The sequence below is a fragment of the Mercurialis annua genome, linkage group LG6, assembly GCF_937616625.2.
Source record: "Mercurialis annua linkage group LG6, ddMerAnnu1.2, whole genome shotgun sequence".
Lineage (NCBI taxonomy): Eukaryota > Viridiplantae > Streptophyta > Magnoliopsida > Malpighiales > Euphorbiaceae > Mercurialis > Mercurialis annua.
This window is the reverse complement of record NC_065575.1, coordinates 42,869,733-42,984,315: the sequence shown is the minus strand read 5'-3', so window position 1 is coordinate 42,984,315 and position 114,583 is coordinate 42,869,733. Positions and strand designations below refer to the sequence as shown.

Sequence of the window (114,583 nt, the reverse complement as noted above, 5' to 3'; positions counted from 1 at the left end):
TGGCTAAAACTTGATTTGAACGACTCTTTTCTAATATACTTCCGACCTAGCTTGGATTTTCAACACTTGTGAACTTTTCAATTTTTATTGCCTTTGTTTATTCTTTCTTTCTTTTCTTTTCTTCATTTTTCTCTTTTTCTTTTGTTTTCTTTTTCTTCTTGATATTGTTGTTATTCTTTCTTTCTTTGATTTTCTTTTTCTCAAGGCAAATTTCTCTTCTTTTACCACTTCACATTTTCATTATAATCATCAAGCTAGAGCCACATTTTTCTCATCATTAGGTCATTCAAATCAAATTGGGTGTTTTAAGAGGTAAGTTGTTGAAGGGAGTTGTGTAATTTGTGTTTTGACAAAGAAGGGCTTAGGCTCAAAATGGTGATTCTAAAGGTAGAGGGTAGGCTTTTAAGTGATTTTGTTCAAAAATTTGGGGTATTCCTAATGCCATACTCATCTAGTCATTGACACTCAACCTCTATAGTTTTGAGCGGACACCAAGCAAGTTCTAGGAATTTTAGCATGCAATTGACACTCACAACAACAATTAGGCTCAAAAATCACTCAATAAAAGGGTGTCATGCAAAAAGCTCAATTCCTATGAAAACATGCCAATCATACTCAAATTTTCAACAATGGCACAACTTATCACATTACAAGCACACATCATGCATCCGTATTAAGCACTTCAGACTTATCAAAACACAACACCAATTAATCATGTAATTAACTCGAATTTCATTAAACCATGTCATACAACTTGCATCTTATTAAACACATTCACATTTGATTGATTTAAACTAGAAAAATGCACTCACTAACTTCATTGATCGGGAATCAAACTTTCATTTCACAAATACACCAAGGTCACTAATCATGCTTCAACATACACAAGCCAATGATTTAGTGCGAGGTGACTCAAAATAAACAACCTAAAACAAACAAACTAGACTCCTACACGCAAACATTAAAAACAAAACAATAAAACCGAGACTCTAACGCATTCATATTTTCAACAACCCCTCCTCACACTATTTCTATGCTATGTCCCCATGGCAATGAAATAAAACGGAAAATTGCATGAGTTAGAGTTGAAGAAAGCAAATCTTCGAGTTCAATCGAACTCGGGTGGCTCCGGCGAAGGTGTAGGAGACGGGAAACGCGGACCGCCTTGAGCGTTGTAAAACTCTTGCATCTTTTGTTCATGCCTCCTCATGCGATGTTGCATCCTTTCTTGCCTATACTCCATCTTCTTCCACATCCTTCTTTGCTCCTCCATAAAAGCACGTTGGTCCGCTTGGAAATCGTATGGGGGCGGTTGCTCCCATTGGACTCCCTCCGGAACACTAGCAAATTGTTCCCCACCTTCGGCACTAGTGCCGGCCATATGGTTATCTTTTCTTCTAGGTTGCTCCTTTGGCCGCCTCGGTATGGGTTCTTCTCTTGGCTCACTCCAACCCGCTCTAGGGTAAGGTTGGCCGGGATGGGTGTCTTCCCAATGTACTTGTACGTATTTTCCAACAACCCGTTGTTTCCTTGCATAGCCCCCATGCGAGAGATGATCCACATCGATCATCTTTGGAGGTAACAACTTGTATTTGCTTTCATCAAACTCGGGGTCTTTTCTTGCTAAGTGCATCACAAACCAACCATGACCGAGTTTCTTATTTTTCTCCGGAGCTTCTAACAAAATCTTCATGAATCGATAGCCCACATTAACTTGCACATCCGGGTTGGTTTCATCCTTGAGTACCCGGAGAATTAGCAAATCCGATCGTGTTACCTTGTTGTACTCATGTCGCCCGACATAAGAGTGAGCGTACCATTTGAGCAAGACTATGGCAGCGATATCCCTCACCTCATTGAGCTTCGCATTGTGGCTATCAAAAACCGCCTTACCCGATGCCCCATTCCAAACCAAATTGTCATCAAATTCTTCCGGTATAAACTTCAATCCCATATCCCACAACGAAAAATCTTCAATCAAGTTGGCCAATGTGTATTCCCGCTCTTTCCCTTCTAGCCGGAAAGTGAGAGTTGTCTCGCTTGTTGGTGATGGTTTGAGTGTGGTGAAGAACTCATAAGTAAGTTCCTCACAATACTCATGTGGAGAAGCCTCCATTTTTGTAAAATCCAACCAATCGAAATAGGGCTTCACAATCCCATGGATTTTCAACTTCGTCATGCTCTCCCAACAAATCTTGTATGGAACGGAAATACCTTTCTTCTTAAGGCTCTTGAACCTATTCCCTTCCGCCTCGGTACGGATATCAAAAGGCGTATCAAAACGGTGTCGAAGAGCCCCCGGAGTGTTAACTCCGAAAACGTTGGACCCGGAAGCACTTTTCTTACGGTTGGAACGGAAGGTTCCTAGCGTTGGTTCAACCTCCGGTGGTGGTGGGTTCGAAGTTTGCGCGACGGTCTTCTTTGATCGTGTAATTCGTGACATGGCTAGAGTGGCGTAAAGGGTGTTCGGAAATGTGTTTGGAATTGAATTTGGGTAGATTGAATGGTGGCTAAGGCTTCTTGAAGGTTTGGCTTGATGAAAGAGAAAGAAGCTTTTGGATATGGAGGTTTTCTAATTTAGGTATGGAATTATGGAGAAGATGAAGTGATGGAGTCCTTTTTATGGCTAAATTCATAGCTATGGATTGAAGGGCCAAGATGTGTTGTAAGTTGGTGATCCATGTCAAAAATTTGAATCTTGAAGGGTTAGGATCGTGCCACATCATCAATCCATGTGAAGCAAATAAGAGCCAATGAGAAAATTTCAAAGTCCCCCCTTTAAGTCAAGTGTCTCGAATCGAGACACCCTTGTTAAATAGGTGTCTCGATTCGAGACACCAAGAAAAGAGAAGCAGAATAATCTGCTTCTTTTGTCTCGAATCGAGACAACTTCCTAAGAAGCTTGTCTCGATTCGAGACAAGGGAAAACAGATTATTCTGTTTTTCCTTTCTTAGGGAACCTTGATTTTTTTGAAGAATCGCTCCACCGAACTCCTACACATCCAAAAACCGAACATACCACGCATTATCTCGAACATAACAACATATGAAATACGCCAAATCATAAACAACAACAAAAAAAATGAAAAACTTAAGGCAATTGCAAAATGAAAACAACTAAAAGCATTAAAATTCAAATCTCTTGGGATTGCCTCCCAAGTGCGCTTGTTTAAGGTCGAAAGCTCGACCGTCAATCCGTGGCACTTAAGTTGAAGGGGGAGCAAGATAGATCTTGTCATCTATTTGACCCGTCAAAGGTCCCAAGTAGGGCTTGCAACGGTTTCCGTTGACCTTGAATGTCTCTCCCTTTTGATTTTCTAATTCTATTGCTCCATGAACCGCCACGTGCCGGATCTTATACGGACCACTCCACCGAGATTTTAATTTTCCCGGAAACAACCGCAACCTTGAATTATAGAGCAACACAAAAGCTCCAACTTCAAATGACTTGGGTGAGATGTGAGCATCATGCCATTTCTTCGTTCTTTCTTTATAAAGTTTGGCATTCTCATAAGCATCAAGTCGGAATTCATCTAGCTCATTAAGTTGCAACAACCGCTTCTCACCGGCCGCCTTGAAGTCATAGTTCAACTTTTTAATTGCCCAATAGGCTTTGTGTTCTAATTCAACCGGCAAGTGACACCCCTTACCATACACAATTCGATAAGGCGACATACCGAGAGGTGTCTTAAATGCCGTGCGGTAGGCCCATAAGGCATCATCCAACTTGAGGGACCAATCCTTTCTTGTCCCATTTACTGTCTTCTCTAAAATTCTCTTCAATTCACGATTCGAAACTTCCACTTGGCCACTCGTTTGGGGGTGATAGGGGGTAGCAACTCGGTGGTACACATTGTACTTTTTCATCAAAACCTCAAATTGCCGGTTGCAAAAATGCGACCCCCCATCACTAATGATAACCCTTGGAGTCCCAAATCGGTTAATTAGACGCTTGAGAAACTTCACCACTACCTTGGCATCGTTTGTAGGTAAAGCCTCCGCTTCTACCCATTTCGATACGTAATCCACACAAACCAAGATAAAAAGATTTCCATGAGACATCGGAAATGGCCCCATGAAATCTATGCCCCACACATCAAAGATCTCCACCTCTTGGATTGAGGTCAATGGCATCTCATCTCGTTTGGAAATGTTCCCTACTCGTTGACAACGATCGCAATGCCCCACAAACTCCTTGGCATCGCGAAATAGGGTAGGCCAAAAGAACCCACTTTCTAGCACTCTAGCCGCGGTCCTTGACGCCCCATAATGCCCGGCGTAATCCGCCTCATGACAATGGCTCAAAATTGGCATCACTTCCTTCAAAGATACACACCTCCGGATCATCCCATCACCACATATCTTGAAAAGATACGGCTCGTCCCACAAAAAACGTTTCACATCACTCAGAAATTTCTTCTTTTGATGGTGCGATAGATCCGGTGGCATGACATTGGAAGACAAGTAATTAGCTATATCCGCATACCAAGGTGTCTCCACTTCCGAGATTACCATCAACATTTCATCCGGGAACCGTTCATTAATATCAACACCAATTGGAATAGGTTCCGGAGTTTCTAACCGTGATAGGTGATCCGCCACAACGTTCTCCGTTCCCTTTTTGTCTCGGATTTCTACATCAAACTCTTGCATTAAAAGAATCCATCGAATAAGCCTTGGTTTTGCGTCTTGCTTAGCAAAAAGATATCTCAAGGCGGCATGATCGGTATAAATGATGGCCTTTGATCCGAGCAAATATTGCCGAAACTTGTCTAACGCAAATACCACCGCCAACATCTCTTTTTCGGTTGTGGTATAATTGAGTTGAGCTCCCGCCATGGTCCGGCTCGCGTAGTAAATCACGTGGACTTTCTTATCCTTCCTTTGACCCAAAACACACCCTAAGGCTTGGTCACTCGCATCACACATGAGCTCAAAGGGCAAGTTCCAATCCGGAGACGATATAATTGGCGCGGTCACAAGTGCCTCCTTAAGTTTCTCAAAAGCACCTTGACATTCCTCTGTGAATTCAAACGGCGCATCTTTAACTAGCAATCTCGTCAAGGGCCGTGCAATAGATGAAAAGTCCTTAATGAATCGCCGGTAGAAGCCCGCATGGCCTAAAAATGCCCGAACTCCTTTGACCGTAGTCGGAGCTACTAATTTTTCAATAACCTCTGTTTTTGCCCTATCCACTTCGATTCCCGCTTCCGATATCCTATGCCCGAGTACAATGCCTTCATCCACCATAAAGTGGCACTTTTCCCAATTAAGCACCAAGTTTGTCTCAACACATCTTGCTAAAACCCGCCTTAAGTTCGCCAAACAACCATCGAATGAGTCGCCAAACACGGAGAAATCGTCCATGAACACCTCCATAATATCCTCAATCATGTCGTTAAAGATTGAGGTCATACATCTTTGAAATGTGGCGGGTGCGTTGCATAGTCCGAAGGGCATTCGCCGATATGCAAAGGTACCGTAGGGGCATGTGAAGGTCGTCTTCTCTTGATCTTCCGGGAGGATTAATATTTGATTGTACCCGGAGTACCCATCAAGGAAACAGTAGAATTTGTGTCCCGCTACCCTCTCTAACATTTGATCGATAAATGGTAGCGGGAAGTGATCCTTTCGGGTTACCTCATTGAGCTTCCGATAATCGATGCATACTCGCCAACCGGTTACCGTCCTTGTGGATATTTGTTCTCCTTTTTCATTCTCCACCATTGTCATACCGCCCTTCTTAGGGACACATTGGATTGGGCTTACCCACTCACTATCCGAAATAGGGTAGATTATTCCGGCGTCGAGGAGCTTAACAATTTCTTTGTGCACTACCTCCTTCATATTCGGATTCAATCTTCGTTGCCTTTGAGCCGACTTCTTTGACTCATCTTCGAGATTGATCTTATGCATCACAATTTGAGGACTTATTCCACGAATGTCGGAGATTTGCCACCCTATTGCTAATACATGTTCCTTCACCACTTGTACCACCCTCCTCTCTTGTTCCTTAGAAAGCTTGTTCGAGATGATTATTGGCAAGGTCTCATTCTCCCCAATAAAGGTATACCGGAGATGAGATGGAAGTGGCTTCAACTCAACTTGTGGTGGCACCTCGGAAGATGGTGGAGTCACACCACTACTCTTGTTCAAATTCTCCGGCTTAGGTTCATCCTCCTCGGAATACTCATCACTCGGATTATCGGAATGGAAGGTGACTTTCGAAATTTCAGAAAAATTTGGGTCCCCTCCTTTTGCTCTTGTCTCGATTCGAGACAGTCTACTTATGGGACTGTCTCGAATCGAGACAACACCATAGGAAGCTTCTGCTCCCTTTTCATTAGTGTCTCGAATCGAGACACTCTCTTTAGTTGGGTGTCTCGATTCGAGACACTCATGTAGGGAACCCAGAAATTGATTTTCCGTCACTCCGTCTTGATTAAACTCTTCCACACTCGCTTCAAGAGTATCCCTCACAAGTTCATCAACCAAATCGATTCTCATGCAATCTTCCTCCTCGATGGCATTCCGCATCACTCTCTTCATATCAAACTCCACACTTTCCTCATCAATTCTCAAGGTGAGCTTGCCGGCGTGAACATCGATGAGAGCACGCCCGGTGTTCATAAAAGGGCGACCGAGAATCATAGGACATTCTTTATCCACCGCATAGTCTAAGATCACAAAATCCACCGGAAAGATGAATTTATCCACTTTAACGAGTACGTCTTCCACTATCCCATACGGCTTTTTGAGAGAGTGATCGGCAAGTTGCAATACCATCGAGGTGCGCTTTACCGGTTGATCACCAAATAAAGACCTAAAAAGAAACAATGGCATCAAGTTAATACTTGCCCCAAGATCACACAAACAATTTATAGCATTCATATTTCCTATGGTACAAGGTATAGAAAAACTCCCTGGATCTTTAAGCTTTGTCGGTAAATTGCTTTGGATTATTGAACTACAATGCTCCGTGAGCGGTATTGTCCCACCTTGCTCCCAACTACGCTTGTTCATAATTATGTCTTTCAAGAATTTTGCATATTGGGGCATCTCCCGAAGTGCATCCGCCAAGCTTAGATTGATTTGCAATTTCTTGAAAATCTCAAGGAACTTGTGAAATTTTTCGTTCCCTTGAGCTTTCCTCAACCGGCTTGGGAATGGAACCGGTGGTACAAACGGTGGAGGTGGTGGTGGCCTCACATAGGGCTCTTCAACCTCGACAACCACTTCCTCACAATCCTTTGGCAACTCTTGACTTGAACTTGCTATGTCAATTACCACTTGAGGCTCATCCTCCTCAACAACTTGCCTCTTTCCGTTGGCTTTCTCAAGAGTTCTCCCGCTTCGGAGCTCTACCGCCTTAACATGTTCTCTAGGGTTGTTCTCCGTAGTAGATGGCAATCCCCCTTGTGGTCTACCTTGAAGATTGATAGCAAGTTGAGAGATTTGAGTCTCAAGCATTTGATTAGTGGCGGCTTGATTCTTTTGAAGTTGCTTCATCTCTCTAAGCTCATCCATCAACTTAGCAAGCATATTCCCTTCATCCATGTTTCTTTGAGGTTGAAACCCGGGAGGATGTTGAGGTCTAGCACCCGCATTGTTGCCATGACCTTGATTGTGATGGTAATTCCCTTGTTGTTGGGGAGGTCTATTTCCACCTTGGAAGCTTGGACCCGCTTGATTAGGCCCTTGAGCATTGCCTTGCCCTTCTTGATTTCTCCACCCGAAGTTTGGATGATTCCTCCATCCGGGGTTGTAGGTGTTCGAATAGGGGTCATTAGCTTGCCTTTGTCCCCCTATGTAGTTGACTTGCTCACTCAAGGCTTGACCCGTAACTAGGCATTCTCCTCCCGAATGGCCAAAATCACCACAAAATTCACAACCTACTTGCACATAAGCCACCGGAGCGTTTCTTTGCATCGGAGCGACTTGTTTCTTGAGAGCATCCACTTGAGCTTGAAGCGAAGCATTTGCGGCTTTGATGGACTCCATCTCCCTCACTTGATCAAGAGTCATGAGTGACTTTTGAGTAGGTGGCGCTCTTCTTTCCATAGGACCCCAAGTACTACTAACCACGGCCAATTTCTCCACCAATTCAAGGGCTTCCTCATAGGTCTTTTGCATGAGTGACCCCCCCGAAGCCGCATCGATAGTAGCTCGGGTAGTGACATTCGTCCCATCATAGAAGATTTGTATAACATGCTCTCTATTGAGCCGATGATGTGGTACACTTCGTTGTAAATCTTTGAACCGCTCCCATGCTTCATGAAGTGATTCTCCTTCAAATTGGACAAACTCAAGTATGTCTTTAGTCAACTTTGTAGTCTTGCCATGAGGGAAATATTTGTTAAGGAAGGCTTGAGCCAACTCCCTCCAATTGTGAATGGACTCATTAGGTAGAGAATGCAACCAAATGCTAGCCTTGTCCCTCAAGGAAAAAGGAAACATCCGAAGTTTAATTTGGTCCGCCGTTATCCCATGAAGCTTGAAAGTGTTTAGAACACCCAAAAACTTGGCGATATGCTCATTAGGATCCTCATGACTCAACCCAAAGAAGGCACAACGATTTTCCAAAAGTTGAATGGTACTCGGCTTGATCTCAAAAGTTGCCGCTTGAACCGGCATTGCGAAGCATCCAAAAGTTGCATTGTCCACATCCGGCAAGAAAAACTCACCCAAAGTTTGTCTTTGTTGGTTTGGCACGTGTGCGTGCGCTTGGGGTCGATCATCCCTTGGGTGGTCTTGTTGCCTTGGTCGGTTCACATTCCCTAATGGAGGAGCGGGTGGATATTGTTGTTCCCCCCCATCCATTAGAGGATTGAACCTCCCCTCTTCATCATAATTGTTTCCCTCGTTATTCATAACTTCGGGTATACGGGCTCTTCTTCTTACACTTCTTTCGTAGTTACCGAGGTTATCTTGGAACGGTTCTAGTGGTAGATTTGCTCGTCGCGTATTGTGCATACACAAAAATCAAATTCCCTACACAACAACAACAAGAAGACCGAGTGTAAACCACGAAAGATAATTAATAACAATAAACCAAAAACAGAAAATACGCTAACTCGACCGAATTTCACAATACTTTCAATCAATTAAACGCAACCTTGTCCCCGGCAACGGCGCCAAAAACTTGTTAGCAAATTTACTAACTTGTAGTAATCCGGAAATACGGAATCGATCCCACGAAGACAAGAGGTTTAAAGTGAGCGAACATGTAATGGGAAATTCAATTCGGAAAGCAACGATCAATTGGAATTTTAGAAATGACTACGGAATTTAAAACTAGTGAAATCAACACTTTAAGCAATTAAAAACTAAATCACTTAATTAATAAACGGGGTAAAACAATAGGAAAAGGCGTTTAGAGGTTGTTAAATCATGCCACTAACGAATCCTAGAAAATTGGGTATAGTAGTGTTATCGGTTCGGGTCAAGTTTTCCTAGATTGCCTAATCCGCTCTCTCGAGTCCGCAATTAGGTCTAATTGAGATTAGATTATCAAGTTGAAGTCTAAATCGCTCTCGCGTAATTAGAATTCAACAAATGACAATCAAATCCAATCGCGAAGCTAACTTCTAACCACCTAATCCCTAAACCGCCCTAGCGTGATTAGATTTTAGGTTTGTGATCAACTAAGTCCGTCTAATTAATTGACTCTCGCCTAATTAACTAGTCTCTAAACATAGATTAATAGATCAAGTTAATCTAAGCATTAAGCCCCAATAATCACAACAAACTCCCAACACAAATCAACCCTAATCAACTATTCAACTAATCATGGCAATCATCAACAACCCCCAAACAAGGAGTTTAGCTAGCCATTATCAAAGCTAAAGCAATAATTAAACAAGAATTAAACATACTATTAAGATGTAGAAAGATTACCTTTAATAAGTAGAAGAAAAACATTCAATAATAACTATAATAATGAAGCTTGAATAATAATAATCTTGCATTAATCACCAAAGTTAAGAACAAGAATCTGGAATTAAAACTAAGAACAATTGTATCTAAAAATCTGAGAATAGTAATAGGAAATGGGGGCTACAAATCTAAATCTAGTGCATAACCCTAAAAAGGGAAAATAAGGTACCCTTATATAGTACAGCCCAAAATAGGGAACAAAATACAACCCATCTAGAATGTTTGGCCCAATTAGGAAATGTTCTGAGAAAAGCTGACATCCTTCCTTTCCTCTTGTCTCGAATCGAGACACTCAACTTATGAGTGTGTCTCGATTCGAGACACACTAAGCAGATAATTCTGCTTCTCAAATTTTTGTGTCTCGATTCGAGACACCCATTTAAGTGGGATGTCTCGATTCGAGACACCTCTCCAAAAGGGGGAGTCGACTTCTTTCGCTTCCGGCTTTAACTTCTTTTGCGCTCGACTTCCGCTTCCGCTCATTTTCCACTATTTCGGCCTCAAAACTCTTCGTAATGCTCTTGATTCCCTGAAACATAAACACCCTCTATAAGCTAATCAATTCCATATAAAAGCGGGGTGAAAACACATAAAAGCATACGAAAAGACATCCTAAAGATAGGAGTATTTCACTCCTATCACCTGTATATCCTGCAGTGTCTGGGCAGGCACAGAACCAAAATGTGTTTAATGGACAACGTGGAAGAGGATATGGTTTTGGTAATCGTGGTGGAGGAAGGACCACAGGCGGACGAGGATCTGGATCAACTGCTAGCGGAGGGCAGGCTAGAGTTTTTGCGATCAATCCTCAAGAGGCGAATGCATCGAACGCGGTAGTGCAAGGTATATTTTCAATATCCTCGCATGATGCATCAATTTTATTTGATCCCGGTGCTACGCATTCATTTGTATCGTCGAGTTTTGCATTCAACCTGTGATTTTGCAAAACCCATTGTTAGTAGCTACACCTGTAGGCGAAAGCATAGACGTTACTGTAGTTTATCCGTCGTGTCCTGTGTTAATTGGAGAGCGAGAATTGCTTGCGGATTTGTTATTGCTTAATGTCTTAGAATTCGACGTCATCCTAGGAATGGATTGGTTGTCGCGACATTATGCAAATGTGGATTGTAGAGAAAAGATAGTGACGTTCCATGCACCTGGAACTGAACTTATCTCTATACGGGGAGAGAAGTTGGAAACCCCAAAGAGTTTAGTCTCGGCTTTGAAAGCGAGAAAGATGTTAAGTAAAGGATGTCAAGGATTTTTAGCTCTGGTACGAGATATTCAGAAGGAAGTTGGAAGTGTGAATGATGTACCAGTAGTTTTGGAGTATTCTGATGTGTTTCCAGAAGAGTTACCTGGATTACCACCAGATCGAGAGATTGAATTCTGTATTGATCTAGTTCCTGGTACAAGTCCAATATCGATACCTCCGTATCGTATGGCACCAGCAGAACTAAAGGAGTTGAAGGATCAATTAGAAGAATTGATTGATAGTGGATTTATACGACCAAGTGTCTCACCTTGGGGAGCACCTGTGTTGTTTGTTAAGAAGAAGGATGGATCTATGAGACTCTGTATAGATTACAGACAACTCAATAAGGTCACAATCAAGAATAAGTATCCTTTACCCAGAATTGACGATTTATTCGATCAATTGCAAGGAGCGAGGTACTTTTCAAAGATTGATCTGAGGTCTGGTTATCATCAGTTGAAGATCAGAAATGATGATATTCCAAAGACTGCATTCAGAACAAGATACGGTCATTATGAATTTTTGGTGATGTCATTTGGATTGACAAATGCACCAGCGGCTTTCATGGATTTGATGAATCGGATTTTCAAACCGTTTCTAGATCAATTTGTGATAGTGTTCATAGATGATATCTTGATTTATTCGCGCACAGAGGAGGAGCATGCGCAACACTTAAGGATTGTGTTACAAACTTTGAGAGATCATCAGCTTTATGCCAAATTCTCGAAGTGTGAGTTTTGGTTAGAAGAGGTAGCATTTTTGGGACATGTAGTATCTCAAAGTGGGATTAAGGTGGATCCTAAAAAGATTGAAGCTGTAATGGATTGGAAAAGGCCAAGTTCAGTGACAGAAATTCGTAGTTTCTTGGGTTTAGCTGGTTATTATAGACGGTTTGTGCAAGACTTTTCTAAGTTGTCTGCACCATTAACTAAGCTAACTCAGAAGAACGCGAAGTTCATTTGGACTGATCAATGTGAAGTGAGTTTCGAGAAGCTGAAGGAGTGTTTGACAACAGCTCCAGTTCTGGCATTACCAGAAGGTAGTGATGGACTTACAGTCTATTGTGATGCTTCTAGGATCGGGTTAGGATGTGTACTAATGCAACATGGACGAGTTATAGCTTATGCTTCTCGCCAGTTGAAAAAGCATGAAGTTAATTATCCAACCCATGATCTAGAATTAGCAGCAGTGATATTCGCATTAAAGATTTGGAGACATTACCTATATGGAGCAAAATGCGAAATATTCACTGATCACAAGAGTCTGAAATACATATTTGATCAGAGAGAGTTGAATCTCAGACAGAGGAGGTGGATGGAGTTGCTAAAGGATTATGACTGTACGATACAGTATCATCCTGGCAAAGCTAACGTAGTTGCTGATGCGTTAAGTAGAAAATCAGCAGGAAGTTTAGCTCATGTTACTTTAGTTGAGAAGAGACCAATGATTAGAGAAGTGCATTCGTTGTTTGATCAAGGAGTTCAATTAGAGGTTTCGTATTTGGGGAGTTTGTTAGCTCAAATGACGATCAAACCTACATTGAATGATCAGATTAAGGAACTTCAGACAACGGATCCTCAACTAAAGCATGTTATTGCAGAGGTTCAAAAGGGAATGAACTCTGAGTATAATTTGAAAGATGGTATTCTGAAATTTGGTACAAGGGTGTGCGTACCAAATATAGAGGAATTGAAACAGAGAATTATGATGGAGGCACATGGATCTAAGTATAGTGTTCATCCTGGTTCTACCAAGATGTATCACGATGTTAAGCAGATGTATTGGTGGAATGGTATGAAAAGAGATATAGCAGAATTTGTTGCTAAGTGTCCGATATGCCAACAAGTGAAGTTGGAACATCAGAGACCATTTGGATTTTTGCAACAACTACCAATACCAGAATGGAAATGGGAAAGAATAACCATGGATTTTGTCGTTGGATTGCCTAAGTCGCAACATGGTTTTGATTCGATATGGGTTATCGTTGATCGAATGACAAAGTCGGCTCATTTCATTCCGATCAAGGTTACCTATACGGCAGCGAAATTGGCACAGACTTATATTGACAAAGTGGTCAGTTTACATGGAGTTCCTGTGTCAATTGTGTCAGATCGAGGATCAGTTTTTACATCCCGATTTTGGCAAAGTCTGCAAGAGGCTTTAGGAACGCGCTTAGATTTTAGTACAGCGTTTCATCCCCAAACAGATGGACAGTCTGAAAGGACTATCCAGACTTTGGAGGATATGTTAAGAATGTGTGTTTTAGATTTCGGAGGCCATTGGGATGAGTATCTACCGTTAGTAGAGTTCTCATATAACAATAGTTATCATTCCAGTATTGAGATGGCACCGTATGAGGCGTTGTATGGGCGTAAGTGTAGATCTCCAATTTGTTGGGAAGAAGTTGGAGAGAGAAAATTAACAGGAGCTGAAATTGTTCAGATTACGTCTGAGAAAGTGCCGTTGATTAAGCAACGTTTAGAAACTGCATTTAGTCGGCAAAAGAGCTATGCTGATGTGAGGAGAAAGGATATAGAATTTCAAGTCGAAGATTTTGTGTTTCTTAAAATATCACCTATGAAAGGTGTAATCCGATTTGGAAAGAAAGGAAAGCTAGCGCCGAGATATGCAGGACCTTACGAGGTAATTGAGCGAGTAGGAGCGGTAGCTTATAAGTTAGCATTACCATCTGAGATGTCGCTAGTACATCCAGTGTTTCACGTGTCGATGCTTAGGAAGTATATTCCTGACCCTCATAGACTTATTCAACCTCAGGAGGTTGAGATAGACGAGGAGTTATCTTATGAGGAGGAACCCGTAGAAATTGTGGATACCCAGATTAGGAAACTCCGTAGTAAGGAGATACCTATGGTAAAAGTGCTCTGGAGGAGCCGTACAATTGAGGAATGTACGTGGGAAACGAAGGCGGATATGCGGAAACGATATCCCCACTTGTTTGCTCAAGGTAATAGTTTGTTTTGAAATTCGAGGACGAATTTCTTATAAGGAGGGGTGAATGTAATACCCCGTAGAATTATTAGTGTTTATTTTCGTGTGTGTCCGATTTTAATTGATTAGGACCTCGAAAATAGTGTATAAATTCACGTGATGAATTTATAAGGGTAAAAATGTGATTTGCTATGTGTTTGCCTTAAATGTGATTTTTGGCAATTTTACGTGTTAAAAGTGAATTTTGTGATTTTTCACTAAAAACCGTAAAAATAATTATTTTAAATATTTTTAAAAGCCCAAAAATATTTTAAAAACAGCCCATACGATATGATTTAATGTTTTTGAATATTTGGTAAAGTTGAATTTATTTTGCCCCTAGAGTTCGAATTATTTACAAGAATGCCATAATGGCAAACTTGCAAATAATTGAACAACCTAATAATATCTAGATATTTTCTTAAGACAACTTGGTGCCCAAGTCTTCAATTGTCTTCTCCATTTGAGTGTGGGTGCCGAACCATTCAAGCTCAAAACACAAAAATTTATCCTTTGATTTTCTCTCAAAATTTTCTTAACGGAAATTGACGAGGAGCTTACGTAGATCATTAATCTATATTTGCATGTTCGTTTGAGGTATAATTTCAAGCTCAAATCTTAGTTTTTATTTGCTGATGTTGGTTGAGGTCTAGAAACATGTTTAGGATGGTGTAAATTTGATGTTTGATGGTTAATTAACTAGTTTTGGTTGTTATTTATGTGGGTTTCGGTTTTAAAATAATTTTTCCGTGAAAATTAAATTATTTATTTAAATTTCTGGGCTGATCTATATGTTGAGATTTATATATGCTTTAAAGTGTGATTTTTGTGGATTAAAAATGTTAATTTATTCGGGTGTTAATTTAATTAGTTGAGTTTCGATTTTTAATTGTTTTAAAGCTTAAAAATAGCTTAAAAAGAGTAAATAAATTGATTTTTAATTTCTGGAAATAATTGGTTCATGTATGAGTTATATTTGTGGTTGATGTTAATTAAATGGTTGATGGTTAATTTTTAGCGGTTTAATAATCGGGTTTAATTTTTAATAACTCTATTCGGCCAAAATAGTTCTAAAAAGGGTAAAACTGTCATTTTAAATTCTGGGCAGAAAATATTTATGAAAAATTTATGAAATGTGTTTGATAATTATTTGTGGAGTTTAAATGATTTTTGTGTGGTGTTTTGACGGATTAATAATCGGTTTTGATTATTAATTGATTATTTCGGTTTTAATGGTTAAAATAATGGAAAATATTATTTTAAAAATATTGGGCTGCTGTTTTTACAAGATAAAAATTAAAATTGTATTTGAAAAAGATTTTGGTGAATTTCGGTGTTAAAATGGCTTAAAATGGATTTTTAAGCGTTTTTAGCGTTTTTGAGTTTTCCGGCCAAAACCACCGGAATACGGTGACCGGAGTTTGAGTAGAGGGGATAGAGCATGTTGGCTCAGTCCTAAACTCAGTTGGCAGCAGTTAGTGCCGAAATGTTTTTGGCAGAAAATAAGGGGGGGCCGAGCCCCGGGTCAAAAATATTTTACGGAAAAATATTTTTGGATATTTGTGAATTGTGATATGTTTGTTGATATTTTCTAAAGGTGTATTTTAGAAATTATGTGAATTGAATGTGTGATAGAATTATATGGAATTATAATTCTATGTTTATTTATGGAAATAAATAAACTACGTGGTGTATCGTATAGAAATACGATGACGCGGATATAGATAGTCGGAATCAAATTTGGTTTGTGATTATGTGGTTATATGGTTGAGTCGGTCTAGAGTTTATCCTAGAATTTAGAGTTATTACATTTATTAATGTTTAATCTCTAAATTAGATCCAGCGAGTTTTGTCGCGGAAACCGGCGAGCAAAGGTTTTGATATTCGACGGGTGGTATTTTTATATTTGGAATAAGCGAGTACTGTGAGTGTGTTTACAACTTATACTGCTAAATATTAGTATTAAAAATATTGCGAACTGCTTTACATGATTTGCAAATGCTTTATTTTATTTTGAATTTAAATCGCATGAACTATTCATAGTGTTGAAACCGATTTAGATTCATTGAAACGTGCTTACTATTGGGCGGCAATAGTGCTGTGTGATCACCAGTATTGCATTTAGAATTTATTTGCATGTGAATATGGGTATGTGGAAAACTAGACGACGGTCTAGTAGTCAGGCGACGGCCTAGACATATGGCAGATCTTCAGAGGCAACGGAATATAGACGACCAAAGGTAGTCAGCAAACTACCGAGATCTGAGAGGTTGAAACCTTTTATTTAAAAAAAGTGAAATTGGCGACGGTATTTATGTACTGCCGAAATCCGTTGTATTGTAAGAAGAGTCTGGGACTTTCAAATACGTAAAAGTAAACTAATCGGAATTTGACTGGCTAATAGTACAAAAAGAGAAAATAAATACGGCCAAAGAAAAATAAAAGGTTCACCCGGATGGAATGGAAAAATGTGGATTATTTATGTTTCCTGTGTTGAAAGCATATAGGAACATGAATCATGGTTTAGGGTTTCATATGAATCGGTAATCTGGAATGCATTGCTTTCATATTAATGTTTATTAGTACATGTTGTACGCATTCACCAGTTTTTATAACTGACCCCGTTGAATTTAATATTTTTACAGGCGAGTAGTTTGAGGTGCGGATTTCCAATTTCTTGTTCCGGAAATCCCTGGATTGAATAAGTGAGAATGACTTTCCTTTATGTGTCTAGAGTTGCAGTAGCTAGAATAATGAACGGTGATACCTTAGTGGTCGTTGGACTTATTTATGCTTTATTTTATTATAACGCTAAACTCTGATAATATGTAATATGTGAATGCTGTGCGAAAGTCCGAGCGACTGCACGAGTATAAAATGCGGCGAGCGCATCTGCATAATGAAATGCAGTTAAACCCATAATGAAATGGTCTGCATAATGAAATGCGGTTAAGTCCATAGAGAAATGGCCCGCATAGTGAAATGCAGTAATTACCATAGTAAGATGGTACGCATATTGAGATGCATGATAAACCATAGAGAAATGGTTTTGAAACTAAAATGCAATAATTAAAGAGAAAAATTATGTGCATGTTTTAAATGGTAATTGATTATAGAACGTTTTAAACTGCGATTTTAAAATGTTCGAAAATGATTTGAATTCCGCGAAAAATTTTAAGTGATTTTTAATGTATTTTAAGGCTTGCTACGGGTTTCGGAGCAACCACTCCCATTCCCTAGCGCCGGTCTCGATGCCGAGAATCGGGTCGTGACAATTTATTACTTATTTCTATGGTATTTTATATTTTGTTAATTAAATCTCTCTACTTGGAGCGTTTTTTTGTATTTGAATAAATTTTTTTGAGATGTGTTTTGATCTATTTTTATGGGATTTATTAAAGATAAAGATTAAAAAGTCAGATTCAACGGATCGAGCAGATCGTCAGTAATATAAGATGGGTGTTAAAATTCTACACATCATCCTAACTGAACTTTATTCATCGTTGTTGAGTCATATGACACTTTTATCATATTTTTGATTTTTCTTCTTTTCAATTATTGTTTGCTTGTATCTTTAGTTGTTTCTTAGTTTTTTGGATTTCAAATTTGAAAGATCATGTGTTTAGATCTTATTATATGACTTTCATTTCTTTATATTTCAATCATCATCAATGAATTCTATCTTGAAAAAAAAATCCGGTGAAACTAGAATTAAAGTTTAGAAAGATCAGTATAAAAATTCATATATAATTTAATAAAAGTTCATTTTAACCTTTAAATCAGGAATAAGGGATGAAGTAAGATCAAATTCATTATGTTAGACTAAAACAATTTTGTTTGATAATTGGGAAAGTGCTTCTTATAGGAGGAATTAAACCCACGATTTTGAAAGTATGTTGTTCAATATTTATACCATTTGAATTATATATCTCATTGGTTAGACCAAAACATAGTCAAAATAGATGTTTAGAACAAAAGTACTTTTAAAATAGACATCTTCTTCATGGCTTTAAATACAGCTAAGAGCATTATGTATGACGTTTTAACTCGTTTTCGCCTTTTCAATTTTAAATTGTTCAAAAATTTCTACAACTTCAAGTCCAATTTATATTTAATACTCTAATTCTTTTCTACCACCTCAACAGAGGATAAAATTAGCGAAATTCACCAACATGAGAATATTTTCATCCAAAGGAGGAAAATAAATCTGTTGTAACATTGATATCGATTGTTGAATCTTTGGTACCAATTGTCGTGACCGGTTCTTGACCGGATTGGTATGCGCAGCGGAATCGAAACCATTCGGTAGGTATTTAATAATGGATTTGATCAACAAATAACAATATAGCAAAATAATAAATAACACAAGAGATTTACGTGGTTCTGCTTTAAAGCGTACATCCACGGGCGAAAGATTCGAGTCATCCACTAATCATCAAAAGGAGTACAAAATTGGTGGAGAATCACCAAATAGAGAACATCTCTAGTAAATATGCCCTTAGAAGAAAAACCCACAAAGTGTTTCTCTCTCTACAAGAAGTACCCAAAAGGGTAAGAATTAATTTATATTCCTCACATCACACACACCCCCTTTTTTCCTTATTCACATCAATGTCTACATTGTGTGTTCGGTTTTTGGTGTCTTCTAAAAGGTGAATAAGGTAGTGTATATATAGTGAATAAATAGTCTATATGGCATTAATATTAATCCTAATTGGATTTATACTTCCTAGTTAGCCAATGATAACAAAGTTATCCTTCTCCCAAACACTTCATTAATAGAGTCCTAATACAAATAGGAATTAGAATTCTAGGCATATTCCAACAATCTCCACCTTGACTTGAATTCTCCAATGAACTGTGATTACTGTTGTGCTCCACCTTCTCCAATTTAAGTTCAAACTGAACTTATTCCAAAATAGGTTCTTTGAGGAGGACCATACAAGCTTCAAGAACGTCTTGAACTTGCTGAAACCAAAATGACTGAAGATTTACTATCTTCGGGTTTATCAATCAAAATTTCACGAAGTTTCGAATTTTGTTGGTCTTAAAACTGATACCAGAAACAAACGTCACTAGTAGCCTATAATGATTAAATCAAAAAACAAATGTTGAGTTCGTAGCATATCCCTTAATCTTCATAAGTCGACCAACCCAATGAGCATACATCACAAGTGCAGCATCCAATCTCACTTCATCGCCAAATAACCCATAAAACTCGTAGTTTTATATATTGAGATACCAGACATGTGCATATAGAAATCATGTTGAACATACATTATTGTTCTAACCGTCTCATTATGCATCTTGCCCTTGACTGAACCAAAATCCAAAATTCTGCATGTATTGACCGTTACCCATAACTACACTCCACTATCAACTCAGTTGTAGACGGAAAACCAATCGAAATTGGCACATATGTGATATGAACAACCTGAATCTGCATAAATTTTGGATAAAAAATATTCTGCCTATCTCCAAACAAATTGGCTTATGAGCGATTCAATAGTGACGCCGTTTCAAATTACAAACGTTGTAATCCATCTTGTGTCTAAGATTGCTACTTAATCAAAACAAAATCTCTTTTGCAATATCATGATTTTATCAAAATCTGATTATGCCCAAACGAACTCTTCATTCAACAAACTCTTAAAAGCAAATTTTATATTACTAATAGAATTTTATGAGAGTATAAAGAGATGACCCCAATCATTCATCTTACAAAGGCTTTATAAAATCCTCAAATAGTTGTGTGTTTAGAAAAGTCATACCTTTTTTTCTTTGTAGTTTAAAGTAGCATATTAATCTCCATCACAAAAATCTCCTTAAGAATTTTAATACCCAAGTCTGTCTTCAATTGACGACTTTCGGCACTTCCAAATTTGGTGGCTTCTCTATCTCCAAATAATCTTTTTTGTGTCAAGTAATTTCGCCTTGCAAAATCCTCCAAATAATACTTTACTATGATAATCATAATCCAAATATAAATCTGAAAAACCAAATTGGCTCTGATACCAATTGTTGTAATATTGATACCGATTGTTGAATCTTTGGTACCAATTGTCGTGACCGGTTCTTGACTGGATTGGTATGCGCAGCGGAATCGAAACCATTCGGTAGGTATTTAATAATGGATTTGATCAACAAATAACAATATAGCAAAATAATAAATAACACAAGAGATTTACGTGGTTCTGCTTTAAAGCGTACATCCACGGGCGAAAGATTCGAGCCATCCACTAATCATCAAAAGGAGTACAAAATTGGTGGAGAATCACCAAATAGAGAACATCTCTAGTAAATATGCCCTTAGAAGAAAAACCCACAAAGTGTTTCTCTCTCTACAAGAAGTACCCAAAAGGGTAAGAATTAATTTATATTCCTCACATCACACACACCCCCTTTTTTCCTTATTCACATCAATGTCTACATTGTGTGTTCGGTTTTTGGTGTCTTCTAAAAGGTGAATAAGGTAGTGTATATATAGTGAATAAATAGTCTATATGGCATTAGGAATATTAATCCTAATTGGATTTATACTTCCTAGTTAGCCAATGATAACAAAGTTATCCTTCTCCCAAACATTTCATTAATAGAGTCCTAATACAAATAGGAATTAGAATTCTAGGCATATTCCAACAAAATCTTTATTAAATTTAATAGTCACATATTTAAAAAAATGGAGCATAAAGCAACATTTTACGTAGTTCTTCTGCCTATAGTTGAATTCATGTATTAGTAAAACAAGACATGTGCATATGTTGACAACGGTGGAGCTCACAGTCCTACTCAACCCAACTCTGGATTTCTATATTACACATGCATGCACGCCCCCAATCATGAGTTGTTCAAATATTTCTATAACTCAAAATGCCAATACATTAAAGGTAATTGTGCAAAATCATTAAGCATCTGATACGCTACTCCTTTAGGAATCTACAAATTAAGGGACTACTTGTACAAACAGATCACTGATTTTTAATAATGTTGCAACTAAGTCTAAAGGTGTGTGGGCACCAAAGAATCACAATCTTTTTGTAGGAGCTATAATAAGGATTTAGCCGCATTCATTTGGCCTACTTGTACACATTCAAAATGGCAGTATGGGTTCATAGGAAACTTGGCTACTGCTCCACCTACAATGAAAGGTCTAATTTTGGCCTTTAAATTTGACATAAAACATCAACTAAGATCAAATTCGTAATTTTGAAAAAAATTATCCTTGAAATTGGTATTTTGACTCATTTTATCCATCAGATTTAATACAAACATCATGTTACAAACATCACCCCAGCTCCAAGTTGTACATCAAGCTCTAATAATGTTTTGCCACTTCAGTTGAGGAATAAAACAAAGCAAAAATGCCAATTTTAAGGGTGTTTTTGTCCAAAACAGTTTATGTTAAATTCGAGAAACAAAATAAACCTATATTCATTCCACTTAAGTCACTATTATTCTATGAACCATAAGGTCCAACATCCCATTCCAAAATCGTGTAAATAACTGCACGGGAGAACACAAACTCATGCAGTATAACCCAAAATTAGCATCAAACATGTATTTCAGAAACTAAAATGGGATTGAGAAAATATAAGAAAATCCCATAAATTCAATGGTATCACTAACATTTGCGTCATGAGGACCCGATCTATCAGCTTTTCCAAAATTCAATTATCTTTATCCACAAGTCACATAGAACATATCTCCAAGAGAAAACTATTGTTTCCTTCCTCTTCCTTTCTTTCCTACCTGTGCTTCTGTTTGTTCTTTCCCTGTTACTTCTGCAACATCAGCTGCATCGGAAAAACGGAAAAGAGTTAGAGATAGTTAGAGCAGTTTTAAAACATACTTCAAAAGAACCGCATTTGATGATGCTACATATAGAGACAGCAAACCATTTTGAAATGTACAAGTCTGTGAAAGACATACCGTCAGGGCCACGAGACATCAAAGTGAAGAAAATATTATTTAGCTTCTCCATTTTCTTAGCTTCCTGTGCCTGGTCTGTCTTGAACTTGAGACACTGAAAAATGGAAAATAGTTCCATAAAATTCGATTTGACAGTTCTAAGCAAGGGTTAAGGGAAATTCCTTAGTCTATATGATTTGGCATCAAACACAATTCATAATCAACTTCTCTATTTAGACCTCAGGGAACTAGACGGAGAACTTAGCTAACAATTGGTGCTCAAGTTGCAGCATGCCTAACTTAAGAATACGACAAATGCACAAGCAGAAAGGTTTACTATTTATAAAAGCTACTCTATCTTCCTAGGTTCAAAAGCATAGAAATGAATAAAATCCGCATGGTAATCAGGCATAAAAGGCTTTCTATGACAAAACAGATAAAACTTAGGCCAACCTTGTTTTATAAATCCAGAACAGCCATTACATATTATAATGCTGTCAGTGCCCCCACAGTGTTGGAAAAGGATTTAACATCCAAGAGAAGAGAAAGCATCAATGCATCATCATAGCACACAAACTCTCCCATGACTTCTTCCTGGCCATGCTAGCTCAATTACTGACTATAATACACTATACTCGAGTTACTTCAATTATTGTGGGACTTCTTTACATTCATGAAATTCAGAAACAAATTGATTGGATAGTACACATTGAGCATCCTAAAGAGAGTACAGATAACTCATTAAACACGTGGATTAAGGCTTTGTATAGCTAAATATTTACAGTGTCTGTTTAGTAACATTTCCTATTGACAATGTGTATCTCTAAAGCTTTAGTAGTGTTTGGTTAGTAGCATTTTCTTCCAACTATGTACATTGTCATAACCAATAAAAAGTAAATATAAAATAAAGCATCTGTTTAAGAAATTAAACATAATTATTGGCGTCCTTAACGACCAATACAACCTGACCCGAAAACATACTATATTACCTCTTTAATAACCGTCATGTAAACCACTCTATTAACCATAATGGCATAAAATAGACAGAAAAATCCTATCAAACACCTCTAATGGTTTACACAGCATCCATGAACAGAGATACCTTATTGGTTTGTTTAAATTTACTCTCTTCCATCCAAACCATACCTAATACCGTAAGAGACCAAAACCCCTTCCATAAAGAAAGACTCATCTCTCTTTCATGCTACTATTCATCTCTATGAAGCACTGACACGAAGAATGGCATTTTAAAGAACAAGACATAGATACGGCCGTGACACGGCAAATTAATTATATAATATACATAAAATAAATATACATATTATGTAAATAAATTTCCCGATTTATTTAATATAAGTAAAAGAAGAACTTCAAACAAAGTTTAATTCATTAAAATTAACTCCAATAACAAATCTTCAACAATTAACCAGCACGTCCCTTCCTTTCAACAGTAAAAACTATTAGGATACTTATGTTGCTGTGTCCCCATGTCCCCCCCTGCATACGGCACCTCCAAGAAGGCTTGGTACCAACATGCAAAACAAATTTATGCTTCCTAAGGTTATCTATTGAAACTTCTAGGAATTTCCAGCTACTGCTATATATGATATACCTTCCAATCACTCAAAACACCAACCTCAAAGCATGAAGAACATCTCAACTCCAAAACAGATCACACAAGACAACGTAGAGCCAATTAGCGAGTGATGCCGATTCATCATAGGCTCATAGCAATGTAAAATAAACCAAAACCCAATTTCGAAAAACAACTCCATTAAATCAGCATAATCTCAACTTCAATCACTAGCTAGTCAATGCACATAGATAACAATAAAAAACTACAGTAAAGTCTAAAAAAAGAACACAATACAATACCTCTTTGTTATCAGTAACCTTGAGAACCAGCTTGCCATCACAATGCCTATACTTCATCACATACCGTGTCTACATTCCCCAATTCCCCGCCACAATATCACACAAACATAAATTAGATTGTAATTAATTAGGAAAAAATTAAAATAATAAATAACAATTAAAGATAATAATCATAATAATAAAAATAGATCTTAGGGTTAAAGTAATTGCAATTGAAAAAGAGAGTAAACGTACAGAATCAGGATCGGCGCGGAATAGCGTTACGGATCGCTCAACGAACTCGTCCCAAGAAGTTACGTAAACCATTCTCGCTGTCTAATTGATTGATTAAAATTGATTGCAATTGCAGAGACGCGCAATTCGGAGATTTCGAAATTTTATAGCGCCGTCGACTTGCTCGAGGCGGAGCTGAGGTTTAAGGTGCAGTCAATTGTACACTGAAAGGTCGGTGTAAATTTAATAGCCAATAGGAGTTTGGCACGTAAGCATCACTTGGAGTACGGGACCCAGTAAACGTGATTTAGAGCCATGTCATCGTAGGAAATACAATTCGAGTTCTAATTGTTTTCGAGCGGAGGTCATTTCGGTTCCTAAACGTTTGTGTCAGGTCAATTAACCCACATTTAATTATTTTGATCAAATAAATTAATTAAAAAATATATATAAAATAAAGAAGCTCATAAACTAGAATAAACTAGTTTTATTCTTAATTGATCTAAACATTAAAAAATATATTCTTAATTACTCATAATGACTAAATTCAAAATTAATTGATTTTGATATACAAGTTCAAGCACCAAAAACATACTAAATTCTTAAATCTAACTGAAATAAATTATTTTCAACTTAAATGAATTAAAGATTAAAAAAATTCAATCTAAAAATTGTAATTTTTCTTTAGTATTTTGACTTTAATTTTCTTAACTGCTATTAATAGTATAAATTGATTTTACAGTTAATTTTTTTATTTTATCTTCTCAATTGATTTTTTTTTGTCTTCGTTCATGGAAAATAAGAAAAGTTCGATTGTATTATTATTAATAAACAATTATGTAATTTAAGTTTAAAGTTTATTAGATGATCTATAAATGGTGTTGCACATATTTTTGCTCAAACATCTCGTTTTATGTAAGGTCAATAAAATGCATTCATAATTTGACTTAATAAACTTTTACTTAAAAAATCAAATATACTCTTGCCATTTCAATAGGACTATCTATTTTCTTTATTTTTTAATTTCATTTTTTAAAATATAAATAGTTAAAAATATATTACATATGATTTTTTAATTTTAATTTTATTTTTTAAAAACAAAGTTAGACATGCTCTTAAAATTTGACTCTAATATCAAGTAAGCCCTCAACATCCGGAAAGTTCAAATATTCCTACACGTCTTGAAAAATGAACATTCATGCCTCCAATTTTGACATATAAATGAGACGTTGGAGACTTGTTTGTTAAAATCAAGGGGTCTGATTATTCATTAATCAAGGCATTGAGGGTAATATTTGAATTTTTTCAGACGTTGAGAACTTATTTTATCTTGTTCCAAATCTTAAAGACATATGTTGATATATGATTTCGTCCGGTTAAGTATAAATAAAATTAAAACCAGTAAGCATTTAATATACAGTATTGCTATTTATTGCTAATTTTTACACTTTTTTTCTTTGAGATTACTCTCTTTTTGTCCTAAATTTTTGTTTAACAACATAAATGACCCTTTTCTCTTTTATATCACGAGTGAATTAGTTAAAAAATATTTAACTCTAAAATCTATAAATTTAAAATAAATAATTTAAAAATGTAAAGAAGTTTTTGAAAAGGGCAGTGCTAAATAGCCCGAAAAATATGGACACAAAATGGCCAGAATATTAATTTTATTTGCAAATAAGGACTTGTGTAAGTTTGGTTTGCAAAATAACCTTTTTCCATGCTTTAATAAATGAAGCAATTAATCATATACATGTTTCCGATATCAGTAGCTTTGCATGTCCACTACAAGTAATCTCTTGACTATAAATAATAAACTATTTTCAAGATCATTAAATTAAAACTAAAACTATCAGTTATTCTCAAGATGAAAAACAATTTATAAGATAATTGAATTGAAATAAAGAATAAGTATTTTGTTTTATTTTGATTAATATTAACATTATTATTGAACCAAATATTAGAATTACAAATTAATATCTATATCCTATATAATAGTTTAATATTGTTGTTTTAATTTTCATTTAACAGTTGGTAAATTAAGAACTAAAATAATTTAAATACCTTACTTAACGAAGCTCCAAAACTATTTATATTGATTCTTTACAAAAAAAAAGCTTTTATATTTATTTTATAAATGAAATAAAATAAAATAAATTATAACATATTAAATAAAATAAAAGCATAGCCAATTAAAATTAATAAAAAAAGCCGAGTCGAATTCGAATTATACAAAATACATTTAATAAAATAAAATCATAGCCGATTTGAATAAATTTGAATTAGGCCAAACTCGATCTATCTACTTTACTTTTAGTAAGAAATATGTTGTTGATAAAATTTGATTTAGCTAAAAATTATTAAAATATATAAATTTTATTGTTTAATAAACTGTTTAATTTGATTTAGCTAAAAAATTTAGTTTCCATGAAGTTTATACTTTAATTTGTACAATAACTTTTGATTGTTTTTATAATAAATTTGGATTTGGTCGGTTCAATTTTAAGAATTAGAATTAGAATTTTTATTTACCAATTCATTTGAGATTTAAATTATTCAAATTAACGGATATTAAACTCCCTGAGTCACTCAAGTCTCAGGAAATTTCAAAAAGGTAACTAAAGTCAATTTTCTTACAAAGTCGTCACTGAACTATACCTTTTATTACAAAAATATTTCTATTGTTACGAAAAGAACACTAATCTTTTTGTGAACTATAAAAAAATCATTAAGTTATTTCTTTTATAACAAAAAGGTCACTGAACTATGTTTCTCTTTGTAATTTTGGCTTGCCACATAAGCAAAAATGTTAGGTTTTTATGTCGTTTTATATGGGTGAACCCTTTTATAATAAAATGTATAGCTCGGTGACCATTTTATAAGAAAATTGACTTTAGTGACCTTTTTGAGATTTCCTAAAACTAGAGTGACCCATGGAGTTTAATATCCCAAATTAACTAAACTGAATGAATAAATAAAATAAACATTTTTTTCATTAATTATTCATTGTGTTCTTATTGATTTTAACCAAACTGGCAGATTCCATAAAGAATTTGATTCAGTTTGATTTAATTTTTTTTAAGTCAATTTGGTTTTGATTAATGTTTAGTGATTAGTCGGTTAAATTTTAAATATTCTTTAATGTTCAGTTGGTTATATAGTGATGATGGTGGGAATAACTAGTAGAATTCAAATAGAAAAATGATTCATATTAGGAATACGAGTCTCAGTAAGAATATAATTTTTAAATAGGATTGTGCTATTGAATATGAATATAATTTCAAATAGAAATGTATTTTTGTTGTTCTAAAAGATTAGAGTCTTATAGAATTTTCGGAATCATCGGCATTGTGATTGAATTGGGATTCTAAGTTATCAAATAAGATTCTTATTAAATCCACGAAAGATGAGGATGAATTAATCCTCATCAATTACATGAGGACAGGGATGGAGATATCTCAAAGAAGCGAGGATAGACATGCAAATAGCTTTTCCATCCCGCCCCGCCCTATTTTCATCCTTAGTCATGACTTATTATTTTTTGGCCAAGTTTTGAGATTCACTTCGGTAGGTGAATTCCATAGAACTCAACTCATCACGTTATTATGTGGAATTGAGTTTTCATAATTAAGTATCATTATGAACTTTTTAGAAGTTACTATAACTTTTGTAAAATATTAATTTAATAGCGTAAAAATTACAAATTTTAGCGTGCTTTGCTAACTTAACACGAATTTATAATTTTAGCAAAATAATACACCAACTTTTAATCCTTTTTAATTTTATCACCGAGCAATTGTCTATTAAAAAATTGGTGACATAGATACCGGAACAATGGTTATTTTGGTGGACACACTAACATTATTCTGACAAAAATTGTTCGGTGTTTAAAACTGCCAAAAACTGATAGTTCAGGTTTAATTTGCTAAAATTAAAAGTTCGTATTAAATTTTCAAAACATGATAAACTTCATGAATGTTTACACTATTAAACCTAAAATATTTAGTTATTCTCATAACCATACATTAGAAATGACATTGATTATAATAGTTCATAAATAAAGATGATAATAATTAAAATGTTATAATTTATATTAAAAATAATTATTATAAATAATAAAAATAGCAGGAAGTCTTTGTTAAAATAACAATAACGAATGAATAAGCTGATATATATATATATATATATATATATATATACACTTATTCAAATTAAATATTTCTATCTTTCTTACTTATCTCATATGATATTTTAATTGTACCAGAATACCTCAAAGACAAATTAGTTAAATACGAGATTATCTTATGAAAAAAATATAAATATATTAAAGAATTTAAGCTATATACCAATGAATTATAGCTCAAATAGTATAAGCATTAGACAACAAACAGCTAGATCGTGAATTAGATTCATTTCACAAACGCTCTCCCTCTTCAATTATATATTAAAAAAATAAGTTGTATGAATTTGGACAATTTAATAATTTAAGGTGAATATATTTTAATTATTTAAGGTAAGAAAGAATAATGTAGTCATATTAAATTGTACACATGAGACAATTTTCTCCAAATTTTATAGAATATTTTTTTTATTTGTTAATTTTACGTATGTTATACTATTTGATATAAAATTGTGAACATATGTTAAGAGAATTAAAATATTATAATAAACAATTTAATATGTATTATTTTTTATGTTAATTTTATAAAAATTGAATTTATACATGCCCTAAAAATCTTTAGATATCCCTACTATTTATATGGGCTCCTTTAAATATTTTTATAACAATAACTTATGTGAAAAAATAAATAAATAGAGTCGGCAGTTTAATATTTTCTATAAATATAGTTTGATCATTGTAATCATAAGTGTTATTTAACATTAATAATTAGTTAACGATAAAAAAAAATATTAATAATTAGTGGCATTGGAAGTTGGAAAAACAATGCTACTCCACTATAAGTAAATACTAGTTTCTTTTTTTGCAAGGATAGCCTCACAGTGTTTTTAATTTCAGAAACAACATTCGGGCCAAATCGTGTCCAAAATATTCGGGCCAAATAGATTTTCCCTTTTGAAAAAACAACATAATCAATAAATGTTACCATGTTGTTGGTCCTCTCTCGTTCGTTGTGAAAAGAAATTAGGGCAACTACTCCAATCTTTACAAACGTAACATTCTCAAATGGTCCACTACATCATTCCCGATCCATTAGCCCCTAAACGACGCAGTTTATTCCCATACTCTCTCAAATATCTAAACCAAACCAAACCCAACTAATTCAAAACATACCTCACTCTCACCATCTCCAATCAATGTCTTCACCTTCTCGCGCCTCCACCACCGTCTTCCCCACGCGCCGCCCATGGCGCGAGCTAATCCAACTCTCCTCCTTCTCCCGCCCCTACTCCGCCGGCGAAGCCAAAACACGATTAAACCGCAACATTAGCTACTTCCGAGTCAATTACACAATAATAATCCTCTTAATTCTATTCCTCAGCCTATTATGGCATCCTAAATCAATGGTCGTATTCTTAATTATCTTCATCGGCTGGTTTTTTCTATACTTTTATCGCGATCAGCCTCTGATCGTTTTCAACCGTCCGATTGATGATCGTGTGGTTCTCGGAGTTCTTGGAGCGGTTACTATTGTGGGGCTGGTTTTAACGTCTGTGTGGTTAAATGTTTTGGTTTCGGTGGTGATCGGAGTGTTGATCGTTGGTTTGCATGGTGTTATTAGAGGTACGGAAGATTTGTATGTTGATGAACAAGATTTTGGCGACGGTGGGTTGTTTTCTGTTGTGGGTAGTCCTACTAGAACTGGGTACACTCATATTTAAAATTTTGATTTGATTATTAAATGTTAATTATATTTTTCTGTAATTGTTTTTGCGTGATTTTTATTGCTAATAATATTTACGTCTGTAAATTGTTTAGTGTCAATTCAGCTCATATAGAAAAATGGAATCAATTATATTACGTCATGTAATTGGTTCTAGTTAATTACTATATCTTTTTAAAAATGATTGAGGAAGAAAAAAACTTATAGAATGAATATGTAAAAAAAATGGAACTCGCTATCTTATTTTTAAGAATAGAGATTTTTCAAAGTTCATTATTTGAAATTAAAAGGTCAAGTTTACTATTTACACTGTTAATAAAGATTGTATTTTTTTAATTTACACCATCTATTTAATATTAAATGGTGCAAATTTAATGAATTTGACTCCTTAAGTCTAAATGAATTTAAGGGATCCTAATCCTATTTTAAAATGTGGATCTGTTGATGAAAAATAGTGTCTTATGCTACTGTTTTTATTTTAGTTGGTACTTAGTTCTACACATATATGGTCACCGACTCACCGATGTAAACTATCAATTTTTTGTGTTTTAATAGTCAAATTTTCATGCTAAAAAAATAATAGTCAAATTTTAATTTTAACGTGAATATTACTATATTTTATTTCGGTAACTTGACTTTGAAAAAAATCAGTAATTTTATCGTCATCATTTAAGATTTTTTTTTCACTTGTGAAAATATTTGATTAATCAATCTTTACAACATAATTATGTGTAGTACATATACCATTTCAGTGAGTTTTTATTTATATAGTCAACAAAATATAATATTTGATGTATTTTATTTATTTACGATCATTAAATTAAATATTTTTAAATAAAATGTACACTAAATATTGAATAAAATAAATTACTATAAAGCCCTTTATATATATATCATAATTAACAGTTTACTAACACTTGTTTGAAAATCCTACTTAAACGTCTCTAATCTTCAATTTTCTTAACTTTTAAGCTCTTTTGTTAATTTTGGCAATCGTTAACGGAATTAAATGTGAGGTACCAAATCGTTTGAAAGTGATGTATCGAATTGTTTAACAAAATTAAAACTGAAGGACCACTTCATTAATAGAATTAACATTGGAGTGCTAAACCATTTAAAAATAAGTATCAAAATTAATAAAAAGGACTAATAATTAACAAAACTGAAATTTATGAACACTCAATAATTAAATAAGAAATCTTCTAAAGCCAAACACATATTAAGAGTTCCTCTCTTTTCTTTCTCAAATAAAAAACCCTACCAGTTAAGAGTTCTTTTTTTATTTTTCGCTTCGGCCGCCGTCAATGGTTTATTTTTGCCGTTGGCGCCATTTTTTTTATTACTTTAGAATAAAGTAAATAGCCGACTCTTTTTCATCTTTTTTATTTTGTTAGTAAATCTATTGATGAGGCGCATCAATTTTGATATATATACAAATTAAGAATCAAAGATAAATTAAGAACTTTCAAAACTGAAGATGAAATCGGTATAGGTTATAGTAGTTTCTTTTTAATAATTTTACTACAGCGGTTGTCTTTCTTTATAAAAGTTTTGATGTTCTTTCTCTATGAAAGATTAGTTTGTTTGTTTGTTTTATGAAGAGTTTGTGAGTAGTCTGTTGGACATATAAGGACTTGATCTTATTGTGGTAGAGCAGTTATGTAATTTTTATTTTATTTTATAAAACGATTTGCGAATTAAGGTTTACATCTTGTTACATGTCAGGTCATTAAAAACGATTATATTCTTTCTAAATTCTTACACTTGTAACTGCTTATTATTAATGGAAGATTATTTGATTGTAAAAAAAAAAACTGAAAGTGAAGAACCATTAAATTGAAATAAAAACTATTAAACTGTTAATTATATAAATGCAGGGTTTTAAAGTAATTTGTTTTATTAAATAATGTGATAAAATTAGAAAAAAATTCCTACATTACATTATTTTCTATTTTATTTACAAGTTTATTTTGTATTTTGTGTCTTTAGTTTTTTAATTTTTTTTTACAAAAATTGATTTCTTTTTAGAGAAAGAGAGTGTGACTATATAAAATTTTAATCTTTTTATAAATATATTTATTATCAATATAGAGTAAAAAATTAAAAAAATGCATAAATTTATTATAAATATATTTTAAAATGAAATATTTTAAAAATAATTCCATAGAATTATGAAAGCAACACTTTTTGTTGATATCAAGTAATTGTTCATGAGAATTCATTCATGATTCAACGACCCATTTTCAATTATATCACAATTTAATTATTAAAATATAAAAATTTAAAGCTCGTGAACTTTTATATAAACCACCGACAAAAAAATCCTAGCAGACTCATAATGCATAAAAGATAAAATTGAGCGTACTACTGGATTGATGAAGCTTGGATCTTCTTTAGATGAGTAAAGAGTGTACCAACTGCCATATAAAAATACATCAATTATTTATGAGAAAGGTGGAGAGCAAGAATTATGCAGCAAAGCTATTGCTTTTCTTATTAGTTTGCTACATTTTTCGTTAAACGAGTCCTTGATCCCTAGAAGTTTTGTTTTAGTTAAATGAGTCCTTGATCCCTATATTTTTCATGACTTATGTTGACTTACATTTCGGCTATTTATTTCCATTTTTTTAAAACGTTTTAAAAACTATAAAATGTATAATTAACTTGCAATAATTATATAGGCATAATATATCTATCTATCTATAATTATACTTCTTAGCCGTGTATTATAATTTTAAAATTTATTAGTTCGGTCTATTTTTTTCGAGTGTTGTCAGTTACATTCATTTTTAGTTTGTTGCTCATATTGGCGAGATACTATATACTCCCTCCGTCCATAAAAAATATGTTTGTTTCTATTTTAGGTGTCCCAAATTATAGGTTTGTTTCTATTTTTAAAAAGTAGTTAACTAAATAAATATAAAAAATGCTCTTAATTGAATTAGTTTTAGTCAACTAAATTAAAATGATAATGACTTTGATAACAACAATAATTAATGTTTTTGATAGTTTCAATTAATCAATAAAAATACATTGAAAAAAAAATGCATTAACTATTTAACAAGGGTGCTATAGAGAGTTAGTATTATTCTAATTAAATAAACTATCTTTTTCAATATGTGTGTAAATAAAACAAGTCTATCTTTTCCGGACAGATGAATTATAAAACGGATAATCAAATATATTTTGTGGATCGACAACCTCTATGATACCACGCCTCCTATCAAATAGAATATATTTTATACTCATAAATATATAATATTGTGTCAAATCAGTGTTTGTCAAATCAGTGTTTGAACACGTTATGCATATATTTGACAAAGATAAAATAAAAAGATCTTACCTAAAGAAAATTATAATCACTTAGCAAACGAGATATAATTTGTTATATATACATATATATTGCTCGTGTGAAGAATTAAACCCATAATTTTGACAAAATATTGAAACAAATAATTGTTCCCATGGAACTTTCTCCTTTCCCAGGGAGCGATTAATATCTTTCTGTTACTTATTTTCTTTAATGATATGCAGTGTTTTAAAAACCGGACCGAACCGGTTGAACTGCAAGCCAACCAGTGGTCCGATCTGAAACTTTAAAATACCATAGGACCGGATTGAACCAGTAAAAATCCTGGTGTTGAACCGGATTGGACCGGTAAAAAACAGCTGAACCATAATTTATTTCAATTTTTAAAAAATTTATTAAACCGGTTCAACCGGAAACCGGTGGCATTACCGGTCGGCCACCGATTCGATTTTTAAAACACTGATCCCATGTAACATACTGTCAGTAATTAATTAAAATAGAAGGAAGAATCATCAGTTAGGAGTCATTGTAGGAACCTAAGAAGCACGGAAACTTCGATAAAATTGCGTTTCCCGTTTCGGAAACGTTTCGGAAACCGGAAACTCTTGGACACCCGTACGAAACGTTTCGTGCCGTTTCTGTAAATAATAAAAATTAAAATTTGTAAAAAAATTTAAAATTATTACCCATAAACAAAAAAATCTAACTAATTACCCATAAATTTTACATTCGCATTGCACACAATACAACAAATCTACTTATTTGTGTTGAATTGTATTATATTTTTTTATATATTTATAAAATTTTAAATATTTAGTATATTAAATTGAATAATTTCGTTAATTATCATAAATATTTAAATAATACTTTTATAAATATATCCCTAAATTTTTGTTATTTACACGTTTCCCCCACGTTTCGTGTCCTTCATTTTGAAAAACTTTTATTTCCCCGTGTCCATTTCGTATTGTTTTCGTTTCCCGTTTCCGTGCTACTTAGGTAGGAACACTTTTGACATTGGTAATTAAATACATTTTGCCAATAATATATGAACACTTTGTGTGACAGGGAGTACCAATTCCATCATAACCTTTTATTTCTAAAAAAATGGTGTGAAATGACATTTTACAAATGTGGCAGTTGAACATGGATTTGTCATCAAGTAGAATGATAGGACATCATAGATATATAAGGCACTTAGGGCATCTCCAACCCAAAACTCATTTTTAAGTTTCAATTTATCCACTTTTATGTTTGCTACAATGTTTTTACTCCAACCCATTACCCCATTTTTCACACTAAAAAAATATTCTCTATATATTTTTTTATATTTAATACTACTACATTTAATCATTTACCATTTCACATCTATATTTATATTTTAAACACATACATCCTCATCTATTCATTTATTTAATAATGCTTAAATGATAATTTTAGCCAATATTTTCATGATATTGGTGGATCGAGGGGCAATTTACCAGATTATTAATTAAATATTTTTAATTTTTAATGTTGTTTATTAACTATTATTTTAATTTTTGTTCTAGGATTACTTTAATTATAATATTTATCTACCCGCTTTAATGTTTAATGTAATGTAATGTTTATGTTTAATGTAACGTAATTTTTATGTTTAAATAAAAAATATGTTGTTTAAATTTTATGTATTTAATTTAAATAATTTAATTTATTTATTTTATTTTTACCAATAAAAATAATTTGGATTACATTATGAAAAATTTAATTGGTATTTAATGAAAAGTTGGACCAAAATAAATATTTACAAAGTTAGCTATATAAATTGTAATTAAAAAGTAAATATTCAATTAACCAAAAAATGGGTTTGTGTGAATAGTGCATACCAAAAAGTGGGTTGCTACTATTCACAAACAAAGAAATGGGGTGGGAAGTAGGTATGGGTTGGAGTTGAAAAACAAGACCCAAACCCAAAAATAGGTATGGGTTGGAGATGGTCGAACATGTATCAAAAGTAAAGTTCAATGTGTTTTTTGATTAAATGTTAACAAATAAGACTAACATTTTCTGCAGTATCCAATCCAAGTTCCAAAATTGCAGCTAAGAAACAAATGTCCAAAATTACATTTCAGAGTTTCTTATAAGGTGGTATGTAAAACTGTAATACTTTTAAAAGCCTTTTGACAACTGTGCACTTACCAACTCTATGATGATTCAATGTCGACGAGTATAATATGCCACGGTGCCACGCTTTCCGTCCCCAAGAGCACTTTAGGTGCAGCCGTTGCGAAATCAACGGAAATTCCCATCTCATTGCTATTGAGGCTCAAACATGTGGGTGATTAGAGAAGAGCCAAGTGGCAAAATTTGGAAGAATAATTATTCAGGGTACGGAATCTTCCGAGCATAGGCCAGCACCATTACAAATTCCTTAGCTGAAGAGCCTATCGATGCTGTTATTTGTTCTGATGTTGATGATGTTTGTATCCATAAATCAACTAACTTGTACAACAGTAACGTAGGCATCACTCGTTTTCCCAAACATTTAATCTCCACCTGCAACAATACGATATACAACTCTCAGAAATAATGAGAGTAAACATATACATTGAGCATCATCCCGATGAGGAAGAAACCCAAGACGACGACTATTTGAATTTCCAATTAAACTACAATTGCTTCGGAAGATAATTTTCAAAAGCTTTTCTCACCTCGGCTTCACTAGCTAGGTCCAGTTTCTTTTTCAGGTACTTTTGGATAAACGACACAGGTAAATTTCCATCCCTGCCACGGAAGAAAAAAAGAAAATATCATATGCATTTACTTTTTTTACTTCATTCAATGATAACGGTATTATACGATTAATTATCGCATGTCAAATTTACGTAAAACTGGTCATCAACAATTATTACTGAAAATACAAATTCTACCCTAATTATAAATTCAAAATCATACTATCAAGAGTTCAAAAAGAAAGATATGAAACATGACGAGGCCAATTGTGACACTTTTGCCAGTCTGCAGTTTGCAAAGTTTTAGGCTCAAGCAATGCTTGAATGGAAATATTATCCTCAAACGTCGCCACCATGAATTGACGGAGGATTACCGAATCACAAAGGCCTTTCGGCGATTCGACAAAGTACAACATGCTAGAACAGCAGTCATTACTAGACAAAATATTATTAGCTTGTTTACATCGGAACTAAGGACAAAGCAGAGCCATATAGATGAATGATATTTTATGGACGGATGACAAAAACAATCATCTATATATGTGTTTATGAATACAAACTAATCAATGACCCATTTATAACGGCTTAAAACATTTATTTGAATTTATCGATGGAGCATTTCAGTTTTCTTCCCGTAGGAGATATCAGAATCTAGATAGCTTAGAAGCTTGGAGTTACCTTCATAATAGTTTTCATAATCATAACAAATCGAAACAACACAATTAGAACTGTAAAAGATACAAAGAAAAATTATCAAGCAGTGACAACAAAAGGAACTCACTTTATCCTCAAGTAATTCTTAGGAATTTGTGGCAATGGTTCATCTCCTTTCCTGAAACAAATGATAACATATAAGCAAGTATACAACCAAAAACGAAAAAAAAAAACTAACACATTCTAAACCTTTATTTTCCTAACATAGCCAAATTAATTTTTGAAAATTAGAAAGGATTCTCACTGGTCCGCTGAAGCCACTAGTGAAAACCAAATTGGGCCAGCTCTTTTCTCATGCTTGGCATTCGTATCCACCACTGCTTGAGGCGAAATGCCTGAATCCTCAAGGGTAGCTTCTTTTCTTCGACGAAGTTTGCGTGATCTTTTGGATCTGGATGGCTCTGAAGGTGCATCAATGCGATTTTTCTCATCTTCTACTTTAAATTTGCCATTGTTTTCTCTCAACTTTGTTTTTTGCAATTGAGATTCATTGTCATGATCATTACTACATTCTACTTTATTATCAGAAAAATGTGGGGACTTGAAAGACTTGCTTCTGTTTGCAACTTCCACTAAACAATTTAATGGTTGCCATAGATCTGATTTCGCATCAAATGATTCAACACCATTCTCTGCTTCATAATTGGGAGCTAATTCGCCAGCCTCGGTAGAAAAAGAATTCTGCAGTAATGAAATGTGTGTGTGAAAAATAATAATGAAATGAAGCAAGCACACAGCTGTTTCTCATAGCAAAAGTAGATTGCATGTTGCTTCTAACAATAAGGTTGACATTAGCATTAAACAAGACATATTTTACCTGCTTTGAATTCTGATTGATCTTATGTACAGTTTCAGAAGAAGTTGAGTTCCGTAAACGGTCTTCCACGGAATCTTCCTCATTTTTAACGCGTTTATCAACAGGAAAACCCGAATTTCGTAAAGAACTAGCCTTTCTAGGAAAAGGTCTTGTTCTCTTTCCTGTCGTCGTAGTCTGGGTTGATATTTTGGGAGCACTGACCACCAATGATGAAAGCGATCTCTCCTTCCTTCTAACTGGTAATACAACTGATGATGTGACTTCAGGTGCCTCAACCTTTCTTCTTTTTAATGGAAAAATCTTGGTCCTTACATCTTGCAAATTGTTGTCGGGCCTGATATTGACATATAAATCTTTGTTTTATATTAAATTTATGCACAAAATCTGCATGCATTCTACAATATGAACAATAATAACGAAACCAACAATATAAGCCTATGTTCTAAGCATGAAAAAAAAAGTACTAACATTCATATAGGCAAATGGCAAATTACAAATGAGTATTTCGTCTACTGATACTGCTAATGGCTATTTTCTCTATAAGAAACCACACTTTCTACTTATGGATACATTTCATACATACCTTGAACTAAAACCAAACTTCATCTCAAATAATTTAGCTTCAATTAATATTAAACACTACTTAAATTTTCTGCTCTATTATTCTTCAAAATGTGTATCCGCTTGCAATAAATGACAACTTTCTCAAGAGTTCATTGCCTTTGTGTAAACAAACAAAATAACAGATGGAAATAATGGTGCAACAGAAATAAACTCTGAAGATAATCCTACATTCACATTAGCATTTCTTATATGCAGCCTTTTGAGACAAGGATGACATTCTTTCTGCATTTCATTGAACTTGAATCATATCCCACCCGTGCCTTCAGATTATTCTATAATCATATTGTTGAGCAGGAACGCAACTTAAAAATCCGAAAAAATCTTGAATTCATGGCCAAACATAAATTGCCACCTCTCAAGTCTTAGCAGAAGTTGTTCACTATGGTTATGATTCATTAAAAGTAGCAATTCATAAGAGCAATCAAGAATAGAGGTAAAGGCTATTATTATGAGCAATTGGTAGCTAAAACATTAGTGAAACGGAATTCGAAACGCCTTCAAGCCCAGATTTATCAACAACAAGATATTACTTTTGCAGTTCATACTACAAAAGGTTCAACTTAAAATTATCATTCATATGAATGAGAGAGAGTGATGAATATTAAAACTACCTTAGTTTTTCCAATGGAAGACAACCCAGATCAATGTTGCAAATAGGACAACATTCCACACCCTCATCTGATATCTTCTTATATATACACTTCCTGCAAACTGAAAAACAGAATCTCACAAAATCATAATCATAATCATCTACTACATGTCCATTCAATTAAATAGCCCAAATTAATATCGAATCAATCCCAGCAAGCAAAGAAGAAGACGAAATCTTGAAACACGTATTACTTAAGCTTTACTTCAATTAATCTTGAATCTAAGCATCTTCTAAAGTAGTATACAGTAAAATTACCAAACGACTACGTCAAAATCAAGATAAAGAAATTAATTAAACAGCAGCCTGGAGCAACCCAGATTATCATCATCATCATCAACAACAACAATGCGAAATATACAAGATTGAATTGAGAAGAGAAGAGAACAAATTACACGTGTGTAGACATTCAGATATGGTAGTGGCATCTCTCAGTAAGTTATCACAGAGAGGACATGTCATGCACGCCGCAATTCTTTCTCTCTTCACTTTCACCACCTGATTCGCCATTTTAATCGCCTCTCACGTACTTACTTAATAATTCAACAACTGCATGTTATTACATACATAACAATTAACATAACCCATCAACAATTACACACAAAAACACGCAAGATTCACGTTCTTCTTCTGCTTCATGTATCTAACTCCATTGATACAGGTGCATTAATATCACAACAGCTGGTCGGAATATAAAGAACCGTAACAGATTAACAATAGAAACAATCTAGAAGAGGAAACTGAAACGTTTTTTAGATTAGAAGATATGGGTAATGAAGATTTGTGAAGAATCGACGTGGGTTTTGGACAAGAACTAGAGAGAGAGAGCTTCAATGTTGTGTTTTATTATACGATCTAAATCTAGAGAGAGAAGTCGTTGAAAACATAATGAAATTAACAAAACTAAAGCGTGAACCAATTCTTCATTTTCTGCTATTAATATTATTATTATTTCTTTATTGGATTTAATTGAATTCTTTTTTACTAAGACTTATACTATGTACTAGTACTGTTTTCGGATTAACTGAAGCTGGAGTGAGATGCTAAAATGCGCTGTGGGTGCGCATGAAGGATAATGTGCACCCTCGGACAGGAGCGCGAGTTTCGTGTTTGCGACGGCGCAAAACGAGGGATGGGAGTTATAGTGTGCACAGGTGCATGTTAGCGAAGGGTAGTACGTGTTACTAACTGTTAACAGCTCAACGTTTTACAATATGGTCTTGTTTTATTTAATTTCTTTTTTCTGTTTCCTAATATTTTTTAAAAAGAAAAGAATATTTATAATGTATAAATTATACCCTGAAATTAAATTTTCAATATTATTTAATAAAACACTTATAATTTTTATTTTTATTAATACAATTTGTTTATACATCTAGTATAAATGGTTTTTAAATTTTTAATTTTTTTTATAACGTGTAAGTAAGATGTAAAACAGGAAAATGTATAATTTAAAATGAAAAAAAGAAAATGCTTTACTTTGGTGGGAAGTTGTTGTTTGTAGATGATAAATCTTAATGTGAAAGACAGGCGGGTGAGTAAAGCCGCTTCATATTAAAAGGACAAAAGGAAATAGTTTATGAGAAGGAAAATATTTCTTTACTTTGTTTTTTGTTTTTAGATGGATAATAAAATAAAAATGTAGCTCCATTCACATGGCTTTAATTAACAAATTATTCAAACAATTCCTCTCAAAAAAAATTATTCAAACAACAAAGAAAGGGAAGAAAGTAAGACATAGTAAGTTTTATTCATCCTTCTAAAAAAAGAAAAGAGCAATTACGCTAAGATATATGAGGTATACTATAATTAACAGTTTGATATTTTTTATTTCAAAATTCTATTTATTGGTTCTTCAATTTCAATTCAGTTAACTATTAGGTCCCTACGTTAATCTCGACACTTATTTTCAAACGATTTGGTACCCCACCTTTGTTTTGTGAACGATTTGATCTTTCACTTTTAATTTTATTAAACGATTTGGTCCCTCACTTTTAAACGATTTAGTACCCGAGTTTCAATCCGTTAAACGATTTGATTCCTCAAATTAACAAAATGATCTCTTAGTTAACGAAATTAAAACTGAGGGACCATTAAATAAACTTTTAAAATAAAGGGTATCAAACTGTTAATTATGGTATAATTCAGGAGCCTCTAAATAACTTGTTCAAAAGAAATTTCTTTCTCTCTGATTTTGTCACAAATACTAAAATGATCATAAATGGAATTTTTTTGTAAAAAGTAAAGTGATTAATCTATAATAAATATAAAAGTGTATTCGCAGAGAAACATTTCCATTCACGGACAAAAATACCCTCTACATATTTTATTTAATTTGATATTTCTAATTGTGACATATAAGAATATTTGTGCTTAACAAATAGAAAAATAACATTCATAATCCATAAAGGAGACATATTAAAAATAATTATCGCAGTAGTTACCATTATGTATTAAATTTCTAATCTTAAAAGAAATTGTGCAACAACTATCCTTATGTGTTAAATTCCTAATACTAAAAGAATATGACGAGTTTCATTAATATTAAATAATCATATTATAATATTTGTGTTAAAACTTTAATATTTTTTATATTTATTAATTATTTACTATGAAAAATAATATAAATTTGCTTCAATCATATTATCATTTTTTAATAACAACAATATAAAAATTAAATTTATTGCTTAATTCTAACTTTTTAACATTTTCAATAAAAGAAATTAAAATTTTATAAAATAATTAAACAAAAACAAATAAAAAACACAAGTCTAATAAAATTTAAATAATAATATATTATTACAAAACTATACAATTATAATACTAAATAACGGGTCATATAGATATTGTTAACGTGCGTAGCAGCGTAGCACGTGGCCAAAAAAACTAGTATATACTAAAATTAATTTAATATGTATAATTTAAACTAGTTAGTAATATATTAATTTTAAAAATAAAAAGGATGGTCGATTGACCACCATTGAATAATGAAGTTTATCCACGACATTGTAGTGTTTATTTCTCTTTATTTATCCGTCCATGAATGTATGTTGAAGTTTTTTAATTTTGATCAAAATCTTTTGGTTTGTACGTCAAAGTAATTTTTCTCGTCAAGATTTCTTGAAACCTTTTTCATTTGTACGTCGAATTATCTAATGTAGTCTAGATTTTAAACTTTTTGGAGGATGAAAATTATTTTTAGTATAAAAAAATATTTATATGTTTTTTTGCGTCTCGGAGTTCATTGAAAATTTATAATTATGAATATGAATTTTAAAATTTTGCAATTGTCTAAATGACAAAAGTGATAATTAAATTTTTTGTTTCAAGTAAATTTTGTTTACTCTTGACCTTTCGTATGACACCTTAGCAAGAAATACGACTTGATTCATCCCCTCAATTAATATTTTTATGATATTTTTTATTGCTTTCGAATTTCAATCTAATTACGACTTTCATAATTATAATTTACTATTATTTCATTTTGATGAATATTATCTTTGAAAAAAAAAAGTTGAGAAACTATTGCAAACTAAACCATAAATTTTACCATATTTGCAATTTTAACGCAAACTTAACTACATCAATTTAAATGGCGAATTATTAGTTCTCTACAATACAAAGGCCGAATGATTTTTGAATAAAAAATATTGATATAGACGCTGAAACAATAATATAATAATATATATTCTACTGTTCACATATTAGTATATCTTTTTATTAAGAATTTATTAGATGTTCAGATTTGTTAAAAGATGGTATAATTTGTATCTTAAACTGTAAAAATTGAAAAACTCTATGGATATTATAAAAAAAACATGAAAGTTTATACTTAGTTTATTATTTCATTATTTGGTCGATAAAAATTTAATATGAATTTTATTATTTAAACTATTCAAATTCTATTGTTGCATATAATAAGTGAAAAATTATTGCACACAACCGTTGCGCCATGTCATTCATGCAACAAACCAATTGTGCGTTAGCCATGTGGAAAACTGAATGATAAAAAAAATAAGTAATAATTAAAAGATTCCCTATCGCAAATACTCATTGGTTTGATGTAAAAATGACGTGGCGCAACGGTTGCATGAGATAAACACTCATAATAAGTTGCTGTAGATAAGAATATATCATGTCATTAGTTATTGATATAAAGAAATTTCATCATTTTTCTTTTAATTTATTATTGGAATAGCATCCGATAATGAAATTGCATTTCTGTGCTGTGGTGCAAAGGTGAGTTATTATATAGAGCATGGGAAGTAATTGCTGAGAGACAAAATAATTGCAATTGCTGAATATTTACCCTAAATTAGTTACATGAACCCACATAAGCAATCATTTGGAACAAAATGAATTGCTATATAAATAAAGGAGTGGCTAACACGAAACTCCAGAAACGGTGTTGAAAAAGAAATACTATATGATCAGAGATGATGTAATTTATAAGGCTTTTATTTGAGCATTATATATATAGCAGCGTGCTTCTCTTTTCCAAGAGTGATTCACTCAAGGACCTGCCTAACCGTGTGCCTGTGACGAACTTGTGTGTAAGAATTGATAACTATTTTAGTTTTTCTATAAATTTATACTTAAGTAATACCCAGTATTATAAATTTATAGTGAAATATTTATTTGCCCGTTTTTATATATATTTTTCATGGAATCTATTTAATTTTGTTTATTATAAATACTTCTTTGTTTTATCGTGGCTTCAATTTGTTTCCTAATTGAATCACTCTTGGACATTTTACATGTTTATGAATTTTTTTTACAGTAGTCGCATCGCAAATAAAAATATATTTTTTCACTCAAATAGATGTATATAATCATATGAAAACTTACACAAATTTTATTAAATAAAAATATCAATCAAATCACTCCCTCACTACCAAACTGTATACACATCATAAATCGAACGTTACATGTATTATTATAATAAAAAAATAACAACAATACCATGAATGATGAATATTGAGACCGAAATTTTGACTTTAAGATCCAACACAAAGAACATTATGATAACCATAAGAATTGTTGGGTGTAGGCTCGTTGCACTTTTGTGGCTGAATTCAATGGCTAATTATATATATGAGAGGGTCCATACTACAGCATTGGTTTTGTATTTTGGTTTTGCAATTTGAATTTGCTGATCCACTTGTTGATAAGTTTGTCTTTATATCTTTCTCCTTTCGGTCTAGATTGATTGATTGAACATAATATATCATGTTCGAATAAAGGATCGTATCCTAAATATGTACACTTCAATTCACGACCCAACAAGACCCTTATGCCGAGCGTACGAAATTATTGACGCAAATAGGGTTGCACAAAGCATACTTGTGATAATTACCACCTAATATATCAGGCAAAAACATTTCAGTGCTAGCAAATTAAATAAACTCTTGGGTTAAGATTTCTACTTATGATGGAAGGGTTCTTCGGGTTTGGTCCTTTGGAAATTGTTTAATAACCAATTCATCCGAAAGATTACGTTGCGAGAGTCAATGAGATCGAAAGGTTAAGAGTTCAATTTGTGTCTATGTGATTAATTAAATGTATAAAGTAAAGTGCATAAGTGAGCATTTCACATACCCATTTAAATACGTAACTATGACCCTCCCTCCATGTATACTTCAAGTTCATGCCAAAAATTGCTGCCACCAACGAATATACAGACAAACACACAGTTCCTGAACATAGGAACAGCTCCAGCTGCGTGCCCCATGAAATTAACCAAATAAGAAAGAAAGTTATCAATGTTGTGCAGATGAATTGGAGAAATTAAAGAATTTCCCAATTAATCATATCATTTGATTACTAGATCGATGAATACCTGAATAAGTTGATTTCGATGATTATCAAGCTGAAATAAAAATAAAAAGATATCAAACTATTAGATTTATGATGCTGCATTGCCTCCAGACAATTATTTTTTTAGGATATCTTCAGGCTTTTTTAAAATATAACGGAAAATGGTATTTTTGACCTAACCTTAGGACTTGATAGTGAATTACCCCAATTTATATATAAACTTGTCCTTAAAACTTCATACAACAAAGAGTTGACATAAATTTGTCCAAGGAATTACCTGGATATTGATATAATCCTCTGTGTCATCAATATATTCCCGCAGCTGATAGGGCAAAAAGATTTGTACATGCATCAGAGAAAGGAGGTATATCAGTAATGTTCATCATTTGCCTTTCCCAGAAACCAGCAAAGATCAATGCCATGCAAATTGGAGTCTAAATGGCATCACTCTACCGTCGTCAATTTGTTCAATGTGCCGTCAATCTGCATGAAGTAAGCCTGCCAAGAAAATCATCTTAGACTTTAGGGAGAATCAACGTACGACAGTTCAGATCAAAGAACTTTTCGCGTTAAGTAATATAAAACATTACTAGTAAATAGTCACCAAAATGAAACAAAAAATATACTTCAGACACCAAACTGTAATAATAAGATACTACTTCAGTAACTCAACCTCAAGCAACATCTCAAGCTCCTCGACATCATGCTCTTCTTGCATTGTTGTCACACTGGCCCTGCTTGTTCTGGATATCTTAGAGCCTATAGTGGGAGAGCTAAGAAACCAATTGCCAGGAGCTCCAGAGCTACTAACAGGTGAAAAGCTAACCAACTTTCTAGATAAGTAAAGGTCTGCCATGTCATCGTCATCATCCAGAAGTTGTTCAAGTTCATCTCTTATCTGCACACCAAAATGCGCCACAAATCCAATCTTAACTTGTAAAATATAGAAGGCCAACGAATTTATATCAATAAAGGTTCATTTCACCCTTACAACTTAGCACAAAGGACCAAAAATGTTCTAAGTTAATGGTTTTAAACAAATAAACCCAAAGCTGATAAAGCATGATCATTAGAAAAAGGGGTACAATGACCAAATTTTACCAACATGCGGATTTATTTATCAAAAACTGCCAATTTAGACACTTTTTTCTTTTATACCAAGTTGAAGGGGTGAAAAGAACTTTTGTTGTATTACTATTCACGACTTTGGCATATTCGTCCACTATAAATCAAAATAAAACCTAGGTCAGTTTGGTCTAATATAGATTCGATTATTGTCAACTATATCTTATCGTCAATCTAAAGAAAATGAAATGTCTTCAAAAATGGTACAAAGGGGTGAACATTTGATCGGTTCAGTCGAAATCGAATCGACAAGTCTCAAACCGAATTAACTGGTTGACCGAATAGCCAAAACCAAACCGACCAAATATAAAAAGTAAAAAAAATCAAATTACCAGAGAAAATTAGAAAAAAGAAGTATCGGACTTTTAGTTTATTCGGCCGGTTTGTTTAATTTAGATAAATAAATTTCAAACCAAATCGATAATCGAAAACCAAATTTTTTTATTAAAACCAACCAACCAAATCAAATTTAAAACCTAACAGACCGAAAATCATCGGTTCGGTCGGTTAATTCGAACGGCCGGGTTTTTTTTCTCACCCCTATTGCACAACTGTAATCTTTTAACGATCTAAGAGCATCTCCAATGCAGTGCTATAGTTTGTGCTAAATTTAGCATATGCTATATCACGTGCTAAATTTAGCACAGACTATAGCATATGCTAAAATTCAACAACCAATAGCAATTCATTATTAATTACAATTTTACCATGGTCATTTTTGCATTTATTATTTTAACCTACTTTTTTTTATTTTATTTTACTTTTTTTATTTTAAATTTTGTACCTCTATTTAATTTTACAACATCGATTTGATTTTTAAAAGTAGACCATACATCAGTATAATAAAAAAATTAAATAATTTATTTTTATATAATTCATCGATTATTTTAATTATATCTTTTGAAAAGCTCATTATTAAATTAAAAAAAATATTACATAAATTTTAGTATAAAATATTTAATTAAAAAAATTATTAAATAATTAGCAATTAATAAAATTAAGAGATAATTATCTTAATAAATAGTTATAACATTTCTTTTTAAATTTGTGCATTGGAGTAAAATTTAAAATGTTATGCTATCTATAGCATTTTACCACTTTTTCATGCTAAATTTAGCATAAAAAGTAGCATCCCATTGGAGATGCTCTAAGCTTATATATGTGATAATTTAGTCTACAATTAAAAGAGTACATGAAAAATATTGAACAAGTCTACCAAGTCAATACTCTTTTTCATAAGTAACTAAATATTATTTAAAGATTTAATTATATTTAAATGTTTTGTAAGACATAACTAAAATTTAATAATTTCTATATATCTAAAAACTAAAAAAAGAGAGTAATAATTTATGTATTTTCAATATAAATAATAATATTTTTAACAATTATTTGATTTTACCAACGAGGTATATCTCAAATGGTATAAGTGATGGGCTCTCCATCTCAATTATTTGATATTTTTAATTGAAATATAATACCTAAGTTTTGGATTGCTAATAATTTTAAAATTTCATTGGATTTTATACAAGGGGTTGCAAAGAGTCAAAAGTTTTAAATTATTTTCAAAATTTATAAGTTTTATATAAATAATTTTAAGTAAACGATTAAAATATTATAAAAATAATAATAATTTGTTCGTGAATCATTCATTATTTTTTAAGAATATAGAAATTGTTAAAGTTTAATTAGCTACCTATGAGATAATTGCAACTAATAATTGAAAATCTTGATGAATTTAATAGACTTTTTTGAGATTTTTATATAATTGTGCAGTTGTAGAATTTTTCATAAAAATAAGTTAAGGGGCTAGAGTTGTAGTACTATATTTTCAATAAGTTGGAATCTTATTCATCAAAAAATAAAGTTGGAATCTTAATCTTTTCTAATTGACAATTTGAAAAATTGATAGCAAGGGAATTTATGCTTGACTAAACTGGCACAACTTAGCGTTCTGCATATAAATGACAATTAAGTTTAATAAATGAATTTATAAATTCATTTGACCTATAACACTTACTTTACCAGCAACTAAGTGCTCTGTTATGCTTTATCAAAAGAAAAAAGTGCTCTGTTATGCACTATGCAGCATCTAGATTTAGAAAATTCAGAAATTTGGATTGGTCAGACTACCAATAAAGGATAAAATGTAAATATTCTAGAGAGGATTCCAGTCACTTGTTTTAGCAGTGTAGGTGCCACAAAGGAGATTATTAGGTGAAACTAGTTCAGCACATTCATTTCAAATTTAATATGTTTGGTGATTATTTACCCTTATTAATGAAAGTCACATCACTTCTAAATAAAAAATTATTAATGATTATTAATTAAACGGTTTATAATACTACGTAGTGCACCTAATTTACTTAAGTATTTATCGGTATAGAGATATTGACATACCTTTTGAACCCGATTAGTCAATCTGGTCATAGAACTCTTCAATTTACGCACCCGATCCAAGTTAAGACTGCTAATCTGCATAACATTATTGCAATTCGACAGAAATATGGAAGAACTTGTCTAATTTATAATTAATCCAAATATCAAATTCATATATCATCAAGAAATTAAGGCCTTTTACCTTGGAGGTAAGCTCATCTAAAGCAGGATAAGCATCCGTCTCCAATTCTTGAGTACGCGCATCTAGAAAACTACAAATGGCTTCCAATGCAACCTCTAATGCTCGGAATTCAAATGGAAATTCTACAATATATGATTAGCAATTAGCATGATCCATAACCAAAACGAAATTTAAAACCGAAGCAATTTAATTAACAGTCGAATATTATACCGATTTCTTCGCCCGTATCGACATCTTTTTGCACCCCAGAGTGCTGCTCATCTTCTTCACCTTGAACTTGACTAGTAGTGACACACACAAGAGGCAACCGTCTTCGAAGCTCTTCAACAATAGGAATTACATTATCATCCATTGGATCTCTAAGCAACACCTACTAATCAACAATTCATAATTAATTGCCTGACTAAAACCAGCTCGCAATCCACAGTTTAGCTAACAAATTCTTCATTTCTAAACTAAACAATGTGTAATTCAATCTGAACTCAGTTTATTCGAAAAACAAAATGAAAAAATTAACTGCAACAAATTAACAACAAATACTTACCTCTTCTGCTGTGATTATAGCTTTAATATGCTGCAAAATCAAAATAAGAACAAATCAGAAACAAAAGCAATCAAAACAGGTACAAAAATCAAACTGAAAAAAACTTGAAAACTGAAAAAAAAACCTCCAAATTGAGAACAATAACTCGCTCTCGGCCTAAAATAGTAGAAGGATAAGATAAAAGAGGATCAAGCATTCGAAGATCTCGAGCGTGAATTTGAACTCTCCGCATAATAGCATACTTGTCCACATCAAGAATCGTACTCTGTCCATTGCTATCCAGCAAAATCCAATTCGTAGAGACAGCCGTCTTCTTCTTCAGAGCCGCCTGAGTTTCGACCGGAGCAAAAACTGTGTCTCTGTCCATTAATTTGCCGGAGTTCAACACATGCTTAAAGCAAGCAAGAAAAACGGTTATTTTTTGCTTAGCAGGTGGTAGTGTGAAATAGAAAGATGGGAGAGAGGTGAGGATTGCATGGATTAGAGTAGAATACAGCAGGCAGATAAGTTTTGTTTTAGTTTCACCTGCATGTTTTAAAGCGTGGTCCCCTGCCTGGCTGCCTCTAACCAGTGACGGTTTTTAGATATATTTGTAGTTTTTATAAAATAAATTGTATTATTAAATATATTAAATTCAAAAATTATTTTTCTATACAAACTTTTACGTTTTTGTCAATTACGGCTAATTTTTTAATTTTTATAATTATTTTCAAATTTAAAAGGCTTCTTTTTCCCTCTGACAAAATTTTTGAATTCCAGTTTTTAAATTCAGGTCTTTGAATTTTTTTCAAATACGCCACATTTTTATTAACTCTTTTATAAAGTTAGACAATATTTTCAAATTTTGATCGCAACCAATAAAAAATGTAAAAAAAATTAGCCACAATTGGTAAAAAAACAAAATGTTTGAATTTTAAAAATAAATCTATCTAAATTCAGTATTAGCTAATTGCTATTTGTAAATCTCATTGTTTTATGAATTTTCATAACTAACATTTCAAATTATTGTAGATAAATATCATTATTTATTATAAAATTACTAGATATATAATATTTTTGTGTCACTTTTAAATTTATTTTTAAAATATCGATTTATTACTAATCTATACTATATATAAAAGCACGGATGGGGGGGAACAGACAAATTTACTGAATAACCGTTTTCAGTTTACTATTAAATAAAGATTTTATAGTCATTAACTAATTAGTTATTTAATTTATCACTATTGTAATTAAAGTCCTAATTAGAATAGGTTGCTAAATTATCTCCAATTTAGTTTTTAGTATGTAAAAAATAACTAAATTGTTTTCAAATTAGTAGGTTTACCTATCTTTTAGTTTGATTGAACTACAAAATTAAAATATTGTATTTGGCCAATATATTATTATTTAAATTTCTATCTTATTATTTTTAAAGATAGAAATTAATAAAATTAAGTTAATTATTTAATTATGGTTATTATAAAATCAAATGAAGGATAAATTCAGTATGTAAAAAAAATGTATAACCGAATATATTATATTTACTTTACAAAAATTCTTAACTAATTTAATATTAATTGTAAATAAAAAATTGATATAATTATATTAAATTTACTAATATATTTATTGACGAATTACGTTACGAGCCACGTGCATAGCACGTAATGCGAAACTAGTTTACTAATATGTAAATATTAATATATGGTGATATTACATCATATTGCAATATATATTTACGAATTAATTATGTTTCAAATTCATAGTCTGTCAATAAAAAGCTATGAAATTGGTATAAATACATTTTTTTCTAAAAAGGTTAATATCTACAATAGACTTAAAAATTCCATTGGATGTAATAATGTAAATTATTTTATATGATGTTAAAGATTTATATATAGCTACAAATAGCATAAAATAGTTCTGCTCAACTAAAAAAATAAAAAATTATCACTTGTAGAGCTCAATAGTTCAAATTATTGTATTTTCAAATAATTTGGGTATAATTAGAATTAGTCAGTTTAGTTTGAATAATTCCAAATAAATTTATGGGTCAATTCTATAAAAATGAACTTTACACGAAATTTTATTTTAATCACGACTTTTAAAAATTGTCATATAAAACCATGACCTTTCATTTTTTTCAAATCTATCACCGATTATTTTTCGGTGTATTTTTATCTTTCATTTTTTTTTAAATCAGCCGGATTCCGGTTGCCACGTCAACAAAAATACACTAAAAATTAATTTGGTGATAGATTTAAAAAAAAATGAGAGTTCATGGTTTTATATGACAACTTTTAAAAGTCGTGATTAAAATAAAATTTCTTGTAAATGTCATGATTTTTATGAAAATAACCCTAAATTTATTAGCGGTTTCAGTGAGAATTGCTTTTAAGGATTAAAAAGAGTTGTTCACGTTCCTAAAGCGCGTGGAGGAAGATGGTTTTCTAGATTTCATATTTGTGTGATAGAGTGGCCAGGCATGATGGTTAGTGGTAAACTCATTTCGCATTGGGCAATCAGTTTATCACAATAATTGAATTACTCATTATACTCCCGTCATATACTCCCTCCGTCCCAATAGAGTTGTCCACTTTGCCTTTATCACATAGTTTAAGAAAAGCAATCATTGTTTATAGTTTTTGTAAAATTTTCCTTACTTTTCTTGTCATACCCCTATTTAATGTAGTGTCCACTTGCAATTTACTTTTATTAGTGGACTTTAAATAGGGGTAATGTAGGAAAATTAAGTGTAAAGTTAGTTACTTTTTGAAAGTGGACAAGAGTTTTGAGACAAAAAAAATTCTCAAAGTGGACAACTCTATTGGGACGGAGGGAGTATTATTTACTCCCTCCTTTCTCTTTTCCATTTATACAAATAAATTTATTTATAATTATTTATTTATATATAATTTCAAAATAACTTTAATTATTATTTTTTTAATTTATCCTTTTCTAATAAATGACTCAATGATTCAATTTATAAAATATTTATTAGCTAGTAAGATTATATTAAAAAGGAAAGGATCGTAAATGAATATAATTATATACATTTAGTCTGCTATCAGATCGTTTATGTTCGGTTCGTTACATGAACGAAGTGTTCATATTCGGTTTATATTCATTTGAATTTTAAATAAGGTGTTCATGTTCGGTTTGTGTCGAATTCATGTTCGTTCGTCTGCTAACTGGACGAGCTCGTGAACGTGCTCATAAAAATACTAAACGAGGAGCTTTTATACGAGCGAACATGAATTCAGCTCATTTAGCAGCTAAGCGAATGAACACATGTTTTTATTTTTATCAAACTACATGATTTTACTATTTTTTTATCAAACATACATATTTTTTAAAAATACATAGTCTATATTAGAGTCGTCCACCGCTGGATTATTGCGTACTGAAAGAATGAAACATTTAGATACAGATAAGGCAAAACAATGGCATTTTAAAATCTTTTATAATAAAAATAGATTATTATATGTGAAATATCAAGTGTCCGATATTTTTAATGAAAAACGTTTATTAAACAGTAAATTTTGTGCTACCTACATGATTAGAGGATAACATGCTAATTAGATATGGAATAATTACAAAAAATCCAAAAAATGGGGAAAAATTATAAAAATGCATATTTTTCAAAAAGTTCACATTAAATACCTAAAAGATTTACAAAAAATACGAAATATATTTTCATTTTTTTACGTAGTATATCATAGATGTATTAAGGATGTATTGATAATATATCAAACATGTATTTTTATAGTAAAAAATGTACGTAAATTAAGTAAATTCTTTTAATTTTAAAATAAAATTAATTTTTTAACTAAATACATATTTTTGTAAATTAATGATCTTTTAGGATGGTTTAGTAGTGAACAAAGGATCAAATCGCCCCCTCAACTTGGTACAAAATATCGAATGAGTCAATTTCAAAGAAAGTGGATCAAAATAACCCATAACTTGCGTTTTTGTATCAAAAAAACCCTTTCTCGGCCATTGCCCAGTCTCACCCCTTCAAGTGAATTTCACTCTCCACTTGCAACATGTAAAAAGTTTAAAACAGCCCATATATTTAATTTATTTTACAAATTGACATTAATCATATTAATTTTTATATTATAACACTCAATTCTAATAAAAATATAAGAACCTTTTTGTATTTTTACAAATTATCTTCTTCTTCCCCACTTTCTTTTCTTTCTCACTTACTCGTAAAACCTAAACCACCGCCTACCACTTTTCAAAACTTTCTATCTTCACTGCCATTAAGCATAAGCAACAAGTCACAACTTATTAAACAAATTCAAATCAAAAAACAAAAATCCACGCGAAAACGAGGCTATGGAGACTACAGAGACGAGGTTGCCGGAGATTGAAATCTCCACCAAAATTGCAACCATATATCCCTCACCCACGAAAAATCAACGCCGCAAAAAAGAAATGGAGGCGGACCAGCAGCGAGGAGGACCGAAAACGGCCTGCGACGACGACGAGTAGCAGCGACGCATCCTTGACTAACAGCTGCACCAATGGGACGAAGAAGACGAGCCAAAACGGACTGACAACGCTAAAGAGCTCGTGGTGGTCGAAACGCAGGCGGACGTGGTAGAGGCATTGGAGGCGGCGGTGAAACTCTGGAAAGAAAGAAGAAAAATGGTGATAAGGTTAAGAAAGTAGGGTTAGATTAATGTTCTTTTATTTTTTTAATATGAAATAAATTTTAAATTTCATGTCTTAATTAATATAAATGGTAAAAGGGAAGAAAAGGTCCCTAGTGTTAATTAGGATATAAGTAGGATTTTAATTAGAGATTAATTCAGAATTAATTATGATTAATTAAGTTAATTAAATAAAATTAAAAAACTCACTCTCTGAGGGGCTGTTTTGATACGAAAACGCAAGTTTTGGGTCTGTTTGTACCAAAAGTTACGAAATTGACTCATTTGATATTTCGTGTCAAGTTGAGGGGGCGATTTGATCCTTTGTTCGTTTAGTAGTTATCCCATTGAATATTGCGGTTGGTTGGGTGAATAAGCCATTCAGACTTCAACCCACAATAAGGCCTATTATCCAGATTAGCAAGCCTACTAATATCATTTTAAAGTCCATAAACATCTGTTCTGAACAAAATTGTAAAAATCTTATGAAAGTATATATTATACTCATTTCGGTCTATAATATTTGTCGTATTTTTTATTTCATATAGATTAAAAAAATAAATAAAAAAATTTAATTTATATATATTTTTATTAAATTATTCATATTAATTATTAATAGTTTTATATTTGACTAGTTCTTTTAACCATACTAACTTATTTATTATTAGGGATAAATTTGAAAAAATAACCATTAATAATTTATTTGAAACTCTAATATGACAAATATTATGAATAAAAAAAAATTCTCAAATGCGGCAAATATTATGGACCGGAGAGAGTATAAAAGAACGGAGCTATTTATAATTTTCTATTTTTCATTTCTCTCATTTAATTTCCTTACTTTTTAGTTTACAGATTTTTAAATTGTACTCGTGTAGTATTTGTTTGCTACTCAACATTTATTCTCACTCTTTTTTTAAAAAACAGTTTTTAGGTCTTTAAAATATAATCTTCAACAGTTTTCTACAAATAATTTTAAAAACTTCAAATGGTTTCTGAAAATAAATGGGCATTATTTGTTAAATTAGTTGGTTAATAACAATCTTTCCTCTTCAAGAACCATTTCCAGTTTTGCTATTCCCAATAAAAAATTTATGGTTCACAGAATAGAATACGGTAGTTATTACTAAAAAAATAAATTAATTCTTTATAAGACAGATAATTTTAAGTATTTTTCAGTTTTTAAGAAAAATCTAGATTCCGTAAAATTATGAAAGTAATTTTATAGAGTTAACCGAGGTAAAAAAATATCTATATACTAAACCTATTTTGTGAGCCAAAATTTTTAATGGGTGTTTGATTCAGTTTTTAAAAAAAATTACTTTTTAAAAAGCTCTATTTAGGTGTCTGATGAAAAAAGTATAACAAATACTTATAATATTTTGAATTTTCAATATATGTTTTTTTTAAACCATGAAGAAAGGAGCACTGAGAGAAAGGAGCAGGTTGCTCCTTCCTCCATGGGGGAAGGAGCTCGTTTTCCATGAAAGGAAGGGAGCTCAAAAATTAAAAAAAAAATTATTAAATTTGATGGCGGATTATAAAATTTGTTTTACTGTGGTAAGTCGAAAATAAAAATATTTCATTTGTTAAATTTTTTACTGTTTTTAATTTTTAAAAAATTATTGATAATTAATATAAATTAAATTATTATTATTAATTGAATGTTTTTAAAGAAAAAGGTGTTTTTCTATAATTAATAAAATTGACGTGTAATTAGAATATATATTAAAATTGAAGGACTATTTTAAACTCTTTTTTAAATGAAAAAAGGTCAATTTAATACTTCGAGGGTAGAGGTGAAACATAAAGACAACGTCAAGGGTATGTGTGCTATTTTTTCTAGATCATGGTATAAATGAAAAAAAAAAATAAAGGTGAGAGTTTTTTTAAGTAATTAGGCCTAATAACAATAACAAACTGATCAAGTTTCACTAAACAAGTATGTATGTCAGCTATCAACAATCAGCTATGAGCTATCAACTCATAGTTATCAGGTACTTCCTCCGGTTCATAATATTTGTCGCATTTTGTCATATCATATAAATTAAAAAAGTAATAAATATATTTTGATTAGTATAGAATTTTATTAAATTGTCCATATTAATTGCTATTTGTCTAGGTTTTTTTAGTCTTATTAAGTTATTTAATGTTAGGGATAAATTTAAAAAAATAGCAACAATTTTTTTTTTTTGAAATTCTAATATGACAAATATTATGTACTAAAAATAACTTTTAAATATAATAAATATTATGAACCGAAAAAAATCGTCAATTTTTCCATTTGTCCTCTCTTGTGCTTATGGAAGCATTGGCCCTAGAAAAGGCATTTTACTTAGCTTTCAAAGTGAAACTTAAAGAACTGATTTTGATTTTTGGGGGTGATGTAATAGAAATTATAGATGCTATAATAGATGGTAATGCGACGGCAATTAACTTTGGTGTAAGAATAAATACTTTTTTGACTGTACTTTTATACTTTTTACTACTATTTATATTTAATTTTGGTGTTTGTTATCTTATCTTGCTGTATGGTTATGGACGATTCGGCCTACGAAACATGTTTAGAAAAATAATGTATAAAATTATAAATTTTGAGTGAGAAAAAAAGATTTGATTCAATGTGTTCATTGGTGCCAATTTTATCGTGTTTTTACATAAATGTGATTTGATAATGAATTCACAAGTATATATGATGTTTAACATACTCTGTAAAGAAATAGAATTTATCATTTAAAAAGGATAAATATAAGGTACAACGAGAATAGTTACAATTTGTTTTTTCAAGAATAGAAGTTGTTACGTTATTCCTAACAGATGCATAACTATAAATTTTCTAGTGCTGGTATATTTGTTAGGTCGCATGACCTGTATACTAGTATTAATTGTAATTATATTTTATTGATAATAGAAAATCTTGCAATAAAGTCTAACTCGTCATGTGCGAGTGGGAGATGTTAGTATATGGATCAGATCGCTCATGACGGACTAACCACCCAGTTATCTATGGATTTGCATGGAAGTGTGTTATAACTTCGGATGAAAGGTTGCAACTCCTTAATGAAAAGTTATACCTATTTATGACACTCATTATATGTTTATAGATGAATTTTAGTTTTATAAAAAAATATGGTTAGGTTTCAGATGGTGACATTCGCAATTCTTTTCATCAATGAATATTTATTTTTAGCACAAATTAAAAGGAGAGTAGTAATTTTAGTAACAAAACAAACTACGGCCAATGAGAAGTAATGGGGCATAAAATAATAAATGCAAATTATTTGCATGAATTTGGTAACCGAAAATAATGTACGTATGCTAAAATTGTGCTGTTTTGACTCTGAAATAGAGGAGTAATTAAGTTTCATGCGGAAAATTGTTGGTATTTTCTGATAAAGATAGAAAGAACGCCATTAATACTGCCGGTTAAAAATTAAGCGAGGTAGGAAAACTTGGCATCTTTTTAATCTCAATTTGATAGTATTGCCATGCCAGGTGTTCCATTTGCATTTTTTCTAATATCATTACATCTATCAGTAAATCCATTTCCGGTACCTACCCTCGCAAGGGATGATAAAAAAAAACCACACCATATATTTTTTTTTTTTTTTTTTTTTTTAACAAAGGCTAAAACTTTCATTGATGAAAATGAAAATTACATAGATGAATGGTTCTTCAACAAATTAAAAGAACTATTCTAAAGTAATGATGAGAGCTGTTAATACAGTCATCAATTAGGGCTTTTTCAACCATCAAAAGGTTACCCAAAACATACATGGTTCAAATTAAAAATACGATCTTGAAACGCTTGATTCTTGAAACTTCAAACTTTCCAAATTCCATCTTCAATATAGATCCATTAGTGATCTTCCAATTTTTAGATCTACAAAAACATAGATCTAAAGCTCGAACGGATCAAAAAGGAGTTAAAGACTTTATTCAATCAAAATAACACCTTAGAAAAAAAATTTATTGCAACAAAAAAAGTAATCTTCATTAGACTTTAGATTTAGTGGATTAGCAAGTTCTAATTCTCCATTATGATAGATTTACATTGATACCAATTATTGACCACAAAAGTGTAATAGTATTAAATTACGGGAGTGCTTACGTTAAAAAATAATTAAGGGAGTACATGGCAATTTTGAACATTAGTTAAAATAATTGTAAATAAAAAATTATTAAAAGAAAAAAAAGAACTTTTCACTATATAAAAATTTCAAATCTAGATTATAGTAATAGTTAAAAAATTATTAATCAACCAATAAGCTGTAATTCAAATGATATAAACGTGCTAAGTTGTGAGTTTAAGTCCTTCCACGAACGCTCCATTTTTCAATTATAAAAAAAAATAATCATTGTTATAATATCTATAAGACTATATTATTAATGAGTATAATAATTTTAAAAGAATATACACATTATTTTATTAAAAAATGTTAATTTTTTTCCAATTTTATTTCATATTCACACAATGGATTGGGATTCCCTCAAATTTAAATGAACTTAAGGGGGTTATGTTCACGATCTACACCGTTTATTGTAAAATGAACGGTGTAGCTTAACTTGATTAAAATTATACATTTTTAATCTACACCGTTCATTATAAAATGAATGGTGTAGATCGTGAACATAACCCTCTCAAGTTCAAAATGAACTTGAGGGAATTTCAATCCTCACACAATAGTAATGACTTTTTAATACTACTAAAAAATTTATCCTAGTCGGTATTTAAAAACAAAAATGAAATAGAGTGCGAATTAAGGCAGGGTTCCAAATCCCAACCAACCCATTAACCAGAATAGAGTGAGCAAAGCACAGATGTAGCCAGCAAACAAGCCAACAAATCTGAGCCACTAAAAACACAAAAACACATCAAAATCAACGACCAATAAAACCCGTCCTCATCATCCGCCATGATTTCCCCACTACCAAATCATGTGCCTTCGTCACTTATCTCCTTTCATTTCATTCCCCAATCTCAAAGCATACATATATATACACAGCCATTCTATTACTTATTAATTTCACCTTACATTTTTTTATTTCATTTTTCTTTAACCAAAAAAAAACAACTCAGAAAAAAAATACACACCTTCTCTCTCTCTCCCGAGCATAGAAAAACCTTTCTAACTCCTAAAATCTCAAAACGCAAACAGAAATAAATGCTTCAAACCCTAATTTTTTGTTCATTTCTTGCTATTAAAGTATCGAATATCTCCGATTTACATCTATGAAATGTGCTTTTTAGAGAACGATTGAGAGATACTATTCAGATTCTATTGATTTTGAGCTTATTTTTTCGTTTTTGGAAGATTTGTATATTTTTTATAGGCGGTTTTGATGATATTGATGAAGAAAGTGTTTCATCAATGGGAGAGGATCTTACTCCTCTCGTTACTCTGTTTTACTGTGTTCGCTCCTCTATTGTTCGTCTCTACTAGGCTCAAAAATTTCAGTCCAATCGGTAATTTTTTTTTGTTCATTTGTTATCTGTATGTTTATATAGTATGCGCATTAGTTGAAATTGTATCTGACGTGAATCTGTTTTGGCAGGGAAGAAAGAGTTTGCTGAAGGTTTATCAGCTCTCGTAAGAACTTCAACTTTTACTAGCACTTTATTTAATTTATTTTCAGTTTTAAACTTTCTGTTTGGTTGCTAGAAAGAAGAGGTTTCGATATTGTTATTTTTTTGTTGTTTGTAGTAATTGAAAATTGTCTCAAACTGAGAAAGAATAGTTAAACGACGTATTATGATGTCATGAAAGTTAGAAATCAGTTAGCGGACAAACTCAATTGAAAAAAGTTTGAAATGTGTCGAAATAGATATAATCGGATTTCAATCACTCACTTCGAGTTGGAGGTGGTGACTATTCATTGCCTAGGTAGCATGGACATGGACACGGAAAAACAGGTCACTTGGTGTCATTTTAAGGTTTTCTATGTAAAGTGTCCAACACGTTTCCGAAATAGAACACGTTGATTGAAAGATTCTGTGCTACCTAGGCCATTGCCGATAAATTGAATAGTTATGATAATCAGATCATGTATTGTATTTATTGTAGTTATTGGTGCTACACAGCCTTGCTTACATTTTTTTCTTCAGAAATTTAGGTTGGTCTAACGTAATGATGATTTTGTTTTGGTCCTGTTTGATAGGTGCATAATTATAGACCAGGAGCTGGAAAACTTGAAGTGATTGAGCAGGTAGATCCGGTTTTTAGTTATCTTTGTCGATGGTCTTTTGTATTTACATTTATTGCTTTGCTTCCACTTGTATATGATACTTATCTTTATTAGCATGGGTGCTCTATGATTTAGGAAGCAGGTGAAGAATTGAAAGGTCCAAAGCATGTTTACGAAGAGAAAGATTTGGGTTCTGCAGTTGCTTACAGCTCTACTGATGTAAAAACTGATTTTATCCATCTCGACAATGGTGGACAGACAATTTATGATTCTAAAAAATCTGAGAGTGCTGGTAATGTAATAAATAAGTTCTTTGCAAAGTAATGGTCGGAAGTGCTTCTTTTGTTTTTAGTCCTCTGCCATTCTTTTTGGATGTACACATGTCTCTAATTTGAAACTCTTTGACTCAGGAACTAGCCATGAATCAAAAGAAAAAGATAAGCTCATTCAACAGAAAACGGTATTAGCCAAGTCAAATGAACAGGTACATAAACACACGAATTTTCTGTAGCTGGCCTTTAGGATCTTATACATATCATTTAACTTTTTTGTTTTCTTGCTAGTTGCTGTAACTTGATTGATGTTGACATGTATGGTTTCCTTAGATCATTATGAAACTAATCTTAAAAATTGACAGCATCACTTTTTTTGAGGCATGATTTATCATTTGTGTGAACTGGTCGGCTGATCTTTGAATCTAGCAAGTATTGTATGCAAGAGTTGTTTTATCTGACTAGTACGACATTAATGTGCATGTATATGTAGTCAGTTTATTTAACTCGTTATTCTGCCTGCTGCATGTGTTTGATTTGAGTAAAGCAGAATTTGGTGTGACATTTTCCTTTCCTTTTTGAAATGTTTCTCTTTAGGCTGGGCATTAGATACATTGATTAGACTTGTAAAAACAAGTGTAGTAGTGGTGGTCAGAAGAGAGTGATAGTCTATCTGATAGCTGAATCTTATCCTGCAAAATTAATGTCTTTTTGTATGTGAAGGATTACAAATAATAAGGATGTTTGCTGATATAAGAAGAGTTAGCCGTCTGTGATGCCATAGATGGATAAGAAGCATCAAGCAGCTAAACATAATAATTAATTTAGTTGCTTGTCACTTGGAGCAACTATATAGCAAGCATAAGTATAAACTGAGTCTTAAGTCTGGTCTCTTTATTGATAATTCCTGGTACATTTTATTCTTCCTGTGCTTTCTTGAAGACATGAATTAGGAAAAATCATTAGACTTTGCCCCTCTTTGATAGTTGCATTGATTCCGTGATCGTGATGCATGAACAATTGACATATTGTGTATATGATTTAAAGGTTTTTGTTTTTCATAAATTTCTTTTAATGTTATACATTTGAGTCATGGTTTTTAGAGTATAATAGATGCTAGCATGAGGCATTTTTCTTAAATATTTTTGACATATTTTCTTAATGTTTAGAAATGATTAGATTTACATTTTTTTTTACTTTGTTTGCCTGCAGTTTCAGTCCAACCAAACTGTAGTGCAACATGATCTGAATGTGCACTCTCCAACTCGGAGAGCTAGAGATGATAAGGTAGAAGAGATGAAAGATCAGCTGATTAGAGCCAGAGTCTACTTGAGTTTTGCACCACCTGGTAGTAATTCTCACTTAGTAAAAGAGTTGAGATTGCGTATGAAAGAATTAGAACGAGCTCTGGGTGAATCCAGGAGGAACTTAGATTTGTCAAGGAGGTACCATCTCACCCAAGTTATTTTCTCTCTGGCTGTTAGTTGCAATTCTTGCAATCGAATAGATTACTCTAGAAAATACTTTTGAATGTTGATACATGAATAAAAATGTCAGAGTTGCATTTAATTTTGTAAATTTATTAGAAGCAGTGTCAAGCTCTGATTAAGGATGATGAGTTAAATTTGTTTTACTGACATCACTAATTCACTGTACTCGCAGTGCTCAACAGAGAATGAGATCCATGGAGGCTACTTTGTCCAAAGCAAGTCGTACTTACCCGCATTGCTCTGACATGGCAATGAAGCTTCGTGCCATGAATTATAATGCTGAAGAACAAGTTCAAGCACAGAAAAATCAAACAACATTTCTGATTAACCTTGCTGCTAGAACTACACCAAAAGGCCTTCATTGCCTATCTATGCAACTAACAGCTGAATACTTTTCGCTTCCACAAGAAAAGAGGCAGTTCCCTAACCAAAAAAGAGTGCATGATAATAACCTCCATCATTATGCTGTATTCTCTGACAATCCTCTGGCTTGTGCTGTGGTTGTGAATTCAACAATCTCTTCTTCAAAGGTAAAATGAGCATGTTATTTGCTCTCTCTCTCACTCCCTCCTTCCCCAAGTATTTTATTTTTTAATTGATCTAGTCATAGCATATGTTCTCTGTCACCTTCCATGTTCTAACATGGAATAGGATAACTAGTGCTGACATTAGATGAATGGCCAAATTACAACACCAAGTTGGAATTCTAGACTTCCTATTGAGAATGGACAGCAGGAAACCTTTTTTATGCATAGTTTTACAGTGGATTTTTCTGTTTTAGGAACATCTAAGTCGGTCCCTTTCATTCTGCATTGGATATAAGATCATACTGACTGAACATTGCTTTTACACCTTTTCTGCTCGAATCCTCAGGTGAATCAACATGATAATATATGTATGTTTTAGTGAGCTAGTTATATAAAATAGCAGTGGGTTCTTCCTTGCTCGATTTGTCTTGAGTAGAAATTTTGAAGTATATTAATCCTATTCTTGCCATTTCCTAGAAGTCATGAACTCGTGTTTATTAATAGCGAGATTCTTTTTAAAGTAGGTGGGTGCTAATTTCTGCTTCTACAATCTATTTGTTTGTGTTAAAATTTTCCAAAGCTGCTATAGTGCCATGCTTGCTTTATGCAAAATACGATAAAGCTTAGTATTATTTTTTCTCCGACTTCTGGCAGGACGCAAAGAAAATTGTTTTTCATGTAGTGACTGATTCTCTCAACCTCCCAGCAATCTCGATGTGGTTCTTATTGAACCCTCCTGCCAAAGCTACTTTTCATATACAGAGCATAGACAGATTTGAATGGTTATCTTCCGTCTTCAATCCAACGATAATGCAGCAAAATTCACACGATCCAAGATATGCTTCTGCTTTGAACCATCTTCGATTCTATCTACCAGACATCTTCCCTCAGCTGAATAAAATTGTATTGTTTGATCATGATGTGGTAATACAAAGGGACCTATCCAAACTGTGGAGTCTTAACATGCACGGGAAAGTAAATGGCGCAGTTGAGACTTGCCGGAAGGATGATATTTCATTTCTCCAGATGGATACTTTCATCAATTTTTCAGATCCGTATGTGATAAAGAGGTTTGACGCGAACGCATGCACATGGGCATTTGGAATGAATTTGTTTGATCTGAAAGAGTGGAGGCGGCAAAAGTTAACTGCTCAATACCATAAATACTTGCAAGAGGTACATAATGATGTTTCATTTGCGTTTGCTGATGTGGCTCATGAATTTATGCTATCTTTCTGGTTTTGAATTACCTAATCCTGAATTGGTTGCAGGGTTACAAAAGGCCATTGTGGAAGGCTGGGAGCTTACCGTTGGGTTGGGCAACATTTTATAATCAAACGGTTGCTATGGACCGGAGATGGCATAGACTAGGCCTTGGTTACGAGTCGAAGATTGGAGCGAATGAGATTAACCAAGCAGCGGTGTTACACTATGATGGAATCATGAAACCATGGTTAGATATCGGTATTGGGAATTATAAAGGTTACTGGAGCAAACATGTCAACTATGACAATTCACTCTTGCAGCAATGCAATATCCATGCGTGATTCGGTTACGACATTATTCATTGGTTCTTTCTATAGGGAAATTTTACGTGTTTACTTGATTCTTTAACAAGTTTACTTGTAAATTTCAGCTCTTTTTTTTCCTTAGTAGCAAAAGTCAAGCTATACCGAGAACTGAAGTGAAATAAGGGGTCTCATGGGCATTGTTGTGCTTGTAGCTACTTTACTGTACATACCTCAGTTCAGGCATTCGATTTAGGTTCCAACACTTACGTTTGAAAACAAGATTCATGAGTAGAATATATTGCCTCCTTTACAATTATAGTTTTCTTCATACTGCCTCCACATTTTTCTATAATACTTAAAACATATTGCCTCCTTTACAATTATAGTAAAGTTTGTTTAAAATGCTTAAAATTTAAAATTATATAATAATTTATAGTTTTATTATATACTCATTTTGTATATAGATATGTCAAAACATGAAAGTTAATAAGTAATTTTGCTAAGTTCTAAAATTCGTGTTATATTTGTAAATTGCCCTAAAATTCGTTTGCACAACCATTTTATAAATATACATTCTTTCTAAAAGAAATTAAAAAAATAGATTAATTTTGTATTTTCATTCTTTATAATCATATTAATGATTTTTAAATATTAAAATATTCCCCTAGTCGTGTATTTTAAAAATTTAGAAAGGATAAAGGGCCAATTAAGCCACCGTACCTAGGGGTGAGCACGGTTCGGTTCGGTTCGGTTTGCAAATTTCCAGAACCAAACCAAACCACCCCTATAAAAATCAAAACCAAATTCCTGCATTCGGTCTACGGTTTTTATCGGTTCGGTTAACCGAAATGTCGGTTTTTATCGGTTCGGTTCGGTCGGTTAACCATAAAAAATAAAGGGTTAATTCCTAAAAAAATCACGAACTTTACACGAAGTTTCATTTTAATCATGACCTTTAAAAGTTGCCATTTAAAGACACGAACTTTCATTTTGTTTCAAATCTATCATTTCAGTGTATTTTTGTTGATTAAATTCTTTAATAAACCATTAATGAAAGACCCAAATTATAAATCGACATTAAATCTTATTATCTTTTAGTTAGAGTATATAGGATTAGGAATTTTTGGTTCGATAAAATACACCGGATTTTACTTTGGCGATAGATTTGAAACAAAATGAAAGTTCGTGCCTTTAAATGACAACTTTTAAAGTTCATGATTAAAATGAAATTTCGTGTAAAGTTCGTGATTTTATTAGGAATTAACCCAAAAATAAATACACAAAATTTTAATTAAACTTCAAATAAGGAATACAAATATGGTGTAATTGCATTATATGATTTTACAATATAATGTTTTACATTAGTCAACATCTAAATCTAAAATAATCAATTAATACAAATCTTGTTGTTTCCATAAATCTCCTGCAAAACAAAAAATTAATTATATTATTATTGTCATTAAATGAAAAATAACAAATATATATAAACAAAACCAAGAAATTAACAAACCATTAGGTCAAACACAAAGCATGAAATGCATTTTAGTTTTTCAATTCACAATAAACAAATTAGGCCAAACACAAACCTTGACTGAGTTCAATCTGTGATGGTACTGTAAAACAAAAAAACCCAGAAATTGAAATCAGTAACTAAAATAAAATGAAAAATTATAAACACATTAAAAAGGCAAAAAAATAACCAAAGATTATCATAACTTTAAAGATTTGCATTATACCTCCAAGAATTTATACAAAAAATTAAATAGAAATTTATTTTTGATTCCATATATCCAACACTAAACAAGAAAAAAAGGAAAAGAGTTAGATCTATGGAGAAAAAACAAAACAATTAAACATAAGAATAGATTGGTTCGGATTTTTCAAAAAAATTACCATTAATCTGTTAGTTTATGAACGATACCGAGAATCCATTGAAGAGGAAGACGAAACTGAAAAACTACAAAGAAAACATGAGAAAACGGTTAGGATTTCATGGTTGAGAGAGGACGGAATGGAGAGAAAAGAAGAGAGAAAGCTGCTCGAGGGATTTTCTTCTTAAAAGGGACTATTTATAGTGGTATTAATAAATAATCAAAACTACGTCGTATTGACTTCGGTTTTTCGGTTCGGTTCGGTTAACCGAGCCCCAAAACCAAATCGAAACCGAAAACCGTGATTTTTATAATTTTAAAACCAAACCACTCCATAGTAACCACATTTTTGTTCGGTTCGGTTTTTTTGGTTTGGTTCGACTCGGTTTTTCGGTCCGGTTCGGTTTTTGCTCACCCCTAACCGTACCCATTAACCAGAATAGAGCGAGCACAAGCAAACAAGCCAACAAATCTCGGCCAGTAAAAAAGACAAAAGTACATCAAAATCATTTCTCCCGTAAAGGAAAGTTTAAATCTGAAATAATGGCGTAAACGACGTCGTGGTAAGCCTTATATGAAAGTCTACGTTATGAATCAAAACCCTGTTTATACATCCTTTCTTCCTGTTTCCCGCCGACGGAATATTCATCTTTTTGTCTCCCTCCGTTCACAAATAGGGATTTTGAAAACGGATTAGGGCTTTGTTCTTAGCAACGACGAAAACAACGGCTGAAACGACGTCGTTAGAAGGAAACCAATTGCAGAAGTAGTAATGTTCTATCTAAGCCTAATAGAGCACACATTGCGTTTGCCTCCGTCTCTCCTCAGTCTTCCTCTTCAAGATGCTATCAAAAAAGAGCTTGAAAATATCTTTTTAGACAAGGTTTTCTTTTAATTTTCCTTTCCTTTAATCTTCATTTCAGTTTGAGACGGACCGAGTTTTTTGTTGTTTGTGAATCTTGAAGGTTATTGCGAATTTAGGGCTCTGCATTTCAATTTATGACATCAGAAATATTGATGGCGGGTTTATCTTCCCTGGAGACGGTGCTTCAACATATACGGTATAGTTTTGTTGTTGTTATGCATTATCTACTCAGATTGAACTTTAGAGTTCTGCAATTATTCAGTGTTTGGTTCTAATTTGATGATGACTATATGACATGGCTTAATTTAGCTCATCGGTTTAAAAGGCGGATGGGGTCAAGTGTAGTCTGTTTTCTTTGTTTATTTTGGTGATAATAACATAGCATTGTTGATTTTTATTTCGTAAGTGGTGCCTTAGTAAATGAGTTGATTTTGTGTTCTGTTATTTGGGCAGGTGGAATTTAGAATGCTTGTGTTTCGTCCATTTGTAGGGGAGATAATCACTGCAAAACTTAAAGAATCCAACAATGATGGTTTGCGTTGTAAGTATAGGATGCACTCCCTGCAACACAATTGTTTAATATATTAACAAGATGAAAATGCTATGGTGCGAACTAACCAACTCGAAGCTGTAGAAATGGTTGGAATTGGTTGGCGTTTGAGCTGTAACTGGTTGACTACATAAATGCTTTAAGGTTATAAAGATATAGCTAACTAAAACTTAAAAATGTGGCAAATTCTATGTCATTCACCATTGAAACAATTGATCTGATATTGTGCTTTCATTTTTCTGCGTCATTACTTTAAGCTATAAATTTTGGTGGATATTGATGTTGAAACTATAATCAACAGTGTCAGTTGGATTTTTTGATGATATTTACATACCAGCGCATCGTTTACCAAAGCCATCTCATTCTCAGCAGGACCCTGAGAAGAGGTAAAGCTTTCTGCTTGTTATATTAGTTTTTAATAATAAAAGTATTTTCTACATATTGATGAATGCTTTCCTGTTTTTTTGTTTCTGGTACAATTCTTATTATTATATTTTATGAGTAATTACTTAAGAAGTGCACGAATGCAAAGTTTCCATTAAAAAAAGTGTAATAAAAATTTCAGATATCAGGCTATTTGGACATGGAAAGTTGAATCCGAAGATGATGACATGCAGTTGAGTATTGATGGTTTCGATGAGGTATTCTTGTCATTTGGCAAGTATGTTGATTCTCAAGCTAAGACACAATGGAAACATATTCTAAATTTTAGTTTTCAAATGCCAGATTAAGTTTCGAGTTGACAGTGTAAAGTATCCTCCAATTCCAATTGAGCAACCAGAAAAGCCATTTGCCCCTATGATTATTTCGGTGAGTATATCATTCAGACTTTAACTGTATGAATATTTATTGCCTTCACATGGTACTTGATCACTTAATTTGTGGGTGTTGTAATGTAGAATAATAGCAGAGGATGAACCTAATTCATAACTCTACGTATCAAGCAAAAGCATTTTCTTTCCCTTCCAATTTTTAGATCTTCTGTCTCAAATGAGTTGGTTATCAACTACTATTTAGAATGATGGCATAAAATCATTCTTTAAGGTTACCACGAGGCTATGCTTTGTGATTACCGTTAACACTTATCATCTCCGTAAAGAAAATTGTAGATTTAGGTTGCAACGTATATGTGTCGTTGAACTTTCTTCTTCGGCAAGGAAGAATAATGTAAACAACTACATGATTGATATTTTGTTTTTGCAGGGTTCTCTTGATTACGAAGGTTTAGGCCCCGTGTCATGGTGGTAATGCAGGAAATGGTTTGGGAAAATTGTGGCTTAAATTATGATTCCTTCATTTCTGGTGGTTGTGTTTCGATCATATGCAATGATAAATCAGCCGATCCTAACAAAATGTTTCGAGAAGAGACTAATCACCCAGAAGAAATATTATCTCTAGGAGCTTGTAGAGTAAATTTTTCCATTTTATTGCAGAGGTGGTAATGTGGTATGCATCGAATTTTTGCTAGCCTCTTTCACAATTGTAATTGAGAAAATTGAATACTTTTACAGTTGTGGTTGTGTTCTTCATCACTATTTTTGTTGGCATAATGCATTTTGGTCCCTGTACTTCGTCATCACTCCAAGTACCTTTACTTCGTTTTCATGTTATAGAACTTAATGTCTATAGATATAAAATTTAATATGACAAAAAGTGTAGGAATTAAAATCAAAAAGTGAATAAATACAGGGACTCAAATATACATTTTGCCAATAGCTGATGATCATGTTTCTTCAAGTCTTAGATCATGAAATGTTCAATTTTCCATATGTGGCATAGGATTTTTTTTTTTCAAAAGAGGACCCATCAAATAAACGGTCCAGATAAAATTCTCTCCTCTATCTTATTTAAGCTCCAAATTTCATACACAAAATAATTTGAGTTAAAAATAATGGCAGCAGCCACATCTTTTACTACACCAAAACTAACTTCACCATCATCAACTCTTCTCCAATCCCTCTACAAAAAATTCCCAATCACAGTCCCTTTCACTTCCTCCTCATTCCTCTCCTTCCCCAAAACCCTACCCTCTCTCCCTACCTCCAATCTCCACCACCGTCGTCATTTCGCCGCCGTTGTTCGCGCCGACTCCACTAATGGCGCGGAACCTCGCCACTACGATTTTGACCTTTTCACCATCGGCGCCGGCAGCGGCGGTGTCCGCGCTTCTCGCTTTGCTACCAGCTTTGGCGCCACGGCCGCTGTCTGTGAGCTTCCTTTCTCCACCATATCTTCCGAGACCACCGGAGGCGTTGGCGGCACGTGAGTATCTGAAAATTATGTGTTCTTAATTTTGAAATTATTTTGATGGAGCTGACGTGTATAATTTGAAATTTAGGTGTGTCCTACGTGGATGTGTACCGAAGAAGCTGTTAGTGTATGCTTCGAAGTATTGGCATGAGTTTGATGAGAGTCATGGATTTGGATGGAGTTATGAGACTGATCCGAAGCATGATTGGAGTACTTTAATGGCGAATAAAAATGCTGAACTTCAGCGGCTTACTGGAATTTACAAGAATATTTTAAAGAACAATGGTGTCACTTTAATTGAAGGTCGCGGAAAGGTATGTTGTTAATTTTAGGGTTTTAGGCTTCAGATTGTTTTGAATATGTATAAAATAATACAAGAATTGAAAGCTTATGAATTATGTTATGGCATGATTTTGCAAGAATTCAATTCGATTCAATTGAAAAGTTATATTTTGATTGTGGAGGGTTTATAGTGTTGGATTATGTGCAGATTGTAGACCCGCATACGGTTGATGTTGATGGAAAACTTTACTCTGCAAGGCATATATTAATTTCAGTTGGGGGGAGACCATTTATTCCTGATATCCCGGGAAGTGAATATGCGATAGATTCTGATGCTGCCCTTGATTTGCCTTCGAAGCCTGAGAAAATTGCAATAGTTGGTGGAGGTTACATTGCCTTGGAGTTCGCTGGTATTTTTAATGGTTTGAAAAGTGATGTTCATGTATTTATCCGGCAGAAGAAAGTACTGAGGGGCTTTGATGAAGAGGTTATACAAATGAGAAATATTTCAATCACGTATAGTTTAAAGCATGCTATTAATTGTTTCAAACCTGACTTTGCATGGGTCTTTTTCTTGTAGATTAGAGATATTGTTGCAGAACAAATGTCTCTAAGAGGAATTGAGTTCCACACGGAGGAGTCGCCTCAGGCTATTATTAAAGCAGTAGATGGTTCTCTCTCACTGAAGACCAACAGAGGAACAATTGAGGGCTTCTCACATGTTATGTTTGCAACTGGAAGGAAGCCTAATACTAAGGTGTGAACCTCTTCATATGTGTCTTTAGTCGGCTTCCATCTGCTAGCAGTGAGATATCGTGTGCTGTCAATAAAGGATTAGGGCGCGGTTTCCAGCAATGCCCATCTGCAATTAAAATACAAAAACATGAGTCATGGCCATATTAACTTCTTCAATTATTCATTTTTGTCATCGTTGACTGCTTCTGATTCAAGCCTCGCCAATGTAGTCCTAGCAAATCAAAGCCTTGAAATTCATTTATTTTTAGGGATGACAAGCAGATATGATAATGTCAGTTTGTTTCACATGCAGAACTTGGGTTTGGAGACAGTGGGAGTAAAAATGAGCAAGAATGGAGCAATAGAGGTATTATTGATGTTCTGGCTGCATTCCACCATTTCTTTGTTCCTATTTATACAGTGCATTTCCTTGATACTTTTACCACTTTATTATCCAGGTTGATGAATACTCGCGCACATCGGTTCCTTCAATTTGGGCAGTTGGAGATGTTACAGATAGGGTGAATTTGACTCCGGTTGCTTTGATGGAGGGAGGTGCATTGGCCAAAACTCTGTTTGCAAATGAGCCAACAAAACCTAATTATAGGTACTTAATTTCTTGCTAAATAAGTTGTTAATTCCCATACTAAAATTCTATCACAGTATCCTTAATTAGTAAATATGTTTGACTGATAATTTTGAATTGTTAGTGACTTCTGTATTCGTGGATAAATGATGTGCTCACAGGACTGTTGATTGTGAACTCTAGTTTGCTTGCTCTTATCTCGTTGGACAATTTTGATCTACATCTATGGATGAACCAAAATTAGCTTAGTTTATGTAAACGGTCTGTTAGAACATCTGCCCATTTTATATTCATCTCATATTAGTAATTAATGAGTACTGGTTGATAATCTACTGTTTGAGTGAGCACTGTGCGACTGGGTCATGCACATTGACATGAATAGAATTTTCAAAAATCATTAGTCAAATAAAGAAATGGTTATATGCCTTCCCCATCTTCTTCCTCATTCTCCTTGTTTGTTTAATATGTGCAGAGCAATTCCATCTGCTGTTTTCTCGCAGCCGCCAATTGCCAGTGTTGGTGTCTCCGAAGAGCAGGTGATAATGTTAATTTTCAACAGGTTAGGCTGCAATTTGCTTCTTATGCTTACTTTACGATGATTGTTGCAGGCAATTAAAGAATTTGGTGATGTTGATATCTTCACATCAAACTTCAAGCCTTTGAAGGCCACCCTCTCAGGGCTGCCAGATCGTGTTTTCATGAAATTGATAGTCTGTGCAAAGACGGACAAAGTCGTGGGGCTGCACATGTGTGGAGAAGATGCAGCAGAAATTATGCAGGTTACTACTGCCTTGGTCCCAGGGGTTTCTTAGTGAAACGGTTTGAAATATTTGAATTCTGTTGTTAAAATGTGTATCTGGGAATTTGTAGGGATTTGCTGTTGCAGTGAAAGCTGGTTTGACTAAGGCAGACTTTGATGCTACAATCGGTATTCACCCAACAGCAGCTGAGGAGCTGGTCACAATGAGGACTCCTACACGGAAGATACGAGGAGATTCTCCCTCCGAGGTTTGTCAAAAGAATTAACTGAGACCTTTTCGTGACTATCCGATAAAATGAGTTTTACATCCCTTGAAAACATTCTACAACTTGCTAAATCAACAGTGTAATTGAATGCTAGATTGCTAGGTCACCTCCTTGTAACTTAAGTAGCACGAACACTTCATTCCGTCAATGTTTCCTGTTTCGGAAGCGTGTCGGAAACTTGGCATCTCGGACACGAAATTTCATTTTTAACATAGAAAATCCCAAAATAACATTGTTTCATTGTATCCGTGTCCAAATGTCCAGTTTCCCTGTATCTGTGCCCGTGCTACATATTATATCTGTTGATAGTAGCACATCAACCTTTAGAAGTTCCCATATGTATGCCTTTAAAGTCTCTGGCATGAAACTTTTGTTTGAAGTAGTTTGTTAATTGATGCGTATAGACTTGTACATAAATTTGCAATCTCATGATCTAACCACACAATCATCATTGCTTCTTTATTAAAATTTGTTTCAGGGAACAACGGGTCGTGAGGCTAAAGCTGCGGCAGGACTTTAGACTAAATCGTGAGGTACCATATTGCAGCTCCATTATGGTGGGAAGAGTTTCTTATTGCTTGTGTAGATACATTTTCATAGTTTGTAGATTTCAGCTGTTCATGTCTTATTAATTCTTAAGTGTGCAGGTGCTATTCAAGAGATTTGTTATGAAAAATCTGGCTCAGGAAAGGGTAGAAGTGAACGGTGGCGTAAAATCGTGCTTATGAAGACACTCAAAATGGCTGGTCTATCCTGTGGAGCAGAAGACTTGTATCATATTGCTGGGATTTCTGAGCTTCCAAGGATGAGAATGAGATTGGAAATTGTAAGCGGAGAAATATTTTTGATAGTGTTTTTTGGATCTTATGCAGAAAGCACTTGTTCATTAGTTAAACTACACTTCAATAATTATTTGTGTTTGTTTATCAGAAATTACTTAAAAATGAAATGAGATTATATTTTTGATAAGAATTAAACATCCCTGCCCTTTCCTCTTTTTGCAAATGGACTTTTCAATTCTATTGAAATCATTATTCATATAGTTAACCACTTGTATTTAATTCTATTAATTCTTCATAGCTAAATTAGTGACAAATTTGATTTTTAAAATTTAAAAAATCATTAGTATTTTTGGAATACATAACAATAATATTTAGAATATACTTAGTGAAAAATTAACAAATAATTAGTTAATGTTTACTTTTTACTCCTTTTGGGAACTCAGTTTTATCATTTGTGGCCGAAATGAGTACTATTCTTTAACAAATGCACTTTTTTTATTTATTTTTAAACAATTAGTTTATAATATTATTATTTGATTATGCTTTATTTAAAATTAATTAATGTAATATCTGTTGTTAGTAATGAATAGAGAAATCCCATTCACCGAAAAGAAGCGAGCACAACCAGATGCAGTCACAGTCGTTTGAAAAATTCAGATAAAATCTCGATAAATCTCAAAATATCATACTGAATCTTATCAATCATCAAAACCTTCCTCAATCCTAATCAGAAATAAATACAATAGAACTCTATGCATGTTAATACAGGACAGTTCAATGCGGACAAAAATCAAATGAAATTGCTCACAGCAAATTACGCCAAAAAAGTTCACATGAGAAACAGATCGACAGTAATCAGCAACTTAAAACATTAAAAATACCAAACTCGAATACGGAAAAGATGGGCCGACACATATTATTCATCAAAGAACAGCATATTACCTAAAAACATGATAAGCATCACTGCAAGCAGATCATAGGCAACTGGTGTATAAACATACAAAGACAATACAGCTATAATCCGGTCCATATCATAACATCACTTCTATGCAAAAAGACAGAATTTGCATTTGCAGAGTGAAGCTCATGAACCCCCCTGACCGACTCGGTGCCTCTAGTTGTATTAATATGAATTTAGCTCTAACAGAAATACAAAAAGTTTGGGTAAAAAGCAAAACTTATCACATATTTGATCTATGCGTGCTCATAATGATGCAGCTTGTACAGCAATACTTTCCCAGCAGCATTACCCACAGCCATAAATCCTCCACCGGGACTGAAATCCAAACAGCGAGGATAATGTAAGGCCGTCTTTGCATGGGGCCAATTAGAGAACACAGTATATGATGGGACGTGTATCAACTTCAAACTGTTCTTTTTCATGTGTGAACAAACCGCTAGTATTTGAGCGTCGTTACTGAATTTCATAAAATCTACTTTAGTCGTCAAATTATCAATCGTCTTTATCGGTTTTCTCTTCCCACCTAAGAACTCCTCTCTGTTGTAAACATTCACTATCCCGCTGTCCGAACCAGCAGCAAACAAGCTGCCGTTTGAGGAAGTTGAAAGTGCAGTGCCGGTTAGACAACCTTCATCGACAGCCTTATGGATGCACGTCCTTGTCCTCAAATCCCAGTGATACACTTGCCCGTCGCCTCCGTGGCTCAATAATTGCTGTCCATTATCAGCAAATGCCAACGAGCGGGCAGTCCCATTCATCTTCAGAGTTCCAATGAGTTCCTTAGTTTTAGTTGATACCAACAAGATATAGCCTTCGTTACCCACGAAAGCAATAGTTTTAGAATCTGGTGACACCTCAAAAACTTCCAAGCTCTTCTCCTCCCTACCGACCAGTGGGCCTATCTTATCAACTTTAGCATTCACCAAATCAAAGCTGTAAAAATACTTTCTTCTTCCCGATATAATCACCTGCGATCCATCCGGTAAAAAAGAGGCCTTATGAATTGGGCAATCCTCAATGAAAATGCTTTGGATTTTCGTGTTCCGCTTCCCGTCAATTTGAAAAAAGCTCAGCCTCCGATCCAATCCAGCAGTTAGTAGCAGCTGTGCATTCTGATGGAACTGAACCGAATTTATTGGACCACTTGATGGTTCTTGAGCATTTGCATCTACAAGTCTAGAGTACTCAAGAAGCCCAGGCAACAGTTTTGCTCTGCTTTTCACTACGAGATCTTCACTACTCCGAAAAACATCATCAAAAGATTCAACATCCTCATAACCACGAGCAGTGACAATTCCATTTTCTTCATCCGAAGATTCATTATCATAAGAACCACCATTTCTTGACTGTAAATCCAATCGTGCCCACTCAGTACCGCGATTCATCTTCGCATGATGAGCCCTTAATCTCGCAACGTACTCCCGACCTGAAATCAAACTCTCATCCTCTTCCTTCCTCAGTTTTCTCAATCTATTAGTGTGCGCAATATCAATAACAGCTTTTTCTTCTTCCTCATCAACCCACGCAGCTTTCCGCTGTTTGGGCTCCTCTTCAGCATCACTTTCTCCAGAAAAATCTGAATCCTCTTTATAAACAGACCGTTGACTGTTTGCCGAACGATCCACAAAAAAAGCAGAACCATTTTCAATCCCATTATGCGCATTCTCCCCACCATCGTTTCCAAATTCAATAGGGGAGTATAGGGATCCAAATAAAAAATTCTCCAACCTTTTCATTTCCTTACCCTCATCGATTTCCGACCGCTCTTTCTTTCTCTTTTTCGCCCTCAGCATAACCAACTCGGAAGCTTGTTTGTCCTCATCCCCTTCCATAAATGCAGGCCCATCAGTCTCCTCCTTACTAGTCTTCACTCTATTTTTAGTACTAGCATTTTGAGAAATCAAACTCATTTTTTACTCAATGTGCCTGCAAATTCAAACTTACTTCAGAACCCAATAACAGCTTAAAATGCATTTATTTCTACATAATTATGCCTAACGAGTACATAAATTTTCATATCAAAACAGTAAAAATAAAACGCATAGGAAAAAAAATCATTCAATTTAAAAAAAAAAATTAAACTGGCAATTTCTCCTATAAGATATTCAAACTATAAATCCGATCCTTTAAACCCTAAAATCCCAACAAGTAACTCGTAAACCGAGATAGAAAACTAAAATAATTTAATAAATTGAAAATATAAATGAACATACCTGTTACTGAGATTGAACAATGTTAGTTGCCTTTCAGAAGAAAAGAAATTGAGAAGAAGAAGAATAAAAGAGGAGAGGGATTAGGGTTTTAGCTTGCAAGGTTTTTTTTTTTTTAATTAAGGAAAGGGTTTAAGTTTACCCCTGTTGTTTATGCCGAAGTACGCATAAGCCCTTCCTAATAAATTTGGTCTAAATATACCCTTTAAAATTTTAAAAATGACACACTTATACACGGCGTTAACTCTAAGTTTTATAAGAAGGGCATAGTTAAGCCATTTTAAAAAAAATTAAGAGTATGTTTACACCAAATTTGTCACGAGTGACATATTTATTCATTAAATAACATTACATTTTCTAAACAAATATCCAAAAATATAAAAACCAACTATATATTTATGTTACTTTATATAATATAAAAACATATTTAGTAAAATAATTATAAAATTTATAGATACTACATCTGGGCCACTCTCTCGACAGCATTATAACCAGGAGTGGGAAAATATCATCAAACCAATTAACTGAACTGAATTTGGAAAACTAAATCGAAAAATATGGTTAATCGGTACAAGGATTTAGATTTAAATTTAAATTTTTTATTTTTATTATTAATGGTTCGGTTAACCGATTTATAAATAATATATATATTTTTATATATTATAGTTATATCTTATAAAATAATTAATGAAAATAAAATACTTTTCTAATCTAATACATAGAAATCCTAAACATAAAAGTGAAAAATATATTTTATTTAAGAATATATTTGTATTTGATAGTTATAAATTATAGTTTTAAATATGTGAATTGATTTACCTAATCAGAAAAATAATTTATTTTTTATTTTTTTCTGTATACATAATTTGAATTTCTATAGCTTTTTATTTATTCGTTAGAAAAACTAAATAAGCTGGAAAGTAGAGTTTTATATTGGACTATGGTTACAAAAAATCGGTAAAATTTATTTATTTATTTAACTAATTTTTTTAGTGGTTATATGGTTTAATACCGTAAAATCGAAAAATCAAACTGTTTTAAATGGTTAACTGATTTAATGGTTAACTTTTTTAAATTTTAAGTTTAGTTTTTTAATTTTAAAAATTATATTGTTATAGACCGGTTTACAAATTATCCTCATGTACCGATTAACCGGTCCATGTCCATCTCTAATTATAACGCTTTTCCGTCTTCGCGGGTTTCCTTAAATGCGATATTGATGTATCATGTCTACAGTCTTTAAACACAATTGGTATTGGCATGTGTTAGAATATGTGGAAATTAATTCGAATCGTTATAAACATACCTCTTACTCAAGATGTATGGATCTTTTCTACTAAGTTTTAATATTTTTACTATAAAACATATTCATATTCACCATCTTGTGTACACTTATAATTATATACATCTTGAGAGAGATTGAGTTATGCTCAAGTTAGTTATTAACTTTTCATTGAGTGACATGCAAGTCATATATTCAATTGGATTCGGGTTAATCTGTCATGGACGACCTAATTCAAATACTAACAGCATACTTTTAAGAAAATCATATGATCATATTATTTGCTGGAAGACTGTGAAATTTGAAGGCTTATTTACAGCAAAAATTGCAGAAGTTTTGGGCTTAAGACAAGCATTTCATGGTGCATTTAGATAGGAAAAGAAAATGAGAAACTTAAAACTGATGCTAAAAGTATTGCTGATGCTTTTTATTCAATATTTGTAGATATTTCAGAATTTGAGTATATGGTACAAGGTTGTAAAGTTTTAATTTCTTAGGGCATTAATTTCCAAATGATATAATTTTGCATGTTTTGGAAAGCCGGTGATGTCTACTATAATTCATATGAGAACACTTTCTCATTTGAAGTCTTTAAAAATGACAAAAATATTACTTAATGAACAAGATCAATTTAACTTGTTTTTTTGTTATTTTGCAATATATTTGATTCTCGGTCCATGTATTTATTGTATAAATTACATATAAAACAACACATTTTAAGTATAAAATCTAACAATACAGTCGACCTTCTAATAGTTAATATTCTATAAATTAATAATTCTAATAATTAATAGAAAATTGAGAGAACCAACTTCGTTCCACGTCGGATAATTAATAATTCTATTATTTAATAATTAATAAAATTTAAAATATATTTTACATGAATATTAATTATTAGAGAGATTTTTTTAAAAAAATATATAATAATTGATGATTTATTTGAGATAATACTAACCTTAATTCATAAAGTAAATTTAAAATACCATCAAATTATGACTTTCTTATTCTTTTGAGAAATTTTAAAAGAAGTTATTAGATAAACAAATCAAAGTAAATAAAGTATTTCAAGTATAAAAATATTAAAAATTATTTTACTTTATAAATACAACTTTTTAATAACTTTTTTTAGTTTGATATCAATTTATATTTTTATATTGAATATAAAATTATTATTTTTAAATTGAGTGAATGTAAAGTGTATTTAGTTAGTTTTTTTTATAATATAACATTAATATTAGGTCTATTAATGTAGATGATTTAAAATATCTTTTATAATTTTTTTATATAAATTCAATAAATTAATAATTCTAATAATTAATAAATTTTTGATCCACCGTGTGTATTAATTATCAGAGGGTCGACTGTACTCAAGATAAACTATATATATATAATGCATGTATTAATGGACAGTTGAGATTGAATTTTAGGGGGCGCTCTAATTGAAATTTCAGTATTCTCTTCTATTATATATAATGCTTTTGGACCGTCACAAACGCACATCATCAAACATAGAACTATAAAGTATATAGGTAAGAGGAGAGAAACTCTTCATTATAGTAATTATTTTATATTATCACAAAACATTCCACACTCACAATCGACATAGAAGAAAGTTTATTCTATCTCTCCTTTAAATAGTCTATTTGTGATTATCATGTTGTTTAAAGATCTTATAGTTCATGTAAATTAATTTACAATTTTCAGTATGGGATTCAAGAAGGCGGAGAAGAAACTGTTGCAAAAGATTTTGATGGCGATAGTGTTAAAGAAAATAAATAAATAAATACAAGGAATTTTCAACAGTGGTGTGAAATCGATAAATTATTAGTGAGTGCTGGCTCTACAAATTTGATTTGCAACATTACGCTACAAGAATATGGCGCAAAAAAAAATCAATTTTATAATGGTTCATAAATTGGATAGCATAAGGAAACTCATAATTCTAATAGTGCCAATGGCCATTGTCGCCGTGAATTGCTTTTCATGGACGGAGTTGTACGGAAATCAAAATCACGACGATTTAATCTTTAAAGTTTGAATAATAAAACTACATGTTCCCCAATTATCAAAAAAAAAATAAAACTACATGTTTGGAAAATATCATCAACCACTTATCCAAACAATAAAAGCCCTGAAATGAATGTCTTCCTTATTCCGTTGGATATTTGCAACGAAATAGAGCGATCGATGAATGCTTATTGGTGGGGTCGTAATAGAGAAGAGAATAAAGATATTTGTTGGGCGAGTTGGGATCGTTTGTGTTTGCCCAAGAGATTTGGAGGCATAGGGTTTAAAAAGCTTCATGATTTCAACTTGGTTATGCTAGCCAAACAAGTTTGGCGTTTTCTCAACTTTCAAGAGTCACTTATGTGTTGAGTTTTCAAAGCCAAGCATTTCCCCAACTCTACTTTCTTAAATGCCAAGCTTGGGTCTAATCCGAGTTTCGTGTGGAGGAGCATCTTGGCTTCGCAAGAAGTGATGAGAAAGGGGGCCAGGGTTTGGATTGGAGATGGGAGAGACACGAGTATTTAGCAGGACCCTTGGTTGCTGAATAGAACGTCAGGGATGATCACGTCAAGTTGTGTGGAGGAATTGATAGGAAGTAAAGTGTGGCAGTTGTTAAAGAACGACCAAAAGGAATGGGATATGGACATCGTGGGGAATATTTTTAATGAGTCGGACCAGCAGAGTATTAGCTCAGTCCCTTTCAGTGTTCGAAAAGTTAAAGACAACTGGATATGGGTTTTGGATCCGAAATTCCGATTCTCTGTTAAAAGTGTCTATACATGTTTGAGAGGTGAGTTGGAGACAGTTCATAATTCTGATGTGTGCAGGGTCTGGAATTCGATATGGAATATGAACATTCCTTTGGGGATCATAAACTTCATGTGGAGACTGTTGTCTGGGTATCTTCCTACTTACGATGCCCTCGCTTCCAAACACGTATCTATTAATGCCCTCTGCCGGGTTTTTTGTAGTATGGAGGAAACGTCGGCTCACCTGTTCTCCGGATGTGATTTTGCAAGACGGTGCTGGACAGCTGCTGGGTTATAAGATCAGGTGGTCAGTAATCCTAATGTTACAGATTGGGTGTGCAGCTGGATGGGTAGATGTAAGAAAGAGGAGAGCGAGCTGATTTCCATGGTGTGTTGGAGAATTTGGCTTAACATAAACGATATGGTCAGGAATGGGAAGAGTAGCAGTGTGGATAATGTCATCAATTCAGCAGGTGTACAGCTCTTTCAATGGCAGAGAGCGAGAGGTAAGGTAGCTGGCCATAAGGATGACGAGATGGAAAGAGATTCGGGAGCAGTGGCGTGGAAGAAGCCGGAGGCAGGTTGGTTCAAAGTGAATGTTGACGCCGCTGTGTTTGAGCGTGAGGGCGGTGCTGGGTTAGGTTGCGTGGTGCGTGACGACGAGGGAATGATTATCCAAGCTCGACATGCTAACATTTCAGGTAACTTTTATCCCAGAACGGCAGAGATAATGGGTATTCGAGAAGCTCTGAGTTGGCTTAAAGGTTGGAGGAACATTATTATTGAGTCAGACGCTCTAGAAGTTATTATGGATATTCGTAATGCGAAGGCTCAGGATGGAGATTTATTGATTGATGATTGTGTTTTTTTGGCGAAACAGTTTCCTAATTTAGTTTTTGATTATGTAAGGCGATCTGCGAATCAAGTTGCGCACTGTTTAGCGCATAATGCTCGTTTCTTGTCAGGTCATCAGGAGTGGTTTTCGGACTTTCCTGACTTTCTTACGTCTGTAACTGTTTCGAATATTTCTCAATAAAGGGGTTCTTGAATTTTTTTTAAAGAAAACTACCTTTTCCTTTCGTTGAAATGACGATGCCTTCAACGGATTTAATTATTAAAATAAACTTTAATCTAGTCTTTCAACTTATTTTTAGTGTATATCAATCTAAAACTTAAAAAATTAATCATACAATAACAATAATTGTTTAATAATTTAAATAAATAAAAATATTAATTAATAAAATATCTCTAAAATAGCCAATTTCATATCCAATTTTATATCTAATATAGAAAGGAGAACATTGAAGAAAATTTGCATATTTCTAATATATATATGTATTACTAATATATATAGTGTATACAAAATTATTAACAAGTGTTGAGTAAAAGAATATTATTACATATTGTAGGATTTAAAGGCCTAAGTTGGTGAGATGAAGATGCATATCAGGACAGTGATCGTCAAGTTTAGGGCGTTCGGGTTGAACCCAGCGGCCATCATGATTTCGGATCATGCCTTTGTTCTCGTCCTGTCTCCAGAATGGTGGCACCAAATAATGATCTTTCAACAAATCTGATGCCTTGTTTACCAATGCTGGGTCCCTTCCACTTGCTAGCACAAATCTTTCCCCTTTCCCATGGTATCTGTACACATTTCATCCACAAATTAGTATATAAATACATCAATATTTTATCATCATATATGAATGCATTAGTAGGGATGAGTATTTGGTCGAACAGAGCTGGAATATCCAGAACTGATGAATTAATCGATTGACCATAAGCTGAAAAATAATAATGACTGAATGTGAAATTTTAACCGAAATCTAATTGGCCTGAAAAATAAGAAAAATTTCTAAACCGGTATGAACCAAAAAGTTGATTGTTTTTGAAATATCGGTTGGTTCAACTAAGACCGATGAATATACAAAGAAAAATTGGAAAAACTAAATATTTGGTCGGTTGAATTAAAGTCAAAACTGAGACCGAACCAAATAACTACAAAAATAAAATAAAAAATGAAACTGAATTGACGTCAATTTTAATGAATCAAATTGACCGAAAGTTGTTGGTTCGGTCGATTAAAATGGACAGTCGAACATTTAGCTCGTCTCTATATATCATACTAAACTCACCCAAAAATTTGTGAGCTATTTTATTATCTTTAATATAATTTAGCTTTATTTTATTTTAAAATGTTATTTTACTATTAATTTTATTTATTTGTGATCTTTCTTTTGATGAAATTATTAAAAAAATCGTCATTTAATGCAAATCAGACAATGACATTTCAAAGAAAAAAGAAATACAAGTAAAATTTAAACAATAAAGATATTTTTTAAATATAAAATTTTAATAAAAATTGAGTAAAATTAAAGTTAATAGCACGTAAATTTTTAGATTGGCTACCAAAAAAAATCTCGTATTTGATGCCATTAATTCTCTATTATTACTTTCTTGTTTTTGCTTCGTTGTCTCACCCATCTCAATTCTCCAGAATTAAAATAATGCAACGCAACTAGCTAGGTAAGCATATCTCACCAAACTATACTACTCCATAGATTATACTAATAAAAAGCCATTAGTTGTCACATTCTTATGTACACTATTTAAATGAGAGCATGATCATTTCAACTCATTTACTTGTGTGATACTATATTATCAATTGGATCTAATACTATTCATTAATGTCCAATAAATTTTAATACTTTTTATTTTTTATCTTGGTATAAATTTAATTATTCTGGTTTTTTAGAAAATTGTAAATTTATTTCAACCTTGATTAATAATATCTATTTAATTTCACGACATAAATTTATATTGAACATCCAATAGTAGATATCATCATATAATTTATTTTTCTTTAGATTGATTTTCCAGCCTAATCATATATATATACTTATTAATTCAAAAGGTTTGGCATGCTATTAAAGGAGGATAATTTAATGGGTCCTATATTTATGCATCACCATTCATAACATGACACAAAGCATAGACTTGTAGCTTTAATATACACATGATAGATACTAATCTTTATTTTTTATGTTTTAACAAATCAGAAGGCCAAGCTGCTTTCAGAACTGACTATTCAAACATACGAAGAAATTGATCCACACCTTTCAAAATATATGTACTCAAATTTTAATCTATTTTATTAATTTCAGTTTACATTATAGGTAATTATTTATTATTTGAATAACTATTTATTATATAAATAAATAGCAGTAGTGCGATATCTCTTTATAAATTAATTAATTATTTATTTAATATGTGTATTGTCCTGAATTATCAATAATTTAAAACTATTGAAAATAGTCCCCTGTCTACAAAAGTACAAAGAGGAGACTTATAAGTACTCCATAACTCTAGATAACTTGTGTTTTTCATTAGACTTTTCTAAATTCGGACCTATTGGCATTTTCATATATTCTTTAAATTAAAATTGTTACATATTCAAGCTAGTAGTATTATTTTGGTAAAATTTGGAAAAAGATAATGATATGGTAAAAAATTCGGCAACTAACTCATTAAATGAGTGCATCAAATGACTGCAAATTCACATGCACAATAAAGTCATTTCTTTGGTCAAATCTAAAGTTTTCTTATATGAGATTGTAAATAAAAATATTTAAATTAAAAGAATCAAAATTACTTAAATTAATCTATATTTTTCATTTACAATAAACAAAAGACGTAGATCTATAAAATATTACGTATTCAAGTGAACTCTAAAAAAATCTAATCTTATTTATTTATATAGTAATTTACAAAATGAATTCACATAACCCATATATTCAAGTGAATTACGTATTCAAGTGAACTCTAAAAAATCTAATCTTTTGCGTAGTCCTAAATTATATTTCTTTTTATACAATTTTAGAATGATGAATCTTCTATGTATGAACATAGTAAATAATTGTTTTTTTTTTTAAGAATTAGGATTATTCTCAAATTTATTTTAAATAAAAGGGTTAAATTTAATAAATTTACACCATTTATTACCAAATGAATGGTATAAATAAAAAAAATTAACTAAATTAATCTATACTAGCATTTATTTAGTAATAATTAATAAATAGTATAAATCGTGAACTTGATTTTCTAAAGTTGAAATAAATTTCAGAAAATTTTAATTTTTTTCTATATAAGAATTTTTCAGTTAGTCAGTATTTAATTTCACAAACTTGCCTGCATATGTCTGACAGTTTTACTTCTTTCTAATATCTTCAAGAAAATATTCATCAAAAAAAATATCTTCAAGAAAATAAAGCCTAATAAATGAAGCAAGAAAAAAAGAGCAAACGTACCCATCAAGCAAATGCAAGTGAGCCTCCAAATTATGAGCACAAACCGGGTCACCCGTATCCTTCAAAAATGGTGAGTTTTTATGATCCAAAGCCAACTCAACTCCGACATGAGAATAACACCATGGCAAACCTTCAGCCACCTTCATTAAAACGGGCGCCACCCGTTCATTAAACACAAACCCGGGAGTCTTAGGCACCACATCATGAACATTCACCGTCCTCAACACCTTCACACCCAACGATTCTATCCGGTTCTTAAATCTCACGTTCCCGACCCGAGGACCCGAGAATGAAAAAACAGTCACGGGCATAACCCGACCGTCATGCATCACATTTAACCCGGTTTCAGCTATATCATAAGCACTTAATATAGCTAAAGCACTGCCTAAACTATGCCCGGTGATCGTAACGCTGATTTCCTCACCGGCGTAGGTTTCCGTTAACGATTTAACCACCGTTAAAATCTGTTCTCTAGCTGAGTACTTACAGAATCTACAGTGCTCAGCTTTGTCGGTGTAAAGATCTAGAAACCCTGATTCAACTTTGACCGTCGGATCTGGACATGGAATTTTGTTTGCCCTAACTGGTTTAAGATAATCTTTCAAATCTGCAATCCATTCTAGATGAGTAACGGTGCCTCTCCACGCGATCGTTATGTCACGGCGGCCTAATGTTTTACTCGTCTCGTCGTTCGAAACGGCGACGTATCCGATCCAGTTTGCTTTGTTACTCCACATTTTCGGCCACCGTGACTGCTTGAAGAAATTCGGGAGGTTGATATCGTTTGTAGCGTAGAGATACCTAACGACGTCGTATCCATGGTGAGTCATCGCTAGTGATTCCATAAACCGTCGCCGGTTAAACCTGCAACTGCCGCAGTATTTTGAGTACGGGTCGTAATCAAAGGCATCGTAACAAGCTTGCGCCATCTCACCGTATCGGATCAGTTCTGATCGGAGAATCGGGTCAAGTGGATCGAGTAAACCAACCCAGTCATCTTGACCGTTGATTTCTCTCCAGACATCGGCTAGCTTTCTTTCCGGTTCTTTCTTGGTAGTGTAATTAAGATATTCTTGTTCTTGGTCGTCGTCTTCTTCTTCCTCTAGCTCTGTTATGGTTGATGATAATGATTCTTTATATAAAACTCGAGCTGGTGTAATTTTTGGAGCGAAAGTTAAAGATTTTTTTGACTGGTTTAGGCTTAAAGATGGTGTGGGGAAGTGTTTTTCTGATCGGAGAAGAAGAGGATTGTGTGAGAGCATAGAGATGGCCATGGTCAAAGGTGGTGAATAATTTGGAGAAGAATTGGATGGTTTTAAAGTTATTTACATACGTGAATTATTATTATTTTTATGTACATGTGATACATGATACTTGCATACTCATCAAGATTTCTAACTACTAGCAATACAATACTATACTTTAGTGCGATAATTCTACATTTCAAAATTTCGAGTATTTCTCATGTTTGCAACAATGAAATGAGATGTAACTCGAATGTTAGAAGTACTAAACGATAACCAATGAGTTGGTTCAAGTGGTAAGCGTTTTGATATTGTTTAAATAAAATTTCGGATTCGAGTCTTGTGAACTGACAAATTCACCTACCATGTCAGATCTGTGATGCGGAGCGGATCCGAATTAGTCAGGGCGAAGTCTCTGAAAACCGGATGAAAAAAAGTACTAAACGATATTATGTTAAAACTATGATCTTTTAACCATAAGCAGTATGTAAATTGGTATGACGCGCTCCTGAATTACGTAGGTGCAAATTGTACTTATATATAGCCGTTTAAAATTTGGAGTTAGAATTTTACCTCCAGATAAAGACCTACCGACTCGAATGAGATTAGTCTGAATACATAAAGTTTAGAGGCGTCGTCTTGAGATCCGTTCAAAACACTTAATAATCATATAAAAAGAAAATATTCAATGATTTGAAAAATGAAATCGTATTAGCCACATAATTTTAAATTCGAACTATATATCTGTTAGAGAAAAAAATTTGGAAATTTTAATGCTATTTTAAAGTATTCGATATGGCATTCTATATGTTAACAAAGTGTTATAATTAAAGAGTGTGAATATGTTATATATTTAATTTAATTTAAAATTGTAATTAATTGTATGCACTCTCCAATTATATTAAAACTTAAAAAAGGAATGGAAGGGTCTAGACTATAGGTTTGTAATTGACATTTGACATGGGTTAGCTGTCATGTAATCAATTTTATCTGTTTTTCTTACGATGATAAACAAATAGAGAATTGTGATTTGCGCTGATCTTTCAGGATCCCTAAGACCTTACTCCATGAAATTGGAAAAATTTGTAATAGGTTTTGGTGGGGAAGCGAGGAAGGTAGGAACAGAATTCACTGGGCTAGTTGGAGCTCTCTGTGCAAAGATAAATGCCTAGGTGGTCTGAGTTTTAAGGACCCTGAGTGTTTTAACAAAAGTATGTTGGCTAAGCAAGGCTGGGAAATTCTAAAAAATCAGAATAGTTTGCTAGCTAGAATGTACAAACATCTGTATTTCAAAGATTGTGGTTTCTTGAAAGCCAACTGCCCTCGGAATGCTTCGTATACCTGGAAAAGTATCATCTGGGGGAGAGAGTTACTTCAGCAAGGTCTGAGGTGGAGAATTGGTACAGGAACTCAAGTGTCGGTGTTTCATGATAAGTGGATTCCCAGAGAAAAGTCCTTCAAAGTGATAAGTTCTCCTACGAATAATCATGATATGCTGGTTTGTGATCTGATTAATAAAGATGGTAAATGGGATTTGAATTACATTTCAAGTAATTTTCTTCCTATGGATGCTGAGTTTATTTCTGGAATTCCTCGTCCTCTTTCTGATCAAGAGGACGTTCTGCGTTGGCACTATGACAAGAAAGGACAGTACACGGTTAAGAGTGGGTACAGAGTGGCGTTTGATCATCTGAATAATCCCTCAACTTCAGCAGATGGAGGAAATTTTAAATGGTGGAGGTCTCTGTGGAAATCTGTGTTACCATCAAAAATCAAGGTGTTTATATGGCGAGCTTTCCATAACTGGCTCCCATCTAAAACCTGTTTGAGTAAAAGAGGTTTGAAAATTGAGGTGTCTTGTCCCAGATGTAAGTCTGATGGGGAAACTCTAACTCATGCCCTTTGGTTTTGTAGTATGGCAAAGGAAGTTTGGAATACTTGGCCCAAAAAGCACCTCTTAAATCCGGAGAGAAACTGGAATATGTGTGACATCTTGATTAATGCATTCAACACTCTTAATGATGATGATTTCTTAATGTTCTGTGTTATTATGTGGTTAGTGTGGTATGATAGAAATTGCTGTTTATTTGAGGCTCCTGTTAATTACAAAATGCAGATTATTGATAGAGCTTCGGCTTTAATAGAGGAGATGCAGGAGGCAAAGAACACAAGGGCAGCAAATGGCAGAAGAAGGGATGATAGACAGAATATAGCTACAGACTTGAGATGGGTACCTCCTGATAAATATACCTATTGTGTTCATGTGGATGCTAGCTTTGATAGAGAAACAAAAACATACTGCACAGGTGCTGTTATTAGAGACCATCAAGGCAATGTCATGGCTGCAGGTTCTCAGAAATATGAAGGTATGGTGGAGATAGCTGTTGGCGAAGCAATAGCTATTCGAGATGGGATTACAATGACTGAGAAGGCAAATCTAACTCCCTACAGGATCTTATCCGATGCTAAGGTGGTAGTAGATACCTTCAATAATATGGAAGAGTCATGTAATGATGTTAGTCTTCTAGCTATGGATTGTGCTAATCTGATGAAAGAGTGCCATTGTTTAGGATTTTCTTTTGTGAGAAGAGAGTTAAATAGGGTGGCTCATATGTTAGCTAGAAATGCTATGTTTAATACCAGTAATGGTTCTTTCTGGAGGGGGAATGTCCCTACAGAAATCCTGCCCTTTGTTATAGCTGATTTCCAGCTTTTCTTTTAATGAAAGTTAATTTCCTCAAAAAAAAAAAAAAAAATCAAGAGATAATAAAAAAATCTAAGCTTCTTTTTAACCCTTTACCTTAATAAATAAACAATCTACACTGATCTTCTATTATTGTTGGTATTTTTTTAATAATAGCTTCGCATTACGTGCTACACACGTAGTTCGTGATATGATTCGAAAAATTATTATAATTATATTTATTATAATTAAAAAAATTATATTTATATTTAATTAATAATTATTTCTGTAATTATAAATTTTATTTAACTGTAAAATATTAAATAATATTTGAAATAGTAGTGTTACTGGCGTTTTGCGTTTGTAATGAAAACCGTAACAACAAGTGTGAATGCGGGCGTGTCAGGAAGCGGATTCCAACTTGTGAACTTAACTTCTTAAAACAAGCAATTGGAGCTTGCTTAATCTTATAACAAATATTCCCATCAAGTAATGCTAAAACAAAAAAATCCAATTGTAAATGTGTTTACTAATTGAATAAAGTGAAAGTACATGTGTTTGAGTAAAAAATGCAGAAGTTCAATCGTACAGTTTTTTTACTGATTGAAGAAAATTAGATTGCTGAGTGCTGAGTGTTTTTGCCTTTGAGCTAATTTTTTGGATAATTGATCGGGGGCTTCAAATTGACTGCTCTTCTCTTATTTATAACCTTTGTCATTTGAAATCTGTTGCTTCATTTTCCAACTGCACACGTTCTTTCCCACCTTCAGGAACTGTCAATCGTGTCTTTGTTGCTTCTGCACGTGCTTTTTAACATCTATTTTTCTGAAAATAACTTTCTTGGGCTTATGGGCCATTTAAAACATAATTTAATGGCCAGATTTTTACATATATACCAAAAACACATAAAATATTTACAAAAATACGATATGAAAGTTCACTTTACAATCATGGAGTAGATTCAGCTTATAAACACCAAAACTATACATACAGTGCAATCATTTAGAAAGGGCCGCCTCGAATTTCTCCTTCAACTGCTCAGCACCACCGCTTTGAGTCCGGATTGAGAACGTGTGAATAATCTTATCATTTTCCCCTGGAGAGACATATGAAACTGAGAATATGAAATTAACATCCCAAACATCAGAAATTAAAATATGGAAAATTACTTAATTTCTTTCCCATTTTACAACACCAAATTCCCTTTTGATTTGAATCACCAAACGGAGCGACATGAACAAAGCATCAGAGCCACCATAGCCACACCATGAGCCACCAAGCAATACCAGGACAATGACGCACCTCCTCCAATCGAGTTTTGCAGCGGCGACGAATCTCCTCAAATCAGATCTGCAGCGACGAGACATCTCCTCTACTTCGAAATCTATAGCGCCGTCATCGGACGGTATGGAGAATGCAAAATGTTAAAAAGGAGTAAAGATTTAAAAGAAGAAGAAAATAAATTCATTTGTGATGTTAAGCAACGATAAAATGTTCATGAGTGATTTAAAAGCCAATTTAAAAAAAATATAATTCTTTCATGGGTTTTGAATTCCTAATATAGGAGCACGATGAAAAGCAGTTTATTTTAATAGAATTCAAAATAAATCTGGAAGTTTAGAAATTAGGTAGTAAAATAGTAAATAAATAAAAAAAGGTAATATATTTGTAATATAAGAAAGTTCAAATGTAAACAAAATTCAAGTGAAGTATATTTGTATTATTTTCTCCTTTTATGGTATACTGTGTAATTTCTTCTTTAATAGCCACTTTAAACATGGGATTATCCTTCTGAAAATGGACTTGAACCCTCTGAATCTCTTGAGGAATAACTCGTCAACCTTTAAAATCATCCTCTGAAATTAACTGAATCAACATTTAGAGTCAACCTCTTAGATTAAATTTATGGAATCAAATGAGTCAACCTCTGAAATCAACCTCTGAAAATTAACTTCTTGAATCAAATCAACCTCTGAAAATTAACTTCTTGAATCAAATCAACCTCTGGAATTACCTTTTGAAAATTAACTACTGAAGTCAAACTAGTCAACCTCTGGAGTCACCTTTTGAAAATTAACCTTTAAAGTAAAACTAGTCAACCTCTCGAGTCACCTTTTGAAAATTAACCTCTAAAGTCAAACTAGTCAACTTTTGAAAATTAACTTCCGGAATCAAATCAACCTCTGAGTCATTCTTTGAAAATTAACCTCTGAAGTCAAATAACTTGTCAACCTCCAGAAATTATCTTAGGCCAATTATTCACAACACTTTTTTTTATTTTTTAAAAAAGAATATGGGCTTTATGGCCTTTTAGCCATGTTTTTAATCTTGGTGTAAACGAGTAGTTAATTAAGAATAATTTATCTTAACTAATATTTTAGATGATTATTTTATTAAAATAGTAGTAAGTGTATACTATATTAATTAAATTAATTATAATTTTACTAATATATTTTAAAATTATAATCAAGATTAAATTAATTATAGTTTTGTTGAATAAGAAAATATCTCATGAATTGGAGTATTTATTAAATTTATTATAAATATATTATTATGTTTTATTTATAATTGATATTAAATCAAGTAGACATTACTTATAGTTTTTGTTGAATTGGGAAGTATCTTATGAATTGAATTAGTTTCATTAATTTTATTGATCAATTTTATTAATAATTAAAATAATAGTGTAAATTTCCATCCACACTTTTATATATAAGTACAAATATAGATATATTGAATAGATTTGATAGTAATTAATAATTTAAATAAAAATTGATTGTGGAACATGGAAAGAGGAGTTACGGTAGTAAAAAAAAGATCCAGTTACTGCTACTTCTACCGGGGTTTTTTTTGGAATAGATTCAATTAGGTTTTAGTTGAATTCCAATTTATTTTAATAAGTATTTTAATTTTTAATAGTTAATATTTAAATGAAGAAGAGGGTGAAATGTGCTACAAAAATTATTAATATGAAATTTGTAAACAATTTAAACATTAAGGATGTTTTTGAAATCTTTTTCTATGTGCCACATCACCAGTTAACGGTAATTATGGACGGAAGGGTGTTTTTGTTTAATAAGAAAAATTGAGGGCTAAATTATACCCCAAAAAATTAAAAAGGACTGTCTTGTACTTTTAAATAATTTTCAAAGTTTTTTTTGTACCGTATGCCTCATTAATTTGAGAAAGCGAAAATGAGACAAAAGAAAGATTTTCACATAAAATGGTACAAAAATCATGATATGCACTAATTTGATGGGACATGCAAAAATGAAATACACCCCTTTTTAGATGTCACATATAAAAATGAGATACTCTCTATTTTTTTTAGTTGTCATTTTTAGGTAAATTGTTAGGATTAAGAAAGTGGTTATTTCGTTTTAAATTATAAGTATAAAGACTAGTTTAACTATATTTATGAACTCCACTATTAAGAAATCTAATTTTAAAAATAAAATTCTTAATTATTCTATTGGATAATTGAATTTTAAAAATTCTTAGCTACTCATATATTAACATGATATAATTCAAAGTGGCAATTTGAGAATATTTTAAAAAGATAAAACAGACAAATAGTTTATATATTTAAAACATAATAACATAATAAATTAAAGCTGTAATTGTTTTTAGTAAATTTATTCATTATATAAACAGCCTATGTAAGGCTGCCACGTTAATATGGTAGCAGGAGTTCCTACTATCCAGGTTGTAGGAAAATATTATTCTAAATTTAATATAGCTTTTATCGTTTTGAAATTTACAAGTTATAATTTATATATCGATTATTTTTTTATTTTTTCGAATAAATAAAAAAGTTATTTTCTTAATATTTAAAGATATATTCATTTTTAAAATAGAAGTTCACTAATTAGAAATAAAGTAGAGATTTGATTTTTTATTTTAATTTATATGATATAATTTAAGTAAACTAAAAGAAGAGAATTAGACGGGTAAAAGGATATAAATTCAGGGGCTAAAGTTTACGTTAAGCTTAAATACAGACAAATCAGTAGCACGTTTTGCACCCGCCTAAAGAAGGGTAACACCGTCAAATTCCCAAATATTCCAACGCAGGCTCCATTTTTTAACGCTTGAAAAAAATGAAAGGCGCCAAAATCTCGCAAATCTCCCGCGTGTTTCCATACCAAACCTCTTCTTTTAACTCTCCGCCCCGCCATTATCCTCTTCTCCTTTCTCCACCTCCCAACCAAAAATGTTCCACCCCCACATCTCCCCCGCCACACCCGGCGGCTCCACCTCCACCTCCTCCTCCTTCGACTTCAACAACAAACCCTCCAAAAAAAACCGCGGCAGTTACAATTGCGGCCGCTGTGGCCTCCCCAAGAAGGGCCACTCCTGCCACCTCCCTCCGCCTCCCTCCGCCACTCCTACTTCCACCGACTCCTCTATCTCCGCCTCCGCTTCTACATCCCGTCCTCTCCCTGCGCCACGTCAGCAGTATTCTCACTTACGTAGAGCGTTATCGTTTGACGACGTTGATATCAGATGCGATTCTCCTCTTCCTTATCATGATAAGACTGAAGTGGATGAATCTGAGTTAGATCTGTTTGGTTCTAGTTCAGTTAAGTTGCCGTTTACTTGTGTGTGGGAGGTTCTTAGGAGGCTGCCGCCGGCTGGATTGCTGAAGGCGGCTAGGGTTTGTAAGGGGTGGAGAGAAACTACGAGACGGCTGTGGAGAGCGACTGAGGAGCTTAGGTTAAGAGTTCCGGTGAAAGCTCAGCTTGGTTTTGTTGGATCTGTGTTGCAGAAATGTCCTGGACTTGTTAGATTGACTCTGAAAATGGAAAGGTTAGGGGTTTCCATTTTAATATTTTTTTATGTCGATCCTTGTTTTTATCAGATCTAGGGTTTTAACTGAGCCGATTGGTTTCATATGGCAAACATTTGGGAAATATCAGATTGAAAATAACTCACTTAATCAGATCGAAAATAACCAAAGATGATTACGATCGGTGTTCACTATGCTATAGAAAATAATAATAATTCACTTTTAATGCAGGCAACTTGTATTACTGTTTGATCTACAGATATACGTGATTTTTTGCTGTTTGCTTAGCATTGAAGTGAAGTAGTGAACTGATCCAACTCGATGCAATTTTTAGTTATGATTTTTAGTAGCTTTAGAAGAAATAGTGATGAATCCTGAACAAGGGAGTTTAAAAGCAATCAGTAGTTGACATAATAGGGAGAAATTGGAAGAATTATGTTTTGATTGGCATTTGTAAATTGGCTGTTGCAGTGATGTGGATGCGACAATGTTGGCTTGTATTGCGTTCTCTTGCCCTGGTTTGGAGTCCATGGAGATATCTATTTCTGGTTCTGCTGTCAATCGAATCACTGGGTATAAATATGTTCCTTATTTTTCTGATATCTGTTCAATTATCTGTGGTTGGTTGACTGATTAGTCCTTTCATCCTAGCAAGGTCAGCTATTGAGTATTTCTAGTTGTCTCTTTTAGTATTTGGTTCTGGATCTTGCAAGAAATCCAGATCACTGGCACATAATTGGTCTGTCTGTAAATACACTACTTCTGAGATAGAGTGAGTAATGATTTGGTGCTGATGTCAGTGTTGGAATGTCGAGTTTTAATAGATGATGTTATCCTTGTTTAGCTGGATCTCAATGGAATCATCGATCCAGCATTATTATGTGCATATTCCTTCTTCTATTGCACATTTGAATTCCTTAATGTTTGTGTTAGGTTTTATAAAATAACACTTGATCCTAGAAAATGTGCCATGTTGTTTTAGATGGACCAATTCATTTTCAATTTGATTATATTCTTTCAATAGTAGATTTTCAAATTATGCTTCAATTATTATGGTCATTATCTTCTGCTTCCCACCCTCTTATGAGCAAGAAAAGAGTCGGTCTATGGTGATTGGCAGAGACTGTATTCATGAATTATGTTTGTCTTTTGTATGCAGTGATGAATTGAGTCGTTTTGTTGCTGATAAACGTTGCCTGACAAGCCTCAAGATGGAAGGGTGTTCTAATCTAGGGGGTTTTGTACTCTGTTCATCGAGTCTGTGTACACTTTGGCTTTCAGATCTTCATTCTTTGTCTAAGACGGTAAATTTCGGTTCTGTTTTGCTTTTCATTTAATTTCATACTAGTATGTCTCTAGACTCTCTGTGTTGGGTAATCAGACAAGTATTCTGGCATTTAAATAAAATCCAATACATTTGTCATTGTGTAGGTCTTCAACTGTCCCAATTTGAAGGAAGTTTCCCTTGATTTTTCCCGCCAACAAAATGATAGCACTGATCTTTCCGTGATGCTTGATATTTTGGGACGAAGTTGTTCTAAATTACAAAATATACACGTTGCATCAGTTCAGCTCTCTCACGTTGCTGTGCTTGCTCTTACAGCTTCAAACTTAAGGTTGGTTGAATATCTTCAGTCATTTTGTTATTTATATTGTCTACATGAACATGTCTTATACTTGTGCTTTTTGATAATAATTTGCTAGTGCCGATTGGTGTTATAGCTCATGAATGTATAGAAGCATTGTTAGTGAGATATGATATTTACATTCAATTTGCATATATAAGGAAATGACTGTTTGATCCATTCTCTTAGGGGGCTGCGGATGCTTTCTCTTGTTCTTGGAACAGAAATCACAGATGCCTCTGTTGCTGCCATCACTTCAAGCTATTCAAAATTAGAATTGCTCGACCTAAGTGGGTATGAGTAGAACAAAATTCTCCTGACATTTGAATTTTGAATGTGAGTTTGCATTTCTTATGTTATGATTTGCTTTTCAGGTCTAGCATCAGTGATAGTGGAATTGGTATGATCTGCAATGCTTTTCCTGGAACATTGTCAAGACTCCTCCTTGCTCTTTGTCCGAACATAACTTCAAGTACATTCCATATTCAAGCTACACACCTTTAGTCATTTTTTTGATACTGATTTGATGTCACCTTGCATAGGCATCGTGTTGATTGTTTTGTTTCATATTGCAGGTGGAATTCAATTTGCCACTGCACAATTGCCTCTTCTTGAACTAATGGATTGTGGAATGAGCATATGCGACCCAGGTTCTCATGACCCAAGCTATGCTGAAACTGAAGATGATGAGTTGCAGTCAGCATATAATAACAAATTACACCTTATATACCAGAAGCTCATTATAAAACATGGCCGGTTGAAGAAACTAAGTTTATGGGGCTGTTCTGGCTTAGATGTAAGACTTCATTTACAATAATATCATAATGTATGGTTTCTCCGATTTTCATTTCTTTTTGTTCTGAATTTGTTAACTTGAATGCAGGCTATTTGCTTAAATTGTCCAGAACTCGGCGATCTTAATCTAAACTCTTGTAAAAATTTGCATCCGGGTATGCTACTTTACTGCTTTTTCAGATTATAATATGCTCAATGCCTGCTCTTCAATTGTAGAATTTTTTTTGTCCGAATGATGAAGTTAATTTGCTGCTATGTTTATGTCTGCAGAGAGGTTACTGCTTCAGTGCCCCAGTTTAGAAAGAGTGCATGCCTCAGGGTGTCACAAATGGTTAATCCGGGCCATACAAAGCCAGGTGATAGTTAGTTCATTGGAATCTACAGCTCATTATTTGATTCAGTCGCCACTTATCAGCTATCCATATCACTTGCCAAAATCAAATTTAGAATAATGAAAACTATACCATGCATCTAACTATATGAAATTAGTTCAAATTCAGTTGTGCAATTTTAGTGAATTGTGAAAGCTGAAAACGATTTCTTTTCCTAGTCATGAAAATGTTCGCAGTATTTAGCATACAACACTAACCATAATTTTAGATGCTAGTTTCCTTGTGCACTTCATTAAGATAGAAGAGATTTGTGAGTTTCGGATAGAGCAAACGCTGTAAGCCGGATACTTTTAAGGGTACAATATTTTCAAGCTGCATTCATCTACATTTTCCTGACATTTTCCCATTTTCAACTGAGTTAATCAAATTAGTGATATTGATCACGAGCAACTTTTAGCAATTGACATCTTTTCAAAGTTAATCATGCCTTAAATGTTTTACAATTAATTTTATTCTTCCTCCCTCTATTAGAATATTTATTTTCTATTTTGGGATGTTCCATTTTAGAAGTTCCACTTCTATTTGTTTAGTAAGTTTACTCCTAAAATATGACAGACGAAGTTGTTTATATCATTCTCTCTTGTGGCTTAAATGGGGTATGCATTCAGAAAAGGTTTCAATTCTCACTCTTTCAAGTTTGTTTGAACATTCGCAGGTAAACAATTCGGGTGCTATGGAAAGCCATTTCCCCAGTAAGCGTTTGGCTGATGGCTCAAAGAGGATTCGAGTCCCTCATTTTATGTATCAGCAGGTACAGAAAAAAATTCCCTCATTACAGTTCTGCCATTTGATAACATTATTTGGCTTTTTTCGAGTCTTCTGTTTTAGTAGCATAGCATTACTTGTTGAAAAGGGTGGATTAATTAAAACATCCTACTATACAGCAATTTGATGATGATAAGAAGAGAAGGAAGATAGAATATCGTCCCTGCAATGTGCTTGTGGACTGACGAATATGCACATTAGAGGTCATTCTTACTGTATACAAGCTGCACTCTTGCGCGAGTTGTCGTTGTCTGTTGCCCTCTGTTACCAAGAGAATACGCCTCAATTGTTGAAAATAGCAGTTGATGTGAACTGGTGGGCACTGTAGAATTTCATATACCTCAAAAGATATAATATTTTTTTAGTTTTAAAGAGGAAACAACGCTCTAAAAGGATAACTTTTAGAGTGGTTGCTGCCATTTAAATAGCAGAATAAAAGTTCTAATGTATTCTTATTCAAGCTGTAATTCATTCTGTATCAAACCCGCAGCTTTAAGTTGCACCTTTCATGTAAAGAATTGAGTCCCTATAATTATTATCAAGTGGGAAGCTGTAATGTTAATTTCAAAGATTATGATGTCAGTTAATATTTTTTTAAGCATGCTTATGGTTTAGGGGGTTCAAACTTCAAACGACAGGCCGTCGCAAGTGCTCTTTAAATTTTAAATTACCGGTGCCCGTTCATAACAGTAATCCCAATTCCTAACCCAATTAAGCGCGAGTACGGAGAAGAAAAATCCACTGTGCAAAACGAAATTTCAGTTCAGTTTTTTGCTTCGACCGATCGGTGATTTAGCAATGGAGGTCTCTTTTCTCTCAAGAGCCTATCTCTCATCTCCTTCGTCCACAGATCTATCTATCTATTCCTACAAATTTTCTGGTATTGTGAATTGTGATCAAGCCGAAAAATCAATCAATTAAATATTGCTACTGTTATGTTATACAATCATGTTATTTTTTCTGTTAATAAGCTGTTTTCGTCACGAATTCACAGAGTCAGTGCCGCTGCTAAAAAATTCTATAAGAATACCTTCACGGCATCAATTTTTACCTTCAATTTCACTGAATAAAGCATCTCCACTTTTCAGAGGAAACTCTATCAAGGTTGTTTGTTATAATTATTTTAAATAAATTTATGTTTCTGCAATTTTAATTTGCTTTTGTATGATGTCAGGTCTTATGCAGTCTAAAGAAAGATATTCCCATAGTTGAGGCCAGGTACATAGCAAGTATTCAACCAATGATATGTAATTTTTTTGTTCCGTTAATAATTTGGAAGAAGTTATTAGCTCAACTGTGTTACAAATATGATTAATTCTTCATTAATTGTGTTCTTTTTTTGCTTCTTGCCTTGCAGTTCTATGGATGAGATTTACGACGCTTTAGCAGAACGCATTCTTCCTACAGCAGCAGCTGCATACAATCCTAATAAGAAGTAAGCTCTCTCTTGAATTTAGAAGTAACGTTATTGACCGAGTTTGCAGTTTTGCTGTTTAGTTTTCCTTGTGGTGTTATGTTGCTGACTCCTTGGATTTTTTGCCTCACCGTGAACCCAACTTGCTGCACCAAAGGTAGAAACCGGATGTGGATTTATGCACCTATGTACCCTCAACTCGATTGAGTATTTATTATATGCTAACTTCGACTCATGTAACTATATGAAAATTGTTTATCTATTCGCATCTACTGTTTGTTACCAGATTTTGTTATAACCTATATTCACATTACATTTTAGCTTGGAATCCACCCCATTGTCCTTACTACATTTCCATTTGTAGGATTAGCTTAATTCTTTCCATTCTTTAATTTTCCTTTTCATATCCAGAAATTTTTTTTCTGCCACTTAAAATATGTGCAGGCATATTGTAGGCTTGGCTGGTCCTCCTGGTTCTGGAAAGAGCACTATAGCTTCTGAAGTAGTGCGGCGTGTAAACAAGTTATGGCCTCAAAAAGCTTCTTCATTTGATTCTCAAGTTGATCCTCCTGATGTTGCTACAGTTCTTCCCATGGATGGTTTTCATCTTTATCGTTCTCAGCTTGATGCAATGGAGGTTAAGCTTCCTTTTTATTTCCTTTGGTTAGTGACTTCTAGTCCTCTGTAATGTGAAGTGATAATTACTGATTACAAATTAATGTTCATGTCTATAGAATCCAGAGGAAGCTCATGCAAGACGGGGAGGTAAGTTTTACGTATTAAATGTTTACCATTTTATGACATTATTACAATTTTAAGTTTTGAAGTTTCATTAGTAATATTCAGCTCCTTGGACATTTGCTCCAAATTTGCTGCTTCAACGTCTAAAGCAACTGCGAAATGAGGTGAGTGGGTACCACTGTTGTGAACTTGCAAAGATTATCTTTTCACAAAATGTTTAGGGGAGTATAACAAGTACACGTAACAATACTTATATTCATGTTAGTGGCAAGTGCTAATTAGCAATCACATTCTAGGGATCAATTTATGTTCCATCATTTGATCATGGTGTTGGAGATCCTGTTGAAGATGATATCTTTGTGAGTCTTCAGTAAGTCTCTTCAGTAAGTGACAACTTCTTTCAACTGTGTTATCTTGTTAATGGATGTTGGTTTCAATTAATTAAATCTCTCGTGGAATCTTTATTGTCCAAATATATTGGCGGATGATGTTAGAACTTAGAACTTAACTTAGCAGTCGACCCATTTAATAATACATGTCAAACACACTCAAATATATAGCCCTCAGAAGTAATCTTAAATTTTAAAATTGACGTTGCCTGAAGTATGGGGTTGCCTTACGAGCTAACATTGAGAAAAAAAGTGACCTCACTACCATGAATTAGTCATGGAATTGAACGGATATATGTTGTGAACACTGAAATTTGTTGTGAACACTGAAATATGTTAAAAATATTTTTATTCTACTGTATGTTTTCAGTATAATTGTAATCATTTTGGTAAAATCCCGAGTATTACAAAGATGAAAGATTTAATTTTCATGCAGCAATAAAGCTCGTTCTCTTGTTCTTTGCAGGCATAAAGTTGTCATAGTTGAGGGAAATTATCTAATTATGGGAGAAGGGGAATGGAATGATGTATCATCTATGTTTGATGAGAAATGGTAAGGATGAATTTCATACTTGATGATTTTACATGCAGTGAAGCGTGGAAGTATGACGCTGAAATTAGTTTTAGTTTGATGCTTAAGCTTTATGCATTTCGTGTGGTGAATGAGGCTTTCAGTTTCTAATTGTTGGAACTTGGAAGCTCTTTTTATCTTGTATTACGTCAGTGCTTCTGAATCTTAAATGCTTAGATACCTTACAAATTGCCAAACTGCTTAACCCGTAGTCTTCTATTTTGAACCTCTGCTTTGTGCTGGATAACAGAAGGGTCTACAAATCTGGGTCAATTTGCTTAATCTTCATCTTCAACATGTATACCATTGTCAAAGAAAGCTTTTCTCCTCTTTCGTTTTTGTTTCCTGGTAAAAGTTTTGAGTAGTAAGTTCTCTCTTGCATTTTCTGAAGGTTTGTTGATGTTAACCTCGACACGGCAATGGAACGAGTTTTGAAGCGACATATCTCAACAGGTGCTGGCTTCTTCTTTTAACCTTTCAGCCAATATTTGTCTAGAAGAACATCAAACAAATTGTCTTTGGGTTCTAATACAATTTTAACATGTGTGACAGGAAAGCCTCCGGATGTTGCAAAATGGCGGGTAGGCATTATTTTGTTACTTTGACTACATGGGTGCTCTTATGTTTGTTCACATGTAATTCGTTTGACGTTTAATTGATTCCGCAGATAGCGTACAATGATCGGCCAAATGCCGAGCTTATTATCAAATCAAAGAACAGAGCAGACCTAATTATCAAGTCTATAAATTTCTAAAATCGTCCTACAAGCATAGTGTACTGGAAAAATAAGATCGAGGTCAGTCTGAAACTTTCTCACACCCACTCTCTCTTTTAATTTGTTTGGTTCAATTCTATTCTAAATTTTGTTTCATTTGCAAATGAATTCATTTATAAACTAGATAATATATACAAATTTATAAAAAGTTACTAAATGAATTTTTAAGCAAACTAAATACAATTATATTTATTTATTGATAGTTTTTTTTTTGTTAAGAGATCAGCGAATATGGCAATTTATGTGTTAGCTAGAGCGTCATTCTATGCTTGGTGTCGACTGTCAACTACTGGAGTTCGGAAATTTCGGCCTCTTTTGTGCATTCCTTGTATTTTGTTTCATTTGGTTAATAGAAATAATGTTACTATCAAAAATAAAATAAAATATTTATCTAGAAATAAAATCTACAAAATTTTGTAGAATTCATTTGAATCAAATGTACCTAACATATTAAGAAGGGAATTCGAGTTTTGTTCTGTTTCATACATTTCTTTACAAACTGTCATAAATTGTTAAAACAAATGACAGTACTAATTTTTACTGCTTGATTACAGTCTTGAATTTAAGATGCATATTCAGCCATTATTATGTATTTCAGTTTTTTTGATAAACTTGGTTCTTGACTTTCAATTTAATGGGAGTGTTCCTATTTGTACGAAACAATGAACTTAGAGATCAGAAGCAGCCAGGCTGCCTTCCTTACAAAAGATAAAAATATGACAGCAACCAACTTAATTGTCCAAACTGCATTTTATGAGCTTTTAGTGTTTTATCTGATAGTCGTACTCTTTAATGTTGATTTATTATGCTTCTTTCGGAGTAGTTTTAGGTAAAACTCATTTCAAGGTCTCTGTATTATGAGAATTTTTTTGGAAGACCTATGTGGTAGACTCGGTCTATATATGAATTTCTCCTTTACTATACTTATTTATTTATTTGGTCTTTAAATTTAAGTGGGACTTGTCAAATTTCTGTACTTTTAATTTCTCAAGTCTGAAGTTGCAAAATAATTTATACTTTGATTTAGTCTTTAGTTATGTGTATTTCTTTGTTCTCGATGTTGATGTTTAACCTGTGAGCTAATGATGCATGGTTGTAATTTCTTCATTCGTTCTGTTTATGAATCCAGATTATTTTCTAAGAACTGGATAAACAAAAAAAATGAATAAAGGGTCAACGCGCCCCCTGAACTTGTGACACGGGATCATCTAATTCAATTTATACTTTTTTGAGCAACAAACCCCAAGACTCCTCATTTTTGGGTCAAATAACCCCATAATTTATATTTTTATTTCAAAAAATATATTTAGGATAATTATATTGCAACAATTATGGAAGTATTTAAGTACTTTTTTATATCTCTCACCTCCGATTTGTATTTTACGCGTTTTAAAAATACAATTATAGGGTTATTTGACCCAAAAATGAAGAGTTTTGGGATTACTTGCTCAAAAAAGTATAAATTGGATTAGATGACCCCGTGGCACAAGTTCAGGGGGCGCGTTGACATTTTGTTCAACAAAAAATAGGATCCTTTTTACATAGTAACCTGATGGACAAAAAAATTCATTTTCAAATACAACTTTAACCCAAGTTTTTGGATTTTAAAATATTCAGCAATGTGTTTTTGTTTTATTAAAATAAAGGAAGAAAAGTTGAAGCCAGAAACTCTCAACTAGACTTGTGAGGACCTCAAGGAGACTTAAATTTTGATTTTTCTTTGCTAACAAACTCATATAAGTTGCTATCCGCCCTATAAATGGGAGAATTTTGTTAGTAATTATTAGTGAAAAGTACATAAAACTAATTGAAAAAAATAAAATAGGAGCTTAAAAATCACATTAATTACTCCTTTTTTTCTCTATACAAATTGGTCAAGGGCCTAAAACTCTAGCTGCCTTTCTTTTATACTATAATTTTTTCTGAATTGAGTTCATTTGATTTGGGGTTATTGTCGGTTTTTTTACCAATAATATGCCTTCTTTACTTTAAATTTTTTATTTAAATAATTAGTCTGATGTATTTATCCGTTAGTATATATGTAGTTCCTCTTTTTTTCTTTTTTTTGAGAGTTTTTATTTGATTTTTCTGTAGGAATTTATTTATTTTTCTATGGCCATATCTCCATTTATTTTGAACGGAGAATATCAAAATCTGATCAAATTTTAAAAATCCTCCAGCACGTTGGCCAAATATTAACCAAATGAAGTTTTGAAAAAAAAAAATTAAAGATAATTTTATTCTTAATTTTTCAATTGAAGATTAAATGTTCTGTTTTTTAATTGACAGATATTAGAGTAATAATTAATATAACATCAACAAATCAAGTTGCTCCATTATTTGTTAAAGTGCTTTATTATTTATCTTTCATTGCTCAAATAATGTACTCCTTCCATCCATTTTAAAAGTCCCATTTCATTTTACATACAAATTAAGAAAAAAAAATAAAAAATCATTAATTACCATGTTTTTTTTATTTTTATTTTATCCTTATTAATGGTAGTGAAATTTTTTATATAGTAATTTTTTTAATGTGTTAAAGAAGGGTAAAAAAGGAAATTTAATGTAAAGGTTTTCTAAAAATAAAAATGAGACTTTTAAAACGTGACATCTCAAAATGAGTTTTTTACGAGAAAAAAAAATCATATATTAACTCACATCGGTAGCGATAATGGTTGTAAGAATTCAGAAAAATGGTTAAATCTCCTGATGGCCTGACATGGAAGGCATAATGCGCTAAAGCATGCGCAGCCTGATTCACAGATTGACTTACAAGCACAAAAATAAATCAGTAAACTGCTTCGGTAACTCAATACAGTCCGAAACTAACAAATCCAACTCCTCTCGAGAGTGATTCAAAATATCCAAAACGACACCAAGTGCATCCAATTTTACAATGAGAAATCATCTTATTGTCTGTGAGTTGGTCATACCATAATAATTTCAAATCAATCAATTCATCGTTGTGGGCGGGCCTGAAATTTAGGTCCCACCAGACTGAAACTACTAGGCTCAATAATCATATCAATTGGATGAAAATTAGATCCATTTTCCAACTACAAATACTTGGTCCTATTTACCATCTCGAAATAAAATATGAGATCTTTAAAATAGGACGATATAAGTACAATTTTATTGATAGTGTTACTCTTGACTAAATTTTTTTGGTCAAGGGCCTTCTTTAACATGTTCCCTTTCTGCATTGAACAGAATATTATATGCTACTGGAACCCCGAATCCGAAGCACTTTTCTTTAAAATCAGACTGGTTAGTTACTGATTTTTTTGTTTTAAAAAAATTCCTACTAATGGAAAAGTGCATGAATTTCAGCAACATGTCAGATCCAAGATATGAAACTGATATATTACATTACTTCTTCTGCCAGCCAGACGATCACGACCTTCACACAATTTTAGTCATATCCATGCATTAAACATATAATAAAAGCCACATCCACCGGTCAAAATGGAACCAAAAAAATATATTAGTAGTTCATTTTTTTTATTTCAAGCCATTTCTTTTATCAAATTATTTTAAGCCATTTTACAGGCAGAATGATTCTGATTTGAGGATGCATATAGAAGTATTTTTGCTACACCATCTTTCTTGCTCTGACCATAGATTAGTATTAACTATTAAGTTCTTACTATTTTTAGGGTAATGAATTAATTAAACACTTCCTGTAAATAACTAAGGGGTTGTTTGGTTCAAGGTTGGAAATGGAAATCGGAATGAGAATCGAAATGAGAAAGAATGGGAATGAGAATGATTGTTTTCATTTTTTGTTTGATTCAAAATGTAAGAATGGCAATAAGAATGGGAATGAGTAAAGTTTAATAAAAAAATTATTTATTATTTATTAAAATTATAGTAATATGAAAAGTGATGGTGGCCTATCCTACCCCTTAGTTCAGCTGCTTCACTAAACTCCTTTTTATACATATCTGGAACAAACTGTAGATGAAGAAACCTATACATAAATGCTCCATCAACATGCACATGAAGTTGTTCCCTCTTCTAATTACAAAAATCATGGACATTGAATTATAGCAATTGAATTATATATATACACTTGTATTTATTAAAAAATAATTCAATGTATTTTTTGAATAAAAAGAATAAAATAAACTACAATAAAACGGGTACATTAAATAAATTATTACAAGCAAACCATTGACACTAATTAAACAAACCGAGTCTTAGAACTCAAAAACAGTCATTATTGTTCTTGTCTCCACAATAATTAACACTCAGCAATATCATATTTATAAAACAAACCATATATTATAGTATATTAATAACATTAATAATACAGAAACAACCCTAACAACCTGCTCAATCCATCTGTTCACACTGCTAGATCAAAGGAGCAGGATCTGGTTGACCTCTACTTTAGCTTCTGTTCTTGCGTTTCTCCATTGCTCTTGGTGCTGAAATTTTAATTAATACCAAAAAATTGTTAATTAATTAGAAGCCATTGATCTATTTATCTTAATTATTCTGATTATGCAAAAATTACTTACCAAGTCCAGTGGCTTCAGTTCCTTTCATTATGCGGAGACGCTTGCATGATTCAACAAACATCCTGTGTTCAATTTAACAATTATGCAAATGTTATTAAGAATTAAACAATCTGTTATTTCTTTAATATAATTAAAGAACTATATATAAAATAAAGGGTTATATATTTTTGCGATACTGAAGTATACATTTTTAAAACAATATTTACCGATGTTTTACTTGTTATATTTTGATGACCGGACTGTTATTTTTTCAACAACAACGGAAGTTACACTGTCCATTTCAGACGATATGCCTATATATGTGGTTGATGGATTGCTACCACATCGGCAATTTATCGGCCACATGAAATTAATTAGATAACCTTGTTGGACTTATTTAATTAATCCAATTATGGCCCATGTGACTTATGGCTAATTCTAACAGTACGGGCCCAATGTGATGGTTGTTGGGCTTAAGGGTTAGAATTAGGGTTTCAATCCCTTCACCTCTCCCTTATATAAAGTCACCTTAAAGTGAAAAGAAAAACACGTACAATACAAAAATTACAGCAGTTTTCTAATCATCAAGAAAACAAGAACGGTTAAAGGAAGAGAGGCGAGAAATTCGTTTATTGATCGAAGAAGAAGGTTTCCGCAACAAAGATTATCTTCGATCTATCCACTAAGGTTTGAAAGCATGGATCAAGGTATGTAAATATATGGCTGAATTAAATTGCGTTATAGATCTTGCAATTATTTGATTTAGGTTAAAAGTATTTTGCTTACAGTTGGTATCAGAGCAGTTATAACGCTTTTGATTCGCCATGAAAAGTTTTATTCGTATACTACCATTAATAGGTGTTTAGGGTTTTGAATTTCTAAACACATTAAAACTTTTGATTATTCAAATTACATGAATCGATTTTGTGATTTGATATAATTGCTTGTTGGTAGTAATTGTTTGAATTGATTTTTTAAAGTGAAGATTCGCAGTTTTCGTCACTGCAAATCAGCTGACTTCAAACAGTCATAACTCTTTGTTCCGAATGAGTTACGGGAGCTATAATATATTTTTAAATACTGATTTGAGTTTTCTAGATGGGTTTTTTCCAGTTCTCGAAACAAAATTGATTTGACAGATCAAAACGAGTGTTTTGTAAAACTGCTGCAAACTGAAAATTTCAGATTTATTAAAAGTTTTGATTTGCACATGTTTTGATGCTCTAATCATATTAAGACGTTATAAAATTCTATAAACCAATAAAGTTGCTTATTTACAGCAAGTAAAGATTAGGGTTTATAATTTTATAATTAAAGATTATTTGCTAAATTAAATGTCTATGTATTGGATAACATGTTAGTCACCAAAGTGGCCGTGTTAAAGGTTTTAGACATTTGATTGTTAAAGTTTATTTTATTGAATGTCTAGATATTGAATAGCATGTTAGTCACCAAAGTGACCGTGTTGAAGGTTTTAGACGTTTGATTATTAAAGGTTATTTGCTAAATTGAATGTTTATGTATAGTATGGCATGTTAGTCGCCAAAGTGACCTTGCTATAAAATCTTTAACATTCAAATGTGCATATCTCAATTGTTTATATTAATTGATGCTGTTATATGACATTAAGGATAAATTGAACAATTGAGTTCATAAACTATGACGCTATGAGGTGACCCAAAGGTAGACCATTGCTTATAGTTAATGAAATTAAAGAGATAAATCATCATATTTTTTATAGAGATCATGTTTCAATATGTGAAAATATTGTTGAAAAGTATTTATTTACATGATTCTATCACATGAAAGTTTTACACTAAATTTCCAAAGAAATTGTGTCTTGGTTAAGTATGATGAATTATCTGTTAAAGTTTATTTATTTGGCATCATTATGTTTTATGGTTATGTGTTTAAGGATTACCCAAAGGTGAACTTAAATACATTATTAAAGTTTATTATAGTTTGAATCTGAATCATGGTTAACTCAAAGTATTAAAAGTGTGAGCATGTGTAATGTCTTTGCAGCTACTACTAATTTGTTTGCTATGGGAAATGGAGTAGTCAAGTTCAATGGACTTAACTATGCTGACTGGTCTGAACAAGTGCTTTTTCAGCTGGGCGTTATGGATTTGGACCTAGCCTTAGTTGTTGAAGAACAACCTGCAATGATTACGGAAGCCAGTACCGAGGATGAAAAATCCTACTATGAGGCTTGGAAGAGATCCACCAGGTTGAGCTTGAACTTGATGCGAATGACGATGGCGGAAAATGTCAAGCCATCAATGCCCAAAACAGAGGATGCAAAGGAATTTATGATGAAGATCAAAGAGTACTCCCAATCTGACATAACTGACAAGTCAATTGTTGGGACTTTGATGAGTGAGCTGACAACAAAGAAATTTGATTGGTCACAGCCCATTCATGATCATGTAACAAGTATGGTGAACCTAGCAGCAAAGTTGAAGACTTTGGGTATGGATGTGAGTGAGTCATTCCTAGTACAGTTCATCATCAACTCTCTTCCATCAGATTTTGGCCAGTTCCATGTGAATTACAACACACTTAAGGAAAAATGGAACCTTCAAGAAATTAAGGCCATGCTGGTTCAAGAGGAAGGGAGATTAAAGAAGGTGAAAGGAAACTCAGTTCACCTTACATTCCATAATGAAGGTAGCAGCAGTAAGCCTAAACCAGGAAAGAAATTTAAGAAGAAGGTGAAGACCTCAACAACTGTTAATGAGGGTCAGATCCAAAAGGTGCCCAAGTGCTACTTTTGCAGTAAGGAGGGACACTTCAAGAAGGATTGCCCAAAGAGAAAAGAATGGTTCGAAAGGAAAGGTATGTACTATATTTCAGTATGTTTCGAATCAAATCTTATTGAAGTTCCTAGTAATACATGGTGGTTAGATTCTGGTGCAACTACTCATGTATCTCATGTTACACAGGGATTCCTTTCAATCCAGCCCATAAACGGAACTGAAAAGTTCTTGTATATGGGAAACAGAATGAAGGCACGAATAGAAGGAACTGGGACGTATAGATTGATCTTGGATTCTGGCTATCACCTAGATCTTGAAAAGTGTCTCTATGTTCCTGGATGTGCTAGAAATTTAGTTTCTGTTGCAAAGTTGGATGTTTTAGATTTTAACTTTAAGATTGGAAATGGTTGTTTTTCTTTATATAAACACAAGTACTTTTATGGTTCTGGTACTTTAATTGACAGTTTATATCGTTTCAATCTTAATGTTGATTTTGTTGAATCCTTGTTTCATGTTGATCATAGTATTGGTAGTAAACGTAGTGCACATAATGAATCTTCTGCTTTCTTATGGCATCAAAGATTAGGTCATATATCCAAAGAAAGGTTAATGAGGTTGGTGAAAAATGATATCCTACCTCAGTTGGATTTTGTTGACTGGGAAGTGTGTGTGGATTGCATTAAAGGTAAGCAAACCAAACACATATCAAAGAATTCAGCCACAAGAAGCAGTGAACTGCTTGAATTGATACACACTGATATTTGTGGTCCTTTTGATGCTCCATCTTGGGGTGGTGAAAAGTACTTCATCACATTTATTGATGACTTCTCACGGTACTGTTATGTGTATCTACTGCATGAAAAATCTCAATCAGTGAACACTCTAGAAGTGTTCATTAATGAGGTGGAAAGGCAACTAGATAGAAAGGTAAAAGTGGTGAGGTCTGATAGAGGTGGTGAATACTTTGGAAAGTTTAATGAGAATGGACAATGTCCAGGTCCATTTGCAAAGTTCCTTGAAAATCGAGGCATTTGTGCACAGTATACAATGCCTGGTACACCACAACAGAATGGTGTATCTGAAAGGCGGAATCGTACTCTTATGGAAATGGTTAGAAGCATGTTGAGTAACACTAATGTTCCTTTATCCTTGTGGATGTACGCATTAAGGACAGCTACATATCTGCTTAACAGGGTTCCTAGTAAGGCAGTTCCTAAGACTCCTTTTGAACTGTGGACAGGAAGGAAACCCAGTTTAAGGCACCTACATGTTTGGGGTTGCCCTGCAGAAGTGCGGCTTTATAATTCACATGAAAAGAAATTGGATGCAAGGACAATTAGTGGTTACTTCATAGGATATCCTGAAAAGTCAAAAGGATACAGATTTTACTGTCCTAACCATAGTACGAGAATAGTTGAGTCTGGAAATGCTCGGTTTATTGAGAATGGGCAAATTAGTGGGAGTGGAGAACCACGAAAGGTGGATATTCAAGAAACTATGGATGAATCATTAATATCCAATGTTTCTTCTCAAGTTGTTGTTCCTATTGTTGTATCACAGCCACACAACATTCAAGAACAACAAATGAATTATCCAAACCCACATGATGAGAATATCAATAATGAACCGATTGACAATATGCAAGTCGCGGAAGAGAATGTGGAACCACATGGAATAGAATTGAGGAGGTCTGAAAGGCAAAGAAGACCTGCTATTTCAAATGACTATGTGGTTTATGCACTTGAACATGAATGTGACTTAAGTATTGATGAAGATCCAGTCTCATTCAGACAAGCCATGGAAAGTAACAATTCTGAAAAATGGTTCAATGCTATGAAGGAAGAACTGAAATCAATGAGTGATAATAAAGTCTGGGAATTAATTGAGTTGCCAGAAGGTTCAAAACGAGTCGGTTGCAAATGGGTCTTTAAGACCAAGCGCGATTCAAATGGCAACATTGAAAGGTATAAAGCCAGACTTGTTGCTAAAGGTTACACTCAGAAGGATGGCATTGACTATAAAGAAACCTTTTCTCCAGTTTCTAAAAAGGATTCTTTAAGAATTGTTATGGCTTTGGTAGCTCAGTATGATTTGGAGCTTCACCAAATGGATGTAAAGACCGCCTTTCTGAATGGTGATTTAGAGGAAGAAGTGTATATGGATCAACCTGAGGGTTTTGTGACCATAGAAAAGGAAAAGTTGGTGTGTAAATTAAAGAAGTCAATATATGGACTAAAGCAAGCTTCCAGACAATGGTACCTTAAGTTTAATAGTACCATATTGTCTTATGGTTTTGTAGAAAACACTGTTGACCGGTGTATCTACATGAAGGTTAGTGGGAGTAAGTTTATCATACTAGTCCTGTATGTTGATGATATTCTTCTTGCTGCAAATGATGTTGGGTTGTTACATGATGTAAAGGAGTTTCTCTCTAAAAACTTTGAAATGAAAGATATGGGTGAGGCATCCTATGTGATTGGAATAGAAATATTCCGAGAGAGATCACAAGGACTGTTGGGACTGTCTCAGAAAAGCTACATCAGCAAAGTTTTAGAGAGATTCAGAATGGATAAGTGCTCTGCAGGGATAGTTCCAATTCAGAAAGGGGACAAATTCAGTGAAATGCAATGTCCAAAGAATGACTTGGAACGTAAGGAAATGGAAAATATTCCTTATGCATCAGTAGTTGGCAGTCTGATGTATGCTCAGACATGTACTCGGCCAGATATCAGTTTTGCTGTTGGAATGTTAGGCCGATATCAAAGTAATCCAGGAATGGACCACTGGAAAGCTGCAAAGAAAGTTCTTCGGTATTTACAAGGCACTAAGAATTACATGCTCACGTACAGGAGATCAAGCAGTCTTGATGTTATAGGTTACTCAGATTCAGACTATGCCGGATGTGTAGTAACTAGAAAATCTACATTCGGTTACATGTTTCTGCTTGCAGGTGGAGCAGTTTCATGGAAGAGTGGTAAGCAGTCTGTCATTGCTACTTCCACTATGGAGGCCGAATTTGTGGCATGCTTTGAGGCCACAGTTCATGCATTGTGGTTGCGGAACTTTATCTCAGGGTTTGGTATTGTCGACAGTATAAGCAAACCGCTGAGAATGTATTGTGATAATTCCGCAGCTGTTTTCTTCTCTAAAAATGACAAGTACTCTAAAGGTGCTAAGCATATGGATTTAAAGTACTTGTCTGTTAAAGAAGAAGTGCAAAAACAGAAAGTGTCAATTGAGCATATAGGTACTGATCTGATGGTAGCGGATCCGTTAACTAAAGGTTTGCCTCCCAAGACATTTATGGGTCATGTCGAACGTATGGGTATTAAGGACAAGTCCTTGTTAACATGATAGTTATGAAGTATATATACTTTATGGTTTTGTTTGCTCATATTACAGTGACATTTTGATAATATCAATTATGGTTGTGTTTTTGCTTTGTTCACTTGTTGTTTGTATTATGGTATACATTATGGTTTTCATAATGACAGGTGGTGTCTGTAGACAATAATAGTTGAGGCTTACAGTGTTCCTCAAATTATGGTTTTCTTTAAGTTGGATTGTTGCGTAATACATGGAAGGGATTATGTCGATTAAATGACTTATGACCATCATGATTCCAACAGTTTAACTTAAGTAAAGATGATGACTTGAAATGTTCAACGTAAAGTGCGCATCTTAAAGTAGTTGTATCATCAAGTCGTCTACATGGGTCAAGTGGGAGAATGTTGGACTTATTTAATTAATCCAATTATGGCCCATGTGACTTATGGCTAATTCTAACAGTACGGGCCCAATGTGATGGTTGTTGGGCTTAAGGGTTAGAATTAGGGTTTCAATCCCTTCACCTCTCCCTTATATAAAGTCACCTTAAAGTGAAAAGAAAAACACGTACAATACAAAAATTACAGCAGTTTTCTAATCATCAAGAAAACAAGAACGGTTAAAGGAAGAGAGGCGAGAAATTCGTTTATTGATCGAAGAAGAAGGTTTCCGCAACAAAGATTATCTTCGATCTATCCACTAAGGTTTGAAAGCATGGATCAAGGTATGTAAATATATGGCTGAATTAAATTGCGTTATAGATCTTGCAATTATTTGATTTAGGTTAAAAGTATTTTGCTTACAAACCTCTCGTTATAGAAAAATAAAAGTTCAGTTTTAGTAATCGTTTTGTAAAAAAATGTATAAATTTCTTTTTACGATAATTAAAAAATTGTATAATTCACTAAGGTAACTTTTTTAAAACCCTTTATGAGATAAAAACTTACTCCCATGGGACATCTCCGACAAGCATCCAGTCACCGTCCTTGTCTTCATAAGTTGGAACATAGTCAGTTCCATTAAGAAGATCAATCAGCTTGCTCTCGTTCAGAAAATCTTTCATTCCTTGTGATCCACAATTTCCTGCAATTGATTTTTTTATTAACTCATAATTATCTTAATTATAGCATATTATGATATAAACAAAATTCAATATGCAATTTCTCTTCTCAACTTAATTAGTTAATTTAATAGTTCATCGATCAAGTGTAGCACATAAATTTAAGACTTCAGTCCCGCTTCTACATAATGTGACATAATCAGTTTCAAAATTTATTGCAATAGTTATTTAAAAAAATTTACTGCACTAGCGATAAAAAAATCTATTACAACTGAAATAAAAGTAGCAGATTCAAAATTACAATCTGATAATATAACAACATTAATATATTAACAGTTTGCTACTATTGTTGTAAGTCATTTATGTAGTAATCTTTATAAGGTCTAATCACTCAAAAATATTTATATTATTGTCTAATTTTTCAAAAAATGTCAATTTTGATATACTTATGATAAACACATTTCAATTGTAGTCAACCAGACAGTATTGTAAAAAAAACAGGCAATTTTTTCAATTTTATTTATTTATGACAAACTTAATCCTTTCAATCGAAAATATTAAACCTTAATTAACGAGATTAAAAGAATTGACCATAAATAGAAAAAATAGAAACGGTCTGGTCATTTAAAAAAATTGGTTGTCTGCAATTAAAATATATTTATTGAAATTATTCTAAGATTATTTTTTTTTAAAAAGTGGACCATATATAAAAAAAATTCGACAAAATTCAATATTTTTGAGTGATTAGAACTATTTATAACCATTTAAAATAGTAAAAAGTAGAAAATTAGTGCTGGTACCTATGGTGAAGGAGCTGAACATGTTGGCTAGGGCATCGGAGAGTTCCTGGTAGCTCTTGTACATCTTCAAATCCACTTTTCGGAGATAAGGCGCTCCGTCCATGCTCACCTTCACAAAGCTAGGGTTCAGACCAGAACTCTCCTCATTGCTGCTCTTCTGCACAGCTACCAAGTTCTTTCGGAACGATCGGACTGGAGGCCAACCCACCACTTGTGCCCTAAAATTTCATTTCATTAATTTGAATTTTTTATGCATAAACCAACAATTATTTTCATTTATTTCTTCAGTTAAGTTAAAACAAAATCTACAAAAATGACAAGAAGTGGAGAAAGTACATCTATTTTATTTTAGTTTTGTTATATTTGAAGTGTTATTAATAATGGGGAAAAGTACAATGATTTTTCATTATTTATATATATGCTTGGTTCATAGTAAGTAAATTTCCATGCAATTATTGGCACTGAAAGTTTTGGTATGAGTTGTATGTATTTTCATTAATTACTAGCTGAAGCTTCTTTAATGAGATCTCAATTATTGTCTTTTCTCTTCCTTTACTTTCTCATTAACCAAACACAATATTTTCCATGAAGATTTGCTTTCTTAATATCCGCATATAAGATCTGTATCAACTTTTACTGACTTTAATATAAGTACATGTCTCAATAAAACAGCTTACGTTATATATGCTGTCTGATCTTTACATGAAATACACCATGAAACTACTAATTACTTATAACTAATAATTCAAGATTGCTAAACAACCATTATTTCTCTTTATCATAATGTAAATCTTTCACAAATCTTGAAATATGTGATCTGTTAGTGCAGATTAACAAAAAAAAGTTGATAAATCTAACTTTACACACAAATACTTCATGAAACATATATATATATATTTAAACTAAGACGTAATTACTTAATAATATATGCAATATAGAGTGAGATCAGGCCATTAAACTTACTTAGCAGGAGGCTTAGCTGGATCAGCTGCACTGACAAGATTTGAAGACTTGGTGTCATTCGAATCCTTAGAAGAGAGATTGAGCTTCAAATCTACTGTTTCAGAGAAGCCTCTCTTTCGGACAACTTCAGCTTCAGCAGTTTTTGAGTTTCCTGGTAACCCTAATCTCAGTTCAGTCTCTTCAAACCCCATTTTTGTCGGGGCTTTGCTGTCTACTACTTCCATATCTTGAGGACTTGTGTAATGAAAATTATGAGTTTATGAGAGTTGAAAAGGTGATATTTTGTGGGATTGGCAATAATAATAATAATAGAGGTTCAAGAAAAGGAAAGAGCTTTGTTAAGTTGGGGTTGATGGGTATTAATATGTGGATAGCGAGGGTTTTTGGTCATTTATGGGTTATTGACACGTGTAGGGATGTGTCTGAGCTGGATCTTTAAAACTTGGTTGGTCTAGCTGACGACATAGTTTGGCTGCTGTTTCCATTTTCACCTTTTTAAAGTTTTGCTTCTACCTCATGGCCCCACCTTGCTTCATGTTTTTTCTTTTTTCAACTTATCTGATTTTTCATATTTTGGGATAATTTTTTTTTTTTAATGAGGATTTTTGTGAGGAATTTTACTTACTCCTTGCTTCATGTTTTTCTTTTTTTCTATTTTTTGAACTTATCTGATTTTTCATATTTTGGGATTTTTTTTAATGCTGGGAAATTTTAAAACAAACATCTAGGATTATCAAGAAAGATAATACTAGTTGTTATTAATAAGGATTAATTCTAATAAAATACCAAACGTTTGAGAATTTTGTCAGTTATAACCATACCTTTCAAAATTGTCTAGTTTAGCCGATTTTGTGATATTTAGAACCTTTTCTAGCCATTTGCGAAAAAAGTCAAAATTTTTATCATTTGTGAATGGGCTAAACTAGGCGATTTTGATTGATATGGAATATTTGAAATATTTTTTAGCAAAATCAATCAAAATCGGCTAAT

General features: G+C 32.9%; 14 protein-coding genes and 2 long non-coding RNA genes across 23 annotated transcripts; 8 read left to right on the top strand and 8 right to left on the bottom strand.

Annotated features, from left to right (window-relative positions):
- Positions 1-6,959: 6,959 nt before the first annotated feature.
- Positions 6,960-8,871, bottom strand: LOC130015704 (uncharacterized). The gene is made up of 4 exons (XM_056106378.1): positions 8,773-8,871; positions 7,796-8,493; positions 7,428-7,675; positions 6,960-6,967 (listed from the first exon to the last, which is right to left on the bottom strand). The coding sequence occupies exons 1-4, from the start codon at positions 8,869-8,871 to the stop codon at positions 6,960-6,962; spliced, it is 1,053 nt and encodes a 350-aa protein (XP_055962353.1).
- Positions 8,872-14,595: 5,724 nt separating this feature from the next.
- On the top strand, positions 14,596-17,447 carry LOC126654052 (uncharacterized). Of its 2 annotated transcripts, XR_008790921.1 has the most exons (3): positions 14,610-14,776; positions 16,017-16,103; positions 16,825-17,447. It is a non-coding gene; the product is annotated as an uncharacterized LOC126654052 (long non-coding RNA). The 2 variants fall into 2 exon arrangements; XR_007632401.2 differs by lacking the exon at positions 16,825-17,447 and having other exon boundaries at positions 14,596-14,776; positions 16,017-16,165.
- Positions 17,448-21,585: 4,138 nt separating this feature from the next.
- LOC126685926 (signal recognition particle 9 kDa protein) lies at positions 21,586-24,384 on the bottom strand. Its single transcript, XM_050379933.2, has 4 exons — positions 24,197-24,384; positions 23,963-24,031; positions 22,109-22,202; positions 21,586-21,972 (listed from the first exon to the last, which is right to left on the bottom strand). The coding sequence occupies exons 1-4, from the start codon at positions 24,266-24,268 to the stop codon at positions 21,896-21,898; spliced, it is 312 nt and encodes a 103-aa protein (XP_050235890.1). The 5' UTR covers positions 24,269-24,384; the 3' UTR covers positions 21,586-21,895.
- A 4,914-nt stretch (positions 24,385-29,298) lies between these two features.
- Positions 29,299-30,119, top strand: LOC126686121 (PRA1 family protein E-like). The gene has a single exon (XM_050380150.2). It carries the CDS (start codon positions 29,492-29,494, stop codon positions 30,014-30,016), a length of 525 nt encoding a protein of 174 aa, XP_050236107.1. The 5' UTR covers positions 29,299-29,491; the 3' UTR covers positions 30,017-30,119.
- A 5,203-nt stretch (positions 30,120-35,322) lies between these two features.
- On the bottom strand, positions 35,323-39,793 carry LOC126653986 (E3 ubiquitin protein ligase DRIP2-like). Its single transcript, XM_050347992.2, has 7 exons — positions 39,239-39,793; positions 38,806-38,905; positions 37,571-37,904; positions 36,998-37,434; positions 36,821-36,871; positions 36,019-36,091; positions 35,323-35,863 (listed from the first exon to the last, which is right to left on the bottom strand). Exons 1-7 carry the CDS (start codon positions 39,351-39,353, stop codon positions 35,687-35,689), a joined length of 1,287 nt encoding a protein of 428 aa, XP_050203949.1. The 5' UTR covers positions 39,354-39,793; the 3' UTR covers positions 35,323-35,686.
- A 3,879-nt stretch (positions 39,794-43,672) lies between these two features.
- On the bottom strand, positions 43,673-49,440 carry LOC126653987 (magnesium transporter MRS2-I-like). The gene is made up of 11 exons (XM_050347993.2): positions 49,032-49,440; positions 48,908-48,937; positions 48,574-48,733; positions 48,364-48,485; positions 48,183-48,257; positions 45,334-45,558; positions 45,114-45,158; positions 44,938-44,982; positions 44,683-44,712; positions 44,442-44,561; positions 43,673-44,202 (listed from the first exon to the last, which is right to left on the bottom strand). Exons 1-11 carry the CDS (start codon positions 49,272-49,274, stop codon positions 44,116-44,118), a joined length of 1,182 nt encoding a protein of 393 aa, XP_050203950.1. The 5' UTR covers positions 49,275-49,440; the 3' UTR covers positions 43,673-44,115.
- A 9,094-nt stretch (positions 49,441-58,534) lies between these two features.
- LOC126653985 (probable galacturonosyltransferase 6) lies at positions 58,535-63,852 on the top strand. The gene is made up of 9 exons (XM_050347991.2): positions 58,535-59,017; positions 59,107-59,141; positions 59,710-59,757; positions 59,872-60,028; positions 60,147-60,220; positions 61,221-61,453; positions 61,671-62,028; positions 62,680-63,201; positions 63,297-63,852. The coding sequence occupies exons 1-9, from the start codon at positions 58,894-58,896 to the stop codon at positions 63,570-63,572; spliced, it is 1,827 nt and encodes a 608-aa protein (XP_050203948.1). The 5' UTR covers positions 58,535-58,893; the 3' UTR covers positions 63,573-63,852.
- Positions 63,853-64,839: 987 nt separating this feature from the next.
- Positions 64,840-65,577, bottom strand: LOC126653988 (uncharacterized). Its single transcript, XR_007632387.1, has 4 exons — positions 65,430-65,577; positions 65,273-65,332; positions 65,123-65,149; positions 64,840-64,959 (listed from the first exon to the last, which is right to left on the bottom strand). It is a non-coding gene; the product is annotated as an uncharacterized LOC126653988 (long non-coding RNA).
- A 292-nt stretch (positions 65,578-65,869) lies between these two features.
- Positions 65,870-68,401, top strand: LOC126686688 (uncharacterized). Its single transcript, XM_050380875.1, has 7 exons — positions 65,870-66,290; positions 66,373-66,468; positions 66,726-66,813; positions 67,124-67,208; positions 67,388-67,463; positions 67,549-67,632; positions 68,026-68,401. Exons 1-7 carry the CDS (start codon positions 66,180-66,182, stop codon positions 68,068-68,070), a joined length of 585 nt encoding a protein of 194 aa, XP_050236832.1. The 5' UTR covers positions 65,870-66,179; the 3' UTR covers positions 68,071-68,401.
- Positions 68,402-68,646: 245 nt separating this feature from the next.
- LOC126686687 (glutathione reductase, chloroplastic) lies at positions 68,647-72,678 on the top strand. 5 transcript variants are annotated; one of them, XM_050380874.2, is made up of 11 exons: positions 68,647-69,084; positions 69,161-69,386; positions 69,563-69,841; positions 69,935-70,111; positions 70,403-70,456; positions 70,548-70,696; positions 71,148-71,211; positions 71,284-71,454; positions 71,546-71,683; positions 72,180-72,234; positions 72,388-72,678. In XM_050380874.2, the coding sequence occupies exons 1-10, from the start codon at positions 68,714-68,716 to the stop codon at positions 72,219-72,221; spliced, it is 1,671 nt and encodes a 556-aa protein (XP_050236831.1). In that variant the 5' UTR covers positions 68,647-68,713; the 3' UTR covers positions 72,222-72,234; positions 72,388-72,678. The 5 variants fall into 5 exon arrangements, with proteins under 5 accessions (XP_050236831.1, XP_050236830.1, XP_050236827.1 ...); XM_050380873.2 differs by having other exon boundaries at positions 72,349-72,678; XM_050380870.2 differs by having other exon boundaries at positions 72,342-72,678.
- A 696-nt stretch (positions 72,679-73,374) lies between these two features.
- LOC126688260 (U3 small nucleolar RNA-associated protein 18 homolog) lies at positions 73,375-75,761 on the bottom strand. Its single transcript, XM_050382893.2, has 2 exons — positions 75,658-75,761; positions 73,375-75,370 (listed from the first exon to the last, which is right to left on the bottom strand). Exon 2 carries the CDS (start codon positions 75,352-75,354, stop codon positions 73,678-73,680), a length of 1,677 nt encoding a protein of 558 aa, XP_050238850.1. The 5' UTR covers positions 75,355-75,370; positions 75,658-75,761; the 3' UTR covers positions 73,375-73,677.
- A 3,740-nt stretch (positions 75,762-79,501) lies between these two features.
- On the top strand, positions 79,502-80,728 carry LOC126687911 (uncharacterized). The gene is made up of 2 exons (XM_050382463.1): positions 79,502-79,903; positions 79,997-80,728. Exons 1-2 carry the CDS (start codon positions 79,502-79,504, stop codon positions 80,726-80,728), a joined length of 1,134 nt encoding a protein of 377 aa, XP_050238420.1.
- Positions 80,729-80,922: 194 nt separating this feature from the next.
- Positions 80,923-85,365, bottom strand: LOC126653591 (phospholipase A1-Igamma2, chloroplastic-like). The gene is made up of 2 exons (XM_050347516.2): positions 84,000-85,365; positions 80,923-81,336 (listed from the first exon to the last, which is right to left on the bottom strand). The coding sequence occupies exons 1-2, from the start codon at positions 85,271-85,273 to the stop codon at positions 81,105-81,107; spliced, it is 1,506 nt and encodes a 501-aa protein (XP_050203473.1). The 5' UTR covers positions 85,274-85,365; the 3' UTR covers positions 80,923-81,104.
- A 6,659-nt stretch (positions 85,366-92,024) lies between these two features.
- Positions 92,025-96,874, top strand: LOC126687144 (F-box/LRR-repeat protein 17). The gene is made up of 11 exons (XM_050381553.2): positions 92,025-92,735; positions 93,187-93,288; positions 93,875-94,019; positions 94,147-94,331; positions 94,530-94,634; positions 94,715-94,812; positions 94,916-95,136; positions 95,224-95,290; positions 95,406-95,491; positions 96,183-96,278; positions 96,412-96,874. Exons 1-11 carry the CDS (start codon positions 92,140-92,142, stop codon positions 96,475-96,477), a joined length of 1,767 nt encoding a protein of 588 aa, XP_050237510.1. The 5' UTR covers positions 92,025-92,139; the 3' UTR covers positions 96,478-96,874.
- Positions 96,875-96,943: 69 nt separating this feature from the next.
- LOC126687145 (putative uridine kinase C227.14) lies at positions 96,944-100,665 on the top strand. Of its 3 annotated transcripts, none has more exons than XM_050381556.2 (13): positions 96,948-97,172; positions 97,287-97,396; positions 97,467-97,510; positions 97,650-97,727; positions 98,151-98,343; positions 98,441-98,471; positions 98,553-98,611; positions 98,744-98,817; positions 99,303-99,389; positions 99,799-99,860; positions 99,960-99,988; positions 100,075-100,203; positions 100,409-100,665. In XM_050381556.2, exons 1-12 carry the CDS (start codon positions 97,091-97,093, stop codon positions 100,159-100,161), a joined length of 936 nt encoding a protein of 311 aa, XP_050237513.1. In that variant the 5' UTR covers positions 96,948-97,090; the 3' UTR covers positions 100,162-100,203; positions 100,409-100,665. The 3 variants fall into 3 exon arrangements, 2 of the variants coding, with proteins under 2 accessions (XP_050237513.1, XP_050237512.1); XM_050381555.2 differs by having other exon boundaries at positions 96,949-97,172; positions 100,402-100,665; XR_007644048.2 differs by lacking the exons at positions 100,075-100,203; positions 100,409-100,665 and adding an exon at positions 99,658-99,705 and having other exon boundaries at positions 96,944-97,172.
- A 3,641-nt stretch (positions 100,666-104,306) lies between these two features.
- LOC126688028 (auxin-induced protein AUX28-like) lies at positions 104,307-113,920 on the bottom strand. The gene is made up of 5 exons (XM_050382590.2): positions 113,594-113,920; positions 112,631-112,848; positions 111,718-111,853; positions 104,706-104,767; positions 104,307-104,612 (listed from the first exon to the last, which is right to left on the bottom strand). Exons 1-5 carry the CDS (start codon positions 113,815-113,817, stop codon positions 104,575-104,577), a joined length of 678 nt encoding a protein of 225 aa, XP_050238547.1. The 5' UTR covers positions 113,818-113,920; the 3' UTR covers positions 104,307-104,574.
- Between the last annotated feature and the right edge of the window lie 663 nt (positions 113,921-114,583).

What these genes read in the sequence shown, in the direction of transcription:
- LOC126686687 (XM_050380874.2), top strand. Translation starts at nt 68,714, where the DNA reads ATGGCAGCAGCCACATCTTTTACTACACCAAAACTAACTTCACCATCA. An exon ending in TAATTGAAGGTCGCGGAAAG is followed by an intron (nt 69,387 to 69,562) that starts GTATGTTGTTAA and finishes GATTATGTGCAG; the next exon opens with ATTGTAGACCCGCATACGGT. An exon ending in GCAAGAATGGAGCAATAGAG is followed by an intron (nt 70,457 to 70,547) that starts GTATTATTGATG and finishes TTTATTATCCAG; the next exon opens with GTTGATGAATACTCGCGCAC.
- LOC126687145 (XM_050381556.2), top strand. Translation starts at nt 97,091, where the DNA reads ATGGAGGTCTCTTTTCTCTCAAGAGCCTATCTCTCATCTCCTTCGTCC. An exon ending in TAAAGCAACTGCGAAATGAG is followed by an intron (nt 98,612 to 98,743) that starts GTGAGTGGGTAC and finishes ATCACATTCTAG; the next exon opens with GGATCAATTTATGTTCCATC. An exon ending in GATATCTTTGTGAGTCTTCA is followed by an intron (nt 98,818 to 99,302) that starts GTAAGTCTCTTC and finishes TGTTCTTTGCAG; the next exon opens with GCATAAAGTTGTCATAGTTG.
- LOC126688028 (XM_050382590.2), bottom strand. Translation starts at nt 113,817, where the DNA reads ATGGAAGTAGTAGACAGCAAAGCCCCGACAAAAATGGGGTTTGAAGAG. An exon ending in CCAGCTAAGCCTCCTGCTAA is followed by an intron (nt 112,849 to 113,593) that starts GTAAGTTTAATG and finishes ATGAAATTTTAG; the next exon opens with GGCACAAGTGGTGGGTTGGC. An exon ending in GTCGGAGATGTCCCATGGGA is followed by an intron (nt 104,768 to 111,717) that starts GTAAGTTTTTAT and finishes AATTGAACACAG; the next exon opens with GATGTTTGTTGAATCATGCA.
- LOC126686121 (XM_050380150.2), top strand. Translation starts at nt 29,492, where the DNA reads ATGTCTTCACCTTCTCGCGCCTCCACCACCGTCTTCCCCACGCGCCGC.
- LOC130015704 (XM_056106378.1), bottom strand. Translation starts at nt 8,871, where the DNA reads ATGAATAACGAGGGAAACAATTATGATGAAGAGGGGAGGTTCAATCCT. An exon ending in CCGCTCCTCCATTAGGGAAT is followed by an intron (nt 8,494 to 8,772) that starts GTGAACCGACCA and finishes AACACTTTCAAG; the next exon opens with CTTCATGGGATAACGGCGGA. An exon ending in AACTACATAGGGGGACAAAG is followed by an intron (nt 7,676 to 7,795) that starts GCAAGCTAATGA and finishes AGCGGGTCCAAG; the next exon opens with CTTCCAAGGTGGAAATAGAC.
- LOC126653986 (XM_050347992.2), bottom strand. Translation starts at nt 39,353, where the DNA reads ATGGCGAATCAGGTGGTGAAAGTGAAGAGAGAAAGAATTGCGGCGTGC. An exon ending in ATCTGAATGTCTACACACGT is followed by an intron (nt 38,906 to 39,238) that starts GTAATTTGTTCT and finishes TCTGTTTTTCAG; the next exon opens with TTTGCAGGAAGTGTATATAT. An exon ending in AAGAATTACTTGAGGATAAA is followed by an intron (nt 36,092 to 36,820) that starts GTGAGTTCCTTT and finishes CTTCCGTGGCAG; the next exon opens with GGATGGAAATTTACCTGTGT.
- LOC126688260 (XM_050382893.2), bottom strand. Translation starts at nt 75,354, where the DNA reads ATGAGTTTGATTTCTCAAAATGCTAGTACTAAAAATAGAGTGAAGACT.
- LOC126653985 (XM_050347991.2), top strand. Translation starts at nt 58,894, where the DNA reads ATGATATTGATGAAGAAAGTGTTTCATCAATGGGAGAGGATCTTACTC. An exon ending in CAACAATCTCTTCTTCAAAG is followed by an intron (nt 62,029 to 62,679) that starts GTAAAATGAGCA and finishes GACTTCTGGCAG; the next exon opens with GACGCAAAGAAAATTGTTTT. An exon ending in ACCATAAATACTTGCAAGAG is followed by an intron (nt 63,202 to 63,296) that starts GTACATAATGAT and finishes AATTGGTTGCAG; the next exon opens with GGTTACAAAAGGCCATTGTG.
- LOC126653591 (XM_050347516.2), bottom strand. Translation starts at nt 85,273, where the DNA reads ATGGCCATCTCTATGCTCTCACACAATCCTCTTCTTCTCCGATCAGAA. An exon ending in CACTTGCATTTGCTTGATGG is followed by an intron (nt 81,337 to 83,999) that starts GTACGTTTGCTC and finishes AAATGTGTACAG; the next exon opens with ATACCATGGGAAAGGGGAAA.
- LOC126687144 (XM_050381553.2), top strand. Translation starts at nt 92,140, where the DNA reads ATGTTCCACCCCCACATCTCCCCCGCCACACCCGGCGGCTCCACCTCC. An exon ending in GCTGTCAATCGAATCACTGG is followed by an intron (nt 93,289 to 93,874) that starts GTATAAATATGT and finishes TTTTGTATGCAG; the next exon opens with TGATGAATTGAGTCGTTTTG. An exon ending in TTGTCCGAACATAACTTCAA is followed by an intron (nt 94,813 to 94,915) that starts GTACATTCCATA and finishes TTCATATTGCAG; the next exon opens with GTGGAATTCAATTTGCCACT.
- LOC126685926 (XM_050379933.2), bottom strand. Translation starts at nt 24,268, where the DNA reads ATGGTTTACGTAACTTCTTGGGACGAGTTCGTTGAGCGATCCGTAACG. An exon ending in AGGTTACTGATAACAAAGAG is followed by an intron (nt 22,203 to 23,962) that starts GTATTGTATTGT and finishes TCCATTTTTCAG; the next exon opens with TGTCTCAAGTTCAAGACAGA. An exon ending in GATGTCTCGTGGCCCTGACG is followed by an intron (nt 21,973 to 22,108) that starts GTATGTCTTTCA and finishes TTTCCGATGCAG; the next exon opens with CTGATGTTGCAGAAGTAACA.
- LOC126653987 (XM_050347993.2), bottom strand. Translation starts at nt 49,274, where the DNA reads ATGGACAGAGACACAGTTTTTGCTCCGGTCGAAACTCAGGCGGCTCTG. An exon ending in TGACTAATCGGGTTCAAAAG is followed by an intron (nt 45,559 to 48,182) that starts GTATGTCAATAT and finishes TTTGGTGTGCAG; the next exon opens with ATAAGAGATGAACTTGAACA. An exon ending in AGGATTATATCAATATCCAG is followed by an intron (nt 44,713 to 44,937) that starts GTAATTCCTTGG and finishes TTTTTATTTCAG; the next exon opens with CTTGATAATCATCGAAATCA.
- LOC126686688 (XM_050380875.1), top strand. Translation starts at nt 66,180, where the DNA reads ATGTTCTATCTAAGCCTAATAGAGCACACATTGCGTTTGCCTCCGTCT. An exon ending in CAGCAGGACCCTGAGAAGAG is followed by an intron (nt 67,209 to 67,387) that starts GTAAAGCTTTCT and finishes TAAAAATTTCAG; the next exon opens with ATATCAGGCTATTTGGACAT. An exon ending in GTATTGATGGTTTCGATGAG is followed by an intron (nt 67,464 to 67,548) that starts GTATTCTTGTCA and finishes TTCAAATGCCAG; the next exon opens with ATTAAGTTTCGAGTTGACAG.
- LOC126687911 (XM_050382463.1), top strand. Translation starts at nt 79,502, where the DNA reads ATGATCACGTCAAGTTGTGTGGAGGAATTGATAGGAAGTAAAGTGTGG. An exon ending in CTATTAATGCCCTCTGCCGG is followed by an intron (nt 79,904 to 79,996) that starts GTTTTTTGTAGT and finishes TTATAAGATCAG; the next exon opens with GTGGTCAGTAATCCTAATGT.